At 41.7% G+C, this 144,179-nt stretch overlaps 4 protein-coding genes across 5 annotated transcripts; 2 read left to right on the top strand and 2 right to left on the bottom strand.

The window, feature by feature from the left end:
* Positions 1 to 63,800: 63,800 nt before the first annotated feature.
* Positions 63,801 to 98,628, top strand: cmss1 (cms1 ribosomal small subunit homolog). 2 transcript variants are annotated; one of them, XM_069663652.1, is made up of 10 exons: positions 63,801 to 63,884; positions 94,129 to 94,265; positions 95,435 to 95,506; positions 95,606 to 95,741; positions 95,831 to 95,890; positions 95,987 to 96,089; positions 96,174 to 96,234; positions 96,315 to 96,402; positions 96,490 to 96,578; positions 98,364 to 98,628. In XM_069663652.1, exons 1-10 carry the CDS (start codon positions 63,836 to 63,838, stop codon positions 98,445 to 98,447), a joined length of 879 nt encoding a protein of 292 aa, XP_069519753.1. In that variant the 5' UTR covers positions 63,801 to 63,835; the 3' UTR covers positions 98,448 to 98,628. The 2 variants fall into 2 exon arrangements, with proteins under 2 accessions (XP_069519753.1, XP_069519752.1); XM_069663651.1 differs by having other exon boundaries at positions 95,603 to 95,741.
* LOC138592860 (filamin A-interacting protein 1-like) lies at positions 67,466 to 70,336 on the bottom strand. The gene has a single exon (XM_069663745.1). The coding sequence runs from the start codon at positions 70,016 to 70,018 to the stop codon at positions 67,784 to 67,786; it is 2,235 nt and encodes a 744-aa protein (XP_069519846.1). The 5' UTR covers positions 70,019 to 70,336; the 3' UTR covers positions 67,466 to 67,783.
* Positions 98,629 to 98,805: 177 nt separating the features above from the next.
* tmem30c (transmembrane protein 30C) lies at positions 98,806 to 104,165 on the top strand. The gene is made up of 7 exons (XM_069663052.1): positions 98,806 to 99,395; positions 99,642 to 99,758; positions 99,834 to 99,941; positions 102,089 to 102,179; positions 102,259 to 102,405; positions 102,487 to 102,699; positions 102,903 to 104,165. The coding sequence occupies exons 1-7, from the start codon at positions 99,198 to 99,200 to the stop codon at positions 103,088 to 103,090; spliced, it is 1,062 nt and encodes a 353-aa protein (XP_069519153.1). The 5' UTR covers positions 98,806 to 99,197; the 3' UTR covers positions 103,091 to 104,165.
* A 1,027-nt stretch (positions 104,166 to 105,192) lies between these two features.
* dcbld2 (discoidin, CUB and LCCL domain containing 2) lies at positions 105,193 to 128,303 on the bottom strand. The gene is made up of 15 exons (XM_069663707.1): positions 127,944 to 128,303; positions 124,544 to 124,768; positions 123,165 to 123,302; positions 117,428 to 117,479; positions 117,263 to 117,335; positions 112,480 to 112,613; positions 112,313 to 112,353; positions 111,893 to 112,108; positions 110,820 to 110,944; positions 110,159 to 110,309; positions 109,939 to 110,088; positions 109,764 to 109,857; positions 109,634 to 109,683; positions 109,414 to 109,548; positions 105,193 to 107,935 (listed from the first exon to the last, which is right to left on the bottom strand). Exons 1-15 carry the CDS (start codon positions 128,044 to 128,046, stop codon positions 107,526 to 107,528), a joined length of 2,097 nt encoding a protein of 698 aa, XP_069519808.1. The 5' UTR covers positions 128,047 to 128,303; the 3' UTR covers positions 105,193 to 107,525.
* Between the last annotated feature and the right edge of the window lie 15,876 nt (positions 128,304 to 144,179).

Genomic DNA, 144,179 nt, shown 5'->3' with positions numbered 1-144,179 from the left:
GGTGAATGAGAGCGAGCGAGAGGGAGAAGACGAGCGAACTCTCAGGATCTGGCAGCAGCTTAAAACACAAAGAAACAATCACTCATGTCATCTGTAGCTCGAGAATAATAACATCATGTTGTATCATTAAAGTTCTGCAAAAGTTAATTGTGTCTGTCATGAGAATATTGCATGAAGCATTTTAATGAATCAATTAAATCACCACTAAAAATAGTGTATTAGTGCTACTTTCAAAAACGTTCCACACACACTTTAATAATTGAAAACTAAAGAACCCACGGTGCCTGGTGATACATTGATATAGTTATTAGTGCGAGAGCTAACGATTAGCATGGGTCACTACAAAAGAACTGATGTCGTTTTTGCGCCGCGGGGCAAAAATCATCACGTAATTGACCTGTTAAAAATCAATACACAGCCGGCTGTATGCAAAACGAGAGGCCGTGTCCCTTATTAGCGGCAGATCTCAGAGTGGATCCCTTTGTTGTGCTATTGGCTGCTCGGGGAGTCACCAGACCTCCTATTGGTCCTGGCAGCCCGCTAATGAGCCTCAGATGTGTCCACTTCACTCAGCGGGATAATCGTGGTGTTTAATATTGATATCAGACGCACTAATTACAGCCTATTAATTATGGGATAAATAATTGAAAGCAAAAACTATACTCCAGTTTGTGTAATTAAAGAAGACTAATTAATGCATTAATTGATTTTATGTTAATTTAATTTTCCATGAAATCTTGGGAGAGTGACGCGGAGTGAAGAAGTCGTCGAAGGTCGATACGATTTGGAGCGATTATAGAAATACTCTGAAATGCCGACCTCGCTCTAACAGCGGCGGGAAAAAGTTTCAGATTAAAGGGTAATGAGGAAGTTCATGTCAACCACAGCTGTTTCTAAACACACACTCATGTGGATACCCAACGAGCAGACTATGTTTTTAGCTCTGCCTTGTACTTTTTCCTAATTGGGCAATATGCTGAAACCGGATGCACAAGCGAGTGGAATGGAGGCACATATCTGAGGGCGAGATGAGCCTTTGTTCTAAAAAGAGAGAGAGAAGATGAAAAAGCGTCTTCGTCTGGGATCTGGGTCAGAGCTCCGTGTTGCAGCACGGAGCGTTTCTGTGCCGCACACTGTACTGACTGTATCTGTCTGTGGATGGGCTGAGGGACCTGGCATCTACCTGGCAAAGCAATGCTGAGTAGATCAGACAGCCACTTAGTCACAGTCTACTGTGTGTGATGCCCACTTGGACATGAAAAGGGATTTCCAAGTGTGCATGAAATTATAAGAAATCTTTTACTCAATTTCTGGAAATACAGAAACACACAAACAGTAGCTTAGCATGGCTACATATTACTGGATGTTTAAATCTACTAAATGATGCTATTAACATTTGCGATCACTCTAGCATGAAATATTAAATGTTAGCTTACATTATAATCTTCCAAATACACTTATATGTGTTCTTTACAGTTACTAAGCTAAAGGCAACTATACAGGCTACAGGCAGCTTCAAGTGTCCTTAGTGAGTAGCTAGGTGCAGCACTTCATACACGATCATTTAGCTTGAAAACTCTGGTATAATTTCAATATTTGCATTTAGGAGGATCTGTTTCTCTTACACATCCCTGTGGCTAATTTTATACACCATTTCACCACTTTCACTTATCTGGGAATACAGAAACACAACTACATGCTTGGCATGGCTACATATTGCTGGATATTTTGATGCTATTAAACATTGGTGCTCACTCTAGCATAAAATGTTAGCTAACACTATAATCCTCAAACTAGACAATAAAAGTCACCCAACATTTCAGTCTAGCAGGCTAAAGGCAGCTATACAGACTTTTCTCTTTTCACTACTTTCACAAGCCTATGAATACAGAAGCACATTAGCTTATGGCTACGTATAGCCAGATATCTGGATTTACTGAATGTTGCAGACAATTAATATTTGTACTCACTCTAGCCTGACAAATGCATTATCTGTTTGCACTACTATCCTTAAAATACACAGAGAAAATGCTCTTTACATTCACACAACTTATATTGTAGCAGACTACAGATGCACTAGAGACGTCCTTATTAGCTAATCGCTAGGTGCAACACTTAATACATGATTAGTTAGCTAACTGAAACTAGAATTGCCAGAATTTAAATGTGTTTTATCGACACTGACAAGTACTAACGTGTTATTAAAGGAACTACTTCTTATTTTAAGCATTTCACATTTTTTATTAACAGCAGATAATGATAAAATGACTGGAGTGTACAACCTTATTTTAAGACTTTAGCAATAGCATTGGATGCTAAATTAAAGCACATATTGAAAAATAAACTTTTCTTAAGTGTAGCTGTAACTGCTTTTAAGTTATATTTGCTAAACATGTAGGTTTATTTCAAGGCATAAGGAGCCAATGAGGTGAGAAGCTGTATCAAGTTATAGGAGTGCACAGGTTAGCTAAGGACGACTGCTCCTCCTCTCTGCTCTTCTGCTCTGTTTCCCATCAAATAATACAAGAGGGATTCTCAGAGTCAGCAGCAACACTGATTTTCTCTCACCCTCAAGTTTCACCTCCCTACTACCCTCAGCCTGAATGAGCTGTATTAGATTAGCAGTACGGTGAGCTAGCCAAACCCTCGTCCCTGAGCATTATAGCAAAGCATGTCTTCCAACAACTTTGCCTTTGCAGGTCACTGCACTCCGACACAGGAGAAAGTAACGCACACACACTTAATTTACCGACATATGCTGGCTCATAAACACATGCAAACACTCGAGACACACACAAAAGCAACCCCGCAGAATAATAGAAGCAACAGAGGCGTTTGATTGACATTAGCACGGCGACTGTAGATCTAATTTCCTCGGCTTGCTGGAGAGGAACAGCAATGGAGAACGCAGCAAATCAGCCTGTCAGTCAAAGCGGCTACCTGCCCCTGCTCGGGCTCGGTTAGTGAGCGCTCTCCGCAGCAGAGAAGAAGGAAAAAAAAACAGCAGCACAAAAGCTACATCAGGCGTGCTGTTCAAGCAGAAAGGTTTAATCCCCAAGTCGTTATCGCTAATATTTTTAATAATTGAGCCAATCATTTGTGGCCATAATAATGACTTCAGGAACACAGCAATGTTTGGAGTATGGGAACAAACAAGAAGGCGTTTATTCATTCAGTCTAATGGCTGTGTATTTATTGTGAACAGGTACAACTGGTTTGTTTAGAAGCTTCAGATAAAGGGCCCTCCAGACATGTTATAAAGAAATATTAAATTGTTCTGCTTCCAATACTAATTGATCTATGATGAATTTTTCACATACAAGTTTGTGGGCGCTGGTTTGGCTCAGTGGTTAAAATCGGCAACCATATACAGAGGCTACAGTCCTCAATGCGGCGGCCCCAGGTTTAACTCCCGCCCTGGGCCCTTTGCCGCGTGTCATCCCCTCTCTCTCTTCCCCCATTTCTGCCACTATCCACTAACAAAAAGCCAAAAAAATCATCTTAAAAAAAAAAAAACTAGTTTAGTAATCTTTTCTCTTCATAGAAAATTCTAGAGTTGATAAATATGCCAATATTTGACACAAAACGTCTCTTATGTTACTTTAGACTATTTTCAGTGTTTTTGCACTTTTGTTAGTTGTGTGATGGAATTACCTTCGAAACTAATAAAAAAATGTGTATATCTGAAATTATACAACAGTTAATTGATTAGCAATCTCGGCTCCCATAGGCTATAGTCTGGTGAATAGCGGGTGAACATGTCTGGCGTATCCAATTTAGCCAGCGGTTAGCCATAAACGACTTCCATTCGAGACTTCCTGTTCCGCGTGCTGCATTGTCTACAGAAAAATAACCTGTTTTTCTCGTCATTTACTTGTTATTCACGGGTCTTACTTTTGCCGAAATTTCAACATCATGATGCACATTTGTAAAATTAAAAAATGAAGTTTTGTTAGGTCTGTCCTCAAGAGGAGAAGAAAACCACTTTTAAAATGCTCGTTTGTTGAACGGAGGTCAGATCAGATGAATCATTTCTGATGCATCTGTCGGGACATCTGAACGCTGAACAGCTTTCATGACACCGCGTCAGGGAATTTATCTCAAGTTAAAAAAAAATTTCTAGAACAGGTTGTTAATTTAACTTGCTGCAGATGTCTGTTTATAGAGATTAGATAAGAAGCTAGATCATCATCATGATGGGAGCTGGGATGTCATTACAGCCCATTATGCTTTTGCTCTCCACACTGGTTTTCCCGATCCGTGATTGGTCAGTTTACTCGGACTAGAAGCGTAGTAAAAACCAGAACACTTGCCACCACTAAAATCAACCTCTCTGCCTAAATAGAGACTAGTTGCAACAACAACCATCGTAGGGTAGAAGAGAAGAAAAAGAGGTTTGAAATGGAAATAAAGCTGGAAACAAGCATTAATCTATGGTAGAGTATAAAGAAAATCAGTGTTTTTCTTCTGTAATAAAATGCTGACTGTTTTCCCTGACGCCCCCTCATGATAAAAATTCTGGATAAAAAATTGATTTTGGTGGAAAAACTTGAATACTTTTGCAGTTTTGCTGTTTTTCCCATTACAACTAGCCCCTTTCAGACAGACAAAAAAGCACTCACACACACATACTCCTCTCTTGCTCATCCTCTATCACTACCTTCCACTGCAGGGTCACAGTACGCTGGGTCAGCCAAAAACCACTGTGTCTGGAGCACTGATCTGTAGCTGTTAAGGGCCTTGCACAAAGGCATGCTTTTGGCAGTGATGTTGGGCGCAGTGGGTGAAATGCCAGCCTGTCTCTGAGCGCTGGCCTGCATCCAGCTCACACTCTCCCATGAGGTGGAGGGTGATTGGACCACTGACCTCCACGGCGATGATCAGCCTTTAACTGCACGGATAATAGGGCATCATCTATTTGCAAATAATGCAGAGTGATGCTAAAAAGTGGCTCAACTCTGTCGCCTTTTGGCTGCTGGTTAATGTTTAGTAACAGCGGAGTGCTTTTATTTTGTAGCCGGTCATGAGTGTGGGGATAACCCAGTGACTCCCGCCTCCGTCTGTCATTCACTCCAGCGGTTCATTCTGATTCTCCTCTGTTTACTCAGCCGAAGGGTCAGGGGTGGGTGATGACCCACTACTTTAGACTGTCATCACATGACCTCGCAGTGACACCGCTCAGGGAGATGCCCTGTGGACTCAGCATATCTGCACTCATCTCCCGTCAATCACACCAACACGGAGGAAACCCGCGGTCAGAGGTGATGCTTAAATGTTTTTCTCCGCGTCGCACGCTGTCAGCCATGTTTCTGAACAGTTGTAAATTTTGTTTTGACATACGAACAGAACATCCTCGTGGTTTGGCAGTCGAGTTGAATCAAGGACTCTGCCGCATCCCTCATAATTTTCCAGGGAAAGACAGATCCATCTCTGATTACAGCCCGTGAAAGGCGCAGCAGCGCCGCACATTCACCCCTCGAGGACTGTTCTTGAGTAATCAGATTTTTTGAGAGATTTTGGAATGACGAGCATCTGATTTTTTGTCGCTGTAAAAAGATAATGTCAAAGACCATTCATGTGCACGTTTTTCTGTCAGTCCTCGGCCTTGAAGCAAATTTACTGCCAAGAATGTGAGAAAGGAACGACTCTGAATCAAAAAAATGCAAGCTATATGCTTTTTTTTTGATCATTTGGGGGATGTTAATCTGTGGATTATCCTCATTTGAACTCTTCTTCCTCCCCCGTAATGTGTCAGAACGACTGGAATCTGCAGATTATTTGCATGTAATTGTTCAATCGAGTTAGCGATTCGGAGGGAAGATTGAGCACCCGTCTCCTCACACCCCAGTGTTATCCAGAAACTTTCATAGACTGAGATTTGGTTATGGACAGGCTGCGCTTCATTAGCACAGAACGGAGCTGTTGAGACTTCTGCAGCTGGCCTGGAAGCGTAGCGTAATAGACTGGAATCAGATTGTGGGATGGAAAATGAGGTGAAAACTGTGAGAAAGCAGCCACATTTCAGAGTCAGAATTGAGGTCTATTCTCCAGATTCGTGCACATATTTTAAGTGCATATTCAACTTTCTGGCTTCTTGGCTCCTGGATCGACCCTCTGCATCGACACAAAAGCCGTTAAAACATCACACACGTCTTGTAACTACAGCACATTTCTAATTCTCCTCAACTGGCAGTTTTAACAGACATTATGCAGCGTATTCGTCACAATCTCTGATTATTATTTGAGCCGTGGGAGTCGCTGCCGCCGCTTTGTCTTTTCATTTTTATGCACACAACTGTCATGGCCGCGTATCAACATCTGTGCGCACCGCGATAGTTTAGGCTAATGTTTTAATTGGTTCCTGAGAACAGAGGGCAAGCCAAATTGCTTTAGTGTCCCAGAGGCTTTCTCTCTTAATGAGATATTCTCCCCTCTCAGGATCAGAGGGGTCCTGACCCGTGTGTCGTCACCGGGATATTATTGTAGCACACTCCCCTCTCTGTGATGGAGTACACCGAGAGGTTAATGAAAGCAGAAGCCAAGGAGACGTCTGTACGCGCCAAAAAAAAAGGCTACTTTCAGGCACAAACTGCTGCAGGACGAGAGCGAGAGAAACAAAGGAGACAGACTGTTTGCATTAATCTAAATCCCACAAGACATTCGTTCACATTCAATGAGTGTAGTTCACCTGCACAGAGTCCAAAAGAGTTGCTATTGTGCGGCTTTCCTCGCGACTCAAGTCTCGAGATTCTCCCAAAGCTGGCATCGCAAAATTAGATTTTAAATTAGATTTTTTTAAAAACCACTGCAGGGTCTTCCTCTGAAACCCAGACCACTGAGAGTCCGTCCTCACCTTTCATCCGTTGATAAAAGAGAAGAGGAAAAAGAACGAGGCAAGATAGAGCAGAGGAGCCGACGTCCTTCACCTGTGGCCACCCGTGACAAAAGCTCTTTAAACAGGAGCGGAAAAATGAGAAAAGATTAGAATCTGTGTGGGCTGTCACTGTGGAGTTTTCCCTTTTTTGGTCTCCTCACTGTGACAACTGAGAGGAAAGAAAGGAATGAGGGGAAAAGACAGTTAGATGGCCGTCCTCGCCCCCGGGCCATTTTTTTTATTCCAATGATAAAACGGAGATATCAGAGATACGGGGAGCAGTCCTGATAACAGAAAATATGACACCTACCTCCTTCTCGCCGGTGAAGCAGAGATATCACAGATACCTAACACTAAGATCCCATTCTGTCCGCCTCAGGCCCCACAGCAGCACCTCTCCCCCCCCATAAGCAGCTAAATCGATCCGATACACCTTGTTTAACCCCCTGAAGGTTTGGTTAGATTAAGAATCAACCGGCAATCTTAACCCACATCCATTCAAACTTAAAGCCTCATGATAACCTCATGTCATGGGGAAAAAAAGACAAAGTACTGTTGCTATTTACAGCAATAATCAGGCTTACAACACAGTTTCTTTGTTAGGAGATCCTAAAGACCCCCTCTGTGTTTTTATTATTACCTGATTTTTTTCCCCATCAAAGTGTGAATGATGATATATGTGCAGGCAACACAACCTCGAGTGTGATATTGCTAAACTAATTTTTAAGGTAGACACAAAAAACCTTCCTACCTTGTTTGTTTAGCAATATGACACTCGAGGTCGTGCTGTTGTACTGAATATCAGCATGGCTGTGATTTGGTCATAGCCTTAGATAATCATAGCCGTGCTGAAATTTTGCTATAACAGCACAACCTCGAGTGTGATATTGCTAAACTCATTTTCAATGTAGACACAAAAAACCTCCCTATATTGAAAAGTAGTTTAGCAATATGACACTAGAGGGAGGGCTGTTATACCCAATATCAGCACGGCTGTGATTCGCTCATAGCCTTAGATAAATATAGCCGTGCTGATATTTAGTATAACAGCACGACCTCGTGTGTGATATTGCTAAACTAATTTTCAAGGTAGGGAGGTTTTTTGAGACTACATACTAAATATCAGCACGGCTGTGATTCGCTCATAGCCTTATATAACTATAGCCGTGCTGATACTCAGTATAACAGGATGACCTTGAGTGTGATATTGCTAAACTAATTTTCATACTTGTCACAAAAAACGTCCTACCCTGAAAATTACTTTAGCAATATCACACTCGAGGTAATGCTGTTTTACTGAATATCAGCACGGCTGTGATTCGGTCATAGCCTTAGATAATTGTAGCCGTGTTGATATTCAGTATAACGGCACAATCTCGAGTGTGATATTGCTAAACTAATGTTCAAGGTAGTCACATAAAAACCTTCCTACCTTAGAATTTGTTAAGCGATATTATACTACAATAAGTGCTGTTGCACTGAATATCAGCACGGCTGTGATTCTGTCATAGCCTTAGATAATCATAGCCGTGCTGATATTCAGTATAGCAGCATAACCTCGAGTGTGATATTGCTTTTATACAAAAGTCTACAAGAGGAATAACAACAAAAGTTAGTTTTCTGTTTAATAAATCATTCATTCACCTTCTCCAACACAATCAGTAACCCAAACATTTTTCAAGCTGTAAAGTTCATTTTCTGAGGGCCCTGAATCTCTCTTAAAATTCAATCCGTCCAATAATTGGCGACATATTTCACACTAAACCAAAGTAGGCCGAGCTAAAAATCATGCACATTTGTGTACATTTAAAATTATACTAATTTGCTCATCTCCTGTTCAGTGGTTTTTATTTGCTGCGTAGAATGCGGCTCTGCGTATGAAAGACAATATTAAAAGCATAATTGGTTTTAATCAGGAAATCTGTTGTGTAACTGATACAGTCACATGTGACACACACACACACACACACACACACAGACATAATAAAACCCACGCAAACACACACATTCACAGACCCTGACACACACACACAATACGATCCCTCTTGGCAATCTATGACCCAAATCCTCCGAACCCCCTCCCTCTTGGCTCCTCCAATTCTGTTTTCTCTCAGTCTGTCTTTCTGGCAGGAGATTGGGACCTCATACATATGATTTTTTTTCTCCCCCCAATCAGTTTCACTTTTACACAAACAGAGACACAAGCGCACCAGTTTCCCGCTAAAACAATTAACAATTTCTACATCTCTCGGAGGAAGAATCTCTGTTGTCGAAACTGAAATAGTATCTGAATTTTCGTCTATTCACGGAGAAGGAAAAGACAGCAGAATCCTCCCTCGCGACCCTGACTGATTGTAACAATTCGATTTAGACTTCTCCTACATGTGCACCCTGTGATAACACTCTTTTTCTCTCTTCTCCCCAACAAACACCTTCGAACCATATCACCTGTCTCACCTCCGAGTCCACAGCTGCCTCCCCCCGTGTGGAAGAAGAACAGGTGTCCAGGAATCAGAGATGCTGCTGGGGGTACAAACGGTTAAACACTGGCTCTGACCCCCACTGATCACCCCGCTGAGACTATAATGCCACCCATAGACCGAGGGCACGGGGGGAGACACACGCGGCTCTGCAGCGAGAATATAAACGAGGCGAGACTTCTGCAGGAGAACGGAGGGAAGAGATTTCAAAGGAAGTCTCCAGAGAGTCGCCATATGCTCAATAAGTCCTTTAACGCCGGTACTCTTTACCATAAAGCACCACCAGGAGGATATTCACAGGATGGATTTCAGAACTTTGCTCCTTCTGACCGCTGTGAGCGCCGAAAGGTTTTATTTTTATTCTACTCTTAGGCTCTAACAGAGAGAAAAGTTGTTATGGACTTTAAAATTAACTTCTTTACTTGCTTAGCTGAGTTTGTACCAAATGAATAATCAGAGTAAAGTTAAATATTCAGGATCTAATTTAAGTACAAAAAGTATCATCTACAAAATATACTTAAAGCATTAAGAGTAAAAGTAGTCGATCTGCAAAAGAGTTAGCCTCATGACTGTTTGTAGCTTGTTAAAATGAAGTTTGTGTTTAGCAAGCTTCAGTTCAGTGGTTCACAACCTGGAGGTCGACCTCTCCAAAGGGTCACAGGTTGGTGAGATGATTAATGAGGGCAGGGAACAAGAAAGGAAACAAGTTTTACTACAGATTCTGGACAATCCTTACATGCTTGCTACATGCAGATAATCATATGGTACATGAGTTTTAAGGCACAGAGTTGATTGGTGAGGTTTACAAAAGAGATTTAGGTTTGGATTAAAATTAAAAATTTGATAATTAAGGGCCTGTGTCCACAAACAGCGTTTTTTCGCTGGCAGCGCCTCTCACCGGTATTTACTGTTTACTCTAGGTTACAAAAATGTGGCAGCATTTCCGCCTTCTCTTGTAGAGGCCGATAAGTCTGTTGTAAATTGTTCTGTAGGCTTAATATTTGCTTTTATTCAAGGAAGTTTCACAAAGAAAAGAAACAATGGAAAGGAATCATGTCCTGGCATTACCAGCAGCTTTAGCCTCGAAAATAAATTTGTTTCTCCTCCTCCATTGTTGTTGAGAAAGGTGATATCAGACGTCCCAATCCTTATGGATTTTGATTGGGCGTCAGGGAGAAGTGACATTGACGAGCACGGTGCTGTTCCAAAAGTTTAACAACAGTATTTTCAACTCACAGCTCTGTGATCGCAGCGACAAAAAACAGCTGAGATGAGAACGTTTTTGCGCTGAGGACGCTGAGCGCTGAACTGCAGTGGTTTTGTAAATAGATGCTGCCAGAGGAAAAAACACAGTTAGTGGACACAGGCCCTAATGTGTCGTAACGGACATAAGTAATGTTGTGTAAGGGTTTGTTGAGCCATTTAACCACCCTGAACACGTCCCTACATGGACTCTCTTGCTCGTTTAATACGTCACTTGATTTTCACCCGAGCTCCCATCATAATTATCCCCCCCCCCCCGAGGTTGCCTCCTAATATTAACATAAATATTGCCTTCATAGATTTCTTATACAGCTGTCTTTGTGTGAGGATGGTCTGAAAAAATTTCATCTTTGAAGATTTACTCAAAAAATGATTAGAGAAGTTAAGAGGGGAAATGTCTCTTTGGTTAGCATTTACTAACTCAACAGTGGGGCGCCAGTTTAGCTCTGCGGTTTAGAGGCTCAGTCCTCGAGGCTGCGGTCCTGGGTTTGACCCTGAACCCCTTTGCTGCATGCCATACCCGCTCTCTCTTCCAACATTTCCGTCTCTATCCACTGTTCTTTCTAATGAAAGCAAATGCCGTAAAAAATAATCTTTGAACACAACAAGAACTGTTTTTGATTGGAAACTGGTTTAATCTTAACAATCTTTTTTTTAAGTTAAAGCACTTACTTGTTGTAAACATTAATCTACGATAAACATACTTTTAATTTGAATCTAGTGGAGTAAAAAGTGCAATTTTCAACAGAAATGTTGAAACTTTAGTGACTGAACGAGGCGATATCACACACAGTGGGCCACAGCCGTACAGGCTACAGAAACCACGGGGAAAAGGTCAGTGGGAATCAATCACGCACACACATACACACACTAACAACAAAGCTCTAATCAGCCGCTCAGCCTTTTTGGAAATTACTCCATTACATGAGCGACTCAGTGATGAAGTAAGGAGACAAGCAGCAGAGAGATAATACACTCCTCCACAGTGTTGCAGGGTTACTAATATCCACAGTGGACTGGCAGTGATGAATGAGATTCCTGCGCTGTGTGGAGGACTATTGAGCGCGAGGTGCGAGAGAAAGGGATGCCCAGAATGGAAGAAGGCAGGTGGGTGATTAAGCAGAGGTTGCGTGAATAGCCTCTCTGATAGTTATTTCAAACATGTATTGTTACTCTGAGGCTCCTCACTGTTTCAGTGTGGGCTCTTATTATTCTCGTGGCACAAATCCAGACGCTCCAGCAGAGGGAGAGTATTCTTTATGCACACATTGTTTCAGCAGGCAATCTTTCCATGCTCCGCGTTACTATTAAGTTTTCAGTCTTTGTGGTTGCAACAATATCCACTCAGCGGCAATCAATGTTTTATCACTCGTCTGATTTAAACTCACCAGTGGGATTCTGCACGGAGGCTGCTGGGAGCTCAAACACCTTTTAGAGGTTTAATCAGGCTGACAAGGAAAGAAGGTTTAACTGGTTTGAGCTTTTACACAACAAGCCGGAGGTGAAAAGGAAGAAAATTTAGTTGAATAGTGTGTTTAGATCCTATTTGGAGGCTTTTGTTCTTCACATCACAGTGTTTAATTGTGTGCTACATGAGGGGGAAATATTGTACTTTTTAATCCACAACATTTATTAGATATTCTGAATCAGCTTATGTTGTGATGAGCGTATAAACCTCAATATATTGTTGAAAAATGATTCATTTTAACATAAAGTTTGTGTCTACCTCTGGTCCCTTTTTATGTTAGGATCTCGTTTAAAGTTTTTTAAAGCACATTTTTTAATTACAGACTCCACTGACGCTTCCTCCGAAGAGGCCAGAAACGTTGAAACATCAGGTCTCTGTGTTAACTGTAATGTTCCTCATGGGCTCATTTATTCTCCTGCTGTTTGCATTACAGTCAAGTGGATGGAAGTGGGACGCTGGTTGGGCTCGGTTGCTGGAGCAGGCGCCCCGTGTTCGGAGGCTACAGTCCAATTTCCTGTCTCTCTTCAGCTGTGCTGTCCAATAAAAGCCAAATAGAAGTGGATGGAAGTGCACTTTATTATTTAACCAGGAACTATTCTTTTTTTGATGATGAATGTTGGTTTTTATTACATTTTAATGGAAATGTGAATGTTAAGTTCTAATTGTAGCAGCTGCAACAGAGAGAGATTTTCACTATTACCCTCTTAACAGACAGACAGGCAGACAGACAGACAGACGGGGAGACAGGAAATTGGAGCGTTACAGCAGCCGGTCATCAAAGCAAATACAGCACTAGACAAAATAAGCACACAGTTAATAACCCTAACACTAAAAGAAAGAAGGACTTCTACACAACAATAATAAATAATGGCCTCAACTAAAGTACATCTAAAACATAAACTAAAATGTAAACAAACCTTTCTTTGTTATTGATTGTATATATACTGCACTCAACATATTTCTTACTTCTATTTATATTCCCTATATCTCGACATGCTTCTCTTTGTATCAGAGCAACTGGAACGCCTGAATGATCCCCTGGGGATAATAAAGTGTTTCTGATTCTGAAACAAACAACACACACAACAACATAATGTAAACATACTTTACAGGGAGGTAGAGGTGTTAATGTGACACTGTGTTCAAAGTTTTACATTGTTAATATGGAAATACTGTGTACAGAGATGTTAATGTGCAATTAAATGTATCTATTTTTTTATTGGTGTAACTGATCGACGTCTTAAGAGGGAAACAAGTCCAACAAATGAACATATTTTTGTTTTATCTTCTTCTTTCATTGCGTTTAATCAGATTTAATATACTTGTAAAGCATCAGTATTAAAGTTTCACTTTGGGGTTTAACTGAAGGATTTTTATTTGTAATGAAATATTTCAAAATAGCTATCTGGGACTTTTACGTAACTACTGCATTGCAGGCTTTCCTCTGTGCTAACCCCTCATCATAACACATATAGGGCTGCAACTACCACTTCCTTTCTTTAGTGATTCAACTATGATTTTTTTTTGGGCTGGATTGCTTGTTTTGTCTGATATTGCCCGTCCTTCCATCCAGCCTATCCCAGCTGTCATTGGGCGAGAGGCGGGGGAGACCCTGGACTGATCGCCTGTCAATCACAGGGCTGACACATCGAGAGAGACATTCGCTGTGTATGCCGTACTATATACTACATACTACATACTATATACTATATACTGCATACTATATACTACATACTATATACTATATACTGCATACTACATACTATATACTTTATACTGCATACTATATACTACATACTACATACTATATACTATACACTGCATACTATATACTGCATACTATATACTACATACTGCATACTGCGTTCGGCGGTAGTATGTCGTATGGAGGAGCTTTTCAAATTAATTTTGCAGTATGCTACGTCAGGCGGAAGTAAACAATAACCGCCGCTTCTTTAGCTATAGCGCCCCCTTCTGCTGGAATGCTGCTGCTGTCCGTCATTTCAACTGCCGCTGTGACGTTCCAGCACTTTGCATTGTGGGATACAGTAGGCGAGGTAGACTGGTCCGATGCAGATTTGTCTCCGAATCAGGACGACATCCGGGTGTTTTTGGCATACTACATACTACATTTTGGCCAAATCAGTGCGTACTGCTAGTATAGGAAGGCATTTCGAACTCAGCAAACCTTTAATGCTCACACTCACACCTACGGGCCATTTAGAGTCTCCAATTAACCTAACGAGCATTTGGACTGTGGGAGGAAGCCGGAGTACCCGGAGGGAACCGTCACATGCACGAGGAGAACATGCAAACTCCACACAGAAAGGCCCCCTATGTCCGAACCGGGAACCTTCTAGCTGTGCAGCACCACTGAAAATACCATCAAACAGGGAAATCAGAGCACTTCATCTTTAAGAAATGTATCACAGGGATTTTGTAGCATTTTTGCTTCATAAAGGACACAAATGTCACATCAGAATTGTTGTTATTGTTGTATCGACCACCGGATTGATTTGCTAATCTTTTCAGATGCACAATAATACACCTCCGTCTTTTCACAGTGCTGCTTTCCTCGCAGCTCTGAGACAAATAAATCAAAGTACTTCTTTATACCTTCAGCACATGAGTAACACACTGACAGCAGGACGGCATATTAAAGAAATCCGTCATTCAGGCTCAAATGTCAGCGCGTTGCAAAGAGGACAGAACGTTCTGAGCGAAGTGCTGCAGATTCCAGACGTGTCCCTGGCACAGTTCTGACTGTTTAAAGTAAAGCTCTTCTCTGTTTGACCTCATGGCTATTCTGAGGATGTGAGAGCCCCTTCTCAGATCTATAAATGGGCGTCTCATAATGAGTATGATGACACCAAGCAGAAATACTCCTCTGTTTCATCTGGGAACACACACAATCTGATTTATTCTATTCTTTTGTGGCAGAAGCACCATAGGAATGTCCTTTGTTCAAAAGGATTGCTAAAAACTTGACGTGGGAAAGTCAGCCTTTGAGCCGACCGTGGCAGACAAATTGATTTCTAAAGCCGTGTTTCACTATTATGTTGTTTCCTTTTTAATTTCTTTAGAGGGTCTTGCATCATTTTTGGTCTCGACTGAACAGACAGGTCTGAGTGTTTACCTGAGAGACGCCCGTACAACAAAGGGAAAGCTTTCCCGCTGAAGCTGACCTCTGACCTCGCTGAGCTGCATCCATGGGAGAGAAGCTGTTATAATGATTGCATGTGCTGAGGTGATGAGTTGACATTTCTGCTGCAGGTATGACTGCATGTTTGATGCGTGATGACAGTGGTGTGAGGAGAGTGAGGAGTAAAGTAAAAGAAGCAAAAAAACGAGGTAAAAATACGACACCCTCCCACAGGTGCTATTGGCTGAATCAGGTTCAATTTTTTGTTCAAGCTGAGGAGCTACTTTTGCTGCCTGTTTACACCCAGACTGGATTTTTGTTTATGTGCCATGTTGACAGCTTTCACTTTCTTTCTGCTGGTGAGTGAGTTAGATGAGTAACATCAAGGACCCTGCACACAAAAACAAAGGATCGTCTTTAATGCACGCTCAAAAACTAACAGGAAAATACATTAACTAACTATATATGTCCACTGCAAATAGCAGAAGCTGCACATTTAACGAGGTCTACAGTTGAAGAAACTCTTTTTTTTTAATTAATACTGCAACCGATCAAACCCCGCGGCGTATGGAAACATGAAAAGTGTTGGTTTATAAAAGTCGGACTTATATTTTTTACATGTCGACTTAATTATAAAGATCTTACTCATAATTTCCGCAATAAGAACAACTTAAAAAAGCGCACTAGCGCACTAGAGTTTCACTTTTACCAACCAGTCTCCAGGGGGCGGATCCAGACTTTTTTGGTGGCCAAACTTCGGCACTGACTTACGCAAGGGTGACATGATATATGTGTCTACACACACACAAATAATAGCATTTATTTACCCTTATTATCTCCACTAATCATATCTACTTTGACTACTAGCATTAAAGTATCCAATAGATATTCCTCTGTATATATTTGGTCGACTGCCTACAGCCCTACACATAGGTCTGTTTGTGACTGACTGAGTGATGGTACTTTCACAGCTGTAGAGAGAGAGAGCGGATCATGAAACATATTGGACCTCCACTGACGCGACTCTGCATACTTTGTTCGGGGAGTAGGCGGGGCTGCTCGTCCGCAGCGCGCACCTGCTTTCAAACACGTTGTCACCGACCTCATACGGACAGTCCTTGTAACACATTGCCCACAAAAGCGCACACTGACCTGATGCGGTCAGCCACACACAAGGTTTCGACCTAGTCGTGTGGCAAATATAAATCTTTAAGGACTCAAAAAAAGATGTCCAGAGTAACAATTTAAAGTACTAACAAAAGGAAATGTGCCACATTGAAATGCAAACAAACCTACACGCAGCCTGTTTGAGTTATTGTTATGTAATGTGAGAAAGGTAAGCTGCTTTCTGTCTCTTAAAAGCTCCCATTATCAGCTACACCAACAGAGAACATTCACTGCAAAGTGATTCTGCACTAATTGAAAAAATAAGAGAAAAAATACGAGCATCAGTTATTGAATATTTCTTTGGTGAATGAGCCTCAGTGTGTGTTTAATTTACATACTGCAGTTTGTGCGAGGATGGGGGGGTTATGCTGATTAATATTGCCTCTGGACAAGTCTGAGTGATGGAGCCTGGGAAACACAGAGACAAGGCCAGGACGTGAACGCTCCAGTGCATGTCAGCCCTGCTTAACCCAGCAGCCACGCAGGTTGTGACACAGAGAGGAATATAAATGGGCTAATGGGCCCCACCAGTGCATTGTTATCCAGGTCTTCCTCATTTACTGTCAGATACTGTACGCACAAGTACTAACTCTTATGTCACGATGCTCAGTTTTAAACACATGAAAAGTGTGACTGCTTCTAAAGGGAAGATGAAGGAGCTGATGGGAGAGCAGCAGTGACACGGCAGATCTGCTTTTACGTCCTCTTGTGTACACAGCATCACTTCGTGGCTGCCAACAACAATCACTGCAACACTTCAATGAACAGTGCAAACACGTATACAATGAAAACATTTAGTCTTGTGGAGCGATGGAAAGTTTACTGAAGTTATACAATGTTGAGGTACTTCTAGGGTTACTTCTTTATTTCTACCAGAAACGTCGATACAAAACTCGACACTCACTCATCATCCAGGAGAAGAGTGAGCTTGTGTCTGTATCTGCGGAAGATCTGCCCTTCATCTGGGTTTCTATTGTTCTTATTATTCTGCTGTGTTTTAGGACATTTCTGGACGTCAGTCGCTGGGCAGTGGTCTGGAGCTCAGCCAACAGTCTGCAGGTCGGGACTAAAAGAAAAAGCAGCGCCAATGTCACACGGTCGTTTCTCTGCTCTGCTCTCCGTCAGCAGGTTTAAGCGTTTTATTTTGCGCTCGCTCTCTTCACTTCCTGTCTATGTCGCTCTACCACAGCTACTCTCTCTCTTTTGCTCGCAGCAGCTTTGGGTTGAAAATCTGACAGTAGATCTGATTTTTCTTAAAGCTTTGGTACCTTTTGGTTCTAACACGTAGTATAAAAAAGTACGAAAGTATCAAACATTTTGACAAGTCTTGTTACTTCACAGATTCAAATTAACAAAAGGATTATGAAGCACACATTTAGGCACCCAGTAATAAATTAAATTGCAACATTTTTCGCAGCTTTTTGTTGAAGAAAGATTAACTTAATATAATACTTGGTTCATGTTGTTGACAGTAATAAATATGAATATGTCATTACTATAATAAAAACAAACAGATTGATTCATATTTGATGCTTTTTATGCATTTGTGGTACTATTTTCTTTGTTTAAAAATAGACTGTCATCTGCATACATTCAGACCTAACAGTGGTTTATTTACACATGCAGCAGTAACCCAGCAACATTATCAATATTTGGAGTCAGTTTTCTGCCGCTTTGGCAAATTTAAGTCTAATATTCACTCTCTTTTAGCTTTGTTTTTGGTCTCCTCCTTCTCCTAAAGGAGAAGAAGCTCTTTAGCTGCTTAATGGTCGACTGTGTGTGGATGGTCACTTTGTTTCTCTGCTTTTTCTACCGATATAAGCAGCAGGCTTGAGAGCTTTTTTCTAAGATGATTTTTTTGGTCTTTGTATTGAATAGGACAGCCGAAGGGAGACGGGAAACATGGGGAGAGAAAGTGGGGTTCACATGCACCAAAGGGCAGAGGATCGGAGTCGAACAGCAAGGTCGATGCAGCGAGGACTTTGTCTCTGTACTGGGGCAGCTGCTCTGCTGACTGAGCAAAACCAGCGTCGTGTTTTGAGACTACGAGAGCACTGAGATTGAATCACAGAGTTGAAACTTGCTATAAGGCTCTTTAAAGGTAAGGGAAGTAGCAGAGTTTCGAAGAATTATCTGTAGGTTCATCTCTACCAGTGACCCCTTTCCCATTGTTGTCACATTATTGATTTCACACTTTATGATGATGAAATTTCAATTGTCGCTGCTTTAAGTTCCTTAAAAGACATCCAGAGCTACTGATGTCAACAATGTGTTAATAGAAACCAGAAGAAGGAAGGACACAAGTTGAAATGTCCTTAAGCAGACAATTATGTGTATGAAAGTCTCCTATATGTCACATGTTATCTGCCTCTGCACATGTATGCCTCCATCATCCCGCTCTTACATATCTCTCCTTCTCTAATTCCTTTCTTCTTAACACGTCCTCTTCTTCATCCGACATTCCTCCCTCAGTGTCTCTCCGTCTCTCTCGTGTTGTTCTGTTCTCTCCGTCTTTGATCATGAGCTGAGGAGGACAGTAATCTACTGGAAGCCAAGTGTTTATATCTAGGACAGCTGAGAATTAGGTCACACGTGATTTCTGCTGCCCCGGGCCCACACGGGCGCTACCTCAAAGTTTCCTCATGATCGTCTCCCTCCGCCGCGCGCAAGTTTGTCAACAATGACTCAGCAGGGACGATGCAAATGTCCAGCCAAGTGTCAAGGTGAGAGCATCATAAAAGACAGATGTCCTGCATAATACTCTGTACTTTCACACTATTTAAATCAATAGCTTGGCAGCAGGCCAGCTTCAGAGGAGATTACAGTGATTTACAGGGTAATTCTTCCATAACTCTCTCCCAGCATATTCTGAGAAATACAACAGAGGAGTGAGGCTCGGTCGTGGTGACATGGTGTGAGATGCTAGGGGTCAGGGAGATGAGCCCTAGCGTCCCCTAGCAGCTAGCTAGCAAAGGAAGCGACTGGTGGCAGTCATACATATTATATCCATATTACAGTTGCTTTTGCTAATATTAGCCTTATTTCTAATATTGTTATTGGCATTACTACTTATGTTTGTTGCCTGCTGTTATTTCTGTTTCTGTCTATCCATCTGTTTGTCTCGATGTATCTTGCTCTCTTTCTCGGCCCATTTAGTCATACCATCAATGTTTGTCCTGCCCACTGTTATCAAGTTGCTTACTCATTGGTGGATACATGTAACAAGAGCAGTCTAGCCCGGCTCTATATGTTAAGTGTCATATTAAGTTTTGCTGTGATTTGGCGCTATGTGATTAAAATTGAGTGATTGTTCCATCTGTGGCCCTTTAAAGAGGGGGTATTATGCTGTTTCACATTTTAAGACATATATATATAATTTTAAATGTTGGATGTCCAGACTAAACTAGGGTGAAGTTTCAAATCTGTAGGTAAAAGTATGTCGGAGTAATCCCCAGATCTCTCAGCTCAGTCTGCAGGCTGCTGTGAACGCCAGGTTTCAGGCACTTTTTTCTACACGCTGCACTTTGTGACGTCACAAAGTGCAGCGAGAGCTGGCCAATCGGACGAAAGCGGGCTTGTATGAGCATAACACCCCCCTTTAAGAGAGTCTCTATGCAGGTATCTGTGTTGTTGCTGATCCAGCAGCTTGACTACAAGAGGCTCTTCAGTCTTTGTGTATGTGAGTGACTCAGTACACACAGCTCTGGGAAAAAAGAGACCACTCCAAATTGTCCTTGAATCAGCATTTCTCTCTACATTTCATGAGCAGCCCAATCCAGATCTGAACCCCACTGAAAACCTTAATGTGATCAAGGCGAAGATGGATGGTCACAAGCCATCGAACAAAGAGTGGCCTATTGTCACCAAACAGCAATGTGAAAGATGCATGAACGCTGTAATCAACAACCAGGTTATTCCACCAAATATTAATTTCTGAACTCTTCCTAAGTTAAAACTTTAGTATTCTGTTGTTTAAACATGAACTTGTTTTCTTTGCATTATTCGAGGTCTGAAAAACATCTTTTGGTTATCTTAACCAGTCGTCATTTTCTGCTAATAAAATGAGAATATTTTATCCGGGAGTAAGAAATGTTGTTTACAATTACAGATCATTTAACAGAAACACAAACCTATAAATAGAAGAACCAGAGAAGAACTTACAGTGGTCTCTTCATTTTTTTCCGGAGCTGTAGCTACGGTGGCCGACAAGGACAATCGCGCAGCAACGGCCCGAACAGTTTCCATTAGAAGAAACAGACTGCAAATTCAGCCAACTCAAAAACAAATGCAATGACAGAAACGCACTGCAGATGAAATAAAAGTGCTGCAAAAGGCCGAAACCCGTGCACAATACAGAAATGATGCAAAGTCAAAAACACAAAAAAAAAAAACAATGGAAGAGCTCCAGGCCTGTAGAGGAGTAAGCTTTGAACATAACACAGTTATCAGCATTTACTTCAGTTATTACGAGCGGTATAAAGTTTTGTCTTTGCTTAGCTTACAATGTTTATTTCAGCGAGTCAAGAGACTGAAAATAATTTGGGCCAAATCATACTGTCGGTAGGATTTTTCAGTGTTATTAAACTCTTAACTTTGGCAACATGAAATGAATCTTTTTTTTTTGTCGTGATGGATTATCCAGCACGGCCCTTTTTTCAAGACTGAAAGCAGCTTTTTCCAAATGGTGCAATAACTCAAGGGGTTGTTATTGAAGCAGGAAAATGAGCCCTGACACTGTAGGATTGTAGAAAGGAAGAAGGGGAAGCTTTTCTGAAGTGGAATGGGGACGGTAGTACACATTGCACATAGCCTTCAAGCTGTCCATTTTGGCGCTATATACTGTAGTCGCCTCGCTCTACTGGCCGACAATTTGCCTTTTCACAATAACCAGGAAATACTCCAAAATATTCAAAAAGCAGAGTCTCATCAAAGACCACACAGAGACGCAGTGAAGTGTTGCTATTACCCTCTCTACACATTTTGTCATTTATAGAATAAAAAAGGGCTTTGAAATTTGCCTGCAGACATAAAGCAGCGGGGTGTCTAGTTTGCCTTTTTGAGAGGGTAATACAGCGGCTGATCGGGAGCGAGCAGGGACACAGGGAGGATCGGATGGAGTGAAATTTAGGACTTTTGTCAAATAAAGTCATAATAAAATATTTCCGTCTGTATTATAACACATATAGCTGCTTTTTCTTCACTCCATTCAGACTGCACATTGATGTCAGAGAGGACGGAGGCACGTGCGCTCCCGCAGATGTGCCGGTAATTACGGGGGGCTGAATAGTGATGTTTTTAGAGGAGATCAGGGGCAATTACAGTGATTTTAAGCAATGGAGCCAGGCCCCCGAACACACACCTTCTAATTACCAGCAAAGATCACACATCTCGCGGCGAGAAGCGACAGATTTGGCATGTTTGCACGATCAAACAAAGACTTCTGCATGATGTTTATCTTTCAATATTTAAAGGTCTCGATTCCGCTCCCTCTCGATGGCGCGCCCGCTCTGTGATGTGTTTGCTTCTGCTGCCGTTGTTGTCGCCGTTAATGACTTTGAAGGGGCTTGGTGATATATTTAGCCGCTAATCAGACGAAATTAATCTAAAGTCGTTTGGAAATTTTGTTGCAATGCAATAGCTGGCGGGTATGTATTAGATAGAAGTGTGTGTGTGTGTATGTGTGTGTGTGAGGGTGTATCCACAAGAGGCCCAAACAGGGATATAATTTCATTTGATTGCCACACTCATCAAGTCCAAATGAAGATTAATGAACACATGATCGAGGATTGAAAATAATAATATTCCCGTTGTCTTTAGGCCTCTAATTTGTTTGAGAACATGCTGTCACGCTACACAGGGCTTATTGGCATTTGCTAATGGACTGCTCATTGCGATGGAGACTAGGAGAGGGGGCCATCTGCACACACTAGTAAGGCCACAGGCTCTAAAAGAGTAAGAAGTGGTGTGGCGATGTATGTGTCTTATACAAGCGATGTGACCGTGATGAAGAGGAAGTTAAACGTAAGAGTGTGTGAGCTGGAGCGAGTTAGTATACAAGGAGGGGGAGGCCAATTCCCTAAATAACTTGTTCATTGATCGCAGCAAGTAGATGCAGTATTGATAGTGTTGTTCGCCCAAAGGACCCAGATCCACTAATAATTAATTGCAAAAGAATAAGGAGGCAGGCATCTATACTGCATTGCAGCTCTACACGGTGTATTGGAGATACAATATATCCAGTCCATGTTGGAGTCTCTCCCCTGTTTTATACTAACTACCTTAGGTAATTTAATCAACTGAATAAGGACACATCTTTAATTAACATCACAGCCAATTAAAAAATAATTTCAACATACCTACAAAGTGCTCTTTGATAACTATATTATGTAGCATGTATCATGTTTTATTTTTAAAGTGTTCAGATATCTCTTCCTGTTTTGTTTTGTCCTTCACCCTGCCCCTGGCTGCACTTCCTGCCTTTGTGTGTTTTCCCGCTTCTTTTGTGCCTCGCCCTCTTTGTGGATTTCCTCCTCGTGTTCTTTCTTTCTGGACTTTTTTCTTTGAATATTTAATTCCCTGGTTTTATCACAGTAAGCATTTTGTGTGAGTTAAATCAATCTTACTGTGAAAATCTGCCACTGACCAAACTCACACAGCAGCCATTTCATGCTCAGAGTGAGAAGCTCAAATGCTGTTATAACGTTGTACTGCTCTGTTCCAGGTTGTAAGCTGAATAAGTTCGGACAATTATCATTTCACTATTCCTGGATTGATCAATAACCAAAGAAAACAATGAGCAGTAAAAATCTGAAATGAAATCTGGCCGTATTTCAGCTTAAAACGTTTGTTTCAACCTACTGGCTACGGTCAGACGACAGCTAACGTTAGCATTCATCCTCTTTCTATATGTTACCATAAGAAAGAGAGTGGCTAAAAGCTTATAGTATAGTTTGCCAGTGTTACATGTTTTAGACGATAATAAAGGAAAGGCGTACATCGTGGCATAACGTTAGCTAGGAATGACTTCCTAGCAAATGTAATGTAAGATAGGAAGCGGTTGAATGCTAATGTTAGCTGTTTTTCACCTCAGCTAACAGCTTATCAGATATCTTGTTTTAACTAAAAATACAGCACTCACTCTCACTGGATTTTCACTAACAGCTACTTTTCTGTTGCTGTACCTTACACGAAACACAACTTACAGCCTGGAAGACAGAAGTACAACATGACAGGATTTCACTGTCCCATTCTGAGCACTACATCAAAATAAAATGGCTGCCATGTGAATGTGGTAGGCTACGTTGTATTCTCTCTTTCTGTAGCTAAACCCTAAAGTAAAAAGCATGACACATTTCCACATGAAAATGTCTAAAAACAACTTCACCTATGTTATATATTGTTGGGTTGTGCAACTACATTATCACATTTGTTTTCAGACCCAGATACATTTTATTTCATTGAGTGAAATTCCACTTTTGTTGCCTGTCTTATTGCCAGTCGAAAAAAATGTTTACATTAGCTAACGTTACTTGTAGCAATACTTTTTAGAAAGAATTTACATAACGTGACTAAACGTAGCCTAAATAACATTTTAATACATTACCTTGTATGATCAGATAACAAGACGTAATTCTGCTACTTCTTTCTGCGTACTTATTTTTGCTGTTACTAAAGCATTAGCATCCCTTACGTATGCCAAGCTAACTCTCCATGTTGCTAGTTTTATGCTAATGCTAGTTTAGCTCCCTCTATAGGCTGGAACTGTTACTGGAAATATGTAAATGTGATGGCAGCCTTTCTTTCAAATTAAAGGAGCAACCACTAAGCAATAAAGTTACATTAAACCGTTATATTTTATTAATCTTTCAAAGACTAGAAGCTTAAAATGGATGAAATTATTTGTCATTGTGGTGATAAGCCGTATAAGGTGAATACATTTGGTGGCTTGTTTCTTATTGACTTTTGGCATATCTTTTTTTTTTGATAGCCCACACATCCGTCACTCTGTGCCTTCAGGCCTACATGCTTTCAACATGGTGGTGTTGTGTTACAGTGAGAGAAAGTCATTAACTGGATCTGAGCCTCCTGTGGTATCTGACTGTTACCCTACAGTTAAAGTCCATTTAATCCAACACCTACAGTCTCTAGTTAATACTCACCACATATCACTCAATTAAGTCGCATAATTTCTATAAGAAATTGCTTTATTTCAGTCTTCGTCTTACGCTCTGTTATATTTATAAAAAGAAGTTTCGCTTTTCTTCGACTCGAGCCTCCAGCTGGTTCCACAGCAGAGCGTACAGTACAGCCTGCTTGTTTTCTGCCCACACAGAGTAATAGGTGATCTATACTGTAGATGGAGAGCATACTGCAGGAGAATATTCACTTCTGCATGCCACTCTGATTCACACAAACCTCCCTCCCTGCATGTGTGTGTAAACTATGGCTGCTCGAGCACCATTCCCAACAAAGCATGTGTATTCATCAGATGGAAATCACAGCGATCACTAATACAAACCCTCATTACACAAAGTAAAGCTCTGTTTGAGAGGCCGAACCTGAGACCCCGAAGCTGCATTCCCAGTGATAAGATTGTGTATAATAAGCCACGATCATTGTCTGCGTCCTCATCTGTTAAGAGCAGGTGACGTACAGCGTTTGTACGCGGCAGCTTCTTCGTGCATGAGAGTTATTAATGTAAGCTCCCGCCGACTGACACTGCAATGTCTCTTTCCGAGCAGCGATGTCCAAATTGAAGGCACGGCGCGGCCTGAGGTTTATGAGTTCTGTCGCAGTCAGGGCCGGGAACTCACGTCCAACATGCGGCTCGGGAGAGATGTGTGATTCGAAAGGAAGGCGATGACATCCCTGTTATTTCCTGAGTCGTCACCAATCCACTCTAATACCTTCCGTATGTCTCTCATCCTACTGCGCCTTTTACTCTCGCCTGTGTGTTTAAAAATGTAACTCGATAGCTGTTTACAGCATAAAATAAGGGAGGAATGAGACCTATTGTGCTGGGTTCATCTCATCTGAGCCGAGTGGCGTGCAGATCGGTGCCTCTCCATGTTATATCCATCCTATCCGAAGCCAAAGGTTTGCACAGGTGGGCTTACGCTTGAGCACATTTATGCACAAACAGCAACAATTCTTCTGCTTTGTACTCATTTCCAGGGGGATAAACGTGTGGGTGGACCCCCTGGGTAATTTCTGACCCCTCACACCGCCCGAGACAGAAAGAGAAGGTGAGAGAAATAAGAGCGAGACCGTGAGAGCGACGCTGCGCATGTGTGTGTGTGTAAGAGAAAGAGAGAGGAAGCTTGTGTTGACATCTCGCACAACCTTTTGGAAATACAGCTCTGTTAGAAAGTCGACTCATTGCCTACAGAAGAGAATAACGTTAATTAAAGCATGCAGAAGTCTATTTTTGAGTTCAGGATCCTGGAGGAGATGGAGAGTAGGATCTGGAAGGAGCCAGAGGGCATGTCGGTACGTTATGTTCGGACTTGAATTTACATCAGGATCACAGCAAATTATATGCGTATCAAACAATGTAGAGGAGAGCAAGCTGCGAGACAGAGAGAGATGTTTCTTTGAAAAGAAAATTGGACATAGTGTTCGCAACACGTTGGTTTCAAAGTAATGGTTTAAAGTAAAAGTAACAAGTTCACCAATCACCACCTGGCGACTGCTTCGGCCTGCTCACCTGTTCCTCATCAAGCCAGCAGCCTGCAGTGTATATACCCCCTGATTCTTCAGTTATCCCTCTCCAGATAGTTCAGGCTATCTACACAGTACTACACTCACGCCACCAGTACATTCTTGTCCTTAATATAATTGTTCCTCATGTGTAGCCTGCTGCTAATCCCTTCCTCCTGTGCTACAGGATCAACCACTGAAACTCTCGAGACACCGGTTCATCCTCGCAGCCACTCATCGCCTGCCCACCTCTCATTCCCCTCCTCAGCCTCCGTCTCAGATTAACCTGTTTGGAACTATATCTTCATTAAAAACCTCTTCAACTGATACACTGTGTTCTTGCTCTGCACTTTGGGAAAAAGAAAACTGTTATGTTATAGCAATAAAGTATTTTCTGTTGTCAGTGACCTGACCTCAAATCTTATTTGTCACGGTGTTAATTCCTCACTCACACCGCTCAGCACAGCAAGAGACGTGCTCCTTGTTTCAGGTGATGTTAGTTCATTTAGCACTTACAGGAACATACATAGGGCTGTGACGACAACCGCATGACCGCATGACCGCAACACCGCGGTTATGTGACACCAACTGCAGGGTGGACCCAGTGACCGTCATCTCCGCTATGTTTTTTAATATACACCCAGTGATGTTGCTAAGAACGTGTCCTGCAGTAAACTCACTATCCACGCTTCCCACCTCATCTTTCCATACAGAACGATACATTACGAACAACAAACTCATTTTAAAAACCGAAGTAATCAGCATAAGAAACCTGGCAGTCAGGGCACCGCTGTTTCAACCCTCTGCGTATCGAATCAGCGCAGACGAGCCCGTGTGCAGTCTCGTGACATGCTAGCTTAGTCGCTACAACAACAACAACAACAACAACAACTATCCCGTCACCACCGATTTCATTTCAACAATGTGTTCACTGTGTCGATGATGTTTTACCATTTAGGGGATGCGCTCTAGTGAAATAAACAAACATACTCCAGCAGCGGGCTGGTGTGGCAGTTCACCGCCGAACTGCAAGGGGGCGTTAATGTTTCACCTCTGTTTGCTAAATACAGTACCATCACAGCCCTTTACATACACATGATCTCTTGCTGGCAGAAAATGAGCAGATGAGCAGACCACTTTTAAAGTTCCTATGAAATCCAAATTGATGTTTGAGCGTTTTTTAACACATATATCTCGCTCTTATTAACACTTAAATGACAATAACTGGCCCAAAAATGTTATGTCTTGTCCAGTTAAGTTCTTGTCAGTGTCAGTTTTTGTGCTTCCTGTTTTATTTTGAAAGTCCCTTGTCAGTTCTGTTATGTCCCCGCTTGTGATTACCTGCCTTAATGCGTTTCACCTGCGTCTTGTTAGTGTCTCTCCCCTCTGTTCCCCTGTGCCAGATTGTCGAGCTATACCAGGTGAGATATATCCAGCGTACATTGTTTTCCCCAGTGTTCAGTGATTGTGATCTGTGATCTGACCTCGGACCGACTAAAGACCCTGAACTTGCCGTTCGTCTCAATCTGCTGTGTGAGTCCACCAGTTTGTCTGAAGCCTGACAGTAAGAGCATATTTTAGTTCACATATTTCCGTCTCTCCACCATGACTAGAGCTTTGTCCCAATGACTTGGTGAAGAGACTATAGCCAGTACATGGACTCGAGCTTTGAGCTCCGGCTACATGTAACTGATGACCACATGAACTCACGGCTTTGCCCTGATATATTTGTCTTAATGTGAAGTCAGCCTGTCCTCTGCTGAAGGCGCCTGCTTGAGCTGCCTGCAGGATCTTGCAGCTCTCAAGGGAAAAAAATCATTTTCGTTGGCTGGACTTTATTTTAATTATGTAACCTCTGCTTTTACAACGTTAATGGGCACTTGCTTCCACACTAAATGCTGCTCTACCCTTGGTAAACATCTTTTTATAGTGTGGCCGTCGTGTCTCTATCGTGTTCACATTTGCTGCATTGCTTGTGTACTGTATGTGCTCTCCATGTGCATCCCCTCACACACACACAGAGGAAATCTCTGCATGCCCTGATTTATAGTTTAAAGGCCTTTCATCTATCAGCAACGAAACTGAGTTAGACATGAAAATATGTGACGAGCCGCCGCCAGTGAACCAACACACATCCCTAACCGTGAGCTACTGCTCCACACCATCACATCTGATGTGTGTACGGCGTGGACGGTCACACCTCCGGACCGGTGATGTGTGTTCAACCCCGAGGACGGAACAACAGCATACATCAAGCCCACTGCCTTTGTCAGTAACAAGATATTGATTTGGACCCTTGCCCAATAGAATGATGATATGTGTCTGCTTGGTTTGGCCGACTGACAATTTTTTTTTTCTCCCCTCTCCTGCGCTCTCTCTTTAGTCCGGTCCACGCCAGACATCCCGTCTGTCATCTCTCATCCATTTCAGAGTGCCTCTTCCGGTGTGAAGGGAGACCCGAGAGAGCGGCAGGGGCATCTGAGAGATGGCATGAGGATAAGGGTTACAGTGCTGAACAGACAGGCTCCGTCTCCAAAGCCCTCGGCCAGATGGTCACTGTCTGCCAGGGAGATGGCCGAGTCCCTGGATTCACACGTGCAAACTCACACATACACGGACACATAAGATAAATATGGCGCTATGATATAATGCTTCTGTTTTGAGCATGTTTAATGTAAAAGCATTTATACACGAGTAATGTAGGGATAAAACACAAAAATGCATGCGTTATTGTTTAAATCACAGATTGGAGGCAAAGTAAAGCTCAGCAGTAAAAACATGAGAGCCGTATGTGTTTTCTGTGACACATATGCAGTTTTGTTGGTCGTTTTGTTGCTGATACCAGCTGGAACATGGCAGCCTTGGAGCACAAGGACAGTAAAAACCAAGTCTGCGTTCGGTGATATCTGCCCAAGACTCCCTCCATCTCCAGGGGGAGATGTAACCTTCTGTAAGCCCCCCAGATCCACACACAGATGGAGACACTCGTCTTTCCTCTTCCTCCCTCTCTCTTTTCTCCCAGGCGGAGCCGTTCATCCCGCCCCGGGGAACATATGTGCTGCTTCTAGGACAAAATCTCATATAGGGGCCAACTTTGAGATCTGGCATATTTCCCGAGGGGCTTTTTATTGTTCTGTTCGGGCCTTCTGTTTTGACGGACAGGCCTGGATTCGATGTCGGTGCACCGCGACCTCGTCTGTTGGTGCCAGATTTCAAGTTTAAGTGTGTTTGGAAAAGTCGTGCACCCCAAACTTTGTACAACACAAGGAGGAAGCGATGAACAGTTACAGTTTCTGCCTGTCAGCTGATGGGAAAACATTGTCGGCCTTTGTGAACATCCTGCAAGTTGTTGGCCCTTTCAGGCGCCTGTTCAGCCAATTACCTAACACAATATTCCTATCACTGCCGCGGCGGCGGAGGGCGATTAAACGCAATTTTCTTCCAGGTAGAGAACTATTAAAAGGGCCCCACCTCTGCCGCTCTACAATCACTGCTTCATTTAGTTTTTCTAAAGAAGAATAAAGAGGAACAGAGAGTGTAAGATTACTGTCAGCTGCTGGCAAAGGTAATAATGAAGTTAACCTAGGATTGACTTCAGGGTATTACTGTTTAGTTTCTATTCTTCCTTTCTTTTGGAAAATGTCTTAATGCGGCGGAAATAGATGTTCTCGTGTCGCAGGCGGCTTTTTAAAGTATCAATAAACCATGATGGACTACTTTGTCTTCAGTCTAGCAGCTACAGTTCTATTATATTTCATCTAAAGTTTGTGAATCAGTTGAGTAATTACTGCTCATATAACCATTAATTATTCTGCAGCCAATGATTATCATCAGTTCCCAAAGATACCGAGAGAGAGCCAAGACAATCAATTCATTAAACATTACTGTTTTAAACATCCAACATTCTTTGTGCTCCGACCCAAACTGGAGCTGGAACAATCAGTATTCTTACAAATCAAGCCATCTGTGGACCTTTCGCACCAGACTCATTACTGATCACATAGGTGCCCTATAATGTTCACTCTCTATAGGTCATTCTGGCACCTGCGTCTGGGGTTCATGACAGGCTGCAAATGAGTTTTACTTACAGTGAATTTGTAAGTATTGTGTGAGCCATGAACTGCTGAGAGTTCTTTAGTGCGAGGGAGATTTTCAGAGGTGAAAAAAGAAGCACGGCCTTCCGTTCCAGCCAATCAGGGTGAAGGACGCCCTGGTGAATTTGAGACATGGACGTCAGGAGCACAAGTTCAGTCATATGCTGTGTCCCAATTCAGATGCTGCATCCTTTGATGGACGTGTTTGAAGGGTGATTGCGTCAAAACGGCCGACAAATGCGTCCTCCTTTGCATCGGGTGCATCCTTCGTGGCACAACATATCCCCAGATTCATTGCAACAATTTAAACGAGATGGTGGTAAGCGGCCGAGGAAGATTTTGTTTTTAACTCAATCGAAAACCTGTTGCTTGGCTACAGTTGCATTTGGTGATGCGAGGTTAAGGGCTGGTGGCACGAACAGGAAGTCCTCCGTAGACCAGACGTTTCATTTCAGTTCGGCCTTAGCGTCGACACAGGCTACGAATGACTCATCCTTCATAGCGGCCCTAGTCGAATCATGCAGCCCCTGAATTGAGACACAGCTAGTTATCTACTTAGTTAAAGGGGATATTATGCTCATTTCAAGCTTCATATTTCACTCTGTAATACCTGTGGAGTAGCTTAGCATAATTTAAAGAACACTCCTGCTCTGTGCAGGCCCTCACACAGCCTCTGCCTGAAACGACTCAGTCAGCTCTGTCCCTTTAAGAAAACACCTCTTTAAGAGACTGAGGATTACTATTGCACTGTACAATGACTATTAACAATCAGCGCTGACACAAACATCAGTGGTAACTAAGTAATATAGTAAAAGATGTCCTCTGATGTTTATGCGACACTGCAGACCTCAGGGGGTTCAATATCAAAGAGTTTGGTGACTTAAATGACTTCACGCTCGCAGGGAAATTGTATTATTAGTCAAATTTGCAACTTCCTGGAGGGACTGACACATGCCTAAATTATTTACAATATATGTATATAATTTGTATTTTGTCTGATATATGATTATGCTACATAAAATGGACTGCATATCTAACACAATGATTAATATGCAGTTATTCAGTTAAGTGTGAACGTGTGAAACAACCGTGATTCAAAGCAAAGCTGTTCAGAGAAAAGAGCTTGTGACTGGAAATAAGCAGAAATATGACGGTATTTATTCTTTAGGGGAATGGTGGTTTCATATATAATACACAGTATCTGGGTCAAGCAAATTATTGCATTTTTATCATCTATAAACACCCTCATGTGGTGGATGCATCCTAACCAGGAAGCGTTTGAGATATCTGAGAAAGTAGGACAAAAGCCTCTTTTAAATCCCTTGATTGTAACACAACCATCCGAGGCTTTAACTTCAGATCCTTGCTGATATGAAAATAAAAGGATTTTTACGCAGCAGGTAGAGGATCGGTAACAAGAGGAACAGCGAGTCTGAACCGGGGTCGGCCTGGATCGAGCACAGATCACACGTGTCATCGCGGTTCACGACTGAGAGTGATACTAAGAGGGAGCATGGAAAATTACCACACAGCAAATTAACTCTGCAGAGTGTGATTAAAAATAATTTTTGTGAAACTAATTTGCACTTACTGTAGCATAAAATTAAGGTTGCGTTGGAACAGTTGGTTCAATTTTCAGAGGACCATCAGGACTTTTGAAAATTTAATGAGGATCCAAATTGCCTCTTTCTCTCCCATTCACATCATGTATTTGTGACAAGCCGGCGCCGTCTCTGTCTGCGGAGGAGCAGCAGGAACGCATTTATACTCACACACAGGCACAGGTGGATGTGGTGGGCAGAGTTCAGGAAATAGGATTATAGTTGCTACCTTCAGTGACCCTAATCCTGCTCTCAACATGAGGTTTTTATTCCTACTTCTGACTGCAGAGGGCTGAAACAGGCAGGGATCCGCGCAGTGTTCATTTTGGCAGCTATTTTAGATTTAGTCTTAGTTTTAAGGCCCGTGCACAACAAGTCTGTATATTTCATATGTGTTTTTTTTTAATGCCTTTTATTATTCTAGGCGTTTTTATTTTCTATCCAGAAATTCGCAAAAGAAACAGAAAATCCTGAAAAGTCGTCAAGAGCAAGGAGAGTTTCACCTGCTGAACAAGCTGCTGCAGAATTATCTTGATAGGTGATACGCCTTTTGACCAGATCGGCTGGATAACGTTTACATGTATGGTGGCTCTGAGTGGTCAAACAACTCTAAAGGCTTTTGACCGATGCAACAACGCAAAAAATCAAACCGGTTCCAAATTTTTATTTTAATCGTGGACGAAACTTTCGGATTGGGTGTGCAAACGTGACTGACACAACGTGAGGTCGTATTTATTTTTTAATTTGCGACAATTTCAGATGAAAAATACAGACTTGGTGTGCAAAGGCCTTTAATCAAAATGTTTTCTCCCTCTTCTTGTTTTACCTTTTTGCTTCAAGTATAATTAAGACTTTAAAGATACAATCTCAAATATTTCAGTTTTGTGCTCTTGAGCGCCACCCACTGGCGATAATAACTCTTTTCCTCGCTTTCCTTTTGAGACTGTTTGCCTTCATCTGAGCGTCGAATTTGTTTCTTTTTCTTTGGATTTTCACTTATTGTTGAAGTTGTATCTGTAGTCATCGATCTTTTCTTTGTTTGTTCAGCCATAGTAGATCACCGTTTCCTCGCAACGCTTACAGAAACCGGAAGTCCAGCCACTCAGCTCCGGCTACCTTCTCTGGCAGACCAACCACTGCTGGCTGGAAAACGCGTCACTAACTGAGCGGTAATTGTGATTTTTTCTGCGAATGTCGCCACCGACACCCAGTCTGTAATACTGCATATATCAGTTACCATTGTGTTACCTTATTCGGCGATGAAGGTGACTTAACAGACATTTATTTAAATGAAAAAGGTTGTGATTATTACTTTAAATTCAGCAGATCATCCACACAGTAAAATAGCGATTTGGACACAGCATCTAAAGATTATTTTCATCATTGCTTCTCATTCCAACAGTCTGACTAAAGCAGAAAGCAGATGATCGCTCCTTTTTGTGTGAAAGAAGAGTCAAATGATGCATAAAACGGCCCTTTTGTTGTGAGCGAGGCGAGCACAGAGCCTGAAGCAGACAGCCTGAGTTAACAGAGAAAGTTCATTTCTAACTGGTGCTTGATGCTTTAACTATCATGGATTTTGAATGTCCGACTGCCCACCACTAACATTTTAGTCTTGTCTCGTTAAGGAAAACAAACATCCGTCTCGTCAGAGTTTTTATTATCAGATCTATTTTTAGCTCATCAACGTCTCGTCTTCGTTGTAGAAAAAAGGTCGTTGATGAACATTTATCGTACATTCATTATTGAACACTGGATCTGTGGGCGTACTTCTAGGAAAAAATGATTAAATATGCTATCATGTCACCGATCATCAGTCTCATGATGTCAAGAGAAAAGCTCTGTTACAGGTCAAAGGTCACAGGTCAGAGAAGGGTTAAAGGGCTGACCTTTAAACCCTTGACTGCAGTTGTTGCCACAGAGGCCAGCGATCATTTTTATCATAACGGCAGTTTGTTTATAAATCAAATCATGCTCCATCGATCGCTAAGTGGAATTTATGGTGCGACATCAAAATCAAATGTAATAATCTTAATAAATATGCACAAACTAAAGACTGATTTTTGAGGGAGAAAAACTGCATGTTGTTCAGTTTTGGAGCTCCACAAGTGAGCCTGGCACTTAGCGTGCGTGTGTGTGTGTTTGTGTGTGTGTGTGTGTGCGCGTGTGTGTGTGTGTGTGTATACCGTTCCCTCTTGTGCCTGACACACAGATTGGCCTACTTGAGGGGAAGAGAGTGGATCTTTATGAGCTCCTCATGATAAGGCAGGGAGACATTAGGGTGACGGGTGTTCTAACCCGTCCTCCTCATTGTCATTGTGCGGAAGAGAAATGTTGGGAGATGACAGCAGAGAGAGCAAGCAGAATATAATCATCCTTTACCTCTGCGTGGCCTCCACCCAGCCCAGCCGCTCCTCTCTCCTTCCCTGCAGACATCAGTGGTCTGTCTGAATTGACAGAGTAAGAGGCCATGACTGACTTTGATTTGTTAGAGGTGACATGGGCACCTGCCTGCTAGCATATAGCCTGTCTCAGTCCATATATACAGAAGTGCAGAGGATTTACCTGTGATTATTACCTCTGGTGTTATAGATATAACTTGAGATCTCTGAAGAACAGCCATATCTCAGATGCTTGCAGAGTTCTGTAGTTATCATTAAGAATGGGGTCATTTGTGTTTGGAAAATGGCATAATTATGAAAAATTGTGACATAAAATAGTGAATGATATTGGAAAAATCTGTACAAGGTCTTGTAAGTCTGTATTTAAAAAGAAACTAAAGATGGAAGAATGTCCAACCTGCGAGGAAACAGTAATCTACTATGGCTGAACAAACAAAGAAAAGATCGATGACTACAGATACAACTTCAAAAATAAGTGAAAATCCAAAGAAAAAGAAACAAACTTGACGCTCAGATGAAGGAAAACAGTCTCAAAAGGAAAGCGACCGTCAGCCAGGAAAATCAAGAGTTACAACCGGAGCCATCCGTGGATGTCACACATGCAGCACTGTCTGGATATCTGGGAAGTGTGCTCCTGCAATTACCGTTTATCACCACAGGTGCCGCCAAAGAGAACGAACTGAGATCTTTGAGATTACAACTTTAAAATTTTAAGTTGGCTGATTTTGGGAAGAGAAGTTTAGATCAATTTGTATTGATTCAAAACAAATAAATTTTCCTGGTTAAATTAAATTGTAATTATTTAGTTTATTTAACTTTTAATTCATATTTAGTTGTTTTGTCAAAACAGACTTTCAATTTTCCAAGGCCAGATCAGGATGTGATCCAGGGACCTTGTACCTGTGAGGCAACAGAGTTAACCACTGCACTGTGTAGCCACTTATATTTGGGTCAGCTTTATTATAATGTATATCCTGTTGACTCACATTCTTCCTTTCAGTGCAATCATTTTTGTAATTGGAAAATTTTACATTAGTTGAGATGACAAAAACATAATAATTAGTAATCACAACAGTTACAATAACGTCTAGTCAAACTGATTATAAGTTACCATGACTAATTGTTTTTACAGTTACATTGTTTTCATTAGTGCTGTGTTCACTTTTCTAAGTAATGTTTTTGGTGATGCTGGTGAGAGCTGCTACAGCGAATCTCGGAACCCATCGTCCATCTTCTGACAACGATATAGCCTCTGAAAGCCACTGCCAACTTTTAGGGCCTTCCGGTGTAGCCAGCGGTTAGCGAGAAAAGACTTCTGGCCAAGACTTCCTTTGAAAGCGAGACTGGAGTTGGAGTTGACAGACGACGTCTAATAAGGGATCGTTTGCTGCACTTGCATGCAGATGTCTGTTTATAGAGATAGAGAAGCTAAGTTACCAGCAGAACACCAAACCAGTGAGCTACAAGACAATATAAGGCTAAAGGGAGCAGCTACTGTGTTTCCATGTGAACTGGAAATGATGATTGCAAGACAGATGTCACTTGTGACTGCTTGTAACATGAACACTACCTCATGCAGAGTGAATAAAGTGGAACAAAAAAGCATTCCGCCTCAGCAAAAAGATCAAAGGCCAAATCATGTGGCAGCTACTGCAGCTGTTTTTACATTCATTTCACCTTTCTTACAGCTTTCCAGAGTATGTAACACAGTGATGCTGTATAGTTCAAGGTGACAGCAGCAAAACGAGGAAAATACAGTACTAATCTATGTTCAGGTCTTTTCATTTTTAAGTCTTTTCCATTCTTACAGCTGAAAGTCTTACAGCGGGATCAGAAAGAGCTGATCCCAGATCTGTAGTTGCGGGTAACCTTGTACCTACAGTGAGTGAGCCACAGGAGGGCATGTTTCTGCCTCAGGCTGGACACCTGTAGTTGAAAGGCCTGTCTTAAAGCAAAGGATATGAAAGGTCTGAGTTTCCATAAGAAAGTGTAAAAGAAACGGTGTCAGGGAGCAGAATGCAAGGAGGAAAGGTGGCTTTGTATCGTTCAGCTGTTTTCAGATAGGTCTTACTAAAGCTTTATAATATACTGCTAATGTTTCAGCTCAAACTTTCTTGGTCTTTCTTCTTCACTATGTCAGATTGGCCGACCTTGTCCTGACATTTTTGTCTTATTTATCGTGCTACATTGCCATATTATGTAACTGATGTTCTGAAGTTCTAAATGTGAATATGTAAATTGTGCACAAATGTGAGTCATGTCCTTGTTTTTGACCCCGCAAAACACTACGATCAAGAGGATCATTTACATCTTCTAAATGAGATTGCGCTTCTCATTCTGCTTCACTTTGATTGAACACATATCTCTGTGAGAGGAAACATTGTGATGTTTTACATGGTAATGAGTCTAATCTAGTTAGTAAGAGAAAGGGACAGAGGAGGGCCACTGATCAAAGAATTAGGCTAAATGAACACTAAGCAAAATCCATTCAATTATGGCAGTGAATTTGGAGTCTGCAGTCGGCACAGGAAATGCCAAATACATCACTAAGCAACCCACTGTGTTGTCCAAATATGTTAATGGTATAACTCTGCTGTCCCTCATGTGATTGTCAAGATATAGAATAAAAACATTGCTCCCAGTAGAGCGACACTGAAAAGCCTTGGAACTGAAGAAAAACTGAATAATGAATCTTTTTCACACCATTGCAGAGAGTTTTTCTTTAAATTAAGCTTGTTAGCTATCCATTAATAAAAGTTAATTACTCATTTGTTTCTTAGTTGTACCCACCTAGGTGTTTGTGCACTCTATTATAAAATATCGTAAAGGTGTTCCTCAAGGTACAATCCTAGGACCGTGCCTATTTTTCTCTCTTTTTTTTTATTTAACCTTTATTTAACCAGGTAAAAGCTTGTTGAGATATCGAATCTCTTTTTCAAAAGTGACCTGGCCAAGAGGCAGCAGAAATTTTACAAAACACAACACCACGAATATCATAACAACACAAACAACATTCGCACAGTGAATAAACAAAAAAATTCAAAGACATATAAATAATAAACCATTATCTTTGATTGTATACCTTATTTGCATGCAGATGATGTAATTATTTACACATCTAAATAACATTTTAGTTAAGGCTTCATGCAAATGACATTACAATGATTTGGGGTTATTTTTTGGTATCGTAATGGCAGACCACTCTCATTTCCAGGTTGTCAAATACCAATGGTTTTTGTTATTCTTCAACATGTCTACAGATACACAAGGCGCCATTTAGCATCTTTATAAGAGGTACTCAGCTAACTCTAATGCAAACTCATCTACTGCTGTATCAGAAGACTTTCAGCACATGGGCAGTTAGGTGATGTATTATGAGCCAAAGAGTCTACTTGGGATGGAGGTCAGGGAGGATGGCCCAAAACAGGACCTCTTTGGTCACTTGGAACCAAAAGAAAATGTTATTATTTTGACTTGAATGGTGATTATTAAGCTTTATAAAGACGTTTAGGTGCCTAAACCTGACAAAATTGCAATAGTTTCAAAGCCTTAACCATGTGTTAGAAAGGATTTATACAGACAAGGAAACACATAGACACACAGAGACACTTTGTGCCTCTGTATGAGATGCAAGGGATATGACAAAGTATCGATGTTTAATGACCTAAATGAAAAGAGTTGGTAATTGTGTGTATATGTTTCCATATTAAGATGTTAAAATGATATGCCCAAAACCTTTAAACGCCTTTTAGCCACATCCTTTGCTCGGTGTCAGTTGCCTGAAATAACCCCAGTGGCTTCCCTTTCTTTTCCCTCTTTTAGGTTGTTGCTCATGCAATTTTCATCTGCAGTGCATCTCAAATTACTTATTCTGCATGCTCTTTTGTGGTCCGACAACAGTACTAATTAATGAGACTGAAAAAAGTTAGTTATAATGTATAAAAATGTCATTTTTGAAGATCTGACCAAGCAGTGCCCTTTATAGCTTCTATGAGTAATTGAAGGGAACATAAACTATTGATTGTATTAAATTCTCTTTATAAAGCATTGACAAGAAAAAGTAGCACTAACAAATTATTTAGAATTTATATAGCGCTTTTATCAAAAGCACTTGCCTCACACAAACCAATTCACACACCAAGGACAGCAAGCTTTAATGGGAGGCATTGGCCTAACCTTCAGGAGCAACTTTGAGTTCAGTGTGTTGGAAACTCTGACGTATGGACATGTGGATTTAAGCATTCTTCTTGTTCTTTTTTTAGATATCCGTCAGTTCAGTTGGACTTAAAAGCTACCGCCTTTTGTTCACTCTAATCCAAGGTCATCATGGCCAAGTGGTCATGTAAGGGGGCGGGCTTTTACTCGTGCCACACTGTGGTCATCCCCAGGACTTAGAGCTACAGGCCTGGCTGATCTCAGCTTGGGCATCTTCTCTCCTCTGTGACTAAGACTCTTCCTACCAAAGTTAATTTTTAATGACACACTTTGTTATGTAGGTCCATGGGGGGCCCTTAGTGGCTGCGCTTTAATAAAGAGAGTCTCACTGCTTGCTCCCATCTGAGAAGGCTTCATTAAAACCGGTGACGGCAAAAAATGGTCTTTGAAGTCCCAGATTTGAGACGATCTAAACTTTATTTCTCTGTCCATCTGCCTGTCTGCTATTTTACGAGTGTATTCGTTTTTTACATCAATGGTCGCGATAAACAAATAAGATGCTTTGAAGGACAGATGAAGCGACACCCTAAGGGCCACTTCAGAACTATAGTGGAGTGAGTGTGTTATGTTGGTCAAGGAGGAACAGGGGTTGGGGTAGAGAGAGAAAAGTATACCTTCAGTCTTTATTAATGGTCCCTAATCGTCATCTTATGATACCACACCTGATCAGACCACCATCTATGTTGCTTGCTTTAGGCCGTATGGCAGTGCTTTTGAAGCGGAACTCCTGAAGAACATCGTGATTATGAAGCTAAAAACTTTTAAAAGTTAAAATATCCCCAATATCAGACTTCTGATGAATGTCAAGAACATTGTTTTCGTTGTAAAAATTGTAAAACCCTAACCCTAACCACTCAGTGACTGTATTATGGAAAAGGGTTTTCAATACTGCCAACACTACTGCTTTCAGCCACATTTAGCTCACTGTTTCTGTTTGCCTGTCCATTTCATGAGTTCATGCTTGAAGACAACTTATAGCTGGTATCACAAAGATCTGTAGACTGGTCTGAGAACCAGGGGAGGCAGGTGAAAGTGCAACCTCGAAGTCACCTCGAAGTCGGAAATTGGTTACAACACAGGTTTTGGGGGGGGAGGGTATATCAAAATATCCCTCTTTGATTCAGCAAATGGCACTAAAGCAAGTATGCTTTTGGATGATTTGGACTTGACTGAACTTATAAACAAAAGTTGCATTTCAATGGATTTTCGATGACAAATGTATGAGATTCTACAAAGTTTATGAACTTTTTTCTTCTCAAAAGATGTGAAATGGTAAAACCATTAGTGGCGTTGCTCAGGTTTACAATGCCAGGAACATAACGGTCGCTTGTCTGCCTTCAACCCTGATGAAACAAAGCTCATAGTTTTCTGACGCCCCATTGGTAGGGCCATCTTGAGTCTTGTTATTGCTTCACAATTAAAATTACTGGCAATGCAGAATTTGCAAGTATTCCCATTTAGTGAGTAAAAAATGGTAAGTGCTTTTGGAAATTGGATGTGAGATCATTTGTTTCCAGCACAGAGAGTATAATAATTGCCTCTAGGGAGTCTGACAACCCTGTGAAACAGTCGCTCTTAGTATCAGATGATTTCAGATGCAGGCTAGTGAAATCTTCATGACCTGCAGGAAGTTCATTGTGTGCTGCTATGGAAACAAGTGGGCTTCGATCCGAGTAAAGATTGGTCAGTGGGGCTGAGGCATACTCGCTGTTTTAAATGAAGTGAATGAGCAAAGCGTCAATTGTAAGACAAACTATTCTCTGAATCACAGCCTCAGCCACCCAGTCTGACACACAGTCAGACCTGCTAATGGGTCAGTGGAGAAACTGGCCCAATAGGGTAACCTTATAATGGAAGAAACACAATGAACGGTCCTGCATTCTACCATCCAGTGTTAAAAATGTGATAATTTACAATTTCAGAGGAGAAAACACAATAAAGGGCCTTGTATGGAGAAAATGTAACAATGTACATTTGAGGACGCCCTTCCAGTAGAAATAACATAAAATATTAATATCTAGGGTCCCCTCAAATTGGATGAAAGACCCTGAAGAGTACCCTAGTAGTGGAGAAAACTTAGAAAGAAACATGGAGATAGGTGGGTTGCACGGTGGTGCAATGGTAAGCGCTGTCGCCTCAAAGCTAGAAGGTTCCTAGTTTGACTCCCGGCTTGGAAAGGGGGTCTTTCTGTGTGGAGTTTGAGCCCTGTAATTGACACCCTGAACTGATCGCCAGTCAATTACAGGGTTCAAACTCCACACAGAAAACCCCCTTTCCAAGCCGGGAGTTGGCGATCAGTTCAGGGTGTACCCCGCCTCTCGCCCAATGACAGCTGGGATTGGCTCCAGCCCCCCTTCCACCCTCGACAGGATAAGCAGCATAGAGGGTGGATGGATGGATGGATGGATGGAGCGTCGTATGTGTTCGAACATGTTCCGCGCTCTGGTGCCACACCGCATGCAGCTGATCCCATGGTTTTTTTTACACCCCTGCCTCTCTGACGGCCTTTACCCACCACTGAAACTACCGTTGCCAAACGCAGTTGTATGATAACGTTCATCTTCAGCTGGGTAGCTCACGATATTGGATACAGGTTGCAGTACCTGTTTTTAATGATGTAGAGACAACTTTGAAGTTGACTGGAGCTGCTAGTAATTGTTCTTCAGTGCTGTGAAGACATGTTCCCCGCCTGCCAGAACGAACACCTGGCTCTCGCCTTGTTGCTATAATAACCAAGCTAAAAAAAAAATACCGCAGCTGTGCTGTAGTTGTATTCAACCTGTAAATTAATAAATATCTTCCAAAGGCTACAACTGGCTTTAATTGCTAAAATTGATTAGACAGTTTATCGGATGTCTGTCCTTCCTCTCCTCCCATCTGTGAAAAGACGTAATTTTCTTTTCCCACACTTCTCCATGGAGAAAATAATTACAGAACAGATTGATGAGAGAAGTGAATGAATGCTATCAGTAAGCTGCTGGAGAAATGTAATTATGTAAGGATTGGACAACTGAGTGGTCTTAGTGAAGTACCGTGCATGGGACTAGTTAATGGTGGTGTGAAGGTGGCGGTAATAGCACAATGGAGCACATGATTCTTCATTTTAACCTGCCCTTTGGAGGAACCTTTATAATCGCATGTAAATCTCCTGCATGACCAATAAGGGAATCACAGAATAATTACAGAAGCATTTGGGGTTATTTTAGGCGGCAATTATGCAGCAGTGCCGTATTCCTAGCATGCTTTGGAGACAGGGTGGATGCACTCAAAGGGAAATTAGAAACACATTGGAAAACACCCCCACTGAGATGCAATCAGTTTAACATTTAACACAATATTTGTTAAAATTACATTTTTGCGTTCGAGTCCCTGCAGGAAGTGAGAAGAATCAGAGGCATGCTTTTGGTGAAGAGATCACAGACAGAATTTTTCCTGGTGGAGTCTGTGAAGCTGCTTCGCTTCAGAGCGAGAATATCAGATATGGAAATTCAAGCTAACACAGGGAGTGACAGATCTTTCTTTACATATTTACACACACACACTACAAAGCACGGATTCGCCAGACGGATGCAGATCTTTCTACCTGTTGGACACACAAACATCCCGGTCCACTTGTGAGCCGACTTTCAAGACAGAAAAAAAACACTTGAAGTTATTACTGCATGATTTTTTAGGGTTGTAGCTCTTCAAAGGATGAAATCCAATTAGCCTTCTTCTAAGAAGCTTTTAAAAAATGGCAAAAACATGAAAGCGTTTATGCTAAAGAATTTCAATTACGCTGCAGAAGACTTTCATTTTTAATTCTTGATCTTTTATAAAGGTCGCCCTCCTGGCGTTTCTCATTATTAATATAAGTATTGCACTGAAGATGTGATACATGAAGGTAATGATATAGCAGGCATTATGTGTCTCAGTCTGCAGAAGGAGCCTTTTTTTGTGCTCTCCCTTTATTCCATGTGATGTTGCACTCCCTCCCCAAGCAAGAGGGGACGAGCTGATTGCAGTGTTCGCCTGCCTTTTCCACTAAGCCTGCCACTGTCTACTCCCCTTCCACTCAAACTCGAGTGTGGAGTTCCTGTCAACCCACCGAGGCCCATTCACTCCAGCACATCAAAACTCCCCCTGCGCTGTCTGCATCGCAGCTCCTCCCTAGCTCGCTCTCGGCTCGCAGTCACGTTCTGCAGCTTTGAACTTGAATTTAGCTCACCTCCGGTCTCTACCACCTAGCGCCCTTTTCCATTTTCCCATCCACGCTCTCCTCCCAATCTCCACCCCCCCCCCTCCCCTCCTTCCCTCCAGCTCCACTCGGGGCTACATGATAACACACTTTGGAGGGATCCGCTTTTCCCCAGAGCAGCCCAAACTGTGAGCATATTCACTCCATCATAACAGCGCTGTAGCAAAACTGCTGTCACGCCGAGTTTGCCATGCTAATGTGGCTCTAGGCGCTGCTACCCTGCCCTTAAAGAACTGTGATGGTGGTGTGAGGAGTGTTTTTTTTGGTTGCTGGGGGGAAGGAGGTTTGTTTGGAAGGGTTAAATAGCTCAATGGATCGCCTCTGGGGCAAAGCAGTAAATGTATAGAAAATTGTTATCATCACAAATGCATTTCCTCTGCAGGATGCTTGGAAAAATGTGAAAACCCTCAAGGTAGCTCCTCCTTCCTTCCCCGAGCTGCTCTATAAGCAGGGTGAGAGAGGAGGCTTCAAAGGGCTCGATTGACACCTGGCAAAGCTTTGAACTCTGTCCTTGGACTGTCATATAAAAAGACAGACACTTTCTTTAATCAAATGCTTACAAACATCATGTAACAAGACAGGTTGTATCCTCTTTTATCCTGGTACACACGCAAGCACAAACAAATGATGTTCTCTGCGGCAGCTACGGAGTGGGACTAACGGGTTACAAGGATCTTACTGTCCTCGAAGAATTAGCAATATCTTCCTGCTGGAAACGTGCTGCAGTAGTCGGAAAAATCGTTGCGACACCGGAGAGGGCAATCTGTCAATTACCAATACCACATTTTTCCAGGTTACAGGCTCCCATTTTTTATCTAAGCCACATGTGGGATGCATGAAACTGATCCCTCCTGTCTGCTGGCCTTATACTTTGATGTTTCATAAAACTCAGAGGTGGCTCTGTACTGGACAAATGGATGGTAGTTGCTTGTCGTTAAAGCTTCACACTCTTTTCTACCAGTGTGGTAGCTAACGGTAGCTGGCAGCCTACGGTAACATTGATTGTTGTAAGGGTGACGGCTGCAATGGCGATCATGGCGGTGCATGTCAGTTGAAAAAAAACCAACATAAAATTTTACATAAAAATATTAATATAAAATATTAGCAGCAATGACATCTAATGTAATGACGTGTGTCTTATTTTTCCAAGTGAGTATTACCATCTGGCATTCATATGAGGACACTGGGTCACGTGACATGAAAGCTGTTGGAAAAATACACCAAATACAGCCTTATACACCAAATTTTATGGCATTTGTTTTGTGTTAATGCAACTTAAAAGGTTTAAGGTAATCGGTTTCCTCAGTTGAAAAGAGTCGACACAGCAGAGTTTTAAGTTCTCTTGAGAATGAGACCACGTGTGTCTAAATAAAGGCTAAATAAAATAAGTTAAACTACTTAACTAAGTTTGCCATTGTATTGTTCACATAATTAACGTACAAATTATTTGGTTTGGTATTTAAGTTTGGTGTTATGTTACACATACATTGTCTTTCGTTATTTTGTTTAGTATAAGTCGTCGTGCTTTTATTTTGAAATGACTTTTTCAAGTGTGGTTGGGCTGCAGCTCTCCTGTGATCATCACCTGCAAGCAACAGCAAGCACACACTTCTCTGCTCCACAAAGGTTCATTCAGGGCACCTCGTAAAAATATTCCCTTTGATATAGCATGCAGCCAACGAGGTAATTGTTTTGTTTGTTATTCACATGCTGTGCATGTTTTTTATGTTTATCTAATGTCATATTTATATTGTCTGTTTACTGTGTAGTTTTCACGGTGGATTTGGAGGACAAGTGTTCGTTAAACCTGTAGCAAGTAAACCACCTGTGTCTGCCTGTGCTTGAGGGGATTATACACTGACTGGAATGGGTACTGAATACTTAATTTATTGAAGTTACCTTAACAATTAATAAAAGAGTTGGTTTCCTCAAATGGTTTGCTTTGAACTAACTTATCAGGTTTTACCTCACGCATGTTCATTCAAAACACATAGTCATTTCACATGACTTGACACATATAAGTTCTTTTACTTACTCAAGGTAAACGGTTTCCTAAAGTAAACTTAACTTGTTAGTTTACAGTGTATTTTTGCTTAAAGGTAAATTAAAATATTGATAAAGCCTGTATGGTAAATGTAGCCCCAGCAGCCAGTTAGCTTAGCTTAGCTTAGCTTAGCACAAAGATTTGAAATAGGGGGGAACTGCTAGCTTACAAGGCCAACGTGATCAAAAACATATATATGATATTTAACATGTTACTTTTTGTCTGTTTAACCATAGAATATTAAAAATGTCTACTTGTAGAGTCAATCTCATGTCTGTAAGGTAAATATGGGCTATTACCAGCAGCCAGTTAGCTTAGCCTAACACAAAGACAAACTCAAACCAATCACAAAGGCCTACTTTCCATCATTTCAATCAGGAGAGACTAATAGAAGGGTTTAAAATAATTAAATGAATGACCCTATTTGACATTGTTTGCACAACAGACACCATTATGACATCATGATATTATAGTGGTAGTCTCCCAGTGGAGTCTAGACATGGTTGCGGCAGAAGGTAGGATGTTGAGCGAGGTTTCTTTGAAGCTTAAAGGACGGATAGTTTAATGTGACATTGAAAGCAACATGGAGCAGTTTCAATGTTTTAGAGCAAAAAGATGAGTGTGTCCGTGTCACAGTCCCTCCTCCATGATGCATGTATGCGAGTGTTTTTATTCATTTCAGACTTCTCAGTATGAGTGAGGAGCGCTTGGTGTGTTTTAGTTCTCCCCTCCCCCTTCACCCTCTGTCTCTGTCACTCTCAACACACCTGCCCGGGATCTGCAATCAACACACCTGCCTGCCATCTAGCAATCACCAGCTCCTACAAGAACCCTGCTCTGACTGCCAGTCCCTTCCGGATCATTTGTCCTGTTTCAGGCCTTTGTGTGTGTCGCATGTTTGTACTAACAGAGTGAAAAAATTGCATTTCCCCTTGGGGATAAATAAAGTATACCTTCTTCTTCTTTGTTTGCCCGCCTGCTGCCTCTACTAACACCTGGTCACCCTGTCTCTAAAACCTCTATTTTGCCAGCCTGCCCAGCCAATTACCAAGCGTGGCTGCCAGCCAGCCACCTCCCGGATCACTCCATCACTCCACAGCCCAGGACCCCCACCGGCTACCCCTTTACTATCCCTGGCCAGCTTTACTTAATAAAACACCTTTTCAATTTGGAGGCAGAAATGGATAACCTCAAACTTTTGTGAACTTTTACAGAAATATTGTAACAAGAAAACTTGAATGGTCGTCTAGTAGGCCACAAGGCCTCTTCTCCTCACCAACAGAATGCAGGACAGTGTGTGCTTCTTCAATTTGACCTGCTCACCCACATCGGCTAACATTTGAGTGAATTTGTGTTGCTACTTTCATTTTAATCCTAGTTGGTTTCTAGCTAAAGTGCAGCATAAGGACTGTTCTTCCATGTTGCCTGCCCATGCGTTGCCTTTTGGTAACCCCTTTCTGCGTCTGTATTTTGACACGTTGAGGTCCCGACTTTCCATCCGCCGTCTCCATGTTTGCGTGATGTACAAGTTAAAAAAACCAGAAGCAGGTCAGGAGTGAAATCAACCATCAGGTTGTTGGTGTGATGGAAAATAGACAATTGTTAATTCATGTCGCTGATGAATAACTTATTGGCTGCAGCGTTGGAGGCCAGGCTTAAAGGCACGGGGCATATGGGGAGCGAGGAGGGGCGCAGATGCTCCTCGGGGCCAGAGGGCTGATAGGCAAAACTTAAAGAGGGACACAGGGAGGGGAGAGCAGACACTGGGGCAAGCATGAGAGAGGGAGATAGAATGTGAGGCAAAAGGCGGGGAGGAAAGAGAGACATGCCTGCCCTGCCTCAAAAGCCAACTCTGGTCCCACTGTGCAGAACTAACCCCCTAACTGAGTCCCTGAACGCAGCGTCTGAAGTGCCAGTTTACCGAGGGGGCCTTAGGAGACGCTACTTTAAGAAGTCTGGCTCCGAGCATGAGGTCCTGTCCTACTCTGACCTCAAACAAAGTACACACTGAAAGAGGAAAACTTCTGCAGCCGTGCATCTGACAAGACTGACCTCATGAAAGTAAAACAAAAAGTCTTCAAAACATAAATATCCATGTCAATAATCACACACATGCAGCACACACAAATGTACACATTCTGCAAAGCGACCCCTGCAGCATTGGGAGGCTCTCAGCCCCATCTACTGGTGGCAACATGAATAAGCTGCTCCATTGTTGCTGAGGGGAAATCAACACCAACTCAGTCCCCTAAAATCATTTTCTCCACCGTCTTTGCCAAGCCTCCCTCTCTCCACTTACACCTCCTCCAAGCCAAGAAACTAATCTGACATGATTAGTTACAGTTTGCCAGAGCAGCAGCACGGTATCTTTTATCATCCATAAAGACCTTCTCTTACACCAAAGCGGGAGGGAGGGAGTCTGAAATGTGATTTGATGCTAAATTTGATATCAAGGCATTGCACATGGAGACGCCTGTTTGTAAAAGATGATTCGATAAAACAAAATCCCCCCAAAAAAGAATCACACTTTTGTTTAAAAGAGGAGGAAACTTAAAACTGCCATGACTGATGTTTTGGGGGGGTAACATACACAATGTGTCAAGGTATGAACACAACATAGACATCATAACATTAAAGTTGAATTAAATTTTCACATTCAACAGTTACTAAGTTATATATTTTATTTGTTGTGTTTCCGACTAAATACAGAATCCAAAAAAGTACGAACTTTCTTTTAGCTCCGTTTTGGTCTCCACCAACTGTTTAGTGGTACATCCCACTTTTTTAGCTGCTAAAGGCTCCAATATGTCCCACTGCTGTGTCTTCCTGCTCTTTGGTGCTATAGCCAGATAGTGTTTTTACATTCTCTACAAATGAAATCTGCTGATTTTGGTGATAAATCTCGACAACTCAATCTTGGTATGACAAAACTTGGACTTTTGCATGCTGAGCGTTACGTGGCTGTCATGTTAAGATTATACGGGATGAATTCAAACTGAAAAACCTGTGTCAGGAAAAGCTTAAAGGTATAATACGTAAGATTTCTTTATCAAAATGACTAAATGTTGTGCCTCCAACAGACCCAGAGAAATCTGTTATTTTATTATAAGTTGCAGTTTGTTGTACTCGGGTACCTATCTTCAGGGGAATGACCAGATGATTTGTCCGAGAGTGAGTGAGGACACAAACTGTTTCATTTACTCACATTAGTTCATTAGAATATGACATACCGTGTTAAAACAAGACTAAATATAATGCATATAAAACTTGCGTTCGGCGAATGCGCACTTGCATTGCCTCAGCTCTGAAAGCTCCGGCTTCAGGCATTAGTGGGGCTGGAGCCATCGGGACCACCACGGTCCTCCACCACACTAAAGTGCTCTTTAGGGGACTCTGGAGGGGAGAAGTCCTCCACCTCGAAAGAGCCCTCTGTGGCAGATGTGCCTTATGACTCTGTGTCGCTCTCCATTTTTCTCTGGCCAGGGGAGGGGATGTCACTGAGCTGTTGGACTCACCCACCCCCCTCTCAGCCCCTTGCCCATTTTGAGCATTTTTCAAAATTGTGCAGTGGGTGGAGTTACGGTCAGACATGTGGGTGCAGTTACACTTTAAGTAGCAGAAACTAGTAGAACCGAGGATAGTCCAAAGGGGATAGATAAACCTTCACTGTCATTGCAGTGCACAAGTAAAGTACAACAAAGTTGTTTGACTGTCCTTACCAGTGCGGAGGTCAACAATAAATGCATAAAAAACTACATGAAACCACAATAAAAAACACAATATTGATTCATATTGCATTGCATTATTTATTCTCTACAACTCATCTGTCTGGTATTAATAATAAATGTTTTAGCCTTTAAGATAACCCAGATGACATCATTAGGGGTTTATGATTTCCACTCGGTGTTTGGAAAGCTTCTTCTCGAACCACAGAAGCACCCGAAACCACTGTGTTCAGAGGCAGAGTCGTCTTCTCTGTGACAAGAGCTCTGAATCTAGCGAGTAAAAGTGGTATTGTGCCGCTTTAAGATGAATAAATCACAAAACATAAAATCTTTAAAGCCCTGTTTAGATAGTTTTCTGCATTTAAGGCCATTTCTAAATGTTTGCTCATATAAAAAATTGAAACCTGCAGCCTGATTCTACTTTTTTTGAGTGTCTTTGAGGACGTGTTATTAAGAGAGATCTCCAAATAGTATGCGAGTTCATATTAAGTCACTTTTAGGACTCTCTAAATGCACATCAGACAACAGCATATTACCGAGCCGGAGTTACTTGAGGACGCTTGAAGCCGGTATCGCATCACCATGTGCATGTAGCACTATTTCCAGTTAGATTCTGCTGGCGGCGAGCTTTCCCTATTCTTATCACCGCCGACAGCAGAGGAGCAGAATAATACAAATCTATTGTGTAGCTACTTGTAAAATGCTCCTTCCTACAGCGAGAGCTCGTGGGCCATTTCCTGAGATTATGTTATTAGTTGGAAGAATATTGCGTGACACTCAACATCTCAATGCACGGCTTGCAGATAACACCCGGGGAATATTTACGCAGGTAGATAATGGTCTATCTGAATCAGCATATAGCTATGAGTCTGTATATGTTCCCATCATCCTACAATTACAGACAAATACATCACTGTGTTATCAATGGACGCAGCTGCTCAAGAGCTGATTGTAAAATGGAAATAAGCTGCGAGGACCTGCAGAGAACAGTGACAAGACAAATCTTCCTCTTTTTTTTAGGAAGCACAACACGGTCCCTCGCAGGCGCTATCTGTGCAGAGATCAGGCAATGAATCGCTGCCGTATGTATAAAGGATTCCCTCCACTCCCGCGCCGTCCTTCACGCTGCATCATTGGACAAAGCGCCGCACCGGTCTTCTGCATGACACAGAGCTGCAACACAACAAGCTCGCAAATTACATGCAGGGATTTTGTTTCTTTCAAGGAAGTTGGAGCATGTGAGAGTCAGTGTTTTTCTCCTCTGATGAGGAGAACATGATGTACTGATGGAGCAGAGATTTGCCTGATAACATCACACACAGTTACAGTGGGCGTTAGTGAGGGGCTAATAGCTTCTCTAAGGATGGGATCCTGGCTAATTTGCAGCGTGCAAATCCCTCATTGGGGACTGCACCTACAACACAACCATATTAATGTTACACTGTGGCTCAAATGTATGTTGCTCTCAGGGATGGGAAGAGAGTGTGAAGAAAATAAACACAAAAAAAGAGGAGAAAGATGTTGTTCAATGTTACTAATCTCTTTGATTTCCACACTGTGACGTTCTGTACCAGGCTGCAAACGCCCAAATTATTCTTTTCGTCTTTTATTCATGACCTGCGGGACATCCTGACTTACCCTCTTACTGCTTTGCTCCGAGTCAAACTCACTCTCCCTCCTCTCTCTCTCTCTCTCTCTCTGCTCCTCTCTCGCGTTCCCCTCATTCTTTCATTTCCCGTCTTATCATCCCCATGTGTGATATCTCACTAAGCTCATGTATTCATGAGTGATTACTTATTTACATAAAGTATATAGTGCAGGAGTGGGAGTGGGGGTGGGGGTGGGGCGGCCTAAAGAGCTTTGGCATGCATGTTTTTCATGATTATGATTAGCGGTAATTATGCACTGATGGAAGCGATGTCCATTTGAGATTAACTATGCAGATATTGTTATTTTATGAGGTAAAGCGGCAGCTGCTTTTACATTATATAAGAGCAATTAGTTAAAGATGTATTTTACTTATTAAATCTTCACGTTATGGATTAAACATAAAGCTAAATTAGTCAGAAGTAGGTAAGATGTAATTTTAAAGCTACTTTGTAAAATTATTATTTAAACTGTTAAGAAATTTAAATTGTGAAATCAGTCTTAAGAAGTTTTTTCTTCTCATTTTTCTTTCCTGCAGCGGCTCTATTAAGCCCCTTTCCCACAGGCCAAACAAACCGCTAACACATTCAGTCTCTCGTCAACTGGCCGAAATAAAAAACTGGATGTCATCTAACCTCCTCTAATCTCTATTTACATATTCTGCATAGTAGATAGTTGTCATGATCGGGCTCGCAGACATGACAACTACACAGGAATGAACGGTTTAACTGAATAATGAAAATGTTTTATTACATAAACACAAATAAACAATGCCTCTCCACCGTAAATAAATGTACAGAAATGCACCACGAGGAGCTGCGGGGGAACCGAACCGAAACCTGCTGAGCTGAGCCCGGTAGAACTGAGAAGAGGAGGAGAGAGGGAGTGATAGATTGACTGCATGGTCTTATACCCCGGCGAGACTGGCCCGGTCTCGCAGCACCACCCACCAATGACCTGCAAGGACAAAGAAAGACACGGCAACACCAAAAACCAGAGAAACAGACAGCAGGCCCTACTGGCAGGAGGCCGTCACACCCCCTCCATAAAAAATGGGGTTCCAACCCCAGAACCACACCAACTCCCCTAAACACATCGTAGAATCTGTAGGCAGGGAGATGGATTTCCAGGGAGGCAAGTGTTCTGGTTGCCGTTTGAACTACCCTTGTATTCCGAGTTATATCGACCAATCACGTATCAGCAGGCTGTGGAGTATGCAGGAAAAACAGTCCATCAGCGCCATCTGACAATGATTTAGCTTCTTATTAATATATAAACAGACATCTGCAAGTTCAGCTAACAATCCTTTCTAGATCTAAAATTTAACTTGAGATGAATTCCCTTGATGCTGTGTCACGAAAGCCGTTCAGCGTTCAGATTTCCCGACTTCCTCGAATGCATCAGATCGATCCGACCTCTGTTCAACAAACGAGCATTTAAAAAGTTTTCTTCTCCTCTTGAGGACAGACCTGACAAAGCTTCATTTTTACTTTTTACAATCTGAATCATGAAGATGAAATTTCAGCAAAGGTAGGACCCGTTAATAACGAGTAAATCACAAGAAAACGGGTTCTCTTTCTGTAACAATGCAGCACGCGGAAAAGGAAGCGTTTATCGCTTACTGCCGGGCACGTTCACCGGTGTCCCCAGAGGCTACATCGTCTCAGACTATAGCTGATGGGTAAAGTGGCTTTGTGTCCCATGAAAGGCGCTGTAAAGGTCGAAGTTATTATTGTTATTATTATAATTATTATTAACATGCCACGACACTCTGCTTTTTTTGCTTAGTGGGAAAGGTAACAATCGGGTCGAATGACTCTGCAGTAGACCCGGGTAGTTGTCGCCTCGGCTCTGATCGGCAATGATGGAAACGCAAAACCCGGTTCGACACGCTAATCTCAGCCCCCTTTCCGGCGCGATGCTATGAATCAGAATCGGTGTTTATTGCCAAATAGGTTTACACATACAAGGAATTTGTTTTGGTGATTTTGGTGCAGAACAATTAACACAGAACTAGAATAAAATTAAGTAAAAGACTTAGAATAAGATAAAAAATAGGAATAAGAATAAAAATATAAAAAGCAAAATGTATAATACAAATTGTACAAAATATGTACAACAGATGTGATTAAAACTGTACAGGTGTGCAGGATATTGAACAGCGCAAAGAGCTTACAGTATTAATTTAAAAATAGTGCAGTGTATAGACAATATAAGTCCAGTGTGCATTAATGTAACGCATAGTCCGAATTACAGACTTAAAACCTTGTTAAGTGTTACGTGACTATGACGCCTCCTCCGAGTAGCGCTCGAACATCGTTCCAATTATGTCGGCACCGAGTTTGATAACTAGACTGAACGACTAATAGATGCAATTAAGACCTAACCACGGTAACATCTCCCGATATACTCCACTGGCAATGGAAAAAGAGACGTGTTTACTTTTCATAATCTTGCGCTACTGAAAGTTTGATGTCATCTCGCTGTTCTCACTTCAGGGGATGAAGGCTTTTAACTGCAGTGTAAATCCAGCTTCAGGGGAAATAAGTCATCATGAACAACAGCAGCTTCCCCTCTGAACACCAGGCTCTGTGCGCGGCTCATCTTAGAGAACAATATTGTTACTTCTGGCTTATTGGCTGGGAGAAGTCATGAAGTGAAAGCCAGTTTCATATCTGCGTCTTTATGCACAATGACTGCAGGGTCAATATTGTTAGCTATATTGATAGTTTCAAGGTCTTGCATCTTACACAAGAGAAAGTTCAAGGCATGCAGATGTCTTTAAATGTACTTGTAGAAAAGATTGAATCAAGCAACAGGTGCGTCTGGGTTTTAACTTTCTGAAATACATGAAAAGACTTAAGACTGATGATGTTTACAAAACAAGTCAGCTGGCAGCATTTGATCATATCACATGACCTTTTTTTTAAAAAAAATTCTGCACTTGAAAGGCTTCTTAACCATGTTGGTTAAAGCTTAAGTTCACTTTTGACCTTGGAAACATCACCTGGGTGGAGTGCCATAAGACTACCAGTAAAACCAGGCTTCTTTCAGTAAATTAGCCCCCGTTTAGTCAACTCCACTGAGCTTTCAGATTAATGTGGTATCATGACAAGAAACCAAAGTTTCTCGGAATAATGAATGATAGTTTCAATGAGCATTGCAGGGGGGATGACATGTCAGCTCCCAAAAAGTGAAGCCAAACCCTCTCTATCGCGCCCTGCTGACTGGCTGCAGTATAGGCCATAAAGCCCGCTTCCTCCGTGTTAACAGATGGGACATGAGTCAAACTATAAAATCAAAATACACGCCAAACATGGTTTCCATCATTATAGTTAGTTCTTATCATGCCGATTTACATTAAAGTGTTTTTTGACAAGTTTTTTTCTTATTATTTGATGCTGTCAAAAGGATGATTGACAGCTCTGTTGACAAATCCGGCTCCTGCAGCCCATCTGTTCCGGATTAGCAGAGTAGAGAAGGAACGGCGAGAGGAAACTTAAATATCGCTACAGTCACTGAAGTTTCCATAACTGTGAATATCTGTTTCACACCAACACGAAAAGCTGTTTTGCTGTTGAATGAGCCCCCTTGAGGGATATTTGCTGGTTTTTCGGTAAGTAAAATGCCCGTTTTGGTTAGCGGAAGGGGCGGGACGTCAATTCCCAAATATCTCTACTGCGCAGACTCTGGCTCCAAATGTGCAAGATGGCAGCGCCCGCTCCGGGGGTATTTTGGCTTCACTTTTGTACAATGAGAGGATTTGGAGATGTGTTGATCTTTTATACAAACATTGGTCAGAACCAAGGAGAGGTAGTAACAACAATAGACAAGAATTAAGACGAGAGGCTAATTTACATAGATGGATTTCACTCTACTGAACTCTTAATCTCCAGGCCCATTTTACTCTGCCAGTTCAAGGCAGGATTATTACACCTCTGTTACTTTTCGTCTTCTGTGTAAAAGCACGGAGGCGGAATGGTGGTATCGGAGGTAGTGACAGAGGCAAAACGCCGTCTGTGTAAACATCGAAGCCGGCAGGGAGGAACAGCGCCGTGTGTGTGTGCATTTGAAGCACGCACTTTGCTTACACCTCGCGCACGTTTTGCTTCCACAACGCCGGACCTCTTTGTAAAAACACACACTGTGGCTTTACGTCGGCGTGGCTTGGCCCATTGTGAAATGGCAAAGGCTGCATGACGACGGAGCTTCGTTACGGCGCTGAGGCGGAACCGCAGTGTAAAAAGGGCTACAGAGTTTGGATTAAGGTGGATACTTTGGTCTTTATTGAGCTTTCACACTTTGGTTCCTGGTTCAGTTCGTTTTGCTTTTTTAGCCTCAGTTAACAGACACCCTGCTTTATTGAGCTTCCTTCATAAAACACCTCTACAGGTCCTCTGTGTGGACAAACAACATGTCTATATCTAAGAGGAAGTATGACATTGAACAACATATTCAATGTGATCACCAGGTCTCCACTTACTTAATCTTTTAAAACAGCATCAGTCTACCATGACAGATTCCGTTCAGCTCGTCCCATCTCTCCTGCTACAACCCATGTGTGAACTGTTACATAACAGAGAACATGAAATTGACGCTCTGTAACAAGGAAGTGAATCAGATTTGTAGAAATGTCAACTCGCTATTGTTGACTTGCGATCGATACAGGCAGACAGGCCCTGAGGCTTTTGGTCTTTTCAGGGCCTAAATTCAATTCGATAATATTCACACTGAGTTCCTGAGCAGTTGCTATTGATGCCCACTGATATGCTGACAATGAACCCGCACTGACTGGATTTGTTGCTTCTAAAATGCATCAAGTAATAATGTTGGTATTTTAGGTTGTATTTACTTTATGGCCTGTATTATATGTCACTGTGTATCAGAAATAAATGAGACCTTAATGACGTAACATTAACCTTCTCTACAGAAGTCGATTGCATAAGCAGCCTGTATGCTCGAAGCCTCCGTTCATTTCGCAAATAACACAGGTGTTTGTTCTTCTTCCATCTGTCCTGGCCTTCCTCTGCTGGGTCACACAAGCAGCAAGGTCCTCTTTGACAGCTGCATTACCCAGAAGTCCCTTCTCACCTTGTTGTGTGCCTCTGCGTCCCTTCGGTCGTGTACGTGTTGAGGTAAAAAAAAAAAAAAGTCTGCTTGTGTCGCTAACCTGCTAGCATGCGTGGGCGGCCCTTTAGCCCCTTAACGCTGTCACCTGTGCAGCTAACAACGATCACTCTGTCACTTACCATGATTAGAGAGGGGACAGGATGTCATGCCACTCTGCCAGCACTGTAGAGTCTCTGCAAGCTGTGTCCACAGAGGTCTCGGATCCTGTTCCATCTGCTGGAGACAAAAGGTGTGAATAAGGAGACAAATTTGGTATTAAAATGTATGATCTCCTGAGAACAAAGGTCAGTAATAACAACTGTGCGAGAAGTTCGGACAGCAAAGTTATCCACCCTGTCAGATGTATTCATACACAACATTTGGGATTCATATCTGCTAACAAAACACCTGCAAGTGTTTCTGTGGTTGTCAGAGCAGCGTGTTTGTACTGAGGGCAGAAAATATTGTTTTTTAGGCAAAACAAAAGAACACAGTTACATGAGTTAAAGGCTTTAAAACAGACATTTTAACTATAATTCTGGAAGAAAACGATCATGGAAAGTTTTATTGAATTAGTTAATGTTGGATTATGTAATTTCTTTCAAAAACCTAAGAAGAAAAAAACTGTTGGTTTACTCTTTTTTTGATGGCCGGAGGTTTTCTGGGGATATTTGGATCCTTAATTCTGTTCCATTTATTAGTCAGGGACTTTAAACCATCATTTATTTAGCATTGCACTCCTACAAACACTCTGGACAGTTTTTTGAAAAGGATCAAAATAATTAAGTAAAACCAAAGATCAATCGATATTGTTCCACATACTTCATACAAACACTTCGCCCGTGTCAAAACATGGTGCCTACGATCCTTCATGCATCTTGATGATTAGCAATTCAGTTGGAGATTCAGATTTGTTATGCTACTTGTGAATAATATAGCATTAGGCATTCATTTCATTTTAAAACATAAAGCGTATAAAGCATGAAATAATAAATTGCTGTGGAGGGGAGGGGGCTGTGTACGGGGGCCCAGAATTTTGTGTTACACCCCTGTCGGAAAGCAAAGAGAAGAGATGCCTCATTTTAAGGTAACAAACACAACTCTTACTTTTAAGTGACTATACATAAAAAAATCAATCTATCCATTATACCACGTATCCTGTTAAGGGTGGCGGGTGGCTGGAGCAGATACTAGATGTCATAGGGCGAGAGGCGCGGTACGCCCTGGACAGGTCGTCAGGGCTGATACATAGAGACAGACAACCTCTCACACTCAAATTCACACCTACGGGCAATTTTAAAGTCACCAATTAACATCACGAGCATGTCTTTGGACTGTGGGAGGAAGCCAGAGTACCCGGAGAGAACCCACACAAGCACAGGGAGAACATGCAACCTCCACACATTCAAACGAAAAAGCTTGTTGCTGTGAGGCGACAGTGCTTACCAATGCACCACCGTGCCGCCCCGCTGTAAACATACCCATACCCCATACAAACCCTACACACTGCTCCTTTAACATCTGCTGTTCCTGGCCAGGTAAACGTGACCTCAGTGTTTAAAAAGTCCTAACACTGACCCTGCTTGCACTTTGTCACACCATCAACAGAAACTTTACATCACTGGCGTCCCCACACGAACTCTGCCCGAGTCAACAAAACTGACCCGGCACATAATTTAAAGATTCAACTGGACAACATGTCAGGGTGCAACCTCAGCTGTCGTTTCATCTCCAGCACACTGTGCAATGTGCGACCTTAAAACTTCCATCAGGTGCAGCCTGACCCGTGTGGTTAGACAGTTGGTGAGGTTGACAGTAACTGGGACCTTCGCCACGTTGATGGCCGCTCTGAGATACCTTCTGTCTCACCGCTAACCCCATGACAAATCTAAAGGTACACGTGACCATAAACACATGCTGACACACCATGATATAAAAAACTGAGTATACTGACATCGTATGTGAGAGAAAGAAATGTATGTATAAGTGTTTATCCTCACACCTATCAAATGCCTTGAAAACCAAAGAACATGACAGACAGCAAGAGAAACATATGAACAATTGCAGAGTGTTTAGAATGCAGCACATCTCCATTCAGGTCAGGCTCAGCCAGATGCTCATGAATACAGTTGTAACTCGCAGACCTGCACGGGAACTTATATGTGGTGAAGTTTTGGAAAGCTCAAGGTCACTTCCTGTTTATTTTCACTTGGTCACATACTTGCTGTCAAGCCACTGAGTCCTTGGCTGACCCTGCGTTCTAGCTGTGGCATATCGACATGACAGTTACAATATTTTAATTTCATATTCATTTGAATCATCATTTTTTTTTGTTTTTAATGCCTCATTAAAATTAGGAGGGCTGCTGGTTCACTTAAATACTTTATTCACCTTGGATTGGAGTGCACTTATAAGACAAGGTTAACAATTTACTTTCATCTAACTAAACACGTATTTAACACGTAAGGCCTTCATAACTAGCTTGGTAACAACACAAATGTGATCGTTCATTTTATTTGCTCTTGGAGATGCATCTGATCCTCCTATTGTTCAGACAGATTTTCAGCTGACCTTTTTCCGGTCGGGCCAATCACAACGGTTTATCTAATAGGGGGCGGGTTTGACGCAATGAATGCACAGAGTTGCCATTGAGGCATATTCGAAAGCAAACAGGGTGGCTACTGAGTTCTGAACTCACCATTGCATTAGTTTAAACACAATGGAGGGTAGTTCACATTTCTTACAAAGGGAAACAAGATGGCTGCCGTGTTCTGAACTCACTATTGTGTTATGGGTATGTTATGTACAAATGATAACGATAAAGTGTTGGATACTGAATTATATCATGTTAACGTCTGTGTGTTTTGATGACAAAAAATCATATGACTTGATGTTGGAACTAGCTAGCTAACCTAGCATCCTGCTGCTACGTCACACGTTTCATTGCTTGCACTGGTTGTAGCATCTAGAGGAATCCAACGATGCCAGGCTAACAAAATACAATCTCCTGCTAAACAAAGGTGCTTGTTCGAAGGTAGTGGTTCGAAAGCAAACAAGATGGCTGCCGCTGATGTGAAACTTTCTGAACTCGCTATTGCAATAGTATTAAACAAACCGGATGTTAGATCACGTTACGTACAGATGGTGATAGGCTAATTATATCATGCCAACGTCTGAGTGCTATAATGCCAAATAAACCATATGAATTGATGTTGGAACTAGCTAGCTAACCTAGCATCTTACTGCTACATCACGTGTTTCATTGCTCGCATTGGTTGTAGCGTCTAGAGGCTTTTGGTCTGTGCACATTGATAATGCCACTTGGAAAGGAAATTCAACTGACTAATTCAAATTCATGAATTGGTCCGACGATGCCAGGCTAACAAAATACAATCTCTTATTGCTTCTTTAGTTGCTAGACAAAGGTAATATTTTTGGAAAAGAAGGCACACGATTTCATATTCTTTTGTATCATCATTTTCTTTTTGTTTTCAATGTCTTATTAAAATCGTGAGGGCTGCTGTGGTTCACTTAGATACTTTATTCTCCTTGGATTAAAGTGCACTTATAAGACAAGGTTAACACACAATGATGCACGTTAAAAAATAAGTTACCTTCAGCTAAGTAAACATTTAACCCGTAGCTAGAAAACTAGCCTTGTAACCAGAAAAATATGTGAGTTTCACAACTGTTTATCTGATATGCGGTGGGGTTTGATACAGTGAATGTAGAGAGTTGCAATTGAGGCATTTTTGAAAGGAAACAAGATGGCTGCCGCTGATGTGAAACGTTCCTAACTCTCTTTTGAATTAGTATTAAACAAACTGGATGTTAGTTCACGTTACGTACAGATGGTGAGTTGGCTTCTTAATGATATCATGCCAACATCTGTGTGTTATGATGATAAAGAAATCATATGAGCTGAGTGTTGGAACTAGCTAGCTAGCCTAGCATCCTACTGCTACAACACACGTTCTGATGCTCTGGTTAGGGCTAGGTTTTGTTTCGTCTGTGCACATTGATAACGCCACTCGGAAAGGAAAATTACCTAAGGTTCCACACCAGTTGTAATTTCTGAATTGGTCTGATAGTGCCAGGCTAACAAAACACAATACCTCATCGCACCCTTAGTCGCTAAACAAAGGTAATCTGTGTGCTGGTTTGGAAAGAAGGTAGATAATCTCAGTGCTGCTCAAACTGGCAAAAACAAATGAACAAAACCTGAATTGTGTTTTCTTCAATGGAGAACAATTCAAAAGAATCCCTGTGCACATCTTAGCTATAAGAGAAGGGCTGCTTTTATCACAGTGGAAATTCATGGCATGAGAATTGATAGGAAATATATGCCTTTGTGGATGTGTAGTAATTAGGACTGAACATATCCACAGCTATAATTAGTCTGTGTCCGTTCTCTCTCGCCTTCGCCTCCCTCTCTTTCTATGTTGAGCAAAACAAAAAAACCCTCGGTAAAAAGAGGAGAATGGCAAGCAAAAATAACACATCTTCTTGTGATCATTAAAATGAGAAAGTGGAGGAACAGCTGCTTACAACAAAATAAACACATTAACACCAATGCTCCGCAGTGTGCAATCACAGAGGCCCGAAGAGACAGCTGTCCGCCTTTAATTACAATGACGGCCATTTCACTCTCTTTCACTCTTTTTCAGCTTTCTCACAACTTTCTAGACTTCTTTGTCTGCATTCATACAATTTAACACCATTTTTTAACCTGTTTTTTTCAGTATTATTCAAACTTGAATGTAAAACTCTCACATATCAGGATTTTCCCATAATGCATGTACTGTAGAGGCAATCTGCTCAGCTCAGGTCAATTCAGGCCATTTGTACCAATAAATATTAGATTATAAGAGAAAGTTTGGGATTTAACAACTTCAACCTACATGCACCTCAAAATCTTACTCATTTACATGTTTTTATAATCTTAAAAAAAGGGGTAAATGTGGGTGTAAAAATGTGGGTCTAAGGAGGTTATGTCAGGAACATTTTCTTGGAAGGAGCAAGTTTAGATTCCATGGTTAATCCAAAAGGCAGCTGGACATGGTTGAAGTTCTTGAAAGTGTGTTCTTTCAAGAACTTCAACCAAGTCCAGTTGCCTTTTAGAACAAGTTTGATTTACCATGACCTGGATGACTGAGAACCTTCACAGATACAGAAGTTTAGATTATTTTAACAATCAATCGATTAATTATCTGGTCTATATAATGTCAACAATTTTGTAAAGTTTCTCCACAATTTTCCAGAGCCAAAAGTGAAGTCTTAAAATTGCTTCTTTTGTCCAAAACAAAATTCAGAAAACCCAAAGAAGCTTCATTATAAATAATGAATAAAGGCTCTCAGCACCCAACACACATCTTTTCCCTGAGCCCACAAGAACCACACAAAGTACCATAAAGACATATCAAGTAATTACAATAATGAAGATGCTATTAGTGACAGAGAAAACATAAGAAAAAACATACATAAGAAAAAAACTTACAATGTTAAAGAAGTCACTACCATCAGAAGCAACAACAAGGCGTTTTGAGAGAAATGAATAATGCATTCTTAAAGAGGTGTCATGAGTTGATTGTCCTTAGTGTGAGGGGAAGATTGTTCCAGTCTGAGCTTCATATTTAAAGGCACGTCTGCCAGTTTCTTTGTTGATTTTGGGAACAAAAAAGAAAGGTTGATGAGAGTGCCTTAATTAGTATGAGGACGTGTATGGCGTTAGATATTGTTTTAGGTAAGATGGAAAGTTAAGATGAAAATAAATTGAAGCCAATGGTAATATTGTCTTCTTGCATTGAGGGGTAACCAGTCCAGAGTTTCATACATGGAACAGTGGTGGGTTCGATCTTAAGATAAATCTACAGACTATTGTAAACAACATTAAGAGGCTGGAGACGTGTTTCAAATGTGTTCTGGTAAACAATGTCGACATATTGACATTTTTGCTTGAAAAAATGACTAAAAGCATTTATCGATTTTCAAAATGGTTGGCAATTAATTTTCTTTTAACCAATAATCGATGAATCGAGGAATCCTTGCAGCTCAATAGCAATGAATTTATTTTGTCAGGCCAAACCAATGAGAGCTATAGCTTCATGTTCAACTTTCAAATATAGGAGTGGTGTTGATCTTATCATCTAAGTTTCAGAAAAAGGCGAAGAAATATAATCTTCCAATTATTTTTACCGCTAAATTAAAAAAACAAACGCTTTAAAATGATTTTTAAATTTTCCATCAGCAAGTAAGCGCCATCCCTGTCTTGTAGGACTTTAAAAGATACCATGACTGTCTTCTCTATACACATAAACATAAATCAGAGATCATTTTAGGAGAGGATTTGAGGATATTAGGATACTAAAGCCTTCTGTGCTCTCTCTTTTACACGCAGGTCTGCTGATTTTACGCAGGAAATGCAGGTATTAAAGTTGTACAAGTTTCCCTGCGGTCTCCAGCTTATTGTTGCTGGTGAAACTGCAGCCAAATGACGAACAGAGAGAATGACAAAGGAGGAGGGGGGGGCTGTGTTTTACAGGAACGATGCTTAATTACTAACAAAGCTGCCATTTAGATTCCATTGTCCCGCCTGAATGCTGGCAGACCGCTGCACAATGTGTTGACTGCATCCTTCCTTTCTCTTTCTTGATTTGTTTTTCTTCCCCCCATTTTAAAGGGCTACACTGCATAACCGCTCTGAACCCTTTATAATTTCCCCCAGTAATCAGTCTGTAGTTTTTTTTCGTGGAAAAGCTTTAATCAAACATCTCATTGCCTCCACCAGCCAGAAATGTGTGATTCTGACAGAAAGACAAAAAAGCATGCAATTACTCCCGGAGGACCTGTCCCTCCTCTCCGCTACAGCTGCAGAGGAGAGGGCACTATTCCAAACACGTCCTCCTCCTCCTTTGTCTTTTCTTTCCTTTCTTCTGTGTGTTGGAAAATAAGAGCATCCAGCCCAAACCATAAAGAAGATGTAAAGATATAACGTATATAAAGAAACAGCATTATTTAGAATATGGAATTTGTCATGAGGTTAAAGTTTGAGGCTAACTAACATAAATAGAACTTGAAGAGATCCTTTATTTGTCCTTTTATTTAAACAAATATTAACTTGGGCAGAATGTGCCATTATTTGTCCATTTCCAGGGGAGGTTTAAACACATAAAAAACTTACATGCTGATTATCTCCCACCTTTTCGATCATGTTTATGTCTCACCTAAAATATGTACTAATTAATTTCTACATCAAAACATTGTGGAATCAGTACAACTTCAAACTGACCCATGCAGTAAAACAACAAAGAAGACTAAATGCTTCTTGCCTCCAAAAAGTGGAATATTTTACTAATTTAACAGCACACAAAACAGCAGAGGCCATACAGATTATTTTTCAGTGACTATATGTTTATCTTTTAAAGTTTGATGTTAAATATTGACGGTTGGGAGCAGAAGCTTCAGTAAATCTTGCAATGTCCTCAAACTGATTATTGACAGATTATCTTTATCCCTTTGGAAGCCAAAATTGTTGTTTTTACTCCACTAAAGTAATTATATGTTATTTTGAAAATTGAAGTGGTAATCTCAAAGATCTCAGTTTCGTTCTCTTTGGCGATAAACGGTAATTGCAGGAGCACACTTCCCAGATATCCAGACAGTGTTGCATGTGTGACGTCCACGGTTGTAACTCTTGATTTTCCTCGCTGACAGTCGCTTTCCTTTTGAGACTGTTTGCCTTCATCTGAGCGTCGAATTTGTTTCTTTGTCTTTGGATTTTCACTTATTTTTGAAGTTGTATCTGTAGTCATCGATCTTTTCTTTGTTTGTTCAGCCATAGTAGATTACTGTTTACTCACATGTACCGGAAAAGCAGCTGCTTAGCTCTGCCTACCCTCTCTGACAGACCAACCAATGCTGGGTGATGGAAAACGTGTCACTAACTGGGCGCTGCTTGTGATTTTCTGCGAAAGTCACCACAGACACCCAGTCTGTAATACTGCAAATGCAAAGGCCTTCATCTGTGGGCCATAGGCTCAATCACCATTGTGTTATAGTGACTTAACAGGCATTTATTTAAATAAAAATCTTCAAGATTATTACTTTAAGATTAAAATATGTTCTCATATAATAAATTGCAAGTATAACTATCTTACAGTACATAAATGAGTATAAATAACTTCCACCTTTAGTTGCAACAAAATCTGTGTGATGCTTACACATTAATGTATCAATTGTAAGGCCTACTATCCAATAAAAGAATATCTATTATTCTGAAAATGGGTGATTCTTCACTTTGCCTACTTTCACCTTTGAAACTTAGAGTTTTTGATGATAATACTTTTGTGATTTAACTTCAGTGCATGACTTTTACGTGTATCCCCTATTACTTGTAGTATCTTAATACTGCCATGTGGCTTCTTCTAAAACTGCTTTGCGCAAAGTTTCGTCCAACTCCAAATACGTTCATCTATATAACATAACTACCAAGACTAGTGTTTAACTTATGGTGTGTGGATGATTACTCTCTTGGTTTAGTTTCTACTGTGCTCAGTTTTATTTACTTCCTACACTTCCTGCACCGTTTTCTACGTGCTGCTTTTGAACACAGCCCTAGCATGCTGTCTCAGCGGTAGATTCGGATTGGACCGACTGTCTGTTGAAGAAAATGGGAGACGACTTGGGTGACCAGTGGTGGGAACACGAGGGAAATTCAGGTATCCTGCTTAACCGTTATTCCTTTATTCTGAGTGTTTCTGAGACTAGAAGTCCGGGAGGTGTTCGTGTATTCTGACAAGCGAACTGTCTTCAAGTTAGCTTGTAGCACGTCACAAGAAATGCCGGTTGGTTGTTAGCTAACCGTGAGCTAGCGTTAGCAGTGGCTCGCGAGTTGCTGTTAACTTAAGCTACATTAAGTTAAACGTTAATGTCAGTCGTCATAGCGACAGGTGATTAACACACATTACCAGTATATGTATATCTTACCTCTGATTTGGCAGGACTGGGGAAGTTAGCGTTGGTAGCACGGTTTGTTATGAGCTGACTGTTAACACGTGTGTGTGAGCACGTTTATGTGTGGGTCATTACAGCTAATAATTACGGTAAAGTTTATGTTGCTTGTCTTATATACTCTGTGCCTTACACCGCTCACTGTTAGCTCTGTCTGCTACACTTCTTCCATTCATACTGCCATGCCCGTCCTCACCTCCACACGTCAACAGACTGAAAAAGTTCCCTGTGGCTATTCCCTGCTTGTCTAGATTTATGCACTCTGCATACCAATAGAGGGCAGTCATGTGCTTTAAGGATTATTGACCTGATTGCATTGGACTGCAAAGTGTTGCTGTGTTTCTTTGTATCTTTACTCAGTCTCTTATTAAATGTACAGGCACAAACAATACCCACTAGCTCAGTACAGTAAGAGTGATTGAGACAAATCCACACATTCTTTGAATTTCTAAGACTATAATTAATATAATATATTTTGCAATCACTGGCATTTGACCTTATTGGCCTAAACCACCCTAAGCCATACAAATAATAACATTACAGTGTCTGCACATTTTACTGTGGATGGCGTAGTGTTAAACATCTTGTAGGCTCAGAATTTTGGTTGCTTTTCTTGTATGCTCTGAGGGATCGTTTCCTTTTTTCTGTCTTGTCAGGAGAGCTCTGTCTTTCCATCCATTGGTTATTCCCTTAGTCTTGGGAAACTGTGTTGGGCCAGGCTTACTCCGTGACCCCAGGGGAATCTGATTAGCGGACAGGCAGGAAATCTATCAAATCCTTATCATTTCATTATTTCCTGATTGATCAACAACTGACAAGCGAATGGATGCTAAAAATCCTAAGGGCCATATGTCAGGGTACAACAACATATTTGTTAACCTGTTTGCTAATGTAAGACAACAGCTAATATTAGCATTCAGTCACTTCCTAGCTAACATAAGGGATTGTTGTGTTGCGTAATACAGTATAATAGACGTTAATTCCTATCTTACGCTAATGTTACAAGGAATGTAAGCCTTAAATGCTAAAGTTGTTGAATGCTGATGTTCGCTGTTGTCTGTTAAAAGCTCATGGATTATCAAATGTGTTGTTTTATTTTGAAATACGGACTGATGTCCATAAGGATTTTCATTATCTGTTACATTTTCAGTTCAGATCCAATCAAGAATTTGTGAAATGAATCAGATTCTTGTGTTTATTCGATGTATAACCTTGAACACAGCAGTCTGACATTATAACACCATTTGCGCCCCCTACCCTGAGCTTGAAAAATCGCAAGCATTTCCACTCTATGCATGTTTTGACACCCTGCAATACGTCTTGCCCTTTGTAGAAATCATAGGCATCATACCGCAGCAAAGTTTGCTTCCCATGTTTCGCTGTGTGCAAGAAATCTAAAAGCAAATGTCCCCTTTACCCTGACTGACTGGCTTCCTTACTCGCGTTTGTATCACAGGGATGCTTGACAGAAACGGCTGAGGGGCTGACAGAGAATTGACAAGACAGAAATGCAGAGTTGAAGTCTGTTATGGTGCTGGCATTAAAGACTTAACAAGAGGAGATTCGTGAGAAGCAGTATGACGTTTAGGATGATGTGTCTCGTGGCGAAACACTGATGACAAAGATTCTCACGAGGCCTTTGTCTCACTCCAGTCTGCCCCAAACTGTCATCAAATCCCACATCTGGTTTCCACCTTTGCCAAGTGGTGATGTCAGTGTGGTAAATGTGAGTCTGTGTTTGTCATCATATACCTGCTATGTTGGCTCTCTGCCAGCGTCTCTTGCCACAGTGTCTGTGTCCCCCAGTGCTGTCAGCTAGTTTCTGATTTAGATGACACAACTCATCCCAACTTTAGCAACTACGTGTAATTTATGACGGCTGTTTAACAGGAACTGCCGCACTATAAAATATGTTTTGTTTTCTTTCTTGACCTTTTGATGAATGTGATCCGGTACTTAGGTTGATTTAAAACAAGCTTTTAGGGTTTGTAGTCCCCAGTTGATTTAAAGGGATAGGCTGAACTAAGGACAGATAATAGTAAAATCATGCAAGTTTAGGACGTGGGTATATGTTAAAAAATATGTATACATAAATCTAAAAACAAGCCTAGATTCAGCTGTTGGCAGGATTATATCTTATATTTTAATATTTGGTTAGCTTATGTTCCCACATCTTTCTAAAGTCATCCCTGTGCCTCATTTGTGAGGGTTATTTTGGAAGTTGGAGACACTATATTTCTCTGTAATTAAATCATTATACCGCTCCTTGTTCTCACCTTCAGTGATGCACACCATTTATTTTTGTTTATGAAATGATAATTACATAATCTTATTTCTCATTAAATCAGTCCTCTGTGTTCTTCTTACCTTTAAACTCCGAATAGGTCCTTTTCCCCCCGGTATGATTTAGTTTGTTGCTGTGAAAATGGCTGTTCAAGCTTCAGTTGCTCAACTTTGTAAAAGCAATATGTTTAAGGCGTAAAGAACACAGGGAATATAAATAAAGTAAGCCAATCAAAACAGCTATTTATGACTTAACTTATTGTAAACTGTTGCGTTAAGGTAAACTGTTTCATTCATCCTTTTATGGGAGGTTTAGCTGTCAGGAGTTGACGTACAAAATAAGACTGACCAGCAATGGCAGTGGGCCTTTTTCCTACGGTAAATGAGTAAAGGCTGAAGAATGTGTTGTTGTTTTAATGCAAAACTTGAGATTTAGTCATATGCCAGTTGTCAGTTTCAATTGTCTTGAGACTCTTGATAATCACATTTGAAGTTTATTACGTGTAGTCAAAATAGCTAAGGCTTTAAGTAATCCATCCACCATAAACCCCGAACAGCCCCTGCACCTCTAGGTGTTCCAATTTTTATTGTGCCAGAAAAACATGAGCTGAGTTTTCCAGTGCATATTTGATGACGGTTTCACACCTACACTCACAAACACACACACAGATTTGTTAGGATTTTTTGCTGTGGTTGAGATAGTGAGTAACTCATCTGTCAAGCTCAGCACGCACATTAACCTTTTTCTATCCCAGTTTTCTTTTATCGCTTAATTTTAAGAATATGGTTAATGAACAGATGAGTCGGCCAGTATTTTTTTATGGAAGTGCTTTTTGTTTCGTGCTGTGCGGTGTTGAGTTGGCCCTGGAGGGGAAAATAACATCAAACCAGTCTTCAACAATTTTCTCACTCTTTTTTCTGATTCCAACAGTTTCGCAATTAAACTGGCTCGCAATCTGTTAGCTGCGGCAGCCTGCTCCAAAGTATTCAAGGTGAATAAACAGAATCAACTCAAACTCGTTTAATGAACAGAAAAAAACATGAATGAAACAGGATAAAAATATGAAAAGCATATCACACATTTGGCCCCAATGGTTTCTCTCTTAGCTCTAATACAGGCAGTAGACACACAAGATACAGTGAGTACGGGTTGTTTAGGTCAGTAAGTAAATTTGCAAACAATAACTAGATCTTAAATGCTAAACAAATAGTATGACAAATATCATATTTAGTGATTTTTACAAAACACTGTAGGTTCTCATTAAAAGAAATGTAGTTGAGTAGTCCAGGGAACCTCATAGTGTATGTTCAGGTATATTTCCCCCTAATCACAAAGGCCACTTACTGTAATATTTGAGGAGTGTGTAGCTGAAGAGGTAGCAGGGGATATAGTGATGCTACTTGTTATCTTGCCAACACCTTTTACATGGCAGCCATTTGCGAGCACTTGAGTCCTTTGCTCATGTCGGAGATAGTACGGCCCGACAGGCTGCGGGATGCTGTGGGTCATACCGTTCATAGACTGGATATAGGGGCTCCCCACGTGGATATGGATCTTGTTATCCTCTGTGGTGATGATACTTGGACTTGAGTCCCCGCTGTTGGACCTCTGATGTTGCCAGCTGTTCTGCCGCTCCGGAGTCTTGCAGAAAACGGTTTGATTGGTGACCTCTGTCGGTTCTGGAGAGCACGTCCGGACTGTTACGATCTGAATGGGGGAGCTGTTGTGGTCGGGTGTCGACGAGCGTGGGGAATTTGGACTTAGCACCCTAGAGACGGTGGGGGACACGGTGCGGTCAGGGCTTGAAGGCGGACTCATAGTATTGACTGCGAGGGGAGAGGAGTTCTGGATGATGGTGATTCTCTGCTTTGGCGAGGCTCCGGTTGTTGGGATGACGGCGGTGCTGGTGTAGGACGTAGCTGCGTCCCCAGTTGGGCTGGTAATCTCAAGTGTGGCGGTGTTGAGAAGATGATGAGGTGTTACTTTAATGTGCAATGGCTGCCCTGGAGTGTGTGTTAACATCACCTCGCCATTAACGTTTTGGTGCATATCTATGCCATCGGCTGAATGATTTCTGTGCTGGCTGTTACTATTTGCACTGTTCAGGCTGTTGAGGTTGTTGACAAGAGAGCTTCTTCTGTTTGAGACTTCCACATTGTGGTTTGGGTCCTCCTCATTTTCTTCATCAACTCTCGGGCAGTGCTCGCTGTAGTCTGGAGGCAGGCTAATTTCTGGATCCGTTTGCACCTCTCGTGTGGTCTGATGAAGGTCTGAAAAGTGTCCCCCATTTGCCGAGAAGTGTCGTCCATTTGCACCGGGTGAAAGATTCTTCGTTTGTCTATACCTTTCAAGCTCACTACTCAGTTCCCTCATCTCTCTGGCCAAGTCTCTGTTCCTGCCTTCCTGCTGGGTCAGCTTTCTCTGCAGCGTGGAGTGATCCGTCTGAACCCTGCTGATGGACTCCTCGGTTCCCATCAGCTTCTGGAGTTTCTCCTTCAGAGTGTCCACCTCTCTGCCTAATAGTCTGGACTTAACTTGTTCCTTCTGAAGACGGCAAAGGAGAAGGTGTTCCTGGTTGACGTCCGGCTTCTCCGCTTGCTCGTACCTTGAGAGCTCCCTCTTTGACGCCTCGAGCTGCTCTGTTAGAGCCTGGGACCTCTTTTGTTCGTCCTTGAACCTCTTCTGTAGGGACTCGAAGTCCTCTTCCACCTGCATAAGTTCTCCTTCCAACACCTCCTTGTCCTGTAATCTCTTTCGCAGCCTATCTAGCTCCTGGGTCAGTTCTTTGACTTTGTTGTCTTCTGTTTTGAAGTGATGATTAGAGCTGTGCGTGTACTTCTCCTCTTTTTCTTTTCTGTTTTCCAACACCTGTAGCCTTCCCCTCATGATGGTCATTTTACTCTGTAGCTCTCCGTTCCTCTCCTCCTCTGTTTTTAGTCGGCCTAGGAGCTCAACTCTTTCCTTTGCTGTGCCCTTAATCCTTTCTTCTAACTCTGCCTTACACCTCAGTGCCTGTTGCATCTCTTCTTTCAGTCTTTCTGTCAATGTTGCCAAATTGCTTTGCTCATTCCTTTTGCCCTCCTTCCTGTTGAGTTTTTCCTCCGCCTGTTTGAGCCTCTCTGCCATTGTCTTTCTGTCCTCCATCAAAGCTACAGTCAGTGATCTGAGCTTGGCGAGGTCCTGTCTAATCACCGCTTCACTCGTTTCCAGTTTGCTTTCAGCAGCCTCTAGCTCTTTCACCCGAACTTTCTGAGTGTTGAGCTCAGCAGACAGCCTCCTGCTAACCTCTCTCTCTTGTTCCAAGCTGCCCATCAGGATACTGCAGTCCTGTTTGCTCTTGCCTAAAGCCTCCTCTATCCTGTCCAATTCACTGATTCTGCCAGTGAGTTTGTCGACTTCAATTTTCAAGCTACGGCAGTAGCTCATCTCCCTCGCTAGTCTGCGATCCAGATCCCGACACTGGTCCCACATGCGTATCAGCTCCTCGTCCTTTCCCTCCATTTCCACGACCCTCCTCCTCAGTACCTCGACTTCTGACAGCAGGCTTGGGGCTGTCATGATGTTCTGGCTGTGGTTGAAGTTGGGAACTTGGTTATGGGGCTCCACCTTCAGATGCAGGGACTTGAACTCTGCCCTCTTCGTACTGGGGTGAGCAGCACTGACCTCCTGCTGGATGCGGTCAGTGATGGCGGTCAGTTCTTTGACACGATGCCGTTGCTCCTCCAGCTGCTCACTCAGACACTGCTGTTCCGTCACAACCAGCAGTGCAAAAGCCTTCAGCTCGGTAAGCTCGTCCTTTAGAGTCGATACTTCTCTTTCACTTTTTTTCTCCTTTATCTCCTGGTATTCTCTCTCCTTTACAATCAGCAGCTTAAGTCTGTAGATAAAAAAAACAAAAACAAATAAAGCTGTTAAACAGGATGTTGTGGCTGTTTTCATTATGTAATTAACTCCCCTTTAGTTTCCAAGGAAACTTTTTCCTGTTTATACTTAACATCTTGGCCTCACTTTTTAAACACCAATAATTTCTTTAGTTGTGTATTCCCAGCGTAAACATTTACTTTCACTTTAAGAGGAATCTTAATCACCATTTCCTCCCTACTCAAATTCTACAAACTTGTGAATACTTCCTTTTCTCCTTTGTCCATCTGTCTCAGTGTATAATTTGCATGTGTACCAACATGGAACACCTAAAACATGTAGCGAGACGTCCATGGAACTCCATGTAGTTTTGCTCCCTCCCTCCAGCTGGCGCTTTGCATGATGTTTTGACTATCACAGCAGATGGTCCCTTGGCAGGGAGTGTTTGTTAATTAAGAAGTTCCACTACCCTTGAGTACCCTCGACGCTGCACCCAATCACCCTCCTCCTGTGCACAACGAACACTACCCCATTTCCAGCTATGAGAGGCAGGAATTCCCCCCTGTTCCATATGTAATTACAGACCGGCTACATAAGTGCTGTCACTCCTCACATTTCCCCTGATGCAAACCAACAATGTACAAATTAATTTAATATGCACTGTACATTTAGTGTTATTGCAAGGGAGGCCTCATTCAAAGTGATCCTTCACTCAGTCTTCTTATAAAAATGTCTGAATGTTTAGAAATAGTTCAACATACTGGAGGTATCCGGTGCCGACGTGAGGTTTAGGTCACATTTAGGTCCATAGATGCATGCTCAGATTTGTGTTGTTCTATGGGACCATTTTTTACCTTATACAAGTTGTGTGTAGAGAGTTTTAATTAATTTGTGGTTAAGATCTTCACAGCAGCTTGTGTAAATGTTTAAACATAAAACTGCAAATTTTGTATGAAGTTTTAAAAAAATTCACATTTTGAGCATCTGTACCTTTGCTGTTATGTTGCATTTAATTTGTCTGTGTGAAGGACAGTTACTGTTACTTCAACAACAATCTAATCCTCCAAATGAATTTGATAGGTGATGTAAAACTTTATGTTATACTTTAAAACATAGATTAATAGCCCATTACCCCTCAACCCCAGATCCTGTTTTTACACTTTAAGTTTGTCTTCTTAATAATCTTTCTCTTAAAAGCAAACAAATGCAAGGTGATGACTCCATGCAAAACTGTCTCATACTTTCTTTGTCCGTTTCCTCATCTTGCAGTTAAACAGGAACTTTTTTTAAGTGACGCCCGTTTCCAAATGCACATTTTATCTCTCTATTATCTGCATGTCTTTTCACCTACCTGAGCTGTGCCGTTGGCCTCCGTCCTTAAAAAAATCCTTAGAGAATAAATCGTCTCTACTTTTTCACCTCTCCCTTTCCCGGAGATCCCAGTGATGTGGACATTCCATCCGGAAAACCAAACATTATGAGAAGTGCTCTGCACACCGAGTCTCACTAGCAGTCAGTGGCGCCCATTACATCATCAGCAAGTCCTTATATGGGACTGTACAGGCTCTACTGCTGTGTGCGTGTGCATGTGTGTGTGTGCGCGTCTGTGTGAGTGTGTGTGTTTTTACTGGAGTTCAGCCCATTCCAGATGAGGTCATTGTGAAGCCATGCCAAAGAGGCTAATGGGAAGGACAGAGTGTGTGTGTGTGTGTGTGTGTTGTGTGTGTGCGTGCAAAGAAAGCTTCAATCACAATTCAAACTGAAAAGGCTAACTCACTCAGTTTGCACAATTAGCAAACATGCTAACTAATGGAACAATGCTAACTAAGGAACTGTAGCTCATCTAAAAGCATGCATACTGTATTATACAGATAGGTTAGTGTGTGTGTGTGTGTGTGTGTGGTGTTCCCGTATGTTTTAAGAAGAGACATGTTTTGTGAGTTGTAGCTGCCTTGCCTGGGGCCTGATAACCTGACTGTAAGATGACATCATCAGTTTATCGGCCCTCAATTACATCCATATGTCTCCCTTTCTTTCTCTCTCTCTTTTTACCTCTCCACAATACTGCTCTATCTTTCCATCATTTTGTTCTTCAGTCTCGCTTTTAAGCGTTGAGGTAGGAAATGCAATTTGTTTTTGCAACTGCAATTTTTACCTTCCTCTTGCCGTCATCAGTTTCTGCTGTATTCCTGTGCACACTGAGAGTATTACTCATGTCAAATCTATGTGCACAGTGAAGCAGGGAAGGATGACAGATTATACTGTGATTATTCTCTCTGCCAGTCACATCTGTCACAACAAGAGTGACAAAAATCATCATGGAAAAATAAAGGATATATTTTAGCTGACTAGATGATAGTACTTCCAGTGCTGCAGGAGAAAAAACAAGTATATGTCTGTGGGTGACGCACGCTCCCCTCCGGGAACATTTACTAACATTATGGCTCCTAGTTCTGACTTTCACTGGGAAAAATACCTCTGGTGGTATTTCACTCTGTCAAGCATCCCATCTAGTCCCCAATTAAAGCAGAACTATTTCCCCCTTGTCATGATGTCATCACGCAAAAATTTACAAAACAGCCGAAAAGACCCACTTAAACTTGACTTTTTCGACATTTATGTTCTCAAGAATTTTTACACCAGGCTTGGAAATCAGTGTACGACTTTCATATCTTTAAACAGAGCATGGAAAGCTTGGACGACACTGCCAACAATTTTAACCACAGTAAAAGACCGACCTCATTAATGCCGTGAACCTCCTTGTGCTGAAAGACGGGATCACGTAGTTAAACCATTCACGTCAGAGACGAGGAACAAGCGCAAACAATGTTTCCATGGTTATTGAAAGTTTCTCTCAGCTCCAGATTCAGCAGCTTTATTCTAACACATCACATGTTACAGGAGAATAGTTTTAAAGCATTACAATAGCTTGGCTAGCTGCCCCTAATGACGTCCTGTTTCGACCAAAGTTCAACCCTCAGATTTAAAACGAAACTGTCATTTTGTGTTTTACCAGTTTTCATAATCTTTACTTTAAATAAAAAAACGCAGCACTTAAATGTCGAAAGGGAAAATACTGATTGTTGACATTTTTTACTAGCTTTCAGTAAGGTAACACTCACAGTTGTTCTTTGCTAATTATATTCTTGCAGTTACTTGATACCATTTTTTATGCTTTATCAAATGCATTTCTCATACTAGTATTGGAACAATTCTTCTCTTAGTCTTTATACTTGAATAGTTCTACTCAGCTTTGATTTAAAGTTAGTGACTATGCCAGTTACCTTGGTAACCAGGTAAAGCCTGTTTTCAGCACCTGGTTGGCACACTCTTTAATCCCTTAATTGATTGATAACAATGTTGGCTGTCTGTTACAAAGTCACAGTTCAATCTGGTTGATGACATTTCCTCTTGACTTGCTTTATTTTCCAGTGGGAATTATCTGATGCTGAATCCAATTAGCTGTTATTTATGCTAAGGCTAATGTCCGGGAAGGTTACTATGGTTTCACAACAGTATTTCATTGACGTGTTGAATCAGCTTTTGCAGGACATGGTTTGTAGTGCTGTTTAACATTTAGTCCACCCTCGCTGATGTAAGGTGTTTTTGAATGCAGGATTTATGCAGGGATGTTGTGCTAGGCTATATAAGTTTTAGCTAGGTGTACTGAATAAACTGGCAACCAAGTGAAACCTTTACTCTGTATACTCTGAGTAGAAATTAGCCAGTTCATTTTATTGAGCAAATTATGCAACACAAACAACAAAGTTTTGCTGAGGCTTTTGCTTGTGCGTTCTATATATTTTTTTTAACTTCAATTTTTCAATTTAATTGTGAAAGAAAACATCAAAAGTGCTGATCATGAGCTCCTAACCAGGTTTAAAAAGCAGGAAAAAACACGTTTTGCATGATCAAACGTCAGCGCAATTTCTTTGGTACAAAGATTAAAGTCTACTCTGGAAATGTCCCAAGCAGATCCTGATTTCCACATTTTGTTTTGAAACATTGTTTAATTTAAGTATTTTATTTAAGTAAATGTTAGAGCCCTGTGCTTGACTGGTGACCAGTCCAGGGTGTACCCTGCCTCTTGCCCGATGAAAGCTGGGATATGCTCCAGCCCCCCTGCGACCTTGTAAGCGGTGTAGATAATAGATGGATGGAAGGATGAAATCTTAGTATAAATATAATAAATACTATTCCATACAATACTGTTAAAGGAAAGACTCCAAGATAATTTTTGATACAATAGTCTGAATGAAACATTTATAGATACCTAACACCCCATTAACTCTGCTTAATTCACGCACACCTTAAGCAAAAGGCTTTACCTCACCTGAACCAAAGTACTTGCAAATTGATTATCCGCTTTGGGCCTCAGTGGGTAGCTGCAGATAAGGCAACAATAATGTTAATAAGTCAGCCTGCTTGATTATTCTGCTCGGATCCACAGGACTCTTTTGTTAAGAAAGGGCTCAATAAGAAGAGATATTTCTCTGGCTGAGGAATGTAAAAGAGAAATCCTTCTCATTCCCCCAGATTCCTATCCACAGACCAACTCCCAAACCAGAGTTCATGAGGTCCAGTTTCTGTCAGAGGGAGGGGTTGGCCTCTGCAACGCTTGTCCTCAATTACAAGAATGATCCGATCCCTCAAAGGCATTTCCACTCCAAGAGAACCCACAAACATGGCCGATATGTAATATGCCCCTTTATATGAGAGGAGCACTCTGCTGTTGTCAGAGTTCCTATTTTCATCCAGGGGTGTAATTTAGAGATATTGAGTTTTTTTAGCCGCTGCCTTTGACAAATCCTCCTCTGAAAACTGCTGCATTGGGTCATAGAAAAGCCATACTGGAGATGCAAAGCAGCTGCTCAGGCACTCTGTCCTTCTCTTCATTTATCAACAAGTTTAATAAAAATTGAAGGAATGACTAAACTGACCTCATACGGCTGGTACAGCTAATAAATGAGCCCAACAGCTTGCGATCATAACAGCGGTTCTGCTCTGAAGTGGTGCACTGCCAGACTCCTACGGTAATTTATGCACATCTTCTCCTGACACATTATTGGCTGAGCCGGCAGATGGTGGATCTGAGTGTGAGGGATGGACAGAACAGCTGTGGGTTTCCGCTACAACACAGCCAAGTTTACTTTGTCCTTTTGAGAAAAGGTCTTCAAAATGTTTCTTCCACTGTGTTGAACCAAGCCAGAGGGTTTTTTTCTTTCCTCTTGGCCATGCTAGCAGCATGGCTCTAGGGATGGTAATGTCAGTATGTCTGCCTGTTCGTCGGTTAGTTCGCATGACAGAAATACTGTTTGATTTGTATAAACCTTTGTACAGACATTCATGGCGATGAAATTTGTTGCAGACAATTATTTGCAGCATAATCAGGTCAAAATGTAAATGTGTCCAATACCTTTAAGACTCTACTATGTGTAATTTGTATTGCTTGTTAGTAGAGATAGACCGATATGGTTTTTTCAAGGCCGATACCGATTATTAGTAGTCAAGGAGGCTGATAACCGATATTTGGAGCTGATATTCATTTGTAGTAAAAGTGAAAAATTGGCGTCAAAACTTTGAATAAAACAAACTCCAATACTTAACTTTGTTTAAATGCCTTTAAGCATATCAAACAAACAAAAAGCACCCAGGGTCAGCAGCATCTCTTATAAAGTTAACTGAAAATTTAAATAAATAAATAACTTCCTGAAGTTTTATAAAGTAAATAAAACAAAGTTAAGTTAAGTAAAATTTGCAAAGAAATTAACTCTTATCGGCAGTCGGATTAAAAAAAAAAGGCTGATGCCGATATGTGTCAAAATGACGAATATCGGCGCCGATAATTGGCCCGGCCGATAATCGGTCTATCCCTACTTATTAGCAAATGTTAGCATGCTAACATAATAAACCAAGATGATGAACATTGTTAACATAAGACCTACTTTGTGTCAGCATGTTAGCATCGTCATTGTGAGCTTTCACTACTCATATTACCGCTTAGCTCAAAGCACTGCTGTGACAGTACAGCCCCACAGAGTTGCTCGCATGGCTGTCGACTTAGTCTTTGAATATCTTCCAGAACATCTGCATCCTTCTCCTTCATCTGCGGCCCTTATTGATGATATATTGATGAGAAGGCCACATCAGTGCAAAGTGAAAACATGATGGCGTTTTAAAGCGGTTTGCGGGTGTAGGACGGTGCCTGTGAAGGGTTTTGTGATTCAGAAATCAAGTGAGCAGATGAGAGCATGGATGCCTCTTGTGTGTTCAACATGTGTGTGCGGTTAATTCAGAGATGCTGTCAGCCTGGTGACACACCATAGGAAACACACACAGACGCAGAGCATGTTCTGATAGCTGAGGTCGGAACAACCGGAGTGCTGCATTGTGATGTGCAGATGTAATCATCCTTTGACACGCAACGGGGATCATTCTGTGGCATAAAGTGATTATATGCCGTGACTGGAATTTACCGTATAGTTTGCAGCTAAAGCAGGTCATCTGCTCTGCACATGGCACCTCGTGGAGATACTTTTTCAGGGGAATGAAAAAAGGGAGAGGGGTGCGGATTTTAAGCCAGGCTGAGTGGCTCTCTTGGCTCAGAGCATACGCTTTGAAAAGAAACGGGGAGGGAGATTGAAAGATAGTTGAAAAGGAGTAGGAGTGGGAATTCTTTCAGTTAAATATTTAGGCTACTGCAGAGCGCGATGTAAGAAGGACAGGATGAAGAGGGAGATGAAAGGGACAGGCGTATCGCCATGTGCCGCATGTTGTTTACCCTGTGGATAAATGCGAGCAGTGACTCAGCTCAAACCTGTTTGTGCCAAGCTGAAAGACGCTGAAGTCAGTTGGGAACACAAAGAGGGGGAATATAAACTCCTTTTCAAGTGTGCCTGAGAAGAAATTTAAATAAATACAGGAAAAATAGCATTGCTATGTGGATTGATCGTGTTTAATGAGAAGCAGGTCATTAGTTATGTTTTTAGGGATAAAAGTAGAGATGCAACCAACAGTTAGTTTCATTATGGCTTCTAGATAACTTCTATAAAAACATGTTTAAAACCCAGAGTGTCTGATTGTTTTGGTCCCACCAACAATCCAAAATCTAAAGATATTAAATTAATTACCAGACAAGAACAAAGCAGCAAGTCATTGTCCTTAATCGACTTTCCAATCAATCATCTACTTGTTTCACCTCTAGATAACAAGCCGGCGAAGGTAGGATTAGACAAATGGAGTTACACGAAGCTATTTTGGTCTGTGATAAACAAAGACTACTTCATATCCCCGACAGAGAAACCGTGCTCTGCAACAACATCACAATTTCATCAAGCTGTCAGCTACATTCTTAAATCTATCTGATAAGTTCGAGTGTTTTGGACACGTGTTCATGAAGGGAATTAATAAAGGAGGGCAGGCAGGGAGATGAAATCGTCTGTGCTCAAGCAGTCAGGAATGTATGAGCCACACGGGGTTCACACAGCACCACAGACATGCTGTCTACTCATGTATTAATCATCATTAGGCCGAGATGAACCACGTAACCTTTATGTGTGCATGTTTTGGGTTTCCACGTTGTATTTGGATAGACTGGATTCTAGTAAACCTGATCACTCTACTGGCATGACTATTTTTGGCCTTTAATTGTGTGTGTGCCTGTTGTGGATCAGAAAAGCATTTTTCACTTTGGCACACAAATGCAGACAACTAGTCTCCTCCCAAGGCTGCGAGCCCAGTGCGGGTCCAGTCTGTACACAGCTAGATTACAGAGTGGACTCTGACGGTACATGAGCCGAGACAACCAGGGACTTCAACAAAACAGCCTCATCGTGGGCCTCAAATTGCACATGAGAACCACCTTCATATTAGACCTAGCTAAACCGAAGGCCACATCTAAATGCTCTCTGTACTTGGGAAGCAAATCTTTCTATCCAGCAGGAAAGCCTCAGCCCTTTTAGTTTAGAAGATGGCTCGTCCTGAGCTGTGTGGTTCTGTTGAATTGGGTAGGAGGGTGCCAATTTAGGCCGTACATGTAATTGCATGTGAGTGCATGTTTATGTGTTTACAAGGGAGAGTGAACAGAGCCAAGCCGGCCACAAGGTCTAACCGAGTCAAGGATGTAATGGACTTTGTCTACGAGGAGGAACTCTAAGTACAGTCTTGAGGTCACTGGGTTGATAGAAAAATGAAGAAGCCCACAGCGCCGTTGCTTTCAGCCATGAAGAGCATTACAGACCAACATAGACTAAAAGTATCTAAGCCTGCACAAGTGTACATCACAGAGTTCTGATCTGGCTTGTTCCAGTTTGCTGAAATACTTTAATCCCTTAGCCTCTTCTGCACTAGCTGTAAATCCTCATCTCTTTTACATTAGGAGGGATTCTGAGAGGCATGGGTATTTCTGCAGGTCTAGCTTCAGTGCAGGCTACCAATTTAGTGGGAGCAGTGAAATATAAATCTTTGCATAGGCATTCATCTGAAACTCGAGGGTTTGGTGCACCAACCTCTCTCTGTCCTGCTCCAGTAGAGTGGTCAGGCAGTTGCTCTTATGGATTAAAGCCCTGTGGTTCCTCTCTTGCTCCTCCAGCCTGCACAGAGTCCTGCTGTGAGAGCGAGACACCTCCAGAAACTGCTGCAGCATCTGTTCGGAGGAGCGTTTCTGAGCCTCCACCAAGTGGTTAACCTAAGGGGGAAAGGGGAAACAATGCAAGGGTCTGTGAAGAGGAAGATGTCAGTGAACTTTGACTTGTGGAAAGAGTGCCGACATGGAACGTAAATTAGGCCAGTGGAGCACTTGAAATTTGTTTTGATAGGTCTAAATTCATGATATCTGGTAAGGGCAAATTTAGGGCAATATCTCACAGTACTGCAAATGTCAAATTATCATATGAACTATCACGAGTGGCGATATTTTTTAGGGGGAGCAGCAGCTACAGCAAACGTATGCGTTTTAGCTGTGTCCTTGTACATAGAAATGAAGGAGCAACAGCATGACAGGACGTAGACTTTACAAACGACTCATAAAATGCCAACAAACCACAAACATACAATTGTGAATTGGAGAAGGGTGATAGAAAATAAGGGCAGAGTGACGTTGGACAACGTGAGGCAAGAATGTGCAAGTCTAGCCTGCTCTCTGCTCTGACGCTCTCTGCTCCGGTGACCTACAACCTGCTCTGCTGCCATCCAGATCTATTGATTCCATGATAGACAGCCGCCTGACCAGAGAGGTGCGCTGGGATTTTATAATTGAATATGAGCAAGAAGCTCCTTTCAGTTTCTCTGTGTGGTACGTCTACCATTGTGATACATGATGTTACGATGGTACAAGGCTCCATGGTTGATAACTATAATCAACAATCTGCTCATACCAACTTAAACAGATACACTTTCATGATTAATTGGTGTGCCTTTTTTCAAACAGAAAAAATACCAGGATTGGGTTTAAATAAATGATATTTTTTAGGGATGCACGATATTAGATTTTTTGCCGATATCCAACATGCCGATATTTTACAACTCATTTAGCCGATTACCGATATTTTTTCCCACACACCTAATTGCAGAGATCATCAACTCTCTTCTGTATTGGAATTAGCGTACAGTATAATGGTGATACTCTTATTACATTTGTTACAACGGTCGGGGTGACGGGTCTTGAGATGGTTAATCAAGTTTGTAGTGTTGAAAGACTTTGCCTTGGCTCCTCCTCGCATCACCGAAGCTGAGCAGTCATTGCAAATAGCAGCTTTGCGATCTATTTCGGACACTTTGAAAAACTTCCACACCACGGACATTTTGGCTTCTAACTCTCTCATGCTGCAGGTAGACACACGTGACGTCATCACGCTGCGCCGCGCAGGTCTTCTTCGCGCCGGGGACATTGCGCCGAGGTCAGGCATTTAATCAAGTATGCAGCAGCCCATTATTTTATCGGTTAATTATATCGGCGGATATCGGCGTGTTGGCCGATATCCGATAACGTGCCGATAATATCGTGCATCCCTAATATTTTTTATGAGTTGATTGAAAACAAATGCTTTATCAAACTCCTTCTAGTCCCTGAGATACAGCTATTACTTATCATACAACATTTAGTCTTTTTTCCACCTAATTTTCATATCATGCTTTTCCACTTACCCTGAGGGGACATGGCCATTTTGCTGCACAGTAATGTAATTTCATTGAAACTATATGCTGGTCACTTAAGATTTTCCACAGACCTTACGCTTAAAAGTTTTCATTGGAAACTTGTTGTCTTGAAGAAATGTAACTAGAAACCAGGTAAACATCTTTCAATTTACAAATATATAATCATTGCATTAGAATACATCCAGGGCATGTAACACCTGTATTGCAAATAACAAATTTGTGCACTGAAGCAGCAGTAATGGATTCGGTGTTGTTAGACAGTAATGCATTCACCTCATTAAATTTGATTATCCGCTCCATCTGGTTTCTATTTTCTTACTATTGAATGTTGGTACCTCAGCAATTGGGTTTTTGTACACATCCTGCAGGTGGTCCTGCTGGGCCCAGAGGGAGTCTCTCCGCAGGGCACGGAGCACCTTCTCGAGCTCGCCGAAACCATATTGGGCCCCCAATAGAGCCGGATCCATCTTCTCTGATTTCAACACAGCAATAACTTCATCTCTGGCCTAGAGACAAACATTACAGTACAATGCATTAGCTTCAGTAGCTTATAATAGCTGCAGGAGGTGTTCCAATACCGTGTTTCCATTGAGGTGTAGATTGTGATATCTAGAGAATTGGCAGATACCAAGTAACCCTCTGATAACTTAAGCTTATGAATAGCTGAGTGCTATCATTGTTGTTTGGCCTGGCTCAATAAACTAAAGGAATCCTAATCTAAAAACAAGCTGAGCACCGAGAGAGTAGCTGAACTAATCGCTGATACCACATTTGAGGCTCTATCGGAGGAATTGCAGATACCGGTACTTGTGGAACACCTCTGGCTGCACATAAATGGCAAATAGACTGTACTTATAAAGCGCTTTTCTAGTCTTGTGACCACTCAAAGTGCTTTTATACTACATGTCACATTCACTCATTCACACACTGATGGCAAAGGCCTAAGTGCCAATCTCCAATCAGAGCTATGCCCATTCCACCGGGAGTAAATTGGGGTTCAGTGTCTTGCCCAAGGACACTTCGACATGTGACTGTAGCAGTCAGTGATCAAACCCCCAACCTTCCGATTGAGAGGTGACCGACTCTACCACTGAGCCACAGCCGCCCCAATACTCTGATATTTGTGGAGTTTGTGCCTGTTGAGTTTCACGTGAGCTTGACTCAACTGCAGAACAAATGCGGGACCTTTGTACCTGTAGCTCTCCTTCCAGGATGCTGAGCAGAAACAACAAGTCATCACGGGACAGGTCTTCTCTTCTGCTTCTGCCCTCCCACCTCTCTCGTTTGTGTTGCATGTCGGACTTCTGAATTGTGGCCTTTGGGGGTTGAATGAGACGAGAGGGAGATTCTTAGTTGTGTTTCTTTGAGGAAACACAACTTGAGGAAACCATTTAGCCACTTTTACCAAGTGGGTGCAGAATGACTGTGTCCACCTGGAAGGAACTGGAGAATGAGAGATGATTGGTTGAGGCAGCAGAACATTGGGTATGAAAAGAAATGTGTGCTTCCAACCAAGAAGGTTAAATGAGGTCACACATTTTGTCATCGCTACACAAGTGGTTATTGTGTTGCCTTAATAAGCAACCGGCTGATGCAGATTATATAAGCCTTTATGGGCTAATCCAAAGTCAGATGGCCTCTTGTCATAACAGTTAGCGTTAGTGAAAGGGATAGGCCTGTGCCTGGCATTACTTTGAGGGAGGCCTATGTCATCTCGGATTCTTCTCCTTCGTACATTCACAGCAATCACTGTCAACTTGGCAGACAACAGGACTAAAAGTTGCCAGAAAGTAGGACTGTGATTGCTGACCAAATTAGACAAAGATATGTGTGTAGCTGAAGCAAATCTCTTCAGCTAAACAGTGCTCGCCAGCCAGCCTTCTCTGACTTTTTTTCTCCTCCCATATTTAGAGACAGAAAGCAAGCAGGTTCATATTAGTGAAAGATGAGGTCATCTCTCTGCTCTTCAGCTCTGCTTCTCTGGTTAAAGCTCTCACAGTGGCCGGGAACGCCTTTTATTCCCTCGTTGTTGGTCAAGTTTCATTAGATAAGTAACTAAAGCCGCTTGTGTTTCTCATCTCATGGAAATTGTTAAAAGCAATCAGGCGAACTATTATGTCTAGAGGTCTTCTTTTACTGCAGTTGTTTTAAGACTGTGATTAAGACCTCCTCAAAGCTTTACCGATGTTGTTAGAAATACTGTAGCTGAACGGGAAAGCAGCAAGACTTGCTCTCTGCCTCCTTTTTTTCCCTTCCACTTACTCAAGCACACATACACACACAGGCAGGCAGCATCTGCTCGTTGTCACCAAGGCCTCAGAGCAACCTTGAGTGTCTCTAAACAAGATGGAACACTGGTACATTAGAGACAAACATTGTGCAAGACAAGCACCAAACAGAAAGCAAAGCCCTTCAGCTGGTTCAAACTGTAGCCTGTAACATGCTTGACAGAGTGTTGGCTTACTTAATAGAAGATGTTTGCATAGATAGGAGTGTTTTCTCTTGGCCTCTGTGTGGAAAAAAAAAGAGTGATGATCTCAGCCTTCCTCCCTTCCTCTTGATACCCTCTCTCTATCAATCAGGAAGACAGATGAAGCTGTCCCAGCTGTCCCTGTGTTCCTTTTCTCCACTTATTTTCAGCAAGAGGAAGGGAGGACTTTTATTTACCCACCAATCATATCATTGATTCACAGACGTACTCACAACAACATACGGGACCAATCCTATATAATTAATATGGTATTTTTAATTTAGAGGAGGGACAGATTCGCTGAAACAAAATGGTTGTAGATTTGGACAAAAGACATCCTTCTAAATAGGTTTAGCCCAGTGTTGGTCAAGCTGACAACATAAAAAAGGGTTATGAGCTAGTGCTCCTATTTTCAGAAGTGGCCTGTTTTTCTTGTGACATGAGTAGAGATGTTCCAGTACCATTTTTCCCTCCATCAAACTGCTTCCTGTACCTAGACTTAAGTATTGGCCAGTGACGAGTACCCCTCTTTGACTAACATTACACTCTCTGCTAGCACCTAGTTTTCTTTTGGTGGGGCTAATTGGTTATGGTGTATGATCAGTCCATTGAGAGTCCAAGCCAATACCACGACTTTGGCAGTTTTGGAGGCTGATACTGTTACTGTTATTGGTAGCATAACAACCCTACCTCTACCATGTTTTTGTCATGGTAGACAGAAAGTGGTTGGGGTTTTGGACTACAGAGAACTTCTTAAGCTAATAAAGGTTTTGGCTAAAAGTTGGTCTAAATGACGACATGCCAGAGTGCTGATGTGAGTTGCTGGTAATATTTTCTGAAGTGGCCTTGGGCCTGTTTTCTTTGGACGTGAGTGTATAGCCTATACCAACTCTGTTTCTCTTCCCATCCAATGGTGCCGTTAATGAGAGAGGGAGAGATGTTCTGATACCATTTATGTCCTTCTTGATACCACTTCCGAGTGTTGGCCAATATTGAGTACCCCTCTGATATTACAGTGATAGCAAAAAAATTGATTGCTGTTATTTTGCTAGCTTTCACTAACGGAACACTCTGCTAGAACCACACTGTTGTTTTGGTTATTGTTACCCACACTTTTGGCAGTGTTGGAGGCCGATATTGATACTGGTATTGGTAGCGGAACAACCCAGACTCTATCATTAATTTGGTGTTCCTTGTTATGAGTGGACGAGAGTCAATGACAGAAAATGGTTGCGGTTTTGGACTAAAGAGAACCTCTTTAGTTAAAAGACTGGTTTTGCCCAGTGTTGGTCTAGATGACGACATGCAAAAGAGAGATGATGTGAGTTGGTGGTAATATTTTCTGAAGTGGCTTGGGGCCTGTTTTCTTTGGACATGAGTGTATAGCCTATACCAACCCTGTTTCTCTTCCCATCCAGTGGTGCCATTAATGCGAACAGTCAAGCCAAGACGTGCTTCTGTGTCACTGGCCTTCAGTTGACTAATAGTAATGGGTCTGAACACCTCACACAAACACACACAGATGACTGAGTCAGTCTGTGTTCTTTTTTTAGTGTGGTCATGGTGTCTAGACGAGCAGCAGCATACTGATGTCTCAGCACACTCCCACACGATGCCAGGCATGTGAAAATGCCTCTAAACGTGAGTCCTGGCTCGGAGCCAGAGTCAGCCTCAATAATAGTTGCCAGGGTTGCCCCACTGGGGACTGTCCTCTGGCAGGCAGGCTGGCAGCCCACATGTGGCCGACCGACTCTGTTTATTTATCTGAACACCACCCCGGGCAACCGGCATGCCTGCATCCCTCCTGCCTGCCCGGGTCTACTTAGAGTCTGCCAGGTGCCCTCAGAATAAACCATTAACACTTGATCTCACTTACTGGACTCGCTCCCAACTAAAACAAATGTCTACAGATGCACACAGGTGGCACCTTAAGAGCAGAGAGAGGTGAAGTATGCTGGGACCATTGAATACTCACACCTATTACTTCATAGCAGTCAACACAAGTTGAGGATAATCACCAAGTTTCTATGCAGCATATAAAACATTTCTATAAACATCTTTTTTCATGGTCATATCGACCAAAATTGCAAATCACAAATTTGCCTAAAGGAACTTTACAATTTGTCTGGTATACAACACCCTCGATCCTTAAACCCTCGATTCAGACATCCTTTTAAGGGGATTAAAATGGAGGAAATCCCAGGTAGGGCAGCAGAGGTGGGACATGCGATTTATTATGGGTCACTGAAAGCTCCAACTAAGTTACAAAGTTAGTAAAGATACAGTTTGGGCTATCAGAATGAGAAAATAATAGATACATTGTTAGGAACAGGAATCTGCAGCCATTTCCACTGTCCTAAAGCAGCATTACTCTACTAAGAGGAGAGGCATTGTATTTTCACCCCCCTAAAGAGCAAATAACCTTGCCTGTGGCCCCCAGGTAATTTCACTTTGAGACCCCTGCTCTCTTGCTATTCATTTCCCATGAGCAGCTCATATCCACTTTATATCCACCTGTCAGGGGGAGGCTGGCTCAGTCTGTACCCCGGAGTCCTCTTTGGCCTCCAGTTTGGCTGATGTATGTTCTGGCGTTAGCACAGCACTGCAGGCATGGCTGGTCCTAACAAAGAAATTAAATAGTAATCATGGCAGCTTTAGAGCGAGCGCAGGAGATGTTGGAGAGGCTATAAATGTATTTGGTGCTTGGCTTGTTGGTCTTTATGATTATGAGTGTGGTTAGGCTGCACGTAGGGCTAAATGCTTCATAATGATGAGTTTAGCATAAACTGACTTCACTGCAACTGTTATGACGATTCTGTCTAATGACATTTAAGGCTCTGTTTAAAGTGTTACACTACTGAAATGTTTCACATTTTAAGATATATGAGATTTTAAATGTTGGATGTTCAGATTAAACAAGGGTGAAGTTTCAAATCTGTAGGTAAAAGTATGTTGGAGTTATCCCCGGGCTTCTCAGCTCAGCCTGCAGGCTGCTGTGAATGCCAGGTTTCACACAGTTTTTTCTACACGCTGCACTTTGTGACGTCATAAAGTGCAGGCTTCAGAGACCTGGCCAATCAGAAGAAGGCGGGCTTGTAGAGGCGGGGTTACTTAAAGGGACAGAGCTGACTGAGTTGTTTCAGGCAGAGGATGTATGAGGGCATGCAGAGCACCAATGTGAGAAAAATTAAAACTGTAAATTATGCTAAGCTACTCCACAGGTATCACAAAGTGAAATTAGCATAATACCCCCCCTTTAATTGTTGTCGTTGGGCTGCAAATGAACCACGTAGCAGTTTTTTGCAACCATGCTGGCCATGCTTAAAGCAAGGATGACTAAAAAACAAAGTTATTTTCAGCCTTAAACATCATTCCTTTCTATTATATGGGTGTGTTTTGTTTACTATGCCTGGCAGAGGGTGTTAAATATTTGAGCAAGGCTCCCATTCCCCCTTTTTTTTCTTCTTGCCATTGATAAGTTTAAAGTGCCAGATGTGGCTGTTTCTGCCGTCTGTGATGCTTAAAGTGCTCGAGGCTGTCACGACTACTGAAAGTTTCGGGTTGATGAAAGAGTACAAACATTTTTGTATGATGCACAGCAGATTCCTCTTGAAAGCCTACTACATGATCCAAAGTTAGGAACACACTTTAGTTAGCGTGCTGTCATGTAGCTGTCAGTCTGTAAGTGATCTTTGAAGTCAGGGTTTCGGTTTGGTGTTGTTTGATGAAATAGGGAGGCAGAGTCAAACTGTTTAAACAGTATGAGGTTATGTAGGACTGTGCTCTGATTTTAATATGACTTATAGTTTGACAGCTGACGTAACACATCTTAATGAAGCTTTAGGTTTTCTGTCCAAATCATTGTATTTGCTTGTTTGTTTATGGCCCACTTCTTGTTGTAGGTGGTCTGTCCTACATTCTCCTAACTACGCTCTATAAATCACACGGTAACCATAGTTGTGCAGAGCAAAACAACTCCATTTGGTGGTCAGTGATGTAATGTAATATGTTCTACATTGTTTTGTTATGATGTCAGCTTTGTCCTCCAGAAGTTGTTTAGTTGAGCAAGACTTCCTTGACAGAACTGAGTGATGAAGATGTGAAATTCGACCGTTGCACTGGTGTCATTAGTTCTGGACAGCCTTGCACTTTTTCACACATTTAACTCCTGTCCTCACGCTGATATCTGATACTAGATTCCTCAAGTGTTGTGACGGGGGCCTGGGTGATTGATAGAGAGTGAGAGAAGTGTTGCAAATGTCCATCTGATATCTGCTGTGTGGGGATTTAGAAAAGAGCAAGAGAGGAATGGATGCAAAGATAAAAGTTAGATCTGTAAGTGAGAAGCAAAAGCTATTTAATTGTTATTGTAACATTACTAGTATCCAGTTTTAATAGGTTCTCCACATGTACTTCTTGTTAAAGCTTAAAAGCTTTGGATTATTTATATAACCTCATTATGTCCCTGAGTGAAGGTCCAGACGATGTCTTAGAGACGCTGCTAAGCAAAGTCTTCCGGACAGGATTGGGCGAGTCAATTACCTGAATGTCAAGAGTGTCCAAAAATAGGCGACTATACCAAACCAGCCAGGAAAGTAAGGTTACCAGGCTGTCATTAGTAAACATTTGGAGGAATTGCCGACTCATTCTTGGCTTTTGGTTGGCAGAAATTCTATTTTTAACATATAAAAATGAAATGACAGCAAAAAGTGCAACCACAAAATAGATGTGTTTAAATATTGTTGCATTAGTGGTAATGCTAAAATGCTGGAATCATTTGTCAAGGGATTTGTGAGGGAAAAAAAACTGTTCTAGTGTGGTATTTTTAACAACCTAGCAGTAACTGGGGTTGAACAAGTTAACTAATAGCACTTAACATTTAAAGCTTATGAAACATCAGACAAAACACACACTCCAAAGATATTCTTTTGTCATATTTCAGCTGATGTAAAAGTGTAACAAAGCGAGCAAAGTTTATTTGCACACCAGCTTTCAGCTGCATAGTATCTTAATTATGTAGAAAATAAAGGGAGTAATACAGCAACGTCATATTTAGCAACCACACACTGATACCTGGTTGCCAGCCTGGATAAATGAGAGTAACACAGGCGGGATGGTTTGGATGTTTTTGTACTGCAGATAACGGTCAGCATGACCCCTGATAGGAGAAGCGGGCTGCCGCCAGAGTCAGGAGTACTGATGTAGTTTAGCCACCTAAAATAGTCCTACATTTAAACGAACATTTCAGTTGAAGTGCACGCTGGACTTTATTTATTTGTTGACTCTTCACATTGACGTCAGACAGCCTTTTCCCTCGGTACTATATCTTACTCTGCATAATGGCCCCGTATACCTACGCATGCAGCGCACGGTATCACAACAGCAATACAACCCCAGTAGCTAAGACATGATGATACTAAACATAACCACACGTATCTAAATACATGGACACACATGCTTAAATTCAATGAATACTTTATAGTCATAGAAAACTTTAGTTGTTGATGGAGGAATTGAAATGTCTGCACACTGTCCTTGAAGATTAAACTTGCTCAGATGAGCTGAGGTGCACACAGAGCTGCCTGTGCCATATCAAAGCTTTCACACTGTTGGAAAGCTGTTTCTAATGGAGGTAATCTCTGTGTAACTGCTCTTGGCTCTGATAAATATACATTAAGAAGATAGTGTAGCTTTGATTGAGAGCAACATTTGACTTACTTATCCAGAATTCATGACTTAATAAGATGAAGTATGCGTGTGAGGTAGGAGTACAAATCCATTTTTCAACATCTTCAATGTTTCCTTCTGCAGCCAATGCTCCTCCTGCTGGTGATTCTCTGCACTGCACGTGTCATGTTTAAGCTATCAGCCCTATTAACAAGAAGATCACAAAGATTAATAGCAACAAAAAAAAAACAGCTTCTCCCCCTCCTCATTTTTCAAGCTAGCTACAAGATAAAAAGGCAAAATATACAAACAAAGGCCTGGGAATGTTGGAAGGCAGTGAGCTTGATACTGCACTGGTATCCTATTCTGCCTCTCTGCTGGAACATCCCACTACAGCCTGCTTGTTAATTTTGTGCTGCAGCCTAAAGTCCCCATTGATTTAACAATAACACATGCTCAAATTGTGGCTTTAGAGAGGAAGCTGCAGGCCTCCAAAACCAATAACTGCTACACGCACTCATCCCCCCCTGCACCTCTCCCAAGATCAGGCAATAGTACATGTCTTTAGATGAGTTATTGATTGTTTAAACAAGCGCTGAATTGATTTCATGGAAAGTATGATATTGTTTTTATAGAGGGGAAGCACACAGGAGAAATACCAAACAGTATCGCGCCTGTGTGCTGTATGAAAGGACGTGTTCGGGTTGCACAAAGATAAAAGGCATAATTGGTTTGTCTTATCCATCTGCACAGGCCAAAGTGGTATCTTTAATCAGGCTAATGGAGTAAACCGAGGTGGTAATTAAGAGCTTTTCTGAGGTCACGGCCGACGCAGTTTTTAGCAGATTTGTGGGCACAGTGCCTTTTTCCACGAGCGAGCGCGTCACCCCTAAAAACTAATAACCAAATCCCAGCAATTCATCTGGAACTGAAACAATCAACCGTTTCCTAAAACCAGTCGATTGATCCTCGTTACATCCAGTCAGCGCCATCGACCATCCATTAAAACCGGTCACCTCTATTGATCAGCCATTAAAGATGACCAGGCGGGCCCATTTCCCTGCACTTCCATTGATCTATGGTTATCTGAGCTCACGGCCCCGCGAGCATCTGACACCACGCTCGTTCTCCTTCTGCTGACTCCACCATCTGGAGCGACACTGGAACACTTTACATCCAGCTTGTTTTCCTCTCTGGTTTGCGTCGGGTTGTTGCATCAGAGCCACATTTGCACAGCTTTTTTTGTCTAATTCTGAACTCGTGTTATTTTTCGAGTCGGTGCATCATCCTCAACTTGGTGTGCTTGTCATTAGCGATGCATTTCGTGTGTCGTAAATCAGTGATACGTTCTCGTCACCATGGATTTTTTGAGCCTTTAGTAAAGTCGATGCTAATTACAGACAGATTGCATGTGCAGATTGGATGACTTTATGTAAAATTGGGCCCTCAGGCCTCTGTAACTTTAGCGCTCATGGAATAAATGTTGTGTTAATACTGCATTTGCTTAGATGAGGGATACCACAGCTATAACTCCATCTTTAAGGGCCTTGTTGTAGCTCTACTTTTGTCTTATCTCACTAATAGCACAGTCCTTAAAGAAGCGCAACTTAGCCGTCATTAGCTCATCCGTCTGTTTAAGTAGTTGGTGCACGCAAAATACACAAACACACCTTTAGTTAGATTTATCCATGGAAGCAGCTTTTGTTCAATTTGACCAGGTTTTTACGATTATTGTCTTCAAATCAGTAAGAATGAATGTAATTTTACATCTCATACGAATGCAGTCTAAAACAAAAGCAATAAATCCGACCTTTATGAAGTTTGTAATGTTTTGTTTGGACCCATTTTAGAGACATTTTCATTCGACTTAATGGTTATTTTGGAGACTGCAGTTTATTGTGCTGTTAAATGATGTTGCATCACACTGAGAGGCGTCGCAAACGTTCCAAATGAGAGTTGACTAAATATTAAAAAGAAAACCTCTCAGTTTAGCTAAACTGAGCGTTATCACTTTCACGGAAGAGGATTCATTTCATGGCTGTTGCATTAGATTGCATTAGATTTACCCAGCTGTACATAATGAACTGTAAAGTTTCCTTATCCAAGCCTTTATGAGGAATAGTCCTCTGCAAAGAAGGGAATATTGCAGCTCTGTCCCACAGGGAGAAAACAAAGTGAGTTCTGTGTTTTCATGTATGTATACAAATATATATGCATCATGTCCGCTGTTCCCTGCACCATATTAAATACACCATGAGTCAGGAAGTGGAAGAGCGTCTCTAAATGACTCTTTGGGGGCTCGTCCTCAGGCCATCTGTAAGATTAGAAATGCTCTTTAGGCTAAACACCAGTGTGGCTGCGCCGTCAGCAGCTTCCCTCATCTGAGGGTTTAGTTACCTTCTGAACACATGTTTGTTGTGTTGTAGATTATTTCACAGCTCAGTGAGTACAAAACAGCAATGTCAGGTAATTGCAATTTGTGTCATCAACTCAGGCACATACATCATGCTGGTAGATGTTACAATTTACATTAGACAGGTGGATTTACTGCATTTGTTGTTAAATTTACCTTTTTCCTTTTATCTTAACAAAGCCAAACAACACTACTACTTCAGGTGAACTGTTTTCTAATAGATTTCAATCTCTGTACCTGTCTTAAACTTAAAGTTTTATCACATCAGTGGCATACTTTTATAAAGCACGCTTGCTCTTTGGTAAACAGAGCAGATACATTGGAGTACCAGCACCAACAGAGTTAAAAAACTTGAGCTGTAATGATCGATCCATTATTCGCCAACAATTTTGAGTCACAATAAATTGTTTCGAGTCATATTTTAAAGATGAAATGGAAAGAAACAAACACACAACAAATTAATTAACTGAGAGTAATCCTAAAAACTCAATCTTACCTGCTGCAGCACAGGTGGACCTGGGCCGCTCACTGGTCGTACAAAGGCCTGGACTTTACTTTAACTATCTCCCACTTATCTATAATTTATCACCAATATATCCGCAGTAAGTCCTCCTCGCCTCTGTAGTTCACCTCCCTTCGTCCACTTGTCCTCTGTTCCTTGGCCTCTGGCACCTTTTCTATCTTCACTTTCCTTCCAACAGTCCAGCATGAGAGTGAGGAAAGGATGAGTACAAGCAGGGAGAAGAGAGGCAATGGTTGCTTTGGCAGATCAATAGATGGGTTGGTCTTCCAACAGAAAGATTGCATGACTGGACAGATGACTGTAACAAATAAGGAATTAGAGTGATGGATGGAGAGAAGGTTGTTATTAAATGATAGAAAGAAAAAGATGTGCTCTGGAGACAGAGTCTTTTCTTTAATCATTTCTTTGACTATAATAGCTTTAAGAGAAAAACGTGATAATTATCTTATCAATGTAAACTTAGAGAGGAAGAAGCAAGCACATGTTGGCAGAGTTAGGATAAAGAAAACTAATGGTGAAAAGGTGAATAAGCAAGTCATAAAGAGAGTGCTCTGTTGCCTTGCCTTCTGTCTTTAGCTTCTTTCCCTTACTTTTTAATTGTCCTCATAAAGCTGCGTTATTAAGACCTCTGGGCGTCTTTGGAACAGACTCCTAAAGGTAAGAAATGAGGTGGAGTACAATCATCCTCTGTTTAATAGATACCTTTGTCTTAAATTCCTGATACCTGCAACCTAAAATTAAAAACCTGAGGTTGACTTCCCCCACGGTGTCTTTGGGTAAAAGCTTTAAAGGACGATTCAGCACTCTCACGTAAGGTGAAAAACAGTTGTTTCATTGCTTCTTATGGATTGAGACAATGTTGCTACACCTCTTGCCATACCTCGATCACTTAAGCCAGAGATATACTTGCTTTTAACTAGGTGTTTGCGTGCACATGACGGCCACCTGGTCCGTGCGTCTGTTTGGAGCGGCGGCTGTGCACGTACGCAAGTTGCAGTATGCGCATGAGCAGTAGGGGCAGTGTAGAGGCAGAGGGGATGTGACAGGGTCAACAAAGCAGCAGGGACAACAATGACAGACGGTGTGTCCGAAACCACATACTATCATACTTAGTATGTCATGCGTTCCCATCTCATAGTATGCAATTTTGTGTATGCGAGAAATGCCCGGATGTATACTAGATCGGCCCGGATATTTGAGTATGAGACGGGAGCTCACTGGTTGGACTCAACCGCCCCAAAATGCATTGCGGTTATTCAGCTTCTACTATGGTGGAGATGGACCGGAGATCAGACCGGACATACGTAAACGATTAAGTCACGTGATACGGAGACGACGGCTCTGAGTATGATGCGAACGGCATCCAAATAGTCAGGTTAGTAGGCAGTATGCAGGACATACTGTTTGAGTATGTAGTAAGCAGTACGTAAGTATGCGGTTTCGGACACAGCCAGAAAGTTCTGAAAAGCTGATAAACCAAGTCTGCAGTTACGATCATTGCCACTGCAGAGCAACAATCATGCCTGTCAAAATATCTGCGACAGATAAACCTGCAAAACTAAGTGGAAACAAGTCCTAACATCATAGTAACCTCCTCGAGTTGTGTGTTGTTTACATCCCGCACATACGGTAGTTGCATACGGCCTGAGCTCTCCGGTGGGCCCTCTAGAGGTGTCCTCCAGTAACACACGTAGTGCATAGCCAAGTATGTGAACTCTTATGTTCATGACGCCGCTGGTTGTGTACGCGAACACAAGGTTAAAAAGCCAGTATACCTCCGGCCTTAGGTCATACTAGTTGTTTTCCATCAGAGCTTAATGATATAATGGCTACCTGTTTTGATGCTACTAAATGGGTTTTGGCAACAAGTACAGCACGCCATAAGCAGGCCTTTCACAGACCTCACCAAACTCTACTTGTGACGAATGTAATCCTCCTACACTCAATAAGACCCAGAGATGATGTCAGCCGTCCTGTTCTTTGATACCGACGGTCCACGGGGAGAATTACAAACATACACATTTCAGGAAGGACACTGCAGTGAAACCCACAGATTTATTAGCCAGTTCAATCTGGCATCTGTTTTAAAGTATTCTGAACAAGCATGCATATATGCCAGAGGGTCTGAGCATGACCTCATAGCATGAGATGAGAGGTATGCACGGAGAAGTGGTAGCAACAGAGAGGCTAAATATAACCAGATGCTTGGATGGAGCTTTGCTGCATTGTTGTTATCTCGGGGAACGTTTGAGTATTTCTGTTTTTCTGTTCTGTTCTAAATACTTCACTGTGCAAATGCCAAATCTGCAGTTCAGGCGCCAAAGTGTGGAAGCAGATTCTGACTAAATAGGCTTGTATCCATGGAGAGTGTGTTTGTTTCTGGGATGCCATGGTGGTTAGGCACTTCTGTTAATAGCCAAACCTGACTTCTGCTAACCTGAAATGTGTTTTCTGTTGCCTCACCTTCATTTTCTTTATTTCTTTCTTTCTTTCTTTCTTCCATCTTTCTTTCTTGCACTATTCCAAGTCCATAAATCCAACATAATGAAGAAATGTCCTTTGGTTTCTTTTTTTTCCAGATGCATCCGAGGTCGAGGAAGAGAAACAAGAAGAGAAACAGCCGACAGAGAAACCAAAAACAAAGAGCAAACCGGAGAAGAGGAAGGCGGTGACAGAGAAAACAGTGAAGGCCAAGAAGAAGAAACAGAGTGAACAGGTAAAATACATCGTTGTGTTAAACCAGTGTTAAACATTCCCTCGTTGAAATTGTCATTAATTGATTAGTTGATGGACACACTCTCCCCTTCCAGCCTCTCCATTGTGAGGATTAGCAGCTTCTTTTTCTGCTCTATATTATTAATAGATATATAATATAATATGAGATTTTGACTGTAAGTTACAAAGCCTTTGTACTTGTCAGCTTGTGCTCTGACTTATGAAAACCACCAATAGACAAAACTAGGGCTCATAATAATTTGTAATGCCAATTCAAATGCCAATTAATATTTTGTCTTTTTTCTCGGTATAATCAGCAGGTTGTCTGCTCTATAAAAGTAAAAAAAATTGAACAGATAGAACTAAAACACTCATCAAACAGAGCTTTCATTCTCTCATCCTTTTTTTTCTCTTTCTGTTTATTTGTTCTTTCTTGTGTCTGTTTGTTTTATTTTTGTTTCCTTGTTTGTTTGATTTCTGTTTTGGTAACGTCTGATCCTTTGGTAATTGTTTCTATTCTTTCTCCATGATTTGTACGTCTTTCATTTGTATTGTCTTCTTCACATTTTCTCACAATAAAGAGCAAGAAAAAAAAGTGGCATTTAGTGTTTCCAAAAGTCCAAGATGACGTTCTCAAATGTCTCTGAGGAAAGACACTTTACTGTCAAAGAGCGGCGAGGAAAGCAGAAAACATTCACATTTAAGAAGCTTGAATCACATTTTTTTTCTCTCAATTACTTAAACTCAGTTGACAAAAAAAAGTTGCGAACTAATTGATTGAATGATTTCTTGTATCCGCTGTGGAACAAAGTGTGATCAAGGAAATAATCAGCACATTTGTAGATAGTGAAAAAAAATCATGAATTGCAGCCTTTTTGTTGTAGATTTTTGGTGGTAAAGTCATAATCAAATTTTATTTGTGTTGCACAAAATCATAACCAAAGTTATCTCATGACACTTTACAACAAGAGCAGGTCTAGACTGTACACTTTGTTATTTAGAGAGACCCAACATGAATCCACCATGAGCAGCACTTAGCAATAATGATGGCTTAGTATGATGGAACACAAATATATGTTAATATTAACTCTGGTGGTTCTAAACTACTGCTTAATATGAATCAAATGTATGTACTGTACCTAAATTGTGTGTTCTGCATTGCTTTCACAGAAAGAGTGTGTAACTCCTCCGAAGAAAGAGCCTGAGGATGCAAAGTCACCTAAAGTCAAAAGAAAGAGGAAGGTGAGTGTAGTGACACCTGCTGGTACAACACGGGCACAACATTCATTAGGCTTTGTTTGTGAATCACACTGTACATGCATTTATTTTGTTTACCAGAAGAAGAAGAAGACGATTACCGATGTCTTGTCCTCCTCGGAGCCGAAGCCTGGCTGTCCTGCAGACCTGCAGAGCCTCGTCACGCAGTACTTCTCGGACAAGCGCTCTGTGATCGAGCAGGAGGAGCTCAAACTGCACGGTCAGTCGCCTTTACCTTTCTAAGCTCTGTCAATATGTGCTGATCTGTTGATTCACCAAGGTCACCGTCTGCCCTCCCACACCCTCCAGACTCCTGCTTCCTGTCCAGCAATGACTTAACGCACAGCCTTTCCTCGTATCTGAAACAAGGTGAGTGATGCGCTCAACTAAAACCTGCTTTTAGCTTGTTTCTTTTGAACAAACATGTCGCTTTAATTTCCTCTTTTCTTTCCCTGTTGTTCCTAGTGTGTCCCAAGTGGGCGAAGATTCAAAAGCAGCACACAGAGAAGAGTTCTGTGGTTCTGCTCATCGTTTGTAGCTCTGCTCTCCGAACCATCGAGCTCATCAAGTAGGTGACACACGGGGGAGTTGCCTACATTACAACTTTCTAATTATGTTTACTTGAGCGCTATTTGTTTCCTGTTCTCCCCAGGCAGCTGACAACCTTCAAGGGTGAAGCCAAAGCAATAAAACTTTTTGCAAAACATATCAAGGTAGAAGAGAAGACTCATTAAAACAATGCATGTGCGCACAATGACGAGTTTAAACAGCTCTCTGTCTTTTGTGTGTACAGGTAGAGGAGCAGGTGAAGCTGCTGCAGAAAGGCGTCACACACATCGGAGTGGGGACCCCCGGCAGGATCAGCGCTCTTATTGAGAAAGGTGGGTGCGACCACGATGGTTCTGCAGTTGAATTTTAAAGCATTATAGGTTTTATTACTCTGTGCAAACTGGTGTTATCTCTTTCAGATGGTTTGAACCTGCAGGCTTTGAGATATGTGGTTCTGGACTGGAACTGGAGGGACCAGAAGCTCCGGAGGATGGTGGACATTCCTGAGGTGAGCTACTGCCCCCTGCTGGGCTGAGAAGATAACAAGACAGCTTTGACTAACAAGTTATTTAGATATAAGATTTGATATTTTTACTGTATTTAAAGCTCCCATCAAATAAAAAAAAAAGGATTATTGTTCCCCGACTGTGATGTGTTACTTCGTGTGTGAACAGAACTCATGATCCGATATGCAGCTTGTGCACATACAGCAAAATTGGACTTTTCAGAGAAGAAAGAGACACCTATTTTTTCTGAAGTTTAACATTTAAAATAAACAGAATTAGCATTATTAATAATCGCAACAATGAAAAGATAAAAGCTCAAACTGTAGCAGCAAAGGAGGTGGCTCAGCTGCAGCCGAGGGAGAGGACTTAACACCTTCTCAGGAGCCTCAGGTGGACTCGCCACCACAGCCACTTTGCAGCTGCAGTTTCAGGTTAATCCGCTGGGGCCTGCTGCTTTGCACTTGCTGGGAGGAACACATCTTTATCTGCTAAGCCATTCAGAATAACAAACTTTAACTCCCTTGGAAGTAGAGATTTAGACACAGGAACGTCATAGTGTGCAGCTAAGAAACAAAGGTTGTGTCATTTTGTGTTACAACCTTTTTAAAGCGCCTGTGAGGAGTTATTTTAATGCCTGGAACTGCTGGCGGGGGGTAGGTGTCAGACGAAGCGATTAACTGCACGCTGCCTTTGTTTACATTTTCCAGGGCAGACATTTAAAGTGAGTGATACATATGACTGTTAAAGAAAGCAGGAGGAGATTTATTGTTAAAAACCACCACTTAAACATGTACAGGACAAAATCAGCAAAGAGATAAGAGGTACGGTCCACAGGGGGCGCCAAAGTCGACATAAGTTCCTCACAGGAGCTTTGAGCGTCATGGGGAACACAGGGAGTAACATAATCCTTTTTGAAAAGATGAACAAAAACAGCAGCAGCAGACCCCAAAAGTAAAACAATAACAAACATGCATTTACAGAAATTGATCAACAGAAGGAAACCAACTAAAATGACCAAACGGAAAGCAAAAGGCATCAGTGTTTTAAAGAACAATAAACAAAAAACCCACACTTCTAAACTCTTGACCTAACAGTACAATCTGTGAAACAATACTCGGCTCCATGTCTGGCCGCAAAAGGAGAAAAAAAGCTGTGCAAAAGAAACGGCAGAATCTCTGCAAGCTTCCCTCATAGTTTCCACCTAGTTCAGTTTATCACTGTTATAGAGGGGGTCTTATTTCACATTTTAAGACATATATATATAATGTTACAATGTTGGATGTCCAGACTAAACGTGGGTGAAGTTTCAAATCTGTAGGTTAAAGTATGTTGGAGTAATCCCCAGGCTTCTCAGCTCAGTCTGCAGGCTGCACTGAATGCCAGGTTTCACAGTTTTTTCTACATGCTGCACTTTGTGACGTCACAAAGTGCAGCCTCAGCAGGCTTCTTAGAGCTGGCCAATCAGAAGAAAGTGGGCTTGTAGGGGCGGGGTTTCTTAAAGGGACAGAGCTGACTGAGTCTTTTCAGGCCAAGGCTGTATGAGGGCCTGCACAGAGCACCAGTGTGAGAAAAATTAGGAGTTTTTTAAACTGTAAATTATGCTAAGCTACTCCACTGGTATCACAGAGTGAAATATGAAGAATAAGATTAGCATAATACCATAATTTAAAATGAGTAAACAAAGGACAAGGACTACACAGGGCTGTATCAAAGAGGTGCAAACAAAGAAACAGAGTAGAATTCTAGTTACTCTGTTTTTCAGTCATTATATTTAATGTCTTTTGCAGATCAAACTGGACTTCATGAAGCTGCTGGAGAGCGGGATCCTGAGCGGATGTAAAGAAGACAAAGTCAAAATTGGACTATTTTAACTGCACGTTGTAAACTTTGCTGTGTGCAGACTGACGTTCCTCGCCTCACGCTGGAGGGGCCTCTTCCTGTCTGTCTTCCCTCTGTGTCGGTGCATAAATCTGCACTCTGCTTTTTTACTATTTTCAGCGGCCGTGTCAAATGCGTGGTGTTGTTTGTTCGTTCTTGTAGCCCAATGTGATGTCCCGGTGTGATGGATTGAATAAACGGACTCAGAATGAAACCAGCATCCTTCCGTTTGTTTAGGCCGACCTTGGGAAGCCCCTCCTACTGAGGAGCATGAGGTCATGAGTTTACTCGCCCACTAGGAAGTCCCATTTGTCATAACATCCTTTTGATAACACATTTTAAAGCAGCGTGACGGGGCACAGGCAGATGATCTCCCACTGAAAAAGAAGAGTAAATATTTAAAATACACGTCTGTGTCGTTTTCATGTGAACAAACAGAGAAGTGCATTGTAGGAAGAACGTATTAAAGAACACACGGAAAGAAACAGAAAGAGGTAGTTAAGTAAAGGGTTGTGGTTAATAAGTAACAGACCACAACAGTCTGCCCCGCTCTGCAAGGCCTGCTGGGAAAATCTCTTGGCAAGCAGAGTGTTGTGTGTATCTGTGTGTGTGTGTGTGTGTGTGAGCAGGGAGATACCGCTGAAAAAAAAAGGAACAGGAAGAGGAGATAGAACCGCGCACTCTCTGACACTTTGGTTGTCTCTCCGGCTGTCCGAGTCCTTCCCCAGCAGAAGCTCCCTCTCATGGGCAAAGTAAAGGCCAACACTGGGCCCCTGGCTCAGAGGCCGGACAACTCTGCCTTCAAACAGCAGAGGCTGCCTGCCTGGTCTCCCATGCTAACGGCTAACACCGTGCTGCCGTTCTTCTACTTTATGGCTCTGATATGCATGCTGCTGGGAGTATGGCTGCTGCTCACAGTGCAGAGCACACAGGAAATAAAGGTGAGTACAAGTGTTTATGAAGATTGAGCTTCTGTCTTAGTTGTGTTTCTTATATATAAGTGACTGTACTAATACAGATTTTATGTGTGGGCAGACAGAGGCAGGAAGAGTTCAAAAGCCCTTGTGTGCAATAAAAAAGGGAGTGACAAAGAGAGGAAAGATCCAAGGTTATGTTTAGAGTGAGGTAAACAGGAACAGTGTATTCACCATGTATGCGCTGTCATTAACTCTCTCCTGTCCTCTCAGTTGGACTACACGGAGGCCGGGACGTGCGATAGATGTTTTGAAAAGCGTAAAGATGTGAGCCTTGCTGATCAAGCCTGCAGCTGCACTGTGGTGTTTCCTATTGAGAAAGCATTCAAGGTAACAGACTCTTTAACAACATACATGACGTGAAACACCTACAGTGTGTTGACGCTGTGTTTCCTGCTGTTTCAGGGGGATGTCTTCTTCTACTACGGCCTCAAAAACTTCCATCAGAACCTCCGCAGGTACATGGACTCCAGAGATGACGGGCAGATGGTTGGCAGGAAGACGAGGTTAAAGGTTTGTAGTTATAAATTACATTGACATTGTTAGGACTCGAGCCTGGTTTATACTGGACTATTAAAATCAGGACAGTATTGATTGTTGTGCTGCCTGTTATAATGAAGTCTTGAGCCGGAATGAAAAAATAGACTTTTTATAAGGATTGTGCAAATCTAAAATTAATGTACTCAAAAGGCAACATTATTAAACCATCTACCAATCGCCTGCTCAGTTGTTATGCTCTGCTACACAGGCTGTTAACTGCTCTGAAGGTGTTGTAAACGTTAGAGTCTGACAAACTATGCGATGACACCACTTCCAAATCACCCCAAAGAATCATGCTGACATGAAACAGTGCAATAAAGCCCAATTTTCCCACGTAGCTTGTTTGAAAACTGAAACGGTGCTCTGCCTTTTTGGCCTTTTGATGCAGGTGGACTCAGACTTCAGCACCTTTTTACAGAAGCGTATTGCATTCACGATACACCTCAAAATCCTGCGATGAGCTCTCATTACACAAAAGATTGATTTTATGAAAGCAACATCTCCCGCCTGTTGAGTTTACTCCTGGTTTATTTTGGTTCGGGGTAGAGACACTGGGAGATGCTCGTGTCTTTAAGTAATATAGGTGGTATTGTTGTTATTTTGTAGACTCCACGCAGGCACCTCAGGACTTTACGGTCGTTCACACAGAAGACAATCTGATCTGCTATCTTGTTAATTATGATAAACAGAGCAACTCTTTGTTTTATCGGTGAAAACTTTTCTCGAATTCTGAGACAATTATGTCGTTAATTCAGAAAAAACGGGAAGAAGCTTTATGTTACTGAAGTAAAAGTGTTAAGAGTAAATTTTACTTTAAGTATTGAAAGTAAAAGAAGAATTCCTGCAGAAGAATTGGCTGTCAGTTAAAATATTGTAATGGAATAATAACCTTTTAAATAGGGTTTCAACATTTTAGTAGGTGGTGAAGGAACTCTATGCACTGTTTGGTCGAATAATGAAAAAGTGTTGTACATAAAAATGGAAAGCTAAAAGTAACTGAACTTTAAGATTAAAAAAATTCATATTACGATTATCCCAACAACAATTTTGCGATCAACAATAATGCCCTGATTTTCAGAAATATACAATTAAAACTAGGGATAGACCGATTATCGGCCGGGCCGATATTCAGGCATTTTGACGCATATCGGCATCGGCCTTTTTTTTTTATTTAAAATTTAATTTATTTTTTTTATTTTTTTTAAATCTGAAGGCCGATAAGAGTTCATGTCTTTGCAAATTTTATTTAACTTTGTTTTATTTACTTTATAAAACTTCAGGACATTATTTCTTTATTTAAATTTTCAGTTAACTTTATAAGAGATGCTGCTGACCCTGGGAACTCCCTGCGCTTTTTGTTTGTTTGTTTAATAAACATATGCTTAAAGGCATTTAAACAAAGTTAAGTGTTGGAGATTGTATTATTCAAAATTTTGACGCCAATATTTTAACTTTTACTGCAAATGAATATCGGCTCCAAATATCAGTTATTGGCCTCCTTGACTACTAATAATCGGTATCGGTATCGGCCCTGAAAAAAACATATCGGTCTATCTCTAATTAAAACTCTTCAAACGGCACTTACATAGACTGAATCACTTCACCTTATATTTTGTTAAAAGAATATATTTGTATTGCATCACAGATGAAATACACATATATAATACACACAAACACAATCAATCAATCTTCTCAAAAATGATAAGGTCCCCCTGCATAAAGGATAAAATCAGTGTAACTGTACAGAATGTCACCAGACGGCTTTTTCCAGGCAGTGCTCGTATTCACGATTGTCCTGATACAGAAATCTTATCTTGTGTTATGTTATCATTTTTTTTATCTCGATCTCTGATAACATCCTTTGCATCATGCATAAAAAGTGCACCACTGATGGGCGCCCGTTTAGCTCAGCGGTTAAAATGCGCGTCCCACATACAGAGGCCACAGACGCGGGGTTTGACTCCCCCCCTTTGCCGCGTGTCATCCACACTCTCTCTTCCCCGGTTTCCTACACTGTCCAATGTCCTCTCTCGGTCTCAATAAGGGATAAACAGCCCAAATAAAAATTAAAACTTAAATTATCCACCTCAGTTTCTCTGTTAACCTTGTTTTCTGACCAGAACCCCAGCACGTACTGCCAGCCATTTAGAGTGGACTCGAAGGGACTCCCCATCGCGCCCTGTGGTGCTGTGGCCAACAGCATCTTCAACGGTGAGCACCATACACATCATCAGTCATCACATGCATCTTTATCTCTTCTAACTTCATGGCCTCACATCTGTCCTCCCAGACACCTTCACTCTGACCTATCATGGCCCCACTGGTTCTTCAGTTCGCGTCCCTCTGTTAAGAAAGGGCATCACCTGGTACACAGACAAAAATATCAAGTACCGCAACCCGAAGATCGAAAACTTGACACTGGCTCAAGAGTTCGATGGTAAATCCTTCAATCTGTCTTTCACGTACGCTCCAATATTTCCGACTTTATTCACCAGATGGATTTGTGATTGTTTTGTAGGCACAGCGAAGCCTCTGTACTGGAAGAATCCTGTGTATGAGCTGGATCATACCGACCCGACCAACACCGGCTTCATCAACGATGACCTGATCATCTGGATGAGAGAGGCGGCCTTCCCTAACTTCAAGAAGCTCTATGGGGTTTTATACCGAGCTGAGAAGCCCTTTACTAAGGGTCTGCCGGCGGGGAATTACAGCATCGACATCTCCTACAGTATCCTTTCACTGCTGTGTAATTCCTGGGAACGTTAGCGTGGGTTAAATTAGGTTACACGTCTCCCATTGTGTGCGTTTGTTTCCTTTGTCTTATCTGCAGTTCAACACATGCTTATAGACGGGGGGCTATTTTAAGCTTGTTTCCATTGAGCTCCTCTTTGTGATCACCTATTTTCAGCCTTGACCTCGGCCTCCCCCCAGACTTCCCCGTGCAGTACTTCCGAGGCAGAAAGGAAGTGGTGCTGACCACGCTGACATGGTTCGGAGGTCAGAACCACTTCCTGCCCATCACTTACCTCGTAACCAGCAGCCTGATCTTCCTGTTGGCTATCGCCCTCACCGTGGTCTGGTGGAAGTTCGGGAAGAACGGGAAGAACATGGAGGAATGAGGAAGAAGGGTAAGGAGCTGGTTGGGGATGGTGAAGACTCAAAAGAAGCTCACCATCAGTAATTGTCGTGCTACTTGGGAGCAGCTGAAATGAAAAAGAATTTAATGGGAGCAAATAAAGGTTAGAGAGAGGGTTTAAAAAGCTTTTTTATGTGGTTTAATACCACAGCAGGGTGTGTTGGAGAATCAATGAACATTTAATTTCACGCTTTCTGGACATGTTGATTTTACTTGATGAACATTTACATCTTGAATACACGCCATTTTAGTCCTTTTATATTTTTTAATACAATTATATTTATTATAAATAGTAAATGAACACTGAAGAAAATGCTGTGAATAAACTATCATGTATCATAGAATACACGCCATCCATCAAGCAAACCTTGTTAAGCTACGTCATGAGCGTACAAAGATGTCATTTTGTAGACGGGGTTTTAATTACAGCACAGTTCAGGTCGGCCAGTGCAGCTTATAGAGATGCTAAACATTCTGCTTATAAGTCTTTGGCCATGCTAACAGGTCTGCGAGGCTGTACTTAAGCTAAGCATTGCTCTGTTTACATGCTCATGAAGCTAACACTTTTGTTTGCCATGTTTACAATCCTAGTTTGGCGTACAAACATTTTAACTTTTTAGCTAATTAGCACCAGAAAGTGTAGCTTAGGTTAATGAGAATATTATTTAAAAACAGTTTGGAAACATTCTAGTTTTGACAAATGCGCTAGATGTAAAGTCAAGGAATCAACTCCGCCATCACGGTTCAACCTGAAGGGAACACGTATACATTGTTGGAACGATTGCACCAGCATGGGTAAAAATCAAACACCACTTTAAGAACTGATTACTTTATGATTAGCAGAAAATATTGATTTTGTAAATATTACTTTTCTGTACTTGAAGTGTAACTGTGAAATCTGTAAATGTCATTCAGCTAAAGTGTAAAAACAAAGTAAACAAACAGACCTCAGCCACTTGCACTGTCTCTGTTAAGGCCTGTAATATTGTTTAAGGATGTACATAGCATTATTGCTAGCTCTGGCATGTTTACATCCTGTATTTTCATACTGATGTTCATTAAAGTCGAAGTGAAATGAAAAATGTCATTTCAATCCTTTTAGATCACATCCCCAGTAATATTGTGCATCTATTATTCTACAATATAGGCAAAAAAAAATACAGAAAATCAATTTCTTCGTATTCTTATATCAAAATCCGATCATTTTTTCTTCCGGTAAAACTAAATTTCACCATGCTTACGTAAGTTAGCACCAAACAATTTCAACCAATCAATCTGCAACATTTAGCCACAGCGCACCAAGAACGCTCAGTCAGTTAGCTAGCTCCGGCGCTGTGGAGAGCGTCTGTCTACGCCCACTTCTCAACGCTCATATCAAATCCCTCTAATGATATGTCCCGCCTGCACGTCCTGTTTCACTCGGAAATACGTCACGATACGGAAGCTAGATACTCTCGAAATGTTTCATCTCGACTTTAAAGATATAATCTCGATTCTGTGTCACTCTTTGGCGGCACCTATGGTGATAAACGGTAATTGCAGGAGCACACTTCCTGATCGCATGCGACGTACACGGTTGGCTCCGGTTGTAACTCTTGATTTTCCTCGCCGACGGTCGCTTTCCTTTTCAGACTGTTTGCTTCATCTGAGCGTCAAATTTGTTTTTTTCTTTGGATTTTCACTTATTGTTGAAGTTGTATCTGTAGTCATCCATCTTTTCTTTGCTTGTTCAGCCATAGTAGATTACTGTTTACTCGCAACACTTGCAGAGACCGGAAAAGCAGCCGCTTAGCTCCGCCTACCCTCTCTGGCAGACCAACCACTGCTGGCTGATGGAAAACGTGTCACTAACCGAGCGCCATTTGTGATTTATAAAAGTCGCCACAGACACCTGGTCCATAATACTGCAAATGCAGTGGGCCATAGGCTCAATCACCATTGTGTTACCTCATTCAGCGATAGTGACTTAACATGTTAAAGTAATAATCTCAAAGATGTTCATGTCCGTGTCCTTACAAAATGAAAAATAAATAGTCGTTTCATGACAGCTGAAGATTGTAATAAAGCATTTTCTTCTTTAAAAACTCTTTATTTCTCTATATACAATCAGTGAGAGCCACATAAACACAATCATCCCTCTGTGACCAGGGAGCACCAAACTCTTTACATAGAAAGGCCTCGGTTATTGAGCATAAACAAAGCTTGATTGGTGGCACAGCTGTGTGAACAACGCCCTCCCTTCAGGTGAGGTTGCCATTCTGTTGTGTTATAAAGCAGCTCCTTCCATTTAGTCTCCATCTGCACTCCTGCCACAGAGCGTTTGGTCAGATCCGTACCACAGGAGAGGAATGCAGTCTACTGGTGCTACAGACATCGACTGAGAACATCCTACTACAACTAGAAAACCAGTCCAAAAGAACAAAACACACACAGGACTGATGTATCAAAACAGCTTACCACACATACATACAGATGTTGATGCACATAGATACAAGGAAGAAACACTCATATGCATTAGGACAGATCTAACACCCATTTCAACACGAGACAATCACCACGAGGCACGAATAAAATCTAAATCGGACAAACACGGGCTGTAACAGATTCTACCTATTCTCTCTGTACCTTTTTCTAGGAACTAACTAGGCCTTTAAAAATCACTGTTTCCTACATTAAGACTGGTGTCACTTATTTGGCTAAACTTGTGCTGTGAAAGTTGTGAATGAACGTTGCATAAACACAAAAAAAGGCAGCATTTGGTCTTCAGGAGCACAAAAAGTATTTCTCTTTGGGGGACGTTCACTGAATCCGCCTCCTGATCGGTCTTTTCAAGTTTACATCCAACAACAACTCATTAAAAACTACTTTGTGTCAGTTATGTGTTCCCGAGGTTATTTCATCTAAAAGGAGGGTAGTGTTGGGCTGTTTGAAAAAGAGTTTCTCTTCATCAGCAGGATGTGAATTAGAAATAAATATCAGTAAATCATCTGAGCGCTCTAACAGGTTTGCAGTGATGGAATTATTCGAACTATACACAATTTCAAGTCATGCTTTTAAAGAAAGTAAGACACAAATGTACCGTAGAAAAGTTTCTCTAGAGAGGAGGAATTCTGGGACCTTGATGTGGACCTTAATGCAACATGCAGTTAATTCAGTAATTTAAAGGGATAGTTCGGATTTTTGGACACCAAGTCGTTTGAAACACTTGCTAGTAGTGTAGCGGATGCAAAGCTATTAGCTCGCTCAGAGTCCTGTGGTCGGAGTTCTGGCCGGTTCTGAACATAGAGTATTTCCAGTGAGATGTCAGGGTCATGAGACCAAAACGTTTTACTCTACAAAAACACGGAGGCAATGGTGATCCATTTAACACAAAATCACCGCCCTCGGATTTTATGTACTGGACGTTTTTTTGGGCACTATTTTCTCTCTTGACAAATCCAGTATCACCACGCCTGCTGCAGGCCGGTTTCTCAGGTAAGCCGACCTAGTAGGTGTTGCACGACGACTCTGACTGGGTTGCATCATCGTGGAAGTAAACATGTCAGACTATGAAAGTGAAGATTGATCTGTAACAACGGATCCAACGGGACCTCTAAGGGCACGATCCGTGTCAGGAAAACGAGTCTCACAAGTTACCAGTTCCAGCGTGTTCTCTTGATAGAGCATGTCACCTGAGAAACCGGCCTGCAGCAGGCGTAGTCATACTGGATTTGTCAAGAGAAAATAGTACCAAAAGAACAGCGCAATATATGAAATCCTAGGACGATGATTTGGTGTTAAATGGATCACCATCGCCTGCGTGTTGTTTTTGACCCTGGCGTCTCACTGGAACTACTTCTTCTACGTTCAGAACCGGCCAGAACTCCGACCACAGGACTCGGCGAGTAAGCTAATAGCTTTGCATCCGCTACACTACTAGCAAGTGTTTCATACAACTTAGTGTCCGAACTATCCCTTTAAGAATCATGAGGCACATTTCAGCCAAACCTGGTTCACTTTGTAACAGAATAAAAATGAAAAAAAAAGGACATCACAGTTTCACAGAATGCAAGAACTACTAAGAATCACAGAACAGGGACTTTTTCAAATAGTAGTCAGCTTTCTCCTTTTTATCCCTCCATCCACTGATCCGCTTCCGCCTCTCACTCCTGGCACAAACACATTCATCGTTGTGGTTTCAGTGATAGGACTGTAATGGCACTACACAAGCAGATTGTGGCCATGCAGAAACATTTAGGCAATACAGACATCTCCAGATGAATCTAACGCTAAGGTAGTGTTCATTCAAGACTTAAAACCTGCGCTCCGAGGCTCACAGGTTCACTCCTCCTCCTCTTCCTCAAACAACCCTCTGTCTCTGTCCATCGGGGTTGCGTTGGCAGGGAGGGGCAGATTAAGGCCATGTGCATCCAGACTCTTCAGCTCTGTCCTGTTGGCTTATTCTGAGGCACCTGATAGGTCAGATCTTCAGGGGGCGTGGCCTGTCCAGTGGCATTCTTGGGCGTATCGTAAGCCGACCTCCCTGAGTGGGTGCTGTCTGTCTGTGTGAGCAGGGAGGAGGCCCCAGAACCCATGAAGCTACACACTGCAGAGGGCTGGGTCAATGTGGAGCCCCCTGATGGGTGGGAGCCCAAATCCACCACAATGGGTGTAGCGTACTCAGATCCCGAAGCAGGCAGGGGCTCCGCGTAGGCGTGGTAAACGTCTGGAGAGATGGGAGCGTCGTACAGGTCAGGGTCTGAGTACCCCGGGTCGGGCCCCTCGTCTGGTTTGAAGGTGGAACGGGCTCCTAATGTAGTTACACCACTCACCAGGGGCTGAGCGTACTCTGAAAACAGAGGATGTTATAGTGTGTTAATGAAGCTAAACTAATGAAACCAGCCAGGTTGAAGTACTGTAAAATTTGGTGCCGCTTTTTACACTGCCAGTTCAAGGCGGGATTATGACACCTCTGTTACGTTCCGTCTTCTATGTAAAACGCACAAATGGCAGAATGGTGGGGCGAAATCGTTCCGCCTCTGAGCCGGCATCGGAGGTAGTAACAGGCGAAACGGCATCTGTGTTAACAGCAGAGCCGACAGAGCAGAACAGCGCCGTGTGTATTTGAAGCACGCACTGTTTGTTTACACCTCGTGCGGACAGCAACGTAAAAACACAGTGGGGCGGCTTTACGCTGGCCAATGTTTGTGTGGTCCAATGTAAAATGGCAAAGGCTGCATGACAGCCTCGTTACGACGCTGAGGCGGAACCGCAGTGTAAAAAGGGCTTATGTCTGACCAGAGTCATCGTGAAAGTAGAGTTGACTTTGAAGGGATTTATTGGCGAAATGCAATTTATCACTGCTATTCTAGTGAATATATTCCAGAGAAACACACCACCTCACTTGGAGAGTATTTTTACAGAATGGATAGAAATAAAGGATTCAAGAGACTCAGACGGGCACAAAGTCACACTGCATCACCGCTTCATGCTATTAGACGTTTTTGTGAAATTGTGTCATGATTCGTGTAGGAATTCTTTTTGGACAAAAATTTGGGGTTTTTTAGGCTTTTGTCAATCAAATAGTTAATTCTTGAGCTGAAGTCAACATTTGTGCCAAAATTGAAGAAATTCCCAGGCATCGGTTTAGCTCAGCGATTTAATCAGCGACCATGTGCAGAGGCTATAGTCCTCAATGCGGCGGCCCCGGATTCAACTGTCATCCACCTCTCCCCCTTTCCCTGCCTCCATCACGATCCACTGTCCTCTCTGTCAATAAAAGGCATAAAAGGCCCAAAAAATAATCTTTATAAAAAAAAAAAAATAATAAATTCCATCAAGGCGTCTGTATTAAATATTGTGTTCAAATGAAGCTGACAGACGAGAACCCCCCCTCCCCAAAAAATGTGTTTTTGTTACAAAAGCATAAAAACAAAGTGTAGACATACTTTGATTTCTCAGAGATAATCGGAGATAACTGATGTGACATTACAAATTATAAAAGTTTTAAAACACATGATTTGACTCAGTTGCTGTGAGTCAATGTCTAAAGCACAGACTGATGTAGTAACAGTGTAGGAGGAGCAGAAGCCGGTAAAAGACATTTCACAACGTTCTCCACATGGCGGTTTTGCAAGGTTGGAAATCCACTTGAGGACACTCACATTACATTTCAGTGACAAACTCTAAATGAAAGCACAGCTGTTTCTGAACAATTAAACCGCCACAGGATGCCTGTAACAGCAGCTGAAACCTTTCAACAGGCACAATGGAAGCGTCACTAAACAAGTTGTTTGCATCGCAGTCACAATGTCGAGCAGTACTTACCCGCAGGTTCAGCATGTAGTCGGGGTACCGCACCTCTCCCCGTGAGCCGGCCCACCTCACTGCTGCTGTACCGAACTGAATCCTCCGTCTCCACCATCTTGGAGGGCAACAGCTGCTTCATGCTTTTCCACCAGTCTGCAGCAGAAACGGTGAGATGTGCTGTGAGCGTCACCAGAAGTCAAGCAGACTAATCAGCCTGTGGTGCAGACAGAGTACATACCTGTGCGATCCCAGTGAGGGAGATCATACGTCCCCTCAGAGCTCTTTTTCCTATGAAGAGGGAAGAACAAAGTCATGCAGGGTAATGTTTTCAAACTGATTTTTCTTCACATGATAATGAGAACACACACCTGTTCCTCCAGTGCCACGCACAAACCACTATCACGATGAGAGCAGTCAGAGCCATGACCAACACGGGCACCAGAACTGCTGCCAGAGCCACATCTAACAGCAAAAACACAACATTAGACACCAGGTGGGACTTCCCTATTAGACATGCTTGTACAAATCAAGAATCAGGCATACCTTTGTCAGTGTGAGGAGGCATAGTCGTGTTTCTGATGTCTGGGGTGTGCGTGGTTTGGCTGAGGTGAGGAGGGCGTTTTGTGCCGGCAGCAGGTGGTGTGTGTCGAAGAGGGGGAAGCATCCTTGGCCCCGGCTCTGGCCTTCGCCCCACTGCCAAAAAGAAATACATTTTAGAGGAGAAAATTCTACATTGAAGTTTTATGTACCACCTTTCCCTTACTTGAAGGAAGAATCTGGCAGCCGAGCAGCTCCAACTTGAGCGCGATTCTCTGGTGCCATGCTGTTGGATATATCCTCACAAACTGGGCCTCGATAGGGGGGATGAAGTTATTCCTCACCTCGTGCAGGTAGTTGATGTTGCCCTGGAAAATCTACCGTAAAATAAGAAGAAGGAGTGTTTGTGCCAGAGACTTAAAACCAAACAGTAGTAGTAGCTTACAGAGAAAAAAAAAAGAGATTCTTGTTTCAGACAGTGAACAAACGCACTTTAAGCCCTAAGCTGATTATTTCTCAAACTTGGCGAGCTAATAACTCCTCTCCTCCTCACAATGAGAGGTAAAGAGGATCCCAGCAGAGAGCAGCCTGTAGACAGCAGCCTAACAACCCAGCCACTAAATCCATATCCATTCATTATTAATGCCCCGGTGTCCTGACTCGTCTACCACAGCACTTAACTCAAACCACTGACTTCCCTCGTTTCCTGCCATAAACATCTCTGAGTCAATACCAGTTGTTATGGAAACGGTCCAAGCGTTGGTCCCTGTAGCCTTCTAAAGTGACATTTTTGTCCATCTGCACTAATTTGGAGGGGAAAGCAGCGTAAAAGCCGGTGACGCAGCTGTTGGGCAAGCAGGGCTTTATTGATTTGGTGCTCGTGTTACCTTGTCTTGTGTAGAATTAGCTTCACGGTAGGTGCGCCACTGCTGGCCGTCGTTACTGTACAGGACCCGGTATGCTGAGACGTAGTACTGGTACTCTCTGAGGGTGGAGCCAGAGGTGATGATGCCTTCATGAACAGACAGCAGAAAGAAGTACAGTTTAAAGAGTCTACAGCCGTGCGAGCAGCCTTGTAAGGTTGGACTTTGGTACTGTGCTAAATGCTAATGTCAGCATGCTTACATACTCAGTGTGTACATGAGCGTCAGGTCGTAACATGGAAACTACTTGGGTTGTCTGAATCAAAATAAAGTGGTCCTTTTAGACGTTGTCCTGTCCTGCTGACGTCAACTGACCCTTCGCTAAGCCCCTCTCTTGCCACTGTCCAATCCTACATTAGCAACCGTAACTAGGCGTGGGTGGAATCGCCAAGCTTTCAGAACAAGGAGAAATGCCTGAACGGTGTGCATGTGGAATCTGCAAGTCTGACAGCAGTTGTCGTCAAAGTTTAGAGAGGGGCGTCATGTTTTTCACTTTTCCGAAGAAGAGGAGAGATGTCGGACATGGATTAAAAATTTTAGAGACGGCCAGCTGGCCTCCACTTGCGATCCTGTCTGGCCTTCGCTAGCACCAGCGATGATGTCGGCACTGCCTTTATTCTACCACCCTTTGGTTTGTGCCATTGTTGTGGCAAACTGGTACAGGATTTTGTTGGGCTTTCCTGTTGTGCCTTTAGGAGATCCAGTGTATAGACCAAGCTCACGATATGCGAGCATATGCTTCAAACAAAATGCAAAAGTGGGGTAATTTAGATTTGCTAGCAGTGGGCTACAACATATTAGACAATGAAAGTTATAGGGAGTCATAACTAAACATTAGCTTCAAATAAACAGGCGTAGCAACAGTAACTAAGGGGAGCGGGACTTAGCGAACTGTTACTACCTACGCTGTCAGCTTAATAGTGGAATGACACCTCCAAACTACCATGTTTGAACCATTTATTAGAACTTTTTAGTGGAATAACGGGGACACAGTCCGACCCTTAAGTGTGAGTTTGTACGTTTATAAAGCTGTGTACCTGTGATCCTCTTCTCCCTCTTTAGATCGACCTGCAGCCACTGCTGGTGGTCGCTCTGAGCCGGAGCCCAGGGCAGCCCCGCCTTCTTTAGCCGAGCCCCCGTCCGGGCCCAGACGCTGTGCTGACCGATGATGTTGTGCCACTCCCACACAGAGGAGACAGATAGCTGGGTGTCCGCAACACCACCAGATTCTAGACCCAGCGTCCCGTAGCAGCCTGCGAGCACAGAGGCATTACCCATCAGTGATAGTAGTGTACACGTTTGGGAAATTCACTTTGACTAATAAAAAGTATAAACATCGCAGTATTTATGCTCGATTAACAAAGATAACAGGATGCTGGCAGTAGTAATTACATTGATTTCCCCATTTGAAAATGATAACAGCTCTTAATGGTGCTTCAGGAAGTAGGAAAACTCACCGTTGGTCCTGAAGGTGAAGAGGCTGTTCGACAAAGTTCCTCTGAGGAGAAAAAAAAGGTTTAGAAGAAAAATACATTGTATATGTAATAGTATTACTACTGAAGCACATTTATATACCCGAAGTAGATTAAAAAAGTGATGCAAGGTTACATGCTGCAGCTCTCACCCAGTGGAAGTGACATTGTTTGCCAGTGTGGCCTCGTAGTGAGGGATGCCTTTGCTGCTGACCACGCTGATCCTCCCTCCCACAGCGTTGGACACCACGCCCGCGTGGACGGCTGCCACGCACAGAGGAGAGGACTGCGGGATGAAAGGAAAGGAAGATGAGATTGAGGAGGTGGGTTTTTATGCACCTTCTGTATTTCCATCACAATAAACAGTGCAGGTACAAAATATCAATACGGCTATATATCGTCAATCTGACTCGTGCGATACCATTATCAACAGGCTGGCTCCAAATATCTGTATTTTAATTGACAATTATACGGCGCTCTGAGCGGATTTCCCTGCCATTCTGACTCACCGCCTCACTACTTCATGACTCCAGGCTGTTGGTCTCAGTTATCGCAGAATCGCTGTATCGTGATATTAACGTTATCATAGGCCACATATCGCGTATCGTATCGTATCGTATGGCTTTGTTTAAAACATTTATCAGACTATAGCGTAGGGATGCACAATATTGGAAATTTTGCAGATATCCGATATGCCAATATTTTGATTGCAGATTTTGATACCAATATATTAGGCACATGTTTTTTTCCACCTAACTGCAGAGAACATTAAGTCTCGCCTGTTGTGGAACAGATATCATGCCTACTCTTATTGAAGTGGCCCTCTGGCAGATGCAGAAATACAGTGATTTTTAAAATGTACACATTCACTGGGCAAGATGAGAAAACTACTTCAACTTAGGTTATGTACAAAATGCCATATTTATTTGTATGTAATTCTTTCAAATAAAACTAACATTCATACAACTTAGGCTTAGATGATGCTCTCCCTGAGACAATTTGCCCACAACTAGAGCAAATTTTACCTATTGCACAGAACACGTACATAAAATGAAATCAACCGTGCTCTGCGTTTCGTAAACTTTGACAAACTGCCGTACCGCAGACATCTTGCACCCTTCTTCGTGCTTGATGGAAGAGGCGTGGTGCAGGCAGTGCGCGCGCACACTCGCGCCGAATTAATGTTGTAGCATTACGGCAAGCTTTTTTAGGGAATCATCGAACATTTGGGCAGAATTGTTGTTTTATCGGCAGAAAATATCAGCAGAAAGATAACATCTGCAGGTGCTGATATGTCATTTTCAAGCCATAATCTGCAGATACCGATAATATCCCTACTACAGTCATCAGTTCCTATTTCAATTTTACAGAAAAATGTATCATATGCACATGATGTCGCCTATAAAATGACACGCTCAGAGACTTTATCCACAGTGGACCACACCTTACACTTCGAAGATGCTACCTATGGACTTTGGGACTTCTGTAGTAAAATATTTACTGTGTCGAGTTTTGAGTAAGAAATCAAAACCTGAGATTCCTTAAAACAATTCATGGAAAAGGTTTTGTTCTGACAAAGGGGCTGAAACGATACCACTCGCACCGTCGGGTTCTGTTACAATCTCAGACAGCTTGCAGGAACAGGCAGAGCCGTCCTACAAAACGACCAAGCTCTTAACCTTCAGACCGAGGCAGATAAAGGCTGATGAGTCAGCATGATGTCACTTCTCTGCAGAGAGGATACCGAGGGGCACTGAGGGTAATGATTCACTGCCGGCGGCATTCCTGTCCAAACCTGCTGCCACATCACTGACAAACGGACAAAACACAATTTACACTCAGCTCACAGGCTCCCTCGGTGAACAGCTGGGCAAGTGAGGTGGAATTTTATTACTGGAAAAGGCCCACACTGGAATTCACAGCTGACAGGATTGTGGGGAAAAGCTCTGGTGACCCGCAGAGTGACAAGCACATGTATTCACACAAAAGCACACGCATGCACGCACGGCATTCAAATGCTGCCACAAGCAATCAACACTTCCCTTTGTGACTCTTAAACTTCCCAAAAACACACACCACCACTTCCTACAGAGCGCCATACCAAACCTCTAACACAAACACAAAGAGCAGCTCCAGACCGCTGCGCCCTGCCTCCGACAGAGGAAACCACAGTAACACACACATGAAATCACACACACACACACACTTATATGATAGGTTGGATGTGGAAGTATAATGAAGTTTGGATCCACAATCACTGTTATGTTACAGCCTACTGACACACACAACTTAAAGGGGCCGTATCTTTCGAATGGATGTTCTCATATGTTTTAAGGGTTTCACATTTTTGGGTGTTTATTGTTCACAGTGAAAAAATGAAAACTGCATAATTCCGTGTTTTTCCAGAATCACATTATTAAAAAAGGTCGCCTCTGAAATGGGCCGTTCAGAACAGCTGCAGGTTTCTACATAGCACCTTGCTTCAGCTGAAATCGACCAATCGTCATTCACCGTCATTCACCTCAGGCTGCCTTCTTGCACGAGCTTGTAGTCAAGTCGTTAAGATTCTGGCTCATATATAAGGCCAGATAACCGATCCTAGAGCAGCCATGTTTTCTACAACTTTGGAGTGACAGCGCAGCGCGGCCGCTTACTCACGTGGAGGGGCTACGCGGTCACTCCAAATACCGTCAGCCAATCGTGGCTAAGGTCTGACGGACTGAGCGGCGCAGAAAATAATCAAACAAAAATATGTATACAATTTTTAAAATGAAACACACTTTACCAACGTGATTCAAAAACACATTAGAATAATAGAAAACGGATAGCGTAGCTAAAATATGTCCTCTTTAAGACCATGAGAATAGTTTGAAATAGTAAAAATGGATATTTTAGTGAAAATAAAACTGTTTGAAAATCCTGCGTTTAAAAGCAGCGATCATCTTCTGTTCATCTGTTGTATGTTTGAGTTCTCCAAGTCAGAATAGGTCTTTGAATGATGAGTCACAAAATGCCTTGCTATCAATATCATAGTTAGCAGTTAGCGTGCACAAGCATTGTCAGCTAAGATGCCTCAACTTGTTCTCAAAGCTGAATACCATGCTAATGATTTGCTCTGTAGTGTTAGCTAGTGCTTTAATATTCAGAACAAAACTCACTGCGGCAATGTTCAACATCCGCCGATGAAAATAGATCATAAACGGCCGATAATAAACCCCTGTCGCTGAAAAAAAGTCAACTGGGGTCATGTTCAACAGGCTATTGTGTATTTGGGTTTCCAGTGGCTTTTAACACACATCAATGATTCATTTGCACATAGTCAATAAGTCATGCACACTTTTGGGTTCGCGTTTTCTCAAACTTCTCAATCACACTGACTCACTCTCCAGCTTGTGTCTCTGCAGAGCGCTCCGCTCCGCTCAGCACCCTCCTGCAGCTGGACTGGATTAGAGGCTTATTATTTTCAGCCAAACTATTATCTCACCTCCCTTTCACCCGCTGACCCTGCCCCTCCTCTGTTCCTGTGGGGCACCTCACTCCCTGAAGCACACCCAGCGCTCCGCCCTGTCCTCCCCGTCAGCCAGCAACACCCCCCGCCTCCCTCCCTCCTTCAACAAACCCGGAGCTCCGAACATGAGGTCATCAGACAGAGACTCGGCGCCCATGACCTCACGCGCAGCAGGGGTGCTGTGAGGTCATCAGAGCAGGACTTGCATGCCATAGAGAAGGGGGCCCGTTTACAGAAGGAAGAGGAAGAATGAAACGGACAGACGTGCAGCACAGTAATGAGTGGGAACCAGTAACAATGATAGTGAAGACTGTAAGGATGTCACAATACCAGAATTCAAACTAAAATACGATGCAATACTTTTGTTGCCCACACGATACTATACTTTGGTTGCCCATGCAATATTTTTGTTGTTGATAAGATAAGATACTTTTGTTACTGATACAAAACACTTTTGTTGCCGATACAATATGATATTTTTGTTGCCAATCTGATTCTTTTGTTGCTGATACGAAACAATACTTTTGTTGCCGATATGATATTTTTGATGCAGATACAATATGACACCTTTGTTGCCGATATGATACGATACTTTGGTTGCCGATATGATACAATACTTTTGCTGCCAATATGATACGATACTTTGGTTGCCGATATGATAAGATACGATACTTTTGTTGCCGATATGATATGATACTTTGGTTGCCGATATGATATGATACTTTGGTTGCCGATATGATACTTTGGTTGCCGATATGATAAGATACGATACTTTTGTTGCCGATATGATACGATACTTTTGTTGCCAATATGATACGATACTTTGGTTGCCGATATGATAAGATACGATACTTTTGTTGCCGATATGATATGATACTTTTGTTGCGAGTACGATGCAATACTTTTGTAGCCGATATGATACGATACTTATGTTGCCGATATGATACGATACTTTTGTTGCCGATACGATACGATACTTTTGTTGCCGATATGATACGATACTTTTGTTGCCGATATGATACGATACTTTTTTTGCCAATATGCGATACATTTTTTTGCAAATACGATATGACACTTCTGTAGCAGATAAAGTTTTGTTGCCAATACGTTACATGACTTTTTTAGTCTTTGGTACCAAAATTGTGTACCTTTCCTGTTTTTGATTACCAGCCTGAACACAGCCCATTTAAAATACTGTTAATAGTAATGAAAGGCATGATGATTACGTTTTTCCTAAACAAGCTTCCATACTTCCGATACCATTGAACATAAAATTTAAAGCGATTCTACTGTTTCAAGCAGGTGGTATCTGAAAGTATCCACACAGAGGCAGTTCAAACATGAGTAATCAAACACTGATAGTCTGGAGACCACCAGACGCCGTGATTCACCTGGAAATGTGAAACGTGTATACTGCATGTACTCACCTCTCTGTATCCATTAGGGATAGTTCCAGAAATCTCCTCCGTAGACGTCAAGCAGCCAGCCGGGCAGTATTTACTAACAAGAGAAAGACAGAGACATAAACTCACATTGAGTATCAGTCAGCCTGATTGCTGCACAAATCTCCACACAAAGCAGCCGCTGTTTACCTGAACTCTGCCTCAGGGAAATCAGTTCCTTTGTCCAGGCAGGTGATTAGATCTGCAAACGGCAAACAAACAAAGTCAGAACTGGTTTCTCAGCATGCTCCTGCGAACATGTCATCCTCATCCAGAGACTGCAAACCTTCTCCAGGTAGTTCATGTTTCTCATTATCTGGTCATTTTAGTGTTTAAAGCAAAGACTGGCCATCAACACTGGCTGAACTGTCTAACAGGGGATTCTCCCACATGGAACAATCATTCCAATCAGGCTAAAGAATGACATGTACAAATTGTAAAGAAAGGTGAAAAGAAAATACTTCATCATTCATAATGATTTAGAAACAGAGAATGGCTAGAAATTTTCAGATTTGCGAGGCTGACACCAAATAATTTAGGGTTTTTCACTATTTTTAGATTTAAAAATTGTTTTTAAAGGATCCATTAATTATCAAAATACTTACAGATAATTTTTCTTTCAAGCACTTAAGAACCTAATCATTGATTTTCTAGAGCTGGATCAAATGTTTATTATTTATTTATCAATTGTAGGGTGTCCTAATTTATTTATAAGTTTTGATGATCCAATCACACAAAACTGAAAACATTTGCTGGTTCCCTGTTCTCAATTGTAGTATTTATTTACTGCTTTCTTGTTCTGATGATATTTTTAGATGAATTAAATAGTAAGAAGAGACTTAAAGTTGTCATGTTGAGCTTTCAGAACTCATTTTGGGCGTTTTTCACCGGTTTTGACATTTGATAAACTTAAAGCCCCCCTCCAGTGAAAATCCAGTGTTGAACCTTGTAAACATCTTCATGTGGTGTTCTTCACGTGCTACAAGACATATCAGGGACAACATCAGCAGTCATCTCCACGGCTGTGCCTGACTGCTTTTAAACTGCAGTGTACCAAAGACAGGCTGAACAACACGTTTTCAGATTGGCAGGTTTGTGACGTCACAAACCTAAGGAGCCAATAACGTTAATGGACGGGGTGACGCTATGCACATCATTATGTGTAACCTATGGCAACCACTTTGGTGATATGCGAGCCAGCTGTAACCATCATCATTTTTGCAAACTCACAACTACTACTACTAACGTCCACATTACTAGTACCAATTACATTTCAAGCTAGCTTAGTTGCCACTAAACGACGGCAGAGACGTGTTTTGTTTCCAGATGTAATTTTACAAAAGGATTTTCATAGTGGGATAGAAGTTTCAGGACTTTTTAATGAGGGAGAAGGAGGAGATGCCTTGGGAGGATTTTTACAAGGTAATTAAATGTGTTTTGCTGAAAAAAAACATATCAGACACAATTTATTATTTCAATCGGAGCATTTTATACGTTTAAAACATGACTGGAGCTGGTCATTAAGAGTATTCTTTCAAAGCTAGACAGGGCAACTCGTTTTAGAGGCATTTCTTGTTACATCTGTTGAAATTGTCTTTGTATCCTGGGAGCAATCAATAAATCAGATGCTCAGACATAAAAAAGGAAAAGACGTCTGGTATCTATGGTGGTCACAGGCCTAACAACCGTCCAACAGTTTCTTTTTAAATGAGAATGCACGTCTAACCTGAGTGCACTCTGCCTGTGAACTCACTGCCCACGAGCAGAGTTTAAAGCTAGCAGGCTAGTAGTTAAAGAATTAGAAAAGGTTGTTGGACGATTAGCGAAAAGAACGACATGCTTAAATCAAAAAAATACAAGTGCAGCGATATCATTATTGATGCATTTGTTCTGTTAGCTCTATAAAGTCGTAAAGAAAGGCCCACGTTTGGGTTTAAGTTGAGAAAAAGTCTGGAGTGTTACAGGATGATGTGGGCTGCTGGGAATTTTAACCCTGTGGTGGTGGTCCGTCTCGCTGAGTCTTGACCACACTATCAAAAATCCCATTTATCTGGAAAAGCAGCCAGTGAGTCAATCTGACAAATACTCCCAGCCACCACAAGTCGCCATGGTGACTGATTTACTTAGCTGTGCAAACTGTCCTCCCACGCTCATCTGCAGCGTCGGTTACATGAAAAACACACATCAGTTCTTTGAGGGGGGTTTTTGTTAAGTCCACTGACGGCTCTGTTTGCCTTCCACTGTGATTCAGTCGTACCGATGATAACACTTACAGACAGACTAAAAACTCTCCCTCACAGACACGTCACTGTCTTCCTCTCTCTTGTGGCTTCACTTATCAGTTTATCTGAAAATGTTGCACATGACAAAATACGCCCGTATAATCACACAGAACGCGACAGCTGCACTCACGTTAATGAGAAAATTAAGCCATATCCGACATCACAATCTGCGTGTGCGTCTCATGGTAAACTGCTTACAATAGCTGCAGTATTCTTTCATCAGCTGATTGTGTCCCCACCATCAATTACATCAATTATCCAGCTGTCATGTACAAAGTTTAGTGGGGGATTCTCGCTCAATAAACTTGCCGATTTCTTTGATCAAATCAGACATGACATGGATGGCGATAGTGATCGTGAATAGAGAATGTGAATGTGTGTAATGTTTTATTGGACAACATGCTATACAATTTCATGCCATGAACTTAAGGAAGGAGACCCCCTCGCTTTTCTCATATTTTCCCATCTACCCTGGAGCAGTTCTATCACATTTATTTAGAGGATTTGGTGTCAGCTTTAATGAGCAAAGAAAACTACACAGGTGGAAAACAGACTGTACCATACGCGCATGTATTAAGACGCTGGAACAGAGCATAGGTACCGTAACATTTATATTAAAAGACAAACTTGTAATATTTTTTTTTTCCATCTAAAATGTGGGCTGCGTCCTATGTACCGATGCAACAAATACACCAGTATAAAATGCAGAGAGAGGTATTTTTTTGTGTTACATTATTTTACCCAGAATACTGCGCTATAATGTTGCTAAAGCTTCGTCACGGACATGTGCAGTCATGACCACTAGTGCAGCCGCTACCCTCACAACTACCAACGTTACAGGTAGCGAGCAGGATTGCAAACTCGGCATGAAGAAAAATAAATTGAAAAGTGTTGAAACAACTTGTATACACATTTTTATTAAAAAACAGCTTTAGAAACCCCCCCAAACAGACTGCGTCTTATATTCCAGTGCAACTTATATTACAGATATTACGGTATTTACTTGGAATGAGAAAGGGTTGGCATATCACTAGAGGAGTTTCTGATTGTAATACTGCACTTTTTTGTTGTCAGGCAAGCTGAAGAAAGTAGACGAGGAGAAATACATGCACCATATGACACTATTCAGTCCGTTTACACAGAAAGGAGAAGGTTTGTTTGTCTGTTTGTTGATCTCAGTAAATGTTCAGGTTTGTGCCACACGCATACAGCAGTTCATCTCATTAGACTCTTTGTGAAGAACCCTTTTCTTTGTCCTAAAGTCTGCCATTTCTACCAACTGACACCACCAATGTTTGTAAGTGAATTACCAGCTGACTTTGCTACGATCTGATTGGTTGTTCAAACAGGTGACATACTGTGTGTTTTCCCTGAAACATTCTGAAACCATTTTGTCTCATCTTGAATCTTTGGGCTGATATGGACTTAAAGGATACGTGTTTCTGAAACTGAAAAGTGACTAATAAACACTCTCAGGATTACGATGTCAAATCAGACAAAGGTTAGCAGCGTCTCACTGAGAGGAAGTCGACAATAAAACCACAAAAATACGATTATTTTTCACTTCTCTCTATGACTCCCACTTCCCCTTGCCACTTTGATCCAAATGACTTCTCACTTCGGAAAAGCTTTTTACTCGCTCTCCTTTAATCCTCTCTGCTAATTTTTAACAGCCACTCTCTGGTGAAAACCGGCTTTATCAAAAGCTGCAAACGCACGAACAATTAATTCACTCTCCGGTCAACTTTTGAACTCTTAAAGCTTCCATGTGACAAACCCAGCTGCAGACACGGTGACAGTTGAGAGCAGGAGAGAAGTATTTCAGTTCCCCAACAAACATAAGTTATCGCCACCCTTCTGTATTCAGCACCTTCTGATTAAATGACCAACGTCCACTCGCATGATGATCCTGCACACTGTAGCTGGAATTCCAGATATGTGGCTGATCAGAATCTGGCATTCACAGCAGAGCAGCTCTTTATCTCCTCTGTGTGTAAGTACGTCCTCAACGGTGAGCGAACGCCACATCGTAAATGCTTCCCTCATTTCTCCAAAGCACTGTTACTGTAAGACTACAAACACAGTCATCCATTCAACTCAAGTCATCTTTAAGAGGTTTTCTTTTTTGTGATCTGCAGACTCTTGTTTGTTTACATGAGAACGGGAAATGTTTGGTGGCCGGCAAGGGCAAGCACCCTGCAACAGCTCAAAAGATTTCTATTGAGAGAAATGGGCTGCAAATCGAAAAACATAAACAAGAGTTGAAAAGAGAAACATGCTGCTAAAACACAATCGCTGCAGAGTCAAAACCACACAAATCAAAAGAACAAATGGCAAAGAAAAACGCGTCATACCCACTCATAACGTGCGTTTTTGACTAGGGATAGACCGATTATTGGCACCAATATTCGGCATTTTGACGCATATCGGCATCGGCCTTTTTTTTTCTTTTTTTTTATCCGACGGCCGATAAGAGTTAATTTCTTTGCAAATTTTATTTAACTTTGTTTTATTTACTTTGTAAAACAGGAAGTTATTTATTTATTTATTTAAATTTTCAGTTACCTTTATAAGAGATGCTGCTGACCCTGGGAACTCCCTGCGCTTTTTGTTTGTTTGTTTAATAAACATATGCTTAAAGGCATTTAAACAAAGTTAAGTGTTGGAGTTTGTATTATTCAAAATTTTGACACCAATATTTTCACTTTTACTGCAAATGAATATCGGCTCCAAATATCGGTTATCGGCCTCCTTGACTACTAATAATCGGTATCGGCCCTGAAAAAACCATATCGGTCTATCTCTATTTTTGACTTTGCATTGTTAATGTATATGCAGCACGTTTGCAGGTTATGTTTTGGGACGTTTTGGAGCACATTTCCGTTGTGTTTTGTTGTTGGCTCCCATCGGCTATAGTCTGACAACGAACATGTAGTGCGTTTCCGGTTTAGCCAGCGGTTAGCGATAAACAACTCCCAGTCAAGACTTTCTCTTCTGCATTCTGCATTGTTTACAGAAAAAGAACCTGTTTTCCGTGTGATTTACTTTAATAAACAGGAAGTCGGGAAATCTAAACGCTGAACGGCTTTTGTGACACAGCGTCAAGGGAATTTATCTCAAGTTGAACTTTAGATCTAGAACGGATTGTTAGCTGTTAGCATGCAGATGTCTCTTTATAGAGATAAAAAGAAGCTAAATCGTTGTCAGATGATGCTGATGGGAGCCGGGATGATGCCCCATTACATTCCGCCTGCTTTTCCTGCATACGCCGCAGCCTGCTGATACGTGATTGGTCAATATTACTCGGACTACAAGCATAGAACAAACGGAAACCAGAACACTTGCCTTCCCTAAAATCCACGTCCCTGCCTACAGATTCTATATTTCTATGTAGAACCTGTAAATTGAGATACTCCTAACCAAAATCTTGAGTTCATTGCAGCGCGTTTGTCCTCATCTGCCAGCATAGAAATGTATAAAATCAGCCCCGATTTGATATTCACATAAAGAAACACGGGACAAAACAGAAAAACTAAGTGATTGTGTTGTGTCTCCTGAATCAAGAGATGACACGCAGACAGGTGAGTGAGCTCAGAGCTTCTTACCTGTGTGTTCAGTGGTGGAGTAAGACAGGTAGAATCCCCGTCCAGTGTGGTGGGTCCCACTCATGAACTGGACGGTGACCTGGTTGCCCGTGGACTCATTCAGCCTTTTGACCTTCAGACCCAAACCGCAGTACTTTGCTGTTAAAGAGCCCGGGAGGAGCAGGACAGAGAAAACACGAGACACAAAGGTTCTGGTTGGTTATACAAGCATTTTAAGTTTAAGCATGTAATATTTAGGCATATGGTAAAGGACAAAAAGCAGAGGAATATACAGAGAGAAGGGTTTGCACACAGTGAAACTAACCCTGCGTCAGAGTTAAAGTAGAAATATCTGGCTTTAATGAGAGAGATTCACTGCCATCACATTTTGCAGGGGACAAATATTAAGTCGTCGGGGTCCTCCAGGAAATTTGAGCATCAAATGCCAATTTGCACCATTTTCATGATGATTATGAGCTTCTGTGTGACCAATGCCTTTTCAGTCTCCGGCATTTCCGTTACCTGGTAATGTCCGCTTTTTGCAGCTCAATGATTTCTAAATTTTGTCATGTAAACAATTGTTCCGGACAGAGAAAGCAGTTAAAAGAAGTGTGAGTAAAGATGCATTTTGCCCTTTGTATCAAAAGCTTTTTCATATTTCACTGTAAATAAAAAAAACTGCCTCTTAATGTTGCTTAAAGTTCCACAAGCAACTGGCCTATGCAACTCTAAAAGATATACACAGAGAACCAAAATTACCGTAAAATAAGTGGTGTTGTCACATCTCCGCATTAAACTGTTTCTGGGTCCGAGCCACTACAACGTCTCCTCACTGTTTCAAGTGAGGAAAACTAACTTAATTGTTGCCAACGCTTCGTCGCAGACATGCGCCATTATGATCGCCACTGCAGCCGCCGCCCTCACAACAATCAACGTTACGGTAGGCTGAGCTCAACTACCGCACCGGTAGCTAGCAGGATTGCAAGCTCACAACTGTGTAGGTTTCTCTTCAGGCCGTGTGGTCAAATATCTTTAATAAAGTTTAAAATATTTCAGCCTTGGTTCGGAAACATTGGGGTCAGTAAGAAGCCTGAATGCATCTCCAGCTGCATGTTTAAAGAAGTTGTTGCAGCACATGTTGAAAACCTGCTAACCTGATTTGTCATGTGCATGTAAACACAGACAGTAAGGATGCTGAGAGTTGCAAGGGGGCTAAGGGCTAGGTTATGTTTTGTTCCAAAGCCGTCTGACCATCCAACATGCATTCCTCTCGCAGTATACTAGCATCTTAATCAAGACCAGAACATCTCCCTCACTGTGCATATTGTAATTTTAGCAATAAATATTGGTTTTCTCCCACAGTCAGTTCAACTCCAGCCTTGTGTCTGTGTGTCACTCACCAATCTCTCTCCTCTCGGGTCCGATGCCCTTAAAGAAACGGAGGTAGCTGACCTGGCAGTCGCTGTCTTCTATGTCCAGCTCGGCAAAGCGAAAGTGGATCCTGCTGCCGCGTGGCACGCTGATCTCCCACTCACACACCGTGTTGTTCGGGTACGTCCCCGGGTAACCCAGAGAGGACAGAGTCCCACTGCTGTGGCCGAGCACACTGGGACCACAGCCATCACCTGCAGGACAACACAAACGGTCAGACTCAGGAAAAGCAAAAGGATGCCAGTAATAAAGCACACATGAGGTGGAAACAGGAACGGAAACCACAAAGATACAGTTCGGCTTAAGCCGAGATTTATGAGAAGAATTTCCCCAAAACTATTTGGAAATACGCCGTTTATAAGCTTTTCATGAAACACATAGTATTTGTGCAGATATCAGAGGGTTTAACTGCAAGAATAGAGCTTTAATTTGCCGTTCATAATGTCAACAAACCCCAAGAAGAGACCTAAAACCAGCAATTAATTCATCCTACTGCCAGTTATTATGTATCTGTATTATTTTATTCCTCTGTGCTACTATTGTTGTCAAAAACACACAATTGAGCATCACTGCAGAAGAGCATGGGCTCTGTAGTTCATTTTGACTCAGTCCCATCTACAATATCCTGTGTCTGTGAATACTCAACAGTGCAGCAAATCTTTATTAATCCACTGCCAAGAATAGTTCCAAATATATCTACTGTTTTCTCCTCTTTGAATAAAACTGCACAAACTTCATCGCCCAAACCTACATACATGGTCTGTCCTGCAGTCATAAATATACACTATAAAGCCGCTTTCCCACTAACACCCAGCTTTTTTGCTTATTGGGAAAGGCTACAATCAGCATTAAGACCCGGGTAATAATCGCCTAGGCTCCGATCGGCATTGATGGGAACACAAAACCCGAGGACGACACGCTAATCTCCGCCCCCTTTCCGGCGCGATGCTATGCTCTGTCTGTAACTTCTGCGACTTCTCGTCATCTCAGCTACAAATTCCACCCGTCTCCATCCGAGCAGCACTCAAACATCGTTCCAAATTTGTCTGCGCCGAGTTTGATAAACTGAATGAGTAATAGATACAATAAAGACCTAACCACTGCAACATCTTCACTGTTTACTAGCCCTTTCGGGCACGTTTGTGACGTCAGGCGGGGACGCAGCAAAAAAGAGAGACCCACAAGGGTATACTCCACTGGTAATAGGAACAAAGACAATCGGCATTTATAAGCGGGTCTTCCCGGTTCTAAAAAACCTGCGTCAACACCCTAATTTTAGATGGGACAAAATATCAATATGGCAATATATCGGCATACAATTAACAATCAGATATCATGATGAATCTTTTTTGATCGTCTTGCAATAGATTAATAATCACAGAATCGCTGTATCGGATCGTGAGTTACCCTGCGATTCCCACCCACACTACAGTATAAAACATAAAATGTGCATTATCTGCCGCTGAAAGTAGTCTCAAACATTCTCCTTCAGTTTGCTTCTTTTGTTTGAAACTCTATAGTGCCCAGCTGTTTTAGGAGAATAACACTTGCTTTTGCCTTTAATGGAAGTTTAACTGTGCTTTTGTAACATATCTGAATACATGCATTATACTGAATACCACAGACAGGGTAAGGAAGTTGCGAAACAGATTTGTACGATGCTTTTTCATTGGATTTGCTGACAAAATATTAAATATAGAATGACAACAAACTTATATTGGATTTTTTTCAGCTATTTTAGGTATTGGATTATACCCCAAACTGCAAACTTTCTTTTTATGTTTCAGGATTTGTTTACCTGTCGTCCTGAAGGTAAGAGCAACCAGTTAATACAATAGGGCCTTTCAATGTGTAACATCATAAACCATGTCATTGATAACCTGGAGCTACGGTAAATCCTAAGTTTGACATCATTTTTTAAAACAAATCTTCTCTTGTTTTTGCTTCTAAAATGTGAGGAATTGCAGCTCTACCTCATCTTGTAATAGCCAACTAAATTGACATTTTCTCAAACAAAACATTTTGAGTTAAAAAAACAACAACGGTATATTAACCATTAGTTGTGGCATGTCAAATGAATGCAATGTTTTCAATTAAATTCAGGAGAGGAGTTGGCTTTTGGTTTTATAGACAAACAAAAGTGTTGGCTATTCTGCAGAGAAAATAAACTACTAGCCAAAACATTAAATTTACAAGGCAGATATCTGTTTTTATTAGTTTTTAGCTGTTAAATAAACACAATTAAAACTAAAGACAGTTTAACAAGTCTTGAAATCTTTTTTCCGATGATGATCATCTCTGAAGGAAGTTTGTTTGCGTCCTCTGAGCTGTCAGAAAGCAAAGACATTGTGTCTGTTGATGCTGTGGCCTCATGGCTCTGAAATAACACTCAACAGTCACGCTTCATGGTGCTAAGTGGATGTTCTGGGGTTACGTAAGAGCCTCTCGGTGGACACTATCCAGATGAACAGGACAAAAACAAAAGCTGCTGCCCTCACCCTGACTCACAAATACTGAACAACTGCATGGCATTCAGCAAGAGTTCACGTTACCTTTCGTAAACTGCCCCTCATTTACAGATAAACCAGAAACCTATGCTACTGGTTTATATAAGTATCACACAAAATATAAAGAGATAACTCATCTGAAATTTAGATTGATGACAAACTGTGTCCACGTGTTTACAGTCATACCCCCACTGCTACCCCACCCCCAATCATGACCACCTGAGGTTTGCTAGAGGGTTTAAACCCCTACTAAATATATTACTTTTTAAGTACAATATGCAATACAAAATATACATACACTGGCTTTGCTGTTATTGTGAAAGGTAGTACACGAAAATACGGAAGGTAGCACTCAAAATTGGGGCTACCTGGAGCGAGAAACAAGGCCACACGCTCCCAAATGTGCCGTTTTCTCGTACACAGAGAACTCAAAGCCAGACTCCATTAACAAATCTGGCCATTTAAAGGTAGCTAGCTTTTCGTGAAACGTACCTAAGTGATAGACTGGGACTTTGTACCTTAAACAGGTAATTGAAACCCACATGTTAATTCAGCAAGCAACTGATCCACCAAGCAACAGTTACTCCTTTACAATCTTAGTGTTTTTAGAACCGGTTTGCCTGGTTTTACTACACCCATAACACCATGACGGGCGGCGGCAAGCTGTGTAAACCAAGCGGAACTCCACGTACACACGGCCATGTAAGGTAGGTTTTAAGTTTGGTGGACAATAACAACATGCCTCGCGCTTATCTCACTTATAAACGTCTGTGTTCACACTTTAGAGCCAGCATGGCCCGCATGTCGGTGCGGTCACACTCCGCTCCTCCAGTTGTCACCGCAGCTGTGCGGCTCCACCAACCTTTCTGCGCTCGACAGCCCTTCGCGGTGAGGATGATGAGAGTCGACAGGACGAGAACCCCGGCCCCTGTCGGTCCCCTGCCCACCATTACCGCTCTGCCCATAGCAGCCTGCAGTCTGAATGCATAATGCTCGCTTCTGGACCGGCTTCAACCTGTACCGCAAGAGAGTAAAATACAAAAACTAATCTTCAACTCCTCGAGAACGAGTCCGCGTGGGCTTTTCCTCTTGTCTGTTTGCTTTAGCAATCCAGTGGTTAGCGACACTCTCACTATGGAGGTAACTACTTCTAACACACACACATAGGCTGTGTCCGAAACCGCCTACTTACGTACTGCCTGCTACATACTCAAACAGTACATACTGCCTACTAGTACGCGGTTGCTCGAACTGCAGCTCACTCAACCAACGTCTTATCCGCGTCACATGACTTTAGTGTTGTGATGTTCGCGAACGATCCGATTCTTTTGAACGACTCTTTGGTGCGAGCGACGGAACCGATTCGTAGGTGAGAGCCATTATTTTTATAGTTGTGCCCAAATTTCACTGTCTGCCCTAGATCCACTCCCCTTTATGCCGAATTATCACGGGCAGCTTTTTTCAACTGCAACTCCGCTATATTAGGTCACCTGCAGCAGAATGATGTCACTACAACATAGTGCAGATGGTGAGCAACATTATAAGCCTCCACCATGTTTGTTGTTTTTTTGTTGACATCTCTGTAGTCCTACAGAATTGTAGCATAAACTATTCGAAAATCAATGGCATTGATGAATTGTTCCTTTATTAATCTGCTGTTTCTTTTTAAATTTTAAAAGTGTGAAATTTGAAGAAGAATAGAGTGCAGGCACGTTCGCAAGTCCGACCACTCTCTCACCTGGGATCTTATGGCTCCACTCCTCTCTGAAAGGAACAGAGCCATAAGATCCAGCTCCTTTCAAAGAGCCCAAATTCCCAACACTCACTCGAACAGTACATACTGCATGCTGCCTACTAGTATACGGTTGCTCGAACCTTAGTCAACCGACGTCTTATTCGCGTCACATGACTATCGATCGCGCATTTCCGGTCCGAACTACCTTGACTGAAATGTTTACTTTTTTAGTTGTTTTTTTTACAAATGATTATGAACATAACCCTTTCTACTTAGTTATATATTTACTTTTAGTTTAAAGAATGTAACATTTCTGACTGATATTTAATTTTATACATCATATTATACGTGAGCTCTCACGCATGGTAACTCCTGAGTCATAAATAGCTCACTTTCACTTTTTACCATAGACTGTATAAATCACCTCACCTCTCATTAGTATGATGGGACTTTCATTCATTTAATGTACGTCATGTTTGGATTTTCCTTAGACCAGAGTTATTATAGTTTTGACATTTTCATTAGTTTTTATTGTTGTTTAGTCTTTCATTTTGGTTTTTGATTTCAGTTTAATTTTAGTAAGTTTAACGATAAAAGTAGTTTTATGTTCATTTTGAGGAATTGACTATTTTCAGTTTAGTTTGTTATTTCGTTTTCGTGTAATTTTTTTATTTTTGAAAATTGTAGTTTTTTCAGTTAAAGAAATTATTTCACTGCTAGGTTTAGTTTTAGTCTTAATTTTCATTAACTATAGCCATGCCTCAGACATAAGTATGAGCACACGATGCAGTTTCAATCAGGTCAAGCTAACAACCAATAGAGCAATCTTTAAAGGGATCGTCTCATCTTCATGCCTGCGTGGTTGTACCTGTCGTCCAGCTATAACGATGCAGTCAGACGACACAACAGGACGGCAGGTATCACAATACAGTCAGACGACACATCAGGACGGCAGGTATAATGACGCAGTCAGATGACACATCAGGACGACAGGTATAATGACGCAGTCAGACGATGCAATAGGATGACAGGTATAACAGGACAACAGGTATATCGTTGCAGTTAGACGGCACATCAGGTATACTGACACATAAGGATGACAGGGAGCAACACAGAACTACAGAACTCTAGAATAAAGCTGAATTAATGGAACCTCATCCATTAATGCCAAAATTCATGACTGACTGCTTAATTTAAGTTATCTTGATGTGTGGTTTAAATTCCTCACTCTGCAAATGTGTGCATTCAATTATTGAATTTGTATGATTTACACATTGTCTAAAGTCTTATCATAAATAGGGGATAAGATAACACTTTATACATAGTCATAATATGATGATATATGCCTCATGATCCCACAGAGGGATGTGTCACTGAATGCAACTCCCACGAGATTCAACATGGCGACCACCAGTTGCTAAAACAAAACACTTTTTTCCGTTAAAAAACAAGTTTTTCTTTTCTAAATTCCACCTTCATTACCAATCGACCTGGAAGACCTACAAAACTACATCAGCGACTGGTTCACTCGTAGCTGTATGAGAAACCGGAATGAGAAAGGAAAAGCTCCACACCAACTCCAAAAGGCTCCGTCCAGACTCACTCCTGTTATCGCCCTACTGGTTGCTACCCTTACTGGTTTCCATAAGCCAGTAAGCTGTTTCTGTGTTTACTTAATTGTTTTCTTCCATGTATAGTTACCAGAGTATGAATATATATATGCTACATATACCACATAAAACACCATACTAATTTATGTATTCTCTCACATCCCAACACATGCTACTGTCCATACTGTATCTGAAATTCAGTGAATTCCTATTTATATCATATATATTATTATTATTTCTTCTTAAAACCAGCATTTAATATTCAATATGCATACTTACAGTTGCACATGCTCATACTGTGAGTCTATATTGTATAGTTTTAAAGCTAATACAGGCTGTGTAATGACGGTATAATGAACATCTTTGGAAGGAACATTTCCTCCAGGATTAAAAAACAACCCATCTTTCTGATCTTATCAGAGTACTTTGCCTTCCTTATAATAAAAAATGCAATAAAAAGTTACTTTAGATAACATTAGCCAATGTAATGAGGACAACTACATTTATTAAGTCTAACAAAATAAAAGTAGAGTGCTTTCCAACTGTGGTGAGTCACCCTTACCATTGTGTTTTTGGTCATTCACTGACCCCGATGTTTTCCTGGAGCCAAGCCGTTCCATAAAGATCAGCGTGAGCTAAACTTTTTGTCCTTTACCCACCCTCCTTTTACTATTCCATTAATCTGTTGTTCCTTTTGCCTGAACACCAAAAACGGTGCTAGAGAATCAACGTTCTGGGATGTTATTAAACTGAGACTATATGGAAGTTGATTACAGCAGATTAACGACTGGGTGGCATGTATCACACGCCCAGGCTTTGGCTGGACAGTTCAGAATAGCCCAGCAGTACATCAATGGGAGGATATATTCACATATTATTGTTCTACACCCCCTCTTAGCAAATAGCTTAGATCTGATGCAACTGTCAGAGTAACCAATAGTAACATGAAGCAACAAACACAGTTTTTAGCCTGTAGTCGGTGAGTAATATGTCGAATGATTCAGTCTTTTATTCTGGATAGAAGAGCCAGTGTGTGTGTGTGTGTGTCAGAGTGAGTTTCTACATCCCTCTGTGCAGACTGGAGGCAGATGTCCATGAGGGTGTAAGAAAGTGTAATGTTTAGAGAAGCAGCCAGATAGTCACTCATGCTCAAATTGTCCATTTCTACATTCTCTCCCATGCACACCCTTCGCATCAATGTTTCTGTTTCACATTCCCTCTCTGCATTTCTTTTTTTGCACAGAGGGAACTTGAATATGTTCACTGTGGCAGGCTAAACGAGGTACTCGCCTCAGGGACATTCTTACAGAGTCCTTTTAAAGTCCAATATGGATAACAGACTTTTATTTTTAGGTTAGATTTGGAAAAAATAATATAAATTAAATCTATCCCTACGACAAATAGTATCAAGCTAGTTTCCTTCTTTTTAGGGTCACACAGAACGCTTTGTTTTGTAAAGACAAAATATATGGTTTTACTTCCTTCCAAATCTACAAAAAGGGAATTTAAATTGTATTTAAAAACCCCTCCAGTAAAAATCCAGTGTTTAACCTTGTAAACATCTCCATGTGGTGTTTCTCATGTGTTACAAGACATATGAGGGACAACATCAGCAGTCATCTCCATGGATGGGAGCTGTCTGCTTTCAAACTGCAGTGTACCAAAGACAGGCTGAACAACACGTTTTCAGATTGGCAGGTTTGAGACGTCAAAAATCTAAGGAGCCAATCCTGTTAATGGACGGAGTGACGCTATGCATATCATTATGTGTAACCTATGGCAACCACTTCGGCGATGCACGAGCCAGCTGTACCCATCATCGTAAGTTTTACAAACTCACTACTGACTACTAACATTAACATTACTACTACAAATTACTACATTTAAAGCTGGCTAACCGAAAAATACAGGGTTCCAGGTTTTAATAAGGTTAAATCCCAGATGTAAAGTAAGTTAAAGGGCCCTGACTTCTGTTTTCTGTGTTATGAAATGTTTTGTTAAATGTTTATTTTTTGTATCCGGTCTTTAACTTTTAGGTCGCAAATGGAGCTGCTGTGATGCAAAATACATTTCAGACTTGGTCTGACCAGAAAGTATTTATCCATCTATCTATCTATCTGAGGCAAAAATGGCCTCGTCCTTATACTGGTCATTTAGACACACATTATTATATATGCATGTTGTTTTCCTGTGTTTTGTAGCTTCACTGGGAATTTCTAGTTTATTTAATGATTAAGGGGGAGCTTAAACCAATTGTCATTATTAAGACTGTGATAAACTGTTAGAGTGAGGACCTCTGCTGGGTCTACTGCTCACTCACTGTTTAACTAGACTGTGCCCCTCGGTGGTCACAGAGTATTATAACATGTTGGCAAAGACTGCTCCTCCAGTGTAGCAGGAGCACATTTGCTTTCATAACACAGGTCCCAAACTTCAATGTCTCACACTAAGTATTCAATATGCCTTTGTTTAATATTATGTTGTCTTCTGCACACTAAACTACTATGATTCATTTCATTCAATGCAAGCCAGAGCATCACTTGACTTTATCCTTTATTAAAAGCTGTGCTTTTGTTTAAAAGCGACGGTTAGTAATCTTTTCTGTCATTTCCCATGACAGAGGATTTGATAAGAGCTCTGCAAAGGCCTCAGGGGAAAAAACAGACAGTTGGTGAGCATTAGTCATCACATGCTGGGATCATGTCTGTACCTGCTGATCCAGGTCTGCACAATAGCCTACTCAGGGTCCAACGAGGGAAACAATACTCACAACTGAGCTTCCAGGCACTGTTGGGTGGGCGACAAAACAAAACCTAGCTGCAATCAGGACCAGAAATGACAATAAAGTATGATTTATTATTAAAAGTGACTAATGTATGATGTGCAGAGAAGAGCCTTGAATGCTGTATTAAAGGGAAACAGTGTTTTAAAGCTACTTCACATAAAAAACACGGTTGGTGAGACATAAGGACAAGTAAAAGGCCACATGATGTGCAATTACTAAAATGCATATAAAAGCATAGACTAGAATGTATTGAATGAATTGCATTGATAGTTATGTGAGTGTACAAAGCTGAACGGTTATGTGCAGAATTGGCAATTGAAACACAACGGGTGTGTAATGTTTCATTCATGTTTTGCAGCTTTGTAGTTAAAGCTGCTTTGAGGAGTTTTTCACTGGTTATGAAATTGCTCTGTATGAGATACAAAAGCAAACCATACCATCAGCGAGAAGACTGATTATTTCTATATGGTTATTTTTAATGCCTGAAACTGCTGGCGGTGGGGTAGGTGTCAGACGAAGCGATTAACTGCAGACTGCTTTTGTTTACATTTTCCAGGGCAAACATTTAAAGTGAGTGATACATATGACAGGAGGAGGTTTTTCTTCAAATCCACCCCTTAAGCATGTACAGGACAAAATCAGCAAAGAGATGAGAGGTACGGGTTTGTCCACAGGGGGCGCCAAAATCAACACAAACTGAAAGTTCCTCACAGGAGCTTTAATATTTTTCAGTGTTCAGTTTTAATTTCCTGTTTTACTTTGTCTCCTCCCTTGTTCTACTTCCTGCCTTTGTGTCTTTTTCCCTCCTGTGTGATTGTGTGCCCCGCCCTTATTGTTTTCACCTGTGTCTAGATTGTCTCACCTGTCCCTGATTCCCCACCCCCCCCCTTCCAAGTGTATTTAGTCTTCCCCTGTCTCTTTACTAGTTCGTCTTTCGTCCAACCATTAACCCTTGCTCCTTGTTTCTACATGGTTCCCCGTGTTTTCACCTCTTGCTGTTATTCTTCCTTTGGGTATTTGTTTGGCCCGATACAAACGGTAAGCCTTTTGTTTTTAACGTTCTTCTTGTTGTTGTAAGACATTCTTGTTTGCATCTGGGTCCTCTCCCTTTTTGTTAAAACACAAGGCGACAGGGTGACGTCAAGGTGGCAATTGTTACATAGTCTGGTTTAACGGTAAAAAAAAAAAATTTCTGAAATTAAGAGATGAATACTTCTTGTACTGCTCACTAGGAGGAGCAAGTTATGTGTGCACTAACTGAGTATTTGTCTACCTAGAGTCTGATTCAGCAAAATTACTCTTAAATCAATTCACAGAACAAGTCTTAAGGCCTTTCTCAAAGCACCCTCTACACCATCTCCCCGTGTGGACGTTCTACCACATTGTGTCTACCATATAGAGTGCTGTCTAAAACCTTTGGGTGTGGAGTGGGAGTAGGATTGTAAAATATAATATATCTACAAATAAGAAAAGCCACCAAAGAAGCTCGGGATGAAGTTTATTTTCGTCATAATGTGGAGTGATTTTAATGCCTCACTGGTATTTCCATAGCTTTTCATTATTTGTGTGACATGAAACCATGGTTACACAAATGTCCTGTCTCCGCCGGAGTGAGGGGAGTTTGTCTCAAAGCTCGGCGCTGTATTTAATCCCTTCACCTCAACGAAGGGTGCTCCATTCAGCTGTGAGTGTGACGTGAGTTCACTCCACGACAGAGTGTGAGTGGGGAGGGTCTGCTTTGAGAGAGGCCCTTAGTATTGGTATTAGTGATAGTCAAGGTATTGATCTTCCCTCTCACTACTACAGGGCCCATACCTCAAACCTATGATCGTGTATGAGTGTTTCTTGTGTCCTCTTTCTAGAGCCTGCATGTGAACTTTTTGATTACGTCTCTGTGGATGTAATTACAAGTCGTCTTGTATTGTGTCCAGACCATTTAATCACAACATTATTGCTCACTGATGGTTTCATAGGAAACACCTGAAAACAAGCACTTACAGCAGACTCTGAGCAGCAAATAAAAGCAGTATAGTTAAATGTATTAAGGATCAATAACCCCCCGAGGCTTAAGTTCCCTCTTGTGGAGAGAAATGCACACATCATAACAACCTTTGATATACAAAAACCAAAGAGCATATGGCCCCAGGTTATAAAAGACATTGATCTGTTGTTGAGGTAAAATTAATGGAATTTCCTGCGAACGTTTGAAGTCTCAGCACGTAGCTGTTCTTGACCGGCCAGCTTGAGAAGGTCAGCAGATGCAGGAGAAACGTGATTGGTATTCTGACACACTCAGTTGTAAAGCGAGGATTGGACTTTAAAGAATTCAGCCAAGGTCCTGACAGTGACCACGGGGTCAGGGGTTTCCATGGTGACTCAAACCTGAGGGTGCTCCTATTGAGGACTCTCACTGGTTTACACTCGACATTCACTGTAAAATAAGTAACCTCCAGGATCTGGACTGGCACTATTTAACAAAACAGGTGACTAAGAAGAATTTTCATTTCTTTTTGCAGATCATCTGTTCGACACCTGGGACACCTGCACCACATGATATCTCCACTAGGAGTCAGTAAAGACAGCAGATCAGTGAAAGTCTTGACACAAGTGAAATTTTTTTTTTTTCAACCGCAGCCTATACCTTAAAGGAGGGTATTATGCTTATTCAAGCTTCATAATTCACTCTGTGAAACCCCGCCCCGACAAGCCCACTTTCTTCTGATTGGCCAGCTCTCCGAGCCTGCTAAGGTTGCACTTTCTGACGTCACAAAGTGCAGCATGTAGAAAAAACAGTGTGAAAGCTGGCGTTCACAGCAGCCTGGGGATAACTCAAACATACTTTAACCTACAGATTTAAAACACCCATGGACATCCAGCATTGTAACATGATATACTGTATATGTCTTAAAATGTGAAACAGCATAATATCCTCTCTTTAAACATTATACGTTATTTCTTTTTAAGATGGAAATATACTTCTTACTCTACATTTATCTAAGTACTGTCAATTTAAAGCTGAAACTTAAAATCTGAAAAGTTTAATATACAAACATATGATAAACTAAGTTTAAATTAAACATTTTTAACAACTAAATGTAGCTATATTGCAGGAGAAGATGACTAAAATGATGGCGCATAACATAAAACGTAAATGAACATGATCAATAAAAATTAACTTTGACTTTTTGTGCTGTCTTCATAGTCATCATCTTGTGCAATATTAGTTTTTTATTACCTATAATCAATTCAATAATACGACTATGAATGTAATGGCCACCATTACTTTCTACTCAGATTAATTTTGTAAATATCTTTTGTACTGTTTTTATTACATTAGGCACTGCGTGAACACTGTGAACACTATTTTCTATTCACAGTATTTCACCTATATTTGAGTTGATATTTTGTATTACTCATGTTTTGTCACTTTGGAGCAATCTGGCACTACAAGTTCCTTCAAGATTGATGAAGTTCTGTTTTATATTATCTTCCTTCATATCTGTCCCGTGTTAACCAACAACAACATTAAACAATGTATACAATAGAACATCCATAACTTCACCTAAACAGGGCAAAAGGTTAATTTGTGAAATAGTCACAATGTGGAATTCAAACAAAGCTCAAACATTATTTTGTCTAAGAACTTGTACGAAAACCTTTTTTAAAGAGGTTAAAGCTCCTGTGAGGAACTTTTGGCTTGTGTCGCTTCTGGCGCCCCCTGTGGACAAAGCCGTACTTATCTCTTTGCTGATTTTGTCCTGTACATGCTTTAATGGTGGCTATTAACAAAAAATCTCACCCTGCTTTATTTAACAGTCATCTGTATCACAGGCTTTAAATTTCTACCCTGGAAAATGTCAAGAAAGGCAGCGTGCAGTTAATCACTTCATCTGACACCTACCCCCCGCCAGCAGTTTCAGGCCTTAAAAATAACTACATAGAAATATTGAATCTTGTCGCTGATGGTCTTGTTTGCTTTTGTAGGTCATATAGAGTAATAAGAATTAATTTCAGTCTGTTTCATGACCAGCGAAAAAACTCCTCACAGGAGCTTTAATTCGACTCCTTTCAGACATGTGATGTTTACTGTGTGTTGGAGATGTTTATTGTTTGTTCTTTATCATTGCTCTTCTAAAGTTTACTATATAATAATCAGCAAAGCTTTTGTTGTTCAGATAGTAGGAGCTCGGCGTGTGTGTGTTTCCTTCGGTGTCTGAATCAGCAAGAGTTTTCCATACATGTGTCTTTTGTTTGTGTGCATGTGTCGGAGTATATACATGAGCACATATGAGTTATGTGTCATACTACATCCATCATCACGAGTTAGGCAGAGGAACAGTACAGTTTAGGTATCTAAGGGTCTGCGGTTGTCTGCGGTGTAAGAAATAAGGAAGGAAATGTGGTTTTACGAGCGGCTGTTTTTTCCCATATATTTTGTTCCTTTAAATAAACAAAGTGTGACATGATGAGTCAGTCTCAGGATCCTGTCCACAGCCTTACGGAAGATCGTGGCTGGTGGTCCGGTGTTGTATTAACCAGTGTCTGTTCACACCACAGCACCCTCCAGTGGGACAGTGGACATGTGTACATACATCACACACTCCCCCTTCTTACAGACAGTCTCACACAAATAGACATTTTATGGAAGACATACCAACAGCAGTAATCAGACCCAGAACGCAGATGGTAAACTTGCTTTAGTTTTAACTTTGGAAACAGGCCTCTTTTATATGAAGACTAAATAATCAGCAGCAGGCCCCGACTGTAAATGATGGGTGTCATTCTGCCTCAACTGGGACCCCATCTTCACTGGGAATACACACTAATAAACAACTGCACAAGGAGCTCATTCAACATTATGTGAGCGCACAAGCATCTGCAAAAAGACGACATGATAAATAATGTAACATTGAGCGTTGAGAAAAAGTAACATAGGTTGAAAACTACATTTTATATCCCAATGCATTGACTGTATAAAAAGATGGACGACATGACTTTTACAGCTCCCTAAAAGTGAAGCCAAAACATCTCTAGCGCCTCTTGCTGACTAGCTGCAGTATAGGTCATAAGCCCGCCTCCTCCATGTTAACAGATGGGACATGAGACAAACTATAAAAATGAAAATACACGTCAAATACATTTTTCTCAAACATGGTTTCTGTCATTATAGTTAGTTCTTATCATGCTGATTTATGTCCAAGTGTTCATTTCTCTGACAAGTTTATTCTTAATTAGTTATTTGATGCTGTCAAAAGGATGATTGACAGCTCTGTTGACAAATACGGCTCCTGCAGCCGATCTGCTCCGGAGTAGCAGAGCAGAGGAGGATCGGCGAGAGGAGACGTAACTAAAGCAATCACTACAGTCAATTAAGTGGTTAGTGGAAGTGGCGACGGCAGCTCCACCCGCCGATCTCCACTGCGCAGCTCTGGCTCCAAATGACGTCACCATCGCCTATCATGGGGGCTATTTTGGCTTCAATTCCGTACAGTGAGAGCAGATGGAGATGCGTCGTCCATCTATATATGCAGTCATTGGTCTCTATGTGTCAGCCCTGTGATTGACTGGTGATCAGTCCAGGTTGTTCCCTGCTTCTCGCCCAATGACAGCTGGGATTAACTCCAGCCTCCCGCCCCAGCATCACTGCCTGCCAGGCTGCTGTCTGTAAGAGTCTGCATCCTGTTCTTGCTGCTGCTGTAGCTCTGTGTCTGGGTGCTGTGGGGGCTCTGTGGTGCTGCCCTCTGCTGGCTTTGGGCTGTTGTTCTGCTGGTCTTTATTGCAGAACACTGAAAAAGACTATTTGAGGCATGTGGTTGGACAGCAGAGGCTTGAGTTAGAGAGCTGTATGGGTCCTAAATGATCTTCCTGGACCCTAACAGACCTGGAATAACTGTTCTGGGATCAGATTGGATCTGTTCTTTTTTTTTTTATTCTGGTAATTCTGGTAAAATTGATACTAAAAATGCAGTTGTACTTAAAAAAAACATTTATCATGGGGCGCTGGTTTAGGTTAGTTCGTAGAGCAGGCGCCCCATATCAGCGTCCTCGTCAGCAAAGGTGGACGATTTGAATAAAAAAGTAACTGCCAAAGAAGGGAGGAAGAGAGACATAGGCCCAATCTCCACACTCACAGACTCACGGACTTTGAGGCGCGTTCCCACTAAGTGTGTGAGTGCTTAGCGCCGTCCCACTGTCAGATCACAGAGTGCGTGAGGGCTCTGATGCGGACTTTTCAACGCCATTTTACGGGCTTTCCATGAGTCCCCATATCTGCAGACTTTCCCGTGGGACTTACCCAGAGTTCATAGCGAATTTGTACAAATGCGCATTTAAGTAGTATTCAATAAAGTTTGAAAAAATGTAAATGTGTGCAAATGATTAACATTAAGGCCCTTCTGACTTTTGATAGTTTGTTTAATATGTTATCTTATCTTAAAATATGTAAACACTGTAAGACACACAAATACATGCTGGAGGTCGCCATTTTTTTTTCTGATTAGATTTAATGGCCCATCTGGTTTCCAGGCAATGTGTGATGCCATGATAGTGTGTCCCATTCCTCATTTTTATGCAGTTCTCAAACCCTCACAGACTCGCACTCACGCATTGCACGCCTGACGCCATCAAAGTCGGTGAGTGTTCAGAGCTTAGGCTTTAGGGTGGAGATTGGGATCAGGCCTACTCATATGAGGTGAAGGTAACCAGGGACATGTGAGAGAATCTAGACACAGGTGAAAACAAAAAGGGCGGGGCACATGATCAAACAGGCGGGAAAAGACACAAAGGCAGGAAGTAGAACACCTACCACAGAAGGACGGGTGAGTGATAAAATAAAACAGGAAATGAAAACTGATCACTGAAATAAAATTAAATGCAAATCTTAACATGGTAGAATATTTACCTGAACAGGGATATTGCATGACAACATACTTTTATAATGGATGACATCACATTGTACAAGTGTTTCTAGTCCTGGTTTCTCGGCCTACAGTGATGCACTGATTTACAGTATATGATTGAGGGATTTTAATGTAAGCATTTTACAAGCTGTGGTTTTGGTTTGGAGCTGAGACAGGAGTTCAGTTCAAGCTTCTGAAACTGGAGCAGCTTTTCTAAACTTGTGGTTTTTCTACTTTTCTAAGTGTTCTGCAATATCTGGTCTTGGTTCAAGGCCCGGAGCTTTCCTTGTGGTGGAGCCACTTGGACCTGAGTTTGGCGTGCTCTATCCCACTGCCCATGGATCCACACTTGGCTTTCTGGACACATTCCTTGTCCAGGTGCTGTGTATTTTCTTTTTCATTCTGCATGAGCACCCCATGTAAACCTTTCCAAGACCAAATCATTCATTATTCAAACACACAATAAAAGGTTTCATCTCCCTGGCCTCCAGCCCAGAACTTGATTCACTTAGGATATTTTGGTCTAACCTTTAACGCTGTGAATTTAACTAGCTTCAGCAGCACAATGGAATATATTGGTAAAGGGCAAATGGTGATGTTATTAGTTCTGGTACCAGTTTTTAGTGGCGGAAGAAGAAGTTCAATTTATGGGTGTTTCATCTTCCAAGACAGAGTAAATAAACTGCAATATCTGCACTATTCTGAGGTCAGAGGTCAACTTCTAGGAGGTCCGTCTGGCCTCACTCAACTTCCTTATACTGTATATGGAACATGTTTGCATTTGTATGTGTGTGCATGTGTGGTCTGATGTTTGCATATCTGTTGCTACACAGAAGCTCAACTACACGTTGTTCATCAAGCCTCGTACTGTCAATCTCAATCTCCGATCCGTTTCTGTGGTGAAGACAGTCGTCTACTTGAATGTTTCTGAGACTTGGGCAATAATGTGGTGAACCTCTGTATGAATATTGTGGTTCTTCTGTTTATACTTGTCCATGAAAAGAAGTCAGACCGTAGAGAGTTTGGTTTTGGTGGTGAGGTTGCACTCTGAGATGAGGACAGCTATAACTGGGAATTATTGATTTTACATAGACACCACCACAGTCTAGATTTGTTGGTTCCAAATATATATTTGTTCAATATGTCTGTTTTAAACCCCCCAAAAAAGCTGATAAAGATTCCACTAAGTCTTAAAACTTATATCATCTTACTCCTGTTTTGACAAGCACTGGTAGTGAGGTGTTTGGGAGGGAGATATAATGTGCTAGGCTTTTTGCTGAACACACTGGGGGTAAACCTTTTTAACACACTTAAAATGTCGGTAAATGTCACGGCAAACACAACCCTGGGAAAACGTATACCAGCTCTCGTCTAGGGCTCTGTTGCCCATGCATATTATCCTTGGTGTTAAGCCTTTGGCTGCCAGGCTGAAGGTAAGGTAACGATGTTAATACAACACATGCAATGATCAAGACAGGAGGGAACACAGCCAACAGGCAGTGCACAGAGGCAATGCACAGGGATTCTAATCAACAACAACAACATCCTCTATCGTCATCCTCAATATCATTATCATCGTTATCATCATCATCATCATCAATAGCTTTGACCAGGGCAAGTCATGCATCGAACATAGCAACCCATTGGATCGGCTACTAGCTAGGCTGGTCTATAGCTTCCGAGGCTAGCTGCTAACAACAAATAGACTAATTCGTCGTCGTTGGTGGTAACGCGCCGCATTTGGCTCCAATCCGCCAATAAAATACAACAGAAGAAAGTGACCGGCCAAGAGAATAGCTAATGTAGCTAGCTAGCTTCAGACAGACTAGCTTCGGCATGCTAGTCGCCAGCCTTGGAAGATAATGACTAGCCTAGCCAGTAGCCGATCCAGTGGGTTGCTATGTTAGACGCATGACTTGCCGCCCTGGTTGAATGAATATACGGCTTCTCATTAACCATCGCTGTCTTTTCAGTGCTGACTCTGGTCAGATCAGTAGCTGACTTCGACAAGGATATAGCCTCCTTCAGCCTCTCAATAGTCTTAATTTTGTCCTTTATCCTGGGCCATATACTATTACTTCTACTGCTGCTAATGCTACAAATCAGCTACTGCTACTATAACTGCTACTAGTACTAGAAAAAAAGAGTAGAAAAATCATGGAAAATAATGATATGAGAGTTTGATTCACTAAAGTACAACAAGTTACAACTCCCTCATTATTTATAACCCTACTTAATCATTTTTATTGTTGTGTACCCCCAAGTAAAATGATAGACCACACCATATTGAGTTACTTAGTAGTCCCTAATAACTTTGTGTTTATCTGACTATTTATTCACTTTTTTTGGTCCCCCTAAAGTGAATTGGGATTTTAAACTGAGTCGTTAACTGCTACTGCTGCTACTGTTTGTATGCTAACAACAACCAGTGCTTTTGCTACTCGCCTTCAGTCTGAAGGAACTCTGACGTAAGTACAGACCTATGTCACGCAATAAATATCGAGTTTGCACGCGTAACATATACACAAACAATTCTCCAAACACTGCTTCTTCTTTCTATGTCACAGCTTTGGATATATATTCTGGAGCTGCTTTTCTGTCAAGCATATTACACCTGGCACGCTTGCCTGCCATGTCAGAGCCCTTGGTTTGACATTTAATGACTGCAACAGTGCGTGTAGGGTGGAATAACAGAGTAGTCTGGTGGACTGCCTCGATATACCGGCCATTTGGGACTATGGACTGTACATTAACTGTTCTCCCTTGCTACCAGGAGTGCCAACATTTATAACCATTATACAGATTATTTCAATGTGTTTGCAGTCACAGGGCAGACATTAAATAGTGCATTCGTGTAAAGGCACCAGTTGAAACCATAGTGGGATGCGTTGGTTTCAGCAGACTGTTCCTTCCCTTAAATTTGCCAGTGAGTACCACATGGCAAACTGCTGAGGCTGGAGTTGTCCTGTACCCATATGCTGCATCCCAGCATGCTATCTGTTTGTCCCAGGTCAACACTGAATCCTATGAGCATTCCACACATACTAACACCTCACTGCAGAATACCCTACCCACAATGCCTTTCAGCAAGCACCTGTGTTTATGGCCCAATACCTTACCCTTTCACCTACTGGGGAATGCAGCTTACTTTTTAGTTGAAAAAATTAAGGAATTTCAGAGCTTGTGAGTGTGTGTTTCAGCATGTTTAGACCCAAACATGAATGTGGAGATGTACATCTCTAACATTTGTTATATGGAAAGTCAAAAGTGAATTTTAGCAGCTTGCACGAAAACATATCCTACCTATTGTTTTTGCTACGTGCTCTGACAGCATGCTTTCACCCTGACCTTCCTGATCTCCCCAAAACTTATAGTTATATTTGACATCAAACTGTAATTAAAATCAGTGATATTATGGTCTCTATTGCTGAAATACAGAGAGAAGTCTTTGTGAGCATTTGTCTTATCGTTGGTTTAGGACTGTTTTTTAAAGGAATAAGATTAGGAGCATGTTGGTACCAACACGTTAAATGCCATCTCATATTCCATTGTTTCACCTCATTAGACCCTTTTCTTTGGAAATGGTTTAATGGCATCTGACTGGGAAATTGGAATCACTGTTGCACCATTTCCTAATAGTGATGCAGTAGCAAGCAATGAAATTTATGAAAATATGCATTAGGTTGCATTTTCTTTTACATTTGCGCTTGAAGAGTTGAGATATTCTGACTTTAGGCCCTTCCTGTAAAGCTCCAAATGGAGGAATCCTAAAATTTGGTAGTGCAATACACACTTTTTTTTTGTTTGACTCTCTCTGCCTGGTCTCTAAGCCCAGTCCGGGATAACCTTAGTGAGATCATCAGGGTAATCATCTCACACTGACCTTGCACCCACTCTAAATAAAGCATCTCCCACAATTGACCATTTCCAGTGGGTCAATCATCCCCATGTTGTAATCCAAGATATATCGATGTTGAATCTTTTTATTTTTATAGTTTGCTGCTGGAGTTCTCCCACACTGGACTTACAGTATATTTCAGCAGGCAAATGGCAGTACCTGCATAAAAAG

The sequence above is a fragment of the Semicossyphus pulcher genome, unplaced genomic scaffold, assembly GCF_022749685.1.
Source record: "Semicossyphus pulcher isolate SPU_LCO1_2020_fin unplaced genomic scaffold, fSemPul1.0.p SCAF_15, whole genome shotgun sequence".
Taxonomy (NCBI): Eukaryota; Metazoa; Chordata; class Actinopteri; order Labriformes; family Labridae; genus Semicossyphus; species Semicossyphus pulcher.
Note: the sequence above shows the minus strand (reverse complement) of the source record. Positions and strands in the feature narration are given on the sequence as shown.

Excerpts from the sequence above, each read along its gene's own strand:
- dcbld2 (XM_069663707.1), bottom strand. The coding sequence starts at position 128,046 with ATGGGCAGAGCGGTAATGGTGGGCAGGGGACCGACAGGGGCCGGGGTT. Across the intron at positions 112,354-112,479 it reads AACAATGTCACTTCCACTGG|AGGAACTTTGTCGAACAGCC; the intron begins GTGAGAGCTGCA and ends TTTTCTCCTCAG. Across the intron at positions 110,310-110,819 it reads CTAATTCTACACAAGACAAG|ATTTTCCAGGGCAACATCAA; the intron begins GTAACACGAGCA and ends ATTTTACGGTAG.
- tmem30c (XM_069663052.1), top strand. The coding sequence starts at position 99,198 with ATGGGCAAAGTAAAGGCCAACACTGGGCCCCTGGCTCAGAGGCCGGAC. Across the intron at positions 99,396-99,641 it reads AGAGCACACAGGAAATAAAG|TTGGACTACACGGAGGCCGG; the intron begins GTGAGTACAAGT and ends CTGTCCTCTCAG. Across the intron at positions 102,180-102,258 it reads GGCCAACAGCATCTTCAACG|ACACCTTCACTCTGACCTAT; the intron begins GTGAGCACCATA and ends CTGTCCTCCCAG.
- cmss1 (XM_069663651.1), top strand. The coding sequence starts at position 63,836 with ATGGGAGACGACTTGGGTGACCAGTGGTGGGAACACGAGGGAAATTCA. Across the intron at positions 94,266-95,434 it reads AGAAGAAACAGAGTGAACAG|AAAGAGTGTGTAACTCCTCC; the intron begins GTAAAATACATC and ends TTGCTTTCACAG. Across the intron at positions 96,235-96,314 it reads TTTTTGCAAAACATATCAAG|GTAGAGGAGCAGGTGAAGCT; the intron begins GTAGAAGAGAAG and ends TTGTGTGTACAG.
- LOC138592860 (XM_069663745.1), bottom strand. The coding sequence starts at position 70,018 with ATGACAGCCCCAAGCCTGCTGTCAGAAGTCGAGGTACTGAGGAGGAGG.